The sequence below is a fragment of the Alosa alosa genome, chromosome 3 (assembly GCF_017589495.1).
Source record: "Alosa alosa isolate M-15738 ecotype Scorff River chromosome 3, AALO_Geno_1.1, whole genome shotgun sequence".
Classification (NCBI taxonomy): Eukaryota; Metazoa; Chordata; class Actinopteri; order Clupeiformes; family Clupeidae; genus Alosa; species Alosa alosa.
Genome location: NC_063191.1, coordinates 34,394,121 through 34,519,457, shown reverse-complemented (window position 1 = coordinate 34,519,457; position 125,337 = coordinate 34,394,121). Strand labels below are relative to the sequence as shown.

The 125,337-nt window shown below is 40.8% G+C and overlaps 7 protein-coding genes and 1 pseudogene across 10 annotated transcripts; 6 read left to right on the top strand and 2 right to left on the bottom strand.

Annotated features, from left to right (window-relative positions):
- The first annotated feature begins 12,800 nt into the window (after positions 1 to 12,800).
- On the top strand, positions 12,801 to 18,831 carry LOC125291675 (annotated as a pseudogene).
- Positions 18,832 to 21,119: 2,288 nt separating this feature from the next.
- Positions 21,120 to 24,762, top strand: LOC125291948 (GTPase IMAP family member 8-like). Its single transcript, XM_048238968.1, has 4 exons — positions 21,120 to 21,241; positions 22,000 to 22,716; positions 22,907 to 24,358; positions 24,515 to 24,762. The coding sequence occupies exons 1-4, from the start codon at positions 21,217 to 21,219 to the stop codon at positions 24,745 to 24,747; spliced, it is 2,427 nt and encodes an 808-aa protein (XP_048094925.1). The 5' UTR covers positions 21,120 to 21,216; the 3' UTR covers positions 24,748 to 24,762.
- A 48-nt stretch (positions 24,763 to 24,810) lies between these two features.
- LOC125291947 (aryl hydrocarbon receptor-like) lies at positions 24,811 to 46,242 on the bottom strand. 2 transcript variants are annotated; one of them, XM_048238966.1, is made up of 11 exons: positions 45,586 to 46,242; positions 44,219 to 44,406; positions 34,507 to 34,625; positions 33,801 to 33,890; positions 32,413 to 32,542; positions 31,376 to 31,512; positions 30,830 to 31,032; positions 30,533 to 30,642; positions 29,713 to 29,854; positions 27,775 to 29,404; positions 24,811 to 26,390 (listed from the first exon to the last, which is right to left on the bottom strand). In XM_048238966.1, exons 1-11 carry the CDS (start codon positions 45,624 to 45,626, stop codon positions 26,241 to 26,243), a joined length of 2,940 nt encoding a protein of 979 aa, XP_048094923.1. In that variant the 5' UTR covers positions 45,627 to 46,242; the 3' UTR covers positions 24,811 to 26,240. The 2 variants fall into 2 exon arrangements, with proteins under 2 accessions (XP_048094923.1, XP_048094924.1); XM_048238967.1 differs by lacking the exon at positions 45,586 to 46,242 and having other exon boundaries at positions 34,507 to 34,654; positions 44,219 to 44,308.
- A 1,743-nt stretch (positions 46,243 to 47,985) lies between these two features.
- On the top strand, positions 47,986 to 72,816 carry LOC125291940 (aryl hydrocarbon receptor-like). Its single transcript, XM_048238955.1, has 11 exons — positions 47,986 to 48,405; positions 54,650 to 54,831; positions 64,333 to 64,430; positions 65,923 to 66,012; positions 68,022 to 68,142; positions 68,407 to 68,546; positions 68,786 to 68,988; positions 69,198 to 69,307; positions 69,567 to 69,708; positions 69,837 to 71,571; positions 71,833 to 72,816. Exons 1-11 carry the CDS (start codon positions 48,347 to 48,349, stop codon positions 71,911 to 71,913), a joined length of 2,961 nt encoding a protein of 986 aa, XP_048094912.1. The 5' UTR covers positions 47,986 to 48,346; the 3' UTR covers positions 71,914 to 72,816.
- Positions 72,817 to 73,851: 1,035 nt separating this feature from the next.
- ndufa10 (NADH:ubiquinone oxidoreductase subunit A10) lies at positions 73,852 to 83,819 on the top strand. Its single transcript, XM_048238215.1, has 10 exons — positions 73,852 to 74,008; positions 74,612 to 74,780; positions 74,974 to 75,189; positions 75,328 to 75,414; positions 75,727 to 75,848; positions 76,490 to 76,569; positions 76,692 to 76,746; positions 76,832 to 76,917; positions 82,301 to 82,409; positions 83,531 to 83,819. Exons 1-10 carry the CDS (start codon positions 73,934 to 73,936, stop codon positions 83,597 to 83,599), a joined length of 1,068 nt encoding a protein of 355 aa, XP_048094172.1. The 5' UTR covers positions 73,852 to 73,933; the 3' UTR covers positions 83,600 to 83,819.
- Positions 83,820 to 84,958: 1,139 nt separating this feature from the next.
- On the top strand, positions 84,959 to 92,467 carry faima (Fas apoptotic inhibitory molecule a). 2 transcript variants are annotated; one of them, XM_048240096.1, is made up of 6 exons: positions 84,959 to 85,121; positions 85,318 to 85,568; positions 85,760 to 85,874; positions 86,110 to 86,338; positions 90,968 to 91,017; positions 92,198 to 92,467. In XM_048240096.1, exons 3-6 carry the CDS (start codon positions 85,761 to 85,763, stop codon positions 92,345 to 92,347), a joined length of 543 nt encoding a protein of 180 aa, XP_048096053.1. In that variant the 5' UTR covers positions 84,959 to 85,121; positions 85,318 to 85,568; position 85,760; the 3' UTR covers positions 92,348 to 92,467. The 2 variants fall into 2 exon arrangements, with proteins under 2 accessions (XP_048096053.1, XP_048096052.1); XM_048240095.1 differs by lacking the exon at positions 85,318 to 85,568 and having other exon boundaries at positions 84,960 to 85,121.
- Positions 92,468 to 98,588: 6,121 nt separating this feature from the next.
- On the bottom strand, positions 98,589 to 104,931 carry parp9 (poly(ADP-ribose) polymerase family member 9). Its single transcript, XM_048239689.1, has 9 exons — positions 104,848 to 104,931; positions 103,252 to 104,122; positions 102,679 to 102,912; positions 102,244 to 102,462; positions 102,031 to 102,103; positions 101,256 to 101,810; positions 101,026 to 101,147; positions 99,666 to 99,822; positions 98,589 to 99,373 (listed from the first exon to the last, which is right to left on the bottom strand). Exons 2-9 carry the CDS (start codon positions 104,095 to 104,097, stop codon positions 99,081 to 99,083), a joined length of 2,499 nt encoding a protein of 832 aa, XP_048095646.1. The 5' UTR covers positions 104,098 to 104,122; positions 104,848 to 104,931; the 3' UTR covers positions 98,589 to 99,080.
- A 74-nt stretch (positions 104,932 to 105,005) lies between these two features.
- On the top strand, positions 105,006 to 122,069 carry parp14rs1 (poly(ADP-ribose) polymerase family member 14-related sequence 1). 2 transcript variants are annotated; one of them, XM_048239687.1, is made up of 18 exons: positions 105,006 to 105,188; positions 105,290 to 105,390; positions 105,488 to 105,521; positions 109,730 to 109,804; positions 110,166 to 110,378; positions 110,554 to 110,781; positions 111,400 to 113,663; positions 113,764 to 113,997; positions 115,264 to 115,485; positions 115,590 to 115,650; positions 117,023 to 117,172; positions 117,354 to 117,416; positions 117,535 to 117,711; positions 118,665 to 118,871; positions 119,179 to 119,826; positions 120,242 to 120,381; positions 120,523 to 120,697; positions 121,453 to 122,069. In XM_048239687.1, exons 1-18 carry the CDS (start codon positions 105,008 to 105,010, stop codon positions 121,734 to 121,736), a joined length of 5,457 nt encoding a protein of 1,818 aa, XP_048095644.1. In that variant the 5' UTR covers positions 105,006 to 105,007; the 3' UTR covers positions 121,737 to 122,069. The 2 variants fall into 2 exon arrangements, with proteins under 2 accessions (XP_048095644.1, XP_048095645.1); XM_048239688.1 differs by lacking the exon at positions 109,730 to 109,804.
- The last annotated feature ends 3,268 nt before the right edge of the window (positions 122,070 to 125,337 follow it).

The window sequence follows — 125,337 nt, the reverse complement described above, 5'->3', positions numbered from 1 at the left end:
AGACCCACATTAAAATGTAGGGTCTGGGCACTCACCGTTCACAGTGCTCAGTCCGAGGGGCGGGATAATCAGTTGTCTTTCAAATTCCTTCTGCACGTAATAGGACGCAATAGGATATTTGTTTTCAAGTAGCAGGGAATTCAAGCCAAACCGTTGCAACTCAGCAATCATTATGTTAAGCCCACCAAACGACTCTATACACAATTTCAATGTCCTGATTAAGTTTCGATTTCTGGAGCTCACAAGCCAACGGAGAGTTGCTAGACTAGCCCTGGCAGCAAATGTAATTTCCTGCCGCTAGGGGCAAGTCTGGATTTCTAGGCTAGAAGAGGTGCATATAAATATACTTATTTGATTGATATGCAATTTGTCTATTCAAAACAAGTATACATTTGGGCAATTAAATGATTTTATTTAGACAGTCTATCTTTACCCAAAAACTATAACATATACAGAGAAGTACAGTTATAACTGTCAATCAATAAAAGAGGTCTGCTGGCCCTGGGGTCCCTTGGGTCCCGGCAAAAAAAAGAGTGCAAGGGGGACAACTTTTGAAAGCTCTTTGCGGGAGCGGGCGGGATGAGAGAGGTGCGTTCGCGGGTGCGAGACAAACCGATGATTCACTGCACTCCCGCAAATTAAATATGGAAAATATGGATTAAAGTAGTGTTCATAACTATAGTTCAGCTGGATGTTCTGTTAGGCAGCATTAAAAACGGGGTTTAAGCATAACTGACGGATAGCAGGCCTATAGCCTATATTGTTGTTTACGTGGGTTCAATTTGTTCCTGCTGCTCATTGTCAAAATTAAAAATCGAAAGCATGACAGAGGAAGAGGGCACCAGGCTAGGCCTACTTCAGTGGTTAGCCTACATTCAGAACCAAGAAACTGACATCTGGAGTCTTTCTCAGGGGTGTGTGCTCCTTTTGTGAGACAGAAAGAAAAGCTGAATAGGCTATCCCTCCTGCATGCGGGCTGGAGCGGGACATCATGTTGTAGATGCAGGCAGGAGCGGGACTAAAAATGACACATTAATGCGGGAGCGGGCGGGAGCGGGACAGGATATTGCGGGAGCGGGACAGAATATTGCGGGAGCGGGACAGGATATTGCGGGAGCGGGACAGGATATTGCGGGAGCGGGCGGGAGCGGGACAGGATATTGCGGGAGCGGGACAGGATATTGCGGGAGCGGGACAGGATGTTGCGGGAGCAGAATGGGCGGATTGTGAACTTTCGGGCCAAGATGTATTCAATCAGATTCATAGCCTACATCCTGATTTGTTGATATTGAGGCAATGATTCCATGCAAAGGCTTGGGCTTCAGGGCCCCCTGACCCCTTGGGCCCCTGGGCCCCTGGGCCTGGGCCCGGTAGGCCCGTGCAGTCATCCATCCCTGGGGAGCGGGCGGGAGCGGGACTGAAAAATCAGTCCCACGCAGACCTCTAATGTGGACCTTCAGGGTGCGAGGTGGGTCACCCATGTGACTCCCTGGCAATGCCCCTAAAGAAAGAATGAAACTATTCTTCTGAAAGTAAACCAATATGCTCCAGCTCTTCAACACCCCCCCCCTCTCTCTTTCTCTCTCTCTGCTGACTCAGCAACTACTTCTGTCCTAATCAGTGTGTTTAGGCAGGCAATTATGCCAAGCCCAAGAATCCCCTAAAGGCACAATTACCAGAAGAAAGAGCTTGTTAATCTTCACTTATCGGGTGTGATTCTTCTATATTGAAGGCCAAGCATCAGCATCAGTTTCAGGCCTGTGTGTGTCGAGTGGTGCGGATGTCTGATTTCAACTTGCATCAGCAACCTGACTGTTATGTTTTTTATTTTTTTCCCTCTCACTTTCGTCCCCAAGACACAATAAGTGCTCTTCGCTTCCTCCCACCTCTGTAGTGCACTTCAAACAGTCTATTCCCTATCTCAGAAATATAGAGATAAGCTGGCCGAGTGTGCAATAATGCTCCCAGGATGCCCTCATCAGTATTTTTCCGAAATTGTTTTGAAAGCGTGCCATGGGTCGCATATTCGTGGTGAAGCCCTGGTAAGCTTGCTGGCAATAAACTGGACCAATCTCCCCTCTTGTGAACAGACTTAATGAGTTCATGAAAAAAAAGGCTGACTGGGTGTCCTGGAATAGGGAGTTAGCATGTAGACTTGGACCCTAGTGAGTTTGCATCAGCGAAAAAATCAACTCTTGTCCTGAAGATGAAGATGAAGTCTTGGCCTGAAGTTGTCTTTAGGCTGGATCCTCACAGACAGCCTGATATATAAAAAAATGATGTACGTTAGACAAATTAGGCTCTTGTTCTCATGCGGAAATATGTGCAGTAAAACTTTTAAGGAAAGAAACAATTACGAATGTTAATGCTGCTTACTTTAATCAATTAGGAGAGCATAGAGAGCAACATTTAGAATGCCATCGAGGGCAGGAATAATACTTTTGGAAACTTCTAGAATTTTTCTGGTAAAATTGTGTTGAATGATGTTAAAATGAATGCACTTATGCACTGTCGGAACTCAGGAACAAGAAATCTGATTAAGGATTAAGGGCTCTGACAGAGGGCTATTCTGTGATTTAGGATGAATGTAGATAATGCTTATGAAATGTAATTTTTCCCATTTACATTTGTGCGTAGTAGAACATTAGGTTGTTTCCCAGATATGTCATGCCAGTGAATGTACAAGCGGAAGACAGAGAACAGAGGGTAACAGACATCTGTGAGGAGGCATTTTCCAATTATACGTGTGTGATAAATTTGCTCTCTTATGACAAGACTAGAGCGCTTGAATGGGGAAGTCTGAAAGTTGAATTAGTGGGAATTTATGTAATTTACTTAATCCTGTCTGCCGTTACCGAGGCTGTCTTCAGCAATAACCGTTTGATGGTTGGCAAAACCATCTCATGAAAACACACTTTTCCCATGTGCTTCGCCACAGGATTACCGGCGGCCAGTGGACAGGACATGCACTGCCTCTACACTGTCAAAGAAATTTTAAATGAATACATTATGTTAATTTATTTCTCAAGATTTGCCCAAAAAGCAATAATAATTCCTGCTGATTGAACGTTGAACTTTTGAAAGTGAACTGTTGCTTTCCATAATACTGCTTTGCACTGATTTCTCTGTTGATCTTAATTGTGTACTTTTTACTGACATTAAGGACAATGAAAAAGGGTGAGAAGGAATATATCTACGTACTATTTACCCTCTTTGCCACAGTTAAAGATTATTGACATTGTTCAGAGCTAAAGTAGACAAAAATAGAAATATAAGCAAATGAAATGCATTAGGATGTGATTGTACTTGAAATATGTGATGTGATGTTATATTATTGGTAATACATCAATTTCAATCTTCATCACTCAATATATAACATATACTTTGGCCAAGAAGCAAGACGCTAAGAGATTATATTCTATATTATATTATTCACCACATTGTAGGCCTATTATATTTATGGCAATTCACATATTATTACAATCCACTGTAAGAACTCTTGAATTTTTTTTTTATGTAATAATAATAATCTCTTTCCAGTGTCTGACTGTCACATCCCAACTGTAGTGAATGGCTGAAATACTCATTATGCAGCAACTCTGATTGAGTCATTTCCCTTACCATATTAAAAACAAATTCAATGTCATGAAAATTTTAACAAGAGGGGTGGAAAATGGGGGGTGACTTTGAAGAAGAAAGTCATTCTTGAGAGTCGGGGTCTCGCCATTTTCTGACTTGCAGAGAGATGTCTTTGGGACTTTGGGCTATAAAGCGTCTGTAGTTTGATCTCACCCCCCCCTCTCTCTCCCTCCCTTTCTGTCCATCTCTGTCTGCCTCTCTCTCTCCCTTGCTCCCTCCCTTTTTCAGACACACATGGAGAGAGGCCTTGGGGGCCTTTTTGTCTCTGAGTCTGAATGCTCCTCTCCTCTTCTCTCTGCCACTCTCTACCTTTCAGGTGTGCTCATTATCAGCCAAAACAAATAGCTCCTTTATGCTGACGCCCCCCATTTGTTTAAGACAAAGTCATGTAATTAAAATCTAATCAGAGATGGGGAATACATGAATATTTAAGTCTGTTTGGCTTCTGAATCCTAATGAAATGGTAATTTATGAGCGCTGCGGGCCTAATTCTGGCCAGGGAGCAAATTAACTGGATTTCCAGAGATTCCCCAAAGTCATTTCCTGCCTCATTTTTATCCTCAATGTGTTTAACATATGGAAATATGATTAAAACTTCTATTTAAAGCTTACAGTACTGACATATTTGGAGAAACAAGCCTAGGCTAGAAGTGAGCTCACTGCTCACTTCTAGCCTAGTCTATAGAGCTGAAAGCCACAGTTGTACCACTGGCATCTTCAACGTGATGAAATTAACAAAAGTTAGAATGTTTTATGTAAGCGCCGCAGCAGGGTGGTTCAATTCTTGTCATTTTTCACACTGAAATTGTTGCGTCTTTGTTTACAGTTCTAATTGGTTTCCACACCTTGTGGCCACACCTCACACTTGTAGGTGGGAAAAAACAACCACAACAAGGCAGTTTCCTTGTGTCATTATTGTGTACTTCTCAGCACACCTGAGAGGCGTCTGTCAAGGTGGCGAACCATTCGATAATGTAACCTTCAAATGTCAAAGCACTCTGCAGCTGCTCTTCCTGTATCCATCAGTCTCCATCCCATAAAAAATATCACTTTTTAATATTCCTTAATGACTTTTTATCTTACCTCCAGGGCTGATGTGTTTAGGTCACCCTGCTCTACTGTTTTCAGGAAGCTCTCCTCACATCTGCCCAGAATGCGGTAATATCTCCAGGGGTCAGCACCCACACCAGTGCAGTTCTCTGTGGCTATTGTAGAACACGGATAAACAAGATAATTTACATGTTGTTTGTGTCAGTATAAATAACAAAGAGAAAGATGGGTCCTTGTACCTGTGCCGTTACAGTGTTTCAGCAGCAAGAGTGCTATCCTCAAGAAGCTATTGAAGACCCAACTCTTTTGAGAGTAGTTCCTCTCATTTCCAACCATCTAACAATCCATGCATTTATCACCTACTTCTCTCCTTCACCTTCTCTCTACCTTCACCTCTCTCTCTACCTTCCCTTCTTTCTCTCTCTACCTTCACCTCCCTCTCTACCTTTACTACCCCTTCTCTCTACCTTCTCCTCCCTCTCTCTCCCTTCACCTCCCTCTCCCTTCACCTCTCTCTCCCTTCACCTTCTTCTCTCTCTACCTTCACCTCCTTCTCTCTACCTTCACCTCCCCTTCTCTCTATCTTCATCTCTTTTGACTAGTACTCACACTATTGCATTCTCAATCCTTTGTTAGTAGTTTTTATTGTTACCTAAGGTCCCCTCTGCATAGGAATATTTTTTTGACCTTAGGTCTCCTCTGCATAGGAATATTTTTTTGACCTTAGGTCTCCTCTGCATAGCTTGAATGCTTATTGTAGCTTATTCCTCGTTTTGGAAGCTGCTTTGGATACAATTATCTGCTAAATGAATGTAACTGTAAATACTATGTACTATCACAAATGTAATGCAACCAAAATGCTACATGACAGCCAGAGGATTTGAAATGGGATATTTTAACCAAACACTACATGGCCCCCAGAGGATTGAACATGGGTTATTTCTTTGGGAGAAATAAGTAATACGTGAGGGAAATTTGGTCTCTGCATTTATCCCAATCCGTGAATTAGTGAAACACACAGCATACAGTGAACCCACAGTGAGGTGAAGCACACACTAACCCAGAGCAGTGAGCTGCCTGCTACAGCGGCGCTCGGGGAGCAGTGAGGGGTTAGGTGCCTTGCTCAAGGGCACTTCAGCCGTGGATGTGGGTATAGGAGAGCAGGGCCCAGCCATCTTTCCCTGCCCACATCTAGATTTCTAGGCTATAGAAATAGCCCTCCTCTTGTCAAATATAAATTAATTTAAGTCTCAATCTATTCTTTCTGCTCCTTATTTCTCCAAAGGTGGGTTTAGGAGAACCAGATGAAATTTCAATAAGAGCAGATTTATTTCTTATCAAGAAAAGATCAAGAAAAGACATTTGAGACAATACATTTTCCTTTCAGTAGCTATATGTTTCTACAGGTTTCATAGATTCAGGAAATAATGATAAAGTCATAATATTATGCACTGTTCAAGGCATATAAATTCCAGAAACTTCATTTTTTGGTAGGCCTACAAATTTAGTTGACAGTGCTAATAGCCTATTGGCAAAAATACGAGGATATCAGGCAAATAGGCAAAAATACGAGGATATCAGTGAAAACAAATACGTTGTTTTTTTTTGGCAGGTTGTCCCCCACCAAAGCTCAGACCAAACCTACGCCCAGAAAAGAAAATGTAGACTACTTGCATTAACAAATAATATTGTGTTTGTATAATGTAATATGCTATTTTCATTTAAACATGAACAAATAAAATGCAATTATATAAATACAGGATACAGTATATAATTTAATCATTGCCTGTTTCATCTCACTATTTAGACCCAATGCTCTAGTCATGGATCCCCACAATAAATACCCACCATTGTCATTGAACCATGCTAGCCTTTTACCATTGTCATTGAACCATGCTAGCCTTTTATGTAGACATGCATGGGGTGGCACCATGTGGACGTGTTGTAACATGCATGTATCTTGCACAGGAAATGATGACTGAATGGCTCAATGAAGCTATCAGTAATGGGTTCAGGACATGTACAAGTAACAGCACTCAAAGACTGTCAGGTGAGCCTTAAGGGATCTGTGTGTGTGTGTGTGTGTGTGTGTGTGTGTGTGTGTGTGTGTGTGTGTGTGTGTGTGTGCGTGCATGCTTTAGTAAAGACATAAGAACACGTTGGGTAAAAATACTCATACTCAAATATACTCAATACTCAAATAATCATTTGCACTGGTACACACGCACCATAGAATAGAAGTGCATATTTTATTTTTTATTTGATTTATTTAAGATTGTTTTGTTTGTTAGGGAGAAAGTAATTCTTCTGATTCTTCATCTGCTTGGACAAATATTACTGTAGGTCTTGCGCTGTCTCATGACTTTTTAACTGAAACGAACCACAAGCTTATTGATCAACACTAGCAATGGCAAATGCTGAGATAGTGTTTTCTCTCTCGTCAGGGACATGTAGAGACCTAGCACTGTGGTCACACTGCCAGAGCCTGAAAGCAGTCAAAGTCATGCAAATCTCATTTTAACTCAGCATGTCAATTATTAATTCAAAATGAGGTGTGAAATTTGATTACAGTAGTGCGAAAAGTGGGATGCTGTCAAAATGAGACTTCAGTCCTTATGACTGTGAAATTGTATCCTGAGGGCCTCGTTCAGTTTATGTGTCAGGACTTTCCATTTTTCTCGACAAGGACACAAGGATCCTTCACACAGAAAATGCCACCAATTTTAGGTCAGGTGGATTTTTGAACAAAGACAATGTCACCTTTCCATCTTGGCTGAATAATTAAAATATAATGAGGAAGACATTACATTACAATTGCTGGGCTACAAGAGCCTGTCAAATGAAATCCTCCAGGAAGGGGGATTGGGCATTGTCATCAAATCCATTAACTTTGTGGTAGGCTATATGGAAGCTTTTGATGGGGATTTGTTTAAGGGTGTGTGCAACACCCCACATGAGTTTTTCGATCATGCATGCTGGAAATGTGTCTGTGAGTGACTATCTAAAACTTTAGATGAAATAGACTCAATTCTTGCAATTTTGCAAACTTGCTAGAGGTAATTTCAAAGTCAGCTGGTTGTTAAATGATAATGATTAATGAAATAAACCTTGTCAACTAGCTCACTGATTGATACTATAGACTAGGGGTTTTCAACCGGTGGTCTGCGGCCCCCTGGTGGTCCGCAGCATCATTGCAGGTGGTCCGTGACATGCATTCTAGCCTGCGTAATTTCACAATTAATAACTTTTTTCCATCATTAATTTTTCCAAACCATTTCCAGAATTGTTGCGCATTGGTGTGAATACTGAACTTATTGAAAATATCTAAAATACTATAGAGGAGATGAGATTCAAACTGACACAGGATATGTTAGCTTTGTAGGCCTACGTAACAGTCGATTCTGTGCGTTGCTAATGCTGTGTTTTGCGTCCCCAATGTCACACACGCACATTTATAAGGTAGGCTAGTCTGCGCTATATAGACCAGCTCGGACGGAGTTCACGTTATGTTTCGTTGAAAAGAAGCTTAATAGTTTCGTGAAATTTGGAGAGGAGTGGAGCTGTTAACTAACGTAGTAGCCTAAGAAAAGTAACAGATGTCAGGACAGATGGACAGGATTCTTCTGCATGCTCGATGATCATGTAGCCTAATGTAGCGGTCCCCAACCACCGGGCCGCAGGACATTCCTAACCGGGCCGTAGCCTACGACGTGAGTTTAAAAAAAAATGCATGCAAACTAAACTAAATTTAATTCGCAATAATGTCACGTTTTCACATGGCATAGGTCTATATGCAGTTGTTTGATTGCACGCATGTTTGCATTTTGCAAGGTCTATTTTCTTACGTCTGTCTGTCCCGCCTTCAACACTTTTACATATTGCCTATTTGCCTTCAGCGCTGAGCAGCCTCAGGTCAGCTCACTTAACTGGATCAGTTCTTGGCGAAAGGTAGTGTCACACGAAGTTAGCTAAACTGCTAGAATGAGCAACAAAAAACAAGCATCTTTAGCAGGTCACTGGCCAGAGTGTTTGAGTTGCGAGCCGCTGCAGAAATTTCTTACAGAAAAAAGTCACCGTTAGCTGAACATTTTAGTGATGAGGGACTGGGTGTCAAAACTTCGGCTTACCTGTGTGACATATTCGGGTTGCTTAATGACCTCAACCTGTCACTCCAGGGGAGAATGACGACTGTCTTTAAACTGGCAGATAAAGTCGCTGCATTTAAAGCCAAGCTTGATTTGTGGGGACGACGAGTGGACCGGGGTGTATTTGATATGTTCCAAACAGTAGTGGGGCTTTTGGGCGAGACTGAGGCAGGGCCCTTTCTCTCGCAGCTGGTGCGCGATCACCTTGTTGCGCTTTCAAATGAGTTTGAGCGTTACTTCCCATCCTCCAAAGATCCATGGCAAACCAATGAGTGGGTCCGCAACCCATTTGTCAATATCCCGAATAGTCCTAACTTGTCAGCGCAGGAGGAAGAGCAGTTGATCGAAATTGCAAATGACGGTGGTCTTAAGAGTGTGTATAAGGAAACCTCTCTGGCGGGTTTTTGGATCAAAACCAAAGCAGAATATCCCGATAGCCGTAAAAGCGCTGAAAACGTTTCCCACCACGTATCAATGTGAGGCCGAGTTTTCGGCAATGACTGCAACTAAGACCAAATTGCGCAATCGACTGGACATTTCAAATCACCCCCAGATGGAAGCTTCTTGTTGCAGGGAAACAAGCAGGGCTCCCACTGATTATATTCGTAATGCACGTTTAGTTCCCATGTTTTGTTCCCATATTTTGTTAAGCATGTTCACACTTATAGATGTAGCTTCAAGTTGTTCAATATTCATAGTTCATATTGTTCAATTTTCACTTCTTCAAGTTCACGTTTTTCACAAGAGATCGTTACCTTCAATGTTCATACATAACTGGAGCTAGTTCTTTTCAAGCAATGCATGCACAACACATATGGAACATGGAACCCCCCGGTCCGTGAAAAAAAATTTGGAATCAAACCGGTCCATTGTAGCCTACATAAAAGGTTGGGGACCAGTGATGTAATGGATGCCAGCTATAGCTTAGCTGTGCTTTTGGAATGTTGGTAAACCTCACTCCCCGACGCCTCAAGAGTGCTGCTGGCATGCGAGCCAGTAGCCTGGGCTATTGTTGGATCAATTGTTAGCGCGCTCGCCTCCCTATCCGAGGTGCTGCTGTTCGCGGGTTCGAGTCCGGGCGTGTGCAAGCCTGAATCGCGCAGGTTCAACACAACGCAGGTTACATTCAGACAAAGCTACAACTTCGGAGGAAACATAGTGGAAACGAGAAAGAAAATACAGTGACGATTAAATGTTAAATATGGATTTAAAGTAACGATTGACAAAACTGGAGAGGAGGTATCACTGTTTAGTATGTTCAACGTTGAGGCCATGAAACCGCCGAAACTCGCGTCATATTTACAGTTTCTTGAGTAGCCGATTTTGCGTGATGTCACAGACAGCCGCTCATGAGAAAGAGTGCTGTGGGGTGTGTTTTACCCTTTCCAACTATACCTCTGTAGAGAGCGGTTTTTCCACACTGGCATATCTAAATTTAAGGGCAAGGCTGGAACATAGACTGTATAAAATACCCCCCCCCCACACACACACACACACACACACTAATGGGTGTGCCATGGATTACTTGTTAGTTAGGATGGTGGTCCCTGGCACAGAACCAGTTGAAAACCCCTGCTATAGACTACCACCCTGTGTTTTTCTGTTTTACATGCAATGTACACTCAGCTGGCAAGAATGTTATGTATCAGGCCTCTGATCACATAATAGCTTGATTGAGATGCAGATATTATAGTCATCTGAAGTAAATCTAAGAAGCCTGTGCGTAATAAAACATGCATAAACCTAAAAACCCAAAACACTACTTTTTATCTGGTTTCTTGTATGAACTATGGACTTATTTAGCCATTCCTTACGTCTTGAGCGATAGATGCTTGCATTTTACACCTTCACTATCAACATCACTACATTCTTTCAGGTTTGTTTTCTGTTAGAATACATTCTGCAGATATTTCAGGATGTGCATTAAAGGTTGTAACAGCGATGGGTAACGTCACTTCTGTTGACGTTCAAACAAAACAGAGCTCACTACTCCCTCCCCCTCGTGCAATTGAAACTCTCCTGAATGCGCATCTCGTCGGTTATTGGTTGGAACACCTTATTTTGCCTTTGAGTAGCAATTGTTTTTGTGTGCAGATCTCATAGGCTGCCTACAGACACAGGCAGGCAACTAGCAGATCGTTGGGAAAGATTAGATGAATGTGATCATTTAAGTTTGGGCCTTTTTTGGGCCTGCAATCGCTGATACAACCTTTAAATCATACTGCAATATGGGTCTAACAAGTGGGATTGTGCAGTAGCAGGCTTCACTCTGTCCCTTTTTCGTCTTTTAGAGAGCTGGGTACGGTGTTCATTTTAGGACATCCTCAGACTCAGGTGTCAGACTCAGAAAAACATCGGTCATCTTCAGACAAAACAGCCTCAGCGTCCAGAAAAACCTCTGTCATCTTCAGACAAAACTGCATCAGCGCCAGAAAAACTTCTGTCATCTTCAGACAAAACTGCCTCAGCGTCAGAAAACCAGACTCAGGTGTCAGACTCAGAAAACATCTGTCATTTTCAGACAAAACTCCCTCAGCTTCAGAAAAACTTCTGTCATCTTCAGACAAAACTGCCTCAGCTGTGAGAAAACCTCTGTCATCCTCAGATAAAACTGCTTCAAACCAAACTGCCTCAGAAAAAAGTGGAGTCAGGTCTCAGAAAAAACGCTGTCAGAAAAAAAGGGAGTCAGGTCTCAGAAAATCAGGTCTCAGAAAAACGCTGTCAGAAAAGTGGAGTCAGGTCTCAGAAAAACGCTGTCAGAAAAAAAAAACTGAGTCAGACGAAAAAAGTCTCAAATGAAAAGTTATTGTGGGGACAGAAGAAGGCGGCGGATACAGAACGGTGAGTTTAATATTATGCTTAATCGTTATTCTGTCACTGGCAGGGTAGGAATTTCACGGGCGGCCACGACGGCCGTGGTAGCCCATGCTGGCCGTGAAGCCCCTTGAAAATCATAGGTTTACAGGCCACGGTGGCCTTGGTGCCCCCCTTCTTTCAATATTCTGCTTTGTGTCCTACTAATAGCGATTTTTATTTAGCCTGCGGCCTGTCAAAATAATCTTAGCATTCACAGCGCAAATTAATTTAGTCTTTACGCATCCACACAGACATCACAAGTGGAGAAAGTGACATAATTGCAAGAAAGTAAATAATATAATTCAATTTAATCATACACTCCAAATTCACCCATTCTTCTTAGTTGAACTACTTAGCGTTCAAGTAGCCTATTCATCACACAGACATCACAAGTGATGCCACATGAAAGAGTTTTTCTCAGCTTTTAAACGATGTTTAATAGCCGATATCTGTTTTACTGCTGTGTTGAACGGGTATAATTAAATAATATAATTCAATTTAATCATACATTCTGACCTGACCTGACTCCACTTTTTTCTGACAGCGTTTTTCTGAGACCTGACTCCTTAGAGATGTTTTTCTGAGGCAGTTTGGTTTGAAGCAGTTTTATCTGAGGATGACAGAGGTTTTTCTTACGCTGAGGCAGTTTTGTCTGAAGATGACAGAAGTTTTTCTGAAGCTGAGGCAGTTTTGTCTGAAAATGACAGATGTTTTTCTGAGTCTGACACCTGAGTCTGGTTTTTCTGACGCTGAGGCAGTTTTGTCTGAAGATGACAGAGGTCTTTCTGACGCTGAGGCAGTTTTGTCTGAAGATGACCAATGTTTTTCTGAGTCTGACACCTGAGTCTGAGGATGTCCTAAAATGAACACCGTAGCTGGGTCAAAACTTAGAACTGATAAAAAAGCTGCACATTGTAGACAAAGGTATTTAACACCTTTTTTTCAGAGTTAAATGCTTTAACACCATCCTTTTTTCTTTCTAACTGGTGGAAATTATGGCAATGACAGATAAATTAAATCAACCCTCACCTAGTATCCCCCTCCTGCCACCATCTGTCCCTCTGAATGAAGACACGGATGACATGAAGCATGAAGCATGAAGATAAAGACGAGGAATATGCTCAAAAGATGAGTGGAAAAACACTGATAAGTATGGCGATAATGTGTTTCACTATAAATACCAAAGAAATCACGGTAACACTTTATTTTAATGTGTCGCTGTTACAGTGTACTTACCTAATTAGGTACAGTGGTACAACCTGTGTAACAACATGTACTATCAGGTACTATCATTGTACTTGCATTATGTATTTGTGGGTACCTACATATAGTTGTTACATTGTAATACTGAGTGCTTTTACAAAACTTTGCCAATTTGCCTAAATTTTCATCAGAGGCAAAGAGCTGACCTGAGACCTGCTGGATGGGGTAAATCTGGTCATGATAGATTTTATATACAAATCATTCTTAGCTCCAGTCAAGGCCTCATTGTCTTCAGTGTACATGTAACAGCTGTGCTGCTACAACCTTGTTACTCTTTTGATACAGTGGAATAAACCTATTAAGTGTACCAGTTAATTACTTACATGTACATATGACATGTATGTTATGTCTTCGATGTCTTGGAACAGGTCTACTAATTCACATGTACTGTGTGGTGTAACAGCAGACACGTTTCAACACATCAATTACAGGATGCATGACATCATTGACAGGATGTATATAATATGTAATTGTAAGTACTTAACTGGTACACTTTTATTTTAATGGGTTTATTCCACTGTATCAAAATAGTAATAAATGTGTACCAACACAGTTGATATATGTACTATGTAGTGAATTACAGTAGTAGACCTGTTCCAAGATATCAAGACTCAACACAACATACATGTCATATGTGCATGTAAGTAATTAACTGGTACACTTTATTCCACTGTATCAAAGAGTAACAAGGTTGTAGCAGCACAGGTTGGAGCTAAGAATGGTTTGGATATCTATCATGACCAGATTTACCCCATCCAGCAGGTCTCAGGTCAGCTCTTTGCCTCTGATGAAAATTTAGGCAAATTGGCAAAGTTTTGTAAAAGCACTCAGTATTACAATGTAACAACTATATGTAGGTACCCACAAATACATAATGCAAGTACAATGATAGTACCTGATAGTACATGTTGTTACACAGGTTGTACCACTGTACCTAATTAGGTAGGTACACTGTAACAGCGACACATTAAAATAAAGTGTTACCGAAATCACATTATTTGTGCTAAAATTATGTAAAACGTAACTTTGATAATAGGATAGGGCAACATAACATTATAAGTTTACTGCTTTTGATGTGTTTTCCGTTCTGAACATCTTAGGGTTTACCTTTTAGTTACTGTACTTAGCCTAACATTTTGCTTAATCAAAGTTGCCCTGAATGACATTAAAATTTGGTACCATAATAAAACAAGGATATCCCTTTAAATATTTGAATATCTTATTAATTAGGCTGAAATAAAACCCCTCTTCATTTTATCTAGAAGAGCCTGAGTAAAGAATCATTTAGTTTTTGATGGCACACTACTGCCCTCTGTTGTACCCTAATACGTGATTGTGCTCTTTTTTTTTTGCTTTAATAAAGACATAATACAAATATACAAATGAAGATAATACAAAGTGAAACAGTACAGTTACAATTATACAAAATAAAATTACAAGTTGCACAAAACAAAGACAACAATTAATAAGTAAATAAATGAAAAGGAAAAACGGGGGGGAAAAGACAATTAACAAGGGGAATTAACAAGCACACTATTGTTGTGTTGTTTAAGCAATGTTGTAGCTTTTTTGTTATCCAATCTTTTTGCTTGTGTATATAAAACTTTGTCATCAAAATAACAAGATTGCAAATAAATTCTAAGCTAGTGTCTTCCTTATTTTCATAGTACATAAAGACATCTTTCAAAAAAAAATTGAAGATTAGGGTATTTCCCTGAAAACCAGCGGCTCACAATGTCTGCCCATAACTTAGTAGTTATAGGACAACTGTAAAACAAATGTGTCAAAGTTTCGCTATGACCCTTACAAAATGTACATATATCCTCAGTATATATCTTCTTCTACAATATTTAGAAACAAGAAAATGTACTGGATATATTGTGTGCAAGATTTTAAAGTGCACTTCTTTGACTTTATTACTTATACAGTACTTAAAGGGAGTTAACCAGGACTTACGCCAGTTAATAGGTCCAATTATTGCACTCCAGAAGAACTTTCCCCTAGGAGAGATCTTATTTCTTTCCTGAAGCACAACTCGAATATGTTTGTTACTGCACTTCTTGTCAGTAATTGGAACGCCATTTAAAGAAAGTTTAGGGAGAGTAATATCAATTGCATTATAACAAAGATGACTTTTAAGTAGCTGTAACAAGGCAGAAGGGATAGCTTTTGTTACCAACTTATATTGTTTGAAAGGTAGAGGGAAACAATGCTGAGCCATGAATTGTTCGTAAGACAGTACATCCCCTTTGCCATGTAACAAGTCCACAATAAGATTGATACCCTTTTCATACCAGTTTTGAAGAAAGATAGATTTGTTCTTGCTGATGATCTTACAGTTATTCCAAAGAAAGGCACAATGTGGGGAGAAATTGTGTGATTGTGCTCTTCTTCACAACCCTGCAATCAGGGATGGATTACTGCACGGGCCTACCGGTCCCAGGCCCAGGGGCCCAAGGGGTCAGGGGGCCCTGAAGCCCAAGCCTTTGCATGGAATCATTGCCTCAATATCAACAAATCAGGATGTAGGCTATGAATCTGATTGAATTTAGTATTGGCCATCCCCAAAATGCACCAGAATACAGGAAATCACATCAAACAAATTAAAACATTTCTGGGGGAGGACCCCCAAACCCCCCCTCCCACATATACGACAATTAGTGGGGGGCCCTTAATACATCTGGGCCCAGGGGCCCGAAAGTTCATAATCCGCCCATGCCGGCAATACATTGCTAATCCCAGTGGGCCTATTGAGAATGAGGATACGATGCCAATGATAATTAAACATGAACGTATGCTATAGGCTATAGGCTACGGTAGATCTAGCCTAGGCTATTCTTTGCTGGGCTATAGTTTTTCTCTCAAGTAGGCCTAGCCTATGCGGGTGTAGGCCTATAGTCTAATTAATTCTAGCACTATCAGGTAACCTTTAGGCTAAACTATTCCGAATATTAATTTCATTGCTGCCTCCTAAAGGCCATTATGCAAAAATAATTTTACAACTGCCATGAAATGATCGAAATCAATGAACGGGTGGCAGGCATGCCAAATGAACAGTTCAGAATCAAGAGGGGGTTTTTGCTTATCATCTACATCATTGTAATTGGAGAGTTCCTTCCCTCCATTATCTCCCGTTTTCAACCACAGAAGCCATTTTGGGTATCGATGCCGACAATCGCATGTTCATTAGGGTAATACGAGGCACACAAAAGACACAGAAATTAATCACCAGTTGCACGCAGTCTATTTCTGGAGGGCCGTCATCTCTTGCTTACCGGCAGCGGCAGGCATGGAGAAGAAAACACCACCGAACAGATATCATTGCGTGTGGAACAATAATCACCCAGTTTCAAATGCCAGAGTTAGCCTACACTCTGGCGGGCAGGATCATCGTAATGTCCAAAAGTGGGTTTTAATTGGAGAAAGGAAACATACCCGATTTGAAAAGCACCGCGAGTTACTTTGACTGGTCTAAGCAAATAGTAGCCTTGTGAGGGTTACAATTCTGTATCAGCCAAATAGGCGTATCTTGCTCTGCCTGAGGGTCAGGTTAATCTTGCTCCGCCTTATAACGATCTCTGGCTGAGCTGTCCTTCAATAAAGTCTCTGGATAGACCTCTGACAATTTCTCTGCTGGTATTTCAGACTTTTGCAGATAAACATGGAAGAGCACAAGAGGACTTTCACAGATGCGAAAAATTTACTTCTTTCTGCACACGAAAACAGTGGTCCAAGGGATAAAGTGCGTTTCTACGATAAGTGGGCAGAACACTATGAAGAAGTGAGAGAAATAAAGATCAGTATGGGGACGGAACGATAACAGGACCTTTAGGCAATGCTTTTTGTTTTATGAGAAAGCCAAACGGCTTCATCTCGGGTCTTTGCTACGAATTATCATGACAACATTCCCAATTCTCTGTTTAAAAACACTTTAGGCTACTCATATCGCTGACTGTTCACCTGAATTCCAATAGCCTGTTATATCTTATGACAGGGACGGTGGTTTTGGATTTGGCCTGTGGAACAGGCTTGGTCAGTATGAAGGTAAATAAGTTGTAACTGTTTATGGTGATGATTTAAGAAATAAATTATATGATGCATTTCTCAATAATGTGCACATTACATGGGCCAACTAACTCCAATCCTAACCCTATGGCCATTGCCAACAAATTGCAACATTTCAATTTCAATTCAATTTAATCTCACTTATAGAGCGCCAAAACATTGCACATGTCTCATGGTACTTTATAGAGTGTTAAACATGTCAAGGAAAATAAATTGCACTTGAATAATCAATTGGATATTTAACACAGTAAGGTCACCATATAATAGCAGTGTACACAACACTATATTTATCTATAATTCACATATGGGTGTTTTTGTTTTTACAGCTGAAAGAAAAGGGGTTTCAGCATTTCATTGGAGTGGATGGCAGTGAAGTCATGTTGGATTTGTCCAGGAAGACAGGGCTGTATCAGGAGCTGTAGAAGTGTCTGCTTGGGCTAGAACCACTTCCTGTACAAGCTGGTATGCCACTGCATGGACTTCTGAATATTTGAATATGAGAAATAGTATAGGTATAGTATAGTATATAGTATATTCTAAAAAATAGATATCATAAATCATATGGGGATTTGTTGTATGTTCCAGGTATATCAACCAAACTGCAGTTAGGTTGATTAAGTACAAATAAATCAAATCGAAACAACCCGATCACAGTTTAATTGATATTAGGCCTACCTGATATGCACTTGACTTATGACCATTCATTAAAATGGAGGATATCTATCTGTCTTTGCAATTGAACTCTGCTTGAAATGTTCAAAGGACTAATCATAAAATTGAAATGAATTTCAACCAACATGGTCAACCTAGATTGGTGTGGTTATTGCTCCAGTTCGTTGATATTGGCTGTGTTTTCTTCTGTCTCACCCCTCATATTTTAGAGGCATATGATGTTGTTGTAATTGTGGGAGCTGTGGCAGGCCACAAAACCAGGTCAATGGTGCACCTGTACAGTGATCATGTCATTTAACTAATCTCTCACTCTATCTCTCTCTCTCTCTGATATATATTTATTTTTATGCTGTTTTGGTTTATCATTATTAAGCGTCTTGCATTGAACAAAGTCATTGCCACTTACAGTTGTGTTCATAAGTTTACCCATGCTAAAGTTGACTAAAAAGAGGAATAAAAAATCCTCTTTTGGAAATCTTAATAGAAATCTTAACCTTAATTTAAAAAATGAGGAAAAATTCAACCTTTAAGGATACCAATTTTCTTTGTGAATGAATAATGTATCATAAATAAATAAATGTTCTTCCTTAAAATAGCCTACAGGGGCATAAGTACTGTATACACACCCCTATGTTAAAGGCAGACAGAGTTTTATTTTTAAAGGCCAGTTACTTCATGTATCCAGGATACTATGCATTCTGATAAAGTTCCCTTGGCCTTTGGAATTAAAATAGCCCCACATCATCACATATCCTTCACCATACAACATACTTAGCATGGGGTACTTTTCATAAGACCATCTCTCAATGCAAATCAAACCAGCTTTTGGGCTAACTGAAATAAAACCATGGCAATTTCCAAAAGATGTTTTTTATTCCTCTTTTTAGTCAACTTTAGCAAGGGTGTGTAAACTTTGGCGCCTGTTTCAGGGAGGCACATCTGCATGACAACAAGGGCCAACCCTGACAACCTGAAGTACAAAACTGAGCTGGAGGTTGCGCTGGACAGCATGGTCAGAAAAGGGCGGATGGTCCGAGTTGCCAGTGAGGTAGAGGAGTGGGAGAAAGCAGTGCAGGAGCACGAGGCTGGGTATGTACCTGGGGCTGGGTATCTGTACAGAAAGGCCATGGCTCTGCAGTAAGGCATGTTAAGCAAAACATTTTGGACAGTGATCTGATTTGGGTTCGGATGTGAATGCTTTGACAGTTTTCTCAGAAACAATGGTAAGGTATTGTGACATCAAATGATTTTCAAGATATGGTCCACATATTATTTGAATGACGAATAGGAAATTATTATGGTTTGATTTGGTAATATTTTATGTTGAAGTGAATGAAGTCAACTGCTGTACACAGTGCTACCACAAGATGGAAGCAGTGAGTTGACAAGTTGATGTAACCTGTGTTCATCACACCCCTGTACCAGAGTTATATGATATAAATTAGTATTTGTAATGCATTGCAGAATTTTTAAAAGAAAGATCAAGGGCTAATACATTTGTGATTTTCATTAACATATGGGATTAATATAGGTGTGTTAATATATGGAAACATTAGAAAAAGACAATACAAAAATTGTGCGGTGCAAACAAAAAACATGAAAGCAACATCAGCAGCTACAACATAATGTAATGTGACTTTGAATTTCTTAATTAACAATGATAAACCAAAACAGCATAAAAATGCTGTTAATGGGCCACATGTGGCCTGGGGACCCAGCCGACATTCAGCCAATACTCAGTCAGATCCGTTTTATAGTGTGTGGGCCAGTACAGGCCCGGGGACCCAGCCAACACTCAATAAGTCATTTTACTGTGTGTGGGCCAGAACTGAGCAGCCGTGGCCTACTGGTTAGCGCTTTGGACTTGTAACCGGAGGGTTGCCGGTTCGAACCCCGACCAGTAGGAACGGCTGAAGTGCCCTTGAGCAAGGCACCTAACTCTTCACTGCTCCCCGAGTGCCGATGTTGAAGCAGGCAGCTCACTGCGCCGGGATTAGTGTGTGCTTCACCTCACTGTGTGCTGAGTGTGTTTCACTAATTCACGGATTGGGAAAAATGCAGAGACCAAATTTCCCTCACAGGATCAAAATAGTATATACTTATATACTTATACTATACATGGGGTGTAAATCCAATGTTTTGTCTGTGCCAATTATGTCACCCTGTACACAACTTAAAAGCCTGTCAGGTTAGTGAAGTGCTACAAGACTAAAATTGGAAAACAATATATAGATAAGATACTGAGGGGGAACATTAGGATATGGACCCCATATGACTATGGCCTTTGACCCCATGACCTTGAGTATCTAATAGCTGATGTTCATTCTCACTACAGGACAATATTAACGGATTTGACATGAGGATTTATGTTGGATAACATCCACCAAGGTGTCCTGATATGCGGAAATTAATAGCCCCCTGGCAGTCAATGAGGAAATAGTATTTCTTGTCCCATGGGGATAAGCTTTTAATAATATGCCTTGAAGTTCCTTTTAAAAGTTGGTATATTGATTATTATGTGGGTATTTTTGTATTTTCACTAATTACTTGTTTTTTAATGAAATACATTTTTCACATCAGTATTTTGTGTTACATTTCATGAGGCAATATTAGTTTGTAAAAAAAAATAGTTTTTGATGTATTTGTTTCCACCTCTGGGTGTAACCCAGAGCCTGAAGACATTTGTCCTCCCTCTTGTGGAGGTGAAAGTTCAGGAAATAAACATAAGCGTACCTAAGTTATTTCTGTTGCTAATGAGTTAGTGTAGGCCTACTCAGGTTGCTAATGAGTTAGTGTAGGCCTACTCAGGTTGCTTATGAGTTAGTGTAGGCCTACTCTGGTTGCTAATGAGTTAGTGTAGGCCTACTCAGGTTGCTAGTGAGTTAGTGTAGGGCTACTCAGGTTGCTAGTGAGTTAGTGTAGGCCTACTCAGGTTGCTAGTGAGTTAGTGTAGGCCTACTCAGGTTGTATTAAGGGTAAGAGAGAATAAATGGGTGCAATCTGGTTTGGCAGCAGTCAACACAACCAATAGATAGGCCTATTGTGACATAAAATGATTGAAATTACACAAATAGTCTATATAACATTCAATTGCTGTCATATAGATAGATAGATAGATAGATAGATAGATAGATAGATAGATGGATAGATAGATATATACTTTATTCATCCCCAAAGGGAAATTATGGTGTTACAGCAGCAATTTATAATATAAACATATATCATACATATACATACATACATACAAGTAAAAATATGCATCATGCTGAAGTTGCAAGTTGCAATTAAATATAAAACTACAAGTCCTAATGATAAATGATTCTCAGAAGAGAACATCAGAATGTCTCTTTAAGATGAGCACGTGTGGCTTGTGGACTTTGCACTCCCCTGCTGCCATGTTCATGCAACACGGCATGTAAATCCAACATGGCAAGCTGTGCAAATATACGTCAACAAAAGAGCTGACTGAAATAAGAAATTATGTCAGCATGAGTCAACATGATTGTCAAATTGCAAAAGGTGGGGAATGACCTCGGACACAGATAAAGATGGTTAGTGTACTTTTAATGATCTTTTCTATACTATTGCTTTCAGCGTGCTGTTTTAGTAGCCATGATCTACCCTGTACTTAAGTCAGCTATTGAACCCTAGCTGATCCTAGCACTTACAGTACCAGCCTGTTTAAAAACAGCACTCACTGATGCACTTATTCTTACTGTACTCTACCGTTTTAAAATTGTTGAGAGAATTGCTTTAAAACTTGTTGTTAGTCGCTTTGGTTATAAATGCGTCAGCCAAATGTACTGTAATGTAAATGTAATGTAAATGTAAATGTAATGTAATGTAAATGTAATGTAAATGTAATGTAATGTAAATGTAATGTAAATGTAAATGTAATGTAAATGTAATGTAAATGTAATGTAATGTAAATGTAATGTAATGTAAATGTAATGTAAATGTAATGTAAATGTAATGTAATGTAAAAATGTACTGTAATGTAAATGTAATGTAATGTAACCCAATTCTTTCAGTGCACTTCATTCAGTTCATGAATGTGCCAGTGACGTGCAGTCAGGGGAGGCCCTACCCTGAGAACATTTAACCAAAACAATTGTAAAAATTATTGTAAAACATAAAAAAACAATTATAAAAATCATTGTGCTTTGCATGCAGGGTAAATTATATTTGTGTCTCAACTACTGACAAACAGTATGACAGTAAAAGCAAAATGAAAGCTTTAATTTTCTTTCTTGTTGTTTATAATATCAGAACATTCACTCTTAAGAAATCAATGCCTTTATTTTGACAGGCCAATGTTGGCGGCAGGAAGAACTAAGGATTGTTCTCCTGGGATGGGACCGATTAGAGAAGAGTATGGTGGGCAATGCCATGCTTGGCCATGAAGCATTTGACACAGAGAGCAACACTGATGTGTGCATGAGGAAGCAGGGTGTCAGCGCAGCTGGGACTCAGCTCACGGTGGTTAACACACCTCAGGACTGGCTTCACTATGTTGTCCACGACCCCGCTTCTGTTGATCACAGACTGGTCACAAGCGCATCAATGTGTCAGCCAGGGCCTCATGTCTTCCTCCTGGTTATCTCCGTTGATTCACTTTCAGGGAGAGAGCGCAGCCTTCAGGCAGCCATTCTCCTGCTGAGTGACATCCTATGGCCATACATCATAGTTGTGTTGACAGGCCTGGAAAAACTAACAGAGTCATCGATGATAAAAGATATTGCTGAGGAATACCAGTGCCTTCAAAGTGTTTTAGAAAAGTGTGGACACAGACACCACTATCTAAACACAACTCAGCAGCCTCAAGACAGTGACCCCCAAGCTATGGATCTGCTGAAGAGCATGCTGGCAATGGCAGCAGGGAACCAAGAACAGACTGGTGAAGCTTTTCTCTGTCCAGACAGCATACTGAAGGAGGCTGAGAGGAGAATCATTGTAGATAACAAAAAGGCGAAAGTCAGAAGCTTGGGGCAAAAAGAATGCCAGACACACAAACTTCTACAGGCAGGTAAGATGTGCTATTTATTAATTCTTTTAATGCAGTCCCATCATTTTTGTGTATTCTGGATGTAGTGTAATATAACCATTTTTCACTCCAAGAATAAAATGTGCAAAACATTGTTTATGTGTGCAAATGCATTTTGACAGTATTTTAAATACACAAATACAAAAAAAGTGAACACCTGTTTGTATTTCAGGCATTTCAAGTCGACGCACATCATTGCGGGTTGTGATGGTCGGCGCCAGGCAGGCAGGGAAGAGCACAGTCGGAAATGTCATACTTGGCCACGAAGTCTTTCAATCTGGACATCCCACTAGCTGCTGTGTAGCAAGGGAAGGGGATGCAGTAGGGAGAAGCATCACATTGGTAGACACTCCAGGTTGGGAGCACAAGAGCAGCAGCTCAATAGATACTCCAGAAAAAGTCAGACTACAGAGAGTGCAGAGCACCATTATGGACGAAACGGAACCAAATGCATTTCTTGTGGTCATTCGCAGTGACGAGATGTTTACGGAAAATGATAAACATCTATTGCAAGAGCACCTGACCCCATGGGGCCGAGACGTATGGCGAAGAGGCATCGTTCTGTTCACCCGGGGAGATCAGCTTGGAGAAACAACAGTGGAGAACCACATAGAGAGGTGGCCAGCCCTTGTGTGGCTCGTAGAAAAATGTTCGAATAGATACCATGTACTGGATAACGTTGTCAGGACATGCAACTGCAAGGTGAAGGAGCTGATTGAAAAAATTGAGGCAGTTGACCTGATCAATGACAACCAGATTTTGCTTCAAGCACTCTTGAAGGCCGAAAGGGACAAATCGAAGCAGCGCTTTAAGGTGAAGGAACTTCAAAAGAATGTGAGAGACCTTCAGAGAGACTATGAGCAGCAGGAGAGACTTCAGGAAGAGAGAAACCAGAGGCTGCAAGAGACTCTTCAGAGCTGCGGCAAGAGAGAAAAGCTCTTAAAAGAAAAAGAACAGCGAATAAATGAAAGATTGACAGAGTTTGAGGAGAAAAAGAAGAAGCATCAAGAACAGATAGAACAGCTGACCCAGAGTTGCAATGAGAGGGGAAAGCTCTTGAAAGAAAAGGAACAGTTTATAAATGAAAGATTGACAGAGTTTGAGGAGAAAAAGAAGAAGCATCAAGAACAGATAGAACAGCTGACCCAGAGTTGCAATGAGAGGGGAAAGCTCTTGAAAGAAAAAGAACAGTTTATAAATGAAAGATTGACAGAGTTTGAGGAGAAAAAGAAGAAGCATCAAGAACAGATAGAACAGCTGACCCAGAGATGCAGTGAGCAGGATAGAACAATTGAATTGATGAGGAAGGAGCAGATGGCATTGAGGCAAACCCCATTTGATCAAGAAAGGGAATCAGGGGATCATACACATTGGTGTGGTGATCAAAACAATATGTTGGAAAATATATGCAATATGGAATCTGTGCTGCAAAAAAATAATAACCCACAATTAATACCATCAGAGGGTCTGCAACTGGACAGGCAGAGAGAGGTCAGGATTCTGTCCTTAAGTGAGGCAGAGGGGAAACCAGAGAAAGGACAAACAGGCATCAGAAGTGACAGCACAGACAGGAGTGAAACCATGCATTTGACTGAACCAACCTTTCTTCACATGGACTCTGCTGGTAAGTGTAGTAAGATCAGGAGCATTAGTAAATAGAGGCTAATTGGGGACATTGGGAATATGAATGGGAATGTTGTGAAAATGATAAGACATTCAAATCCAGTTTTGCCTTAAGCAAGCATGTGAGCTTCTACTTTTACTTACTTATATCTTCCAGTGGTTCAGAAAGTTGAGCAGCCTATTCAGGAAGCCACAAAGCAACACCCACAACAACTGGAAATCAAACCTGTGGGGACAACAAGGAGGTATGAAGGAGCGGCTATAGGAGCTGTGATTGGGACCCTGGCAGGACTCCGCAGGGGGTTACTGTGGGCAGCCGTGGGCACTGCCATTGGAGTCTCTGTGGGAGCTCTGCTGGATTCCTATCTCGGGGCAAATGGTAAACACTGAGGAAACCAGGGTGTCTGATATATTAGGAGATATATGTCAGGTGTTTAGATGCACTTGAAATAGTGGTTAATATATTTGTTTGAAGTTATATTTAGCAATTTTTTCATGTATTGTTGATGGGTTGAAATAATAATGCTTTGTGCTGAAGGCCTACAACAAACTCTTAAAGACTGGAATTCACTGGTAACTTTGTGAACACGTTCATGTGAACGAGCTATTCTTATGATATCAGCCAGTGTACTTTACCATTACAATTGTTAGTCTTATTTGAACAAATCAACAAAGTGTCCACTCCATTTGCACATACTCTTTTATTTTAAAAGAACAAAATAAAACATTTCAAACAATACTTGAAGACAAACAGGTTGAAATGAATGATCCAACAGGGCAAAAAGTTCAGTAGGTATGGCACAGTTGCTGTAAGAAAATACATTTTTTCCTGCAGATCATGGCTTGCACAATTACAATACTGGGAGGTATTTGTTTCTTTATATACAACATTTTCTATCTACAGTCAATACATGAGATTTAGAAGCAGCAACATATAAAAACGTTTTTTTTTTTTAAATGTGAAATATCCCCAACATTTTTGTATGTTGTATTTTAATTAATCATACCTGAACTGAACTGTAAATAACTATAACTTGATCTGTATAACAGCATTAAAGATTAGTGGTTTGTCTGTGTAAATATATTAAACATGACTTAAAAAGAAGTGGGGGATTTAAATTTAAAAAAAACAACAACCTCAAAATGTAAAACTGTAGATACATAAAATTGTGTATTCATTCGTCACATGATCTCCAGTATAGAGACATTAGAAATCGTTTAGGGTCAGCTTCTGTGTAAACACTAACACACAAATGTTCTTACACACACACACACACACCCTCCACACACACACACCCTCCACACACACACACAAACAAACAAACAAAGGCCTCAGACAGGACAAAGATGGGCCCTTTGAGCATTCTGACTATACATATTTATGGCTCTTTAAAAACAACGTGTGCATTCTCCCTCAAACTCCAGTGGTCTATCCTCCAGTCTCAGGAGAGTAGTAAACTGTCCTGTCTGTACCAAAAAAGGACAAAGGAATATACAGGGAGGTATAAGTGCTGCTCACAGCGCACGTCAGGGAGGGTTAACAGAGACTTAGCAAAGGACAGGTTCTTGGATCAAAATTAGGCCTATCCACTTGATGACACAAAAGTAACCACAAAACAGGGCTTCCCCATTTTGCCTGTATTCTCTGTCTTTTAAAACGTAGACAAGCACATTTGAAGAACAGCTGACTTCTGACATCATACTCATGCTGCATGACAAGTCTTCTCAACGTCGGTCTCACATGTGGCCACTCCAAAGGATGTTGTAAACATGTCAGATGATACAGATCCATTTCATTACAAATGAGCAAAACACACACACACACACACACACATACACACACACACAAAAAAATATCCTTTCATTTGCAGCTGCAGTTATTGTCAGAGGAAGAATCCCGACGTCTGTGCGTCAGTAAAACTGGGCACCGACTCGGGATGTGGGGTCATGCCGTTGGGCACTGTCAGTCCATTGCCACTGGGCAGGGCACCGTCTCCTGGATGGGTGGCACTGGGAAGGCAGCCATTCTGCAACTAATACGGATAAACAGATACCAATGAGCAACATAACATGCTAAGATGAAAGCCTCCTTCCTCTTCAGAGATGGATGATATTCTGTTTCACACCACAAGGTGGCGTAAGTTAGACAGGGCTGCAATTTCATCAAAAGGCGATAGCGGCCATTATGTTTTTGCTGTTGGTTGGCAAGGAAAATTCAAGGTTCCTCTTTGCTGCTGCTGAGCAAAACTACCCAACAGCAACAAAATGAACCAAATTTGAATCTCCTATTAAAACCCTACAGTCAAATGTTGAACTGTTTGTAATGATCACGTTTATCTTGTCAGCAATACAGAGAAATTAAAATGGCAGGGCAGAAGGTTTATTGTATTATTACATATCAATGTAGAAGCAATTTAACTCAAGTTTTGGCCCAATAATAAATTTGTCAGGAAGGCCCTTGCTTAACTTGCTTAGATGAATATGCATCAGGAGCTGAAAGGTTCTTTTTTTACCAAAAAAGTATAACCCTCCATTTGCACTCTGCAATCTCTCTCTCTCTTTCATTCTCTCTCTGTGTCTCTCTAAACTCTCTCTCTCTTTCATTCTCTCTCTCTCTGTCTCTCTACTCTCTCTCTCTCTCGCGCGCGCACTTCTTCCCTCCTCCACTGTCCATTTCTAAGGCAGTGGATAGTTGAACACATTTTTTTAGGTCAGTGGGAGAGGAGAGTACGTGCTCGGCGTCCCAGCTGAGCTTTGTTGGTTTTTTCCCCCCTCTCAGTTTAGACCACTGACCCTGAACAAAAACAAACAGAGCAGGGAAAAGATGGGAGGAGAAGAGAGGAGTGCATGCAAAAAAAGAGCGCAAGCATGAATGGACATGGCCTCTATTGCAATCTCTCACTTTCATTCAGCTCGGTGAAAATGGGGTCTCCAACTATGACTCACGTCTTTCTTTATGGCCTTAAGTCATACCATTCCGTTAAATCTGTTCTATGGTCATGATGAGTTCATAGAGGACATCAAAGTAATGTATGAGATATATGGCGAAACACTACTAACGTGATACGCTTAATGTTTTGAAGTGAAGAAATCAGAATAGACATTTATAGCCTATTAAATTATGCTATAAATTAAAGTCGGCATGACAAGGCTTTGTCTAAAGGCAGGAAAGCGTTGTTCCATGCAAAAACAAATTATGCAAAATGATTTGTTTGTTCCAAGAAAAGTAGACAACTGCTGTTTAGGAAAACCTTGTTTATGAGTCCATTGTCATATCTTCTTCAAATTCACATAACATACAACATACAAAAGTCTTCTGTTCTTTCATGAAAAGTCTAGTGAATTCCATAATCATGCAAATGACCCTGTAAAGTGAGTGGAGGGAAGTAAAGTGTTTGAGTGATAGACGTTTCTTACCTTGTGTTGTGCTGGAATTTGACTGAGGTCTGAGGTAAACAATCCACAGGAATCAAGTGAGGACAGCTGTCTACACGGCTGCCCTGAACCCAAGATCTGATTCGAGAGGCTGGACAAAACCTGCGCTAGCTGCTCCTGGCCCTTCGGATTGACCTGATACGACGAAATCGAATTCATTGCACTCTGATGAATCCCGTTCCCTCTTCCTGTCCCCCCATTGGCCGTGACAGGAACATCCACCATACAGTAGTGCACACAGGAGTCCATGGTGCAGGTTGAGGGGACATGTCCGTTATAGAGGCAGGGGCCCGGGTTCAAGGTCTCCCCTTGACTGCTCTGGGTGAAACCTGTCCAGTGGTCTTTGGTGGCAAAAGGGTCTGTTTTAAAAGGTGGCTGTGGTCCGCTAACAGTACTGTCCTTATGGCTACTGTGGCACTGAGGAAGCTGAGGAAACTGGTTGTGCTGGGTGTGTTGCGGCAACGGGAACTGCTGGTAGTGGACAGGCTGGCTGCCGCCACCCTCCAGCTGCTGTGAGGTCTTGTGGTTTAGCAAAAATGTCTGTGGGAGTTCAGGCTGAGTGGTCGTTTTAGTCATGGTGACCAGTGTGTGCTTGGCTGAGCAGTAGCCGTTGGACACCGGGTGTCTTTCCAGTGCCTGCTCGAGGCCATTGCTGTTAACCACACCCGGATGGGCGACCTGCTGTCCCCACAAGTCGAAAGTCGACGTTGGGGGCTGTTTCAAACTCAAATGCTGCTGCATCTGCTGGGACAGGGTCAGGATGGGGGGCTGACCGACCGGTGGTCTCTGAGTGAGGTACTGGCTGTTCACGCCGGAGGCGTGAGTGACGCAAGGGTCAGGCACCTGGGTTGTGTCCATTTGCGGTGCTGGGAGCTGCTGCAGGGTGGGGGCCAACACAGGCCCCTCGGCGTCCCCCCTGTGCTCCAGCGAGTCATGGATGTAGGAGAGGATCTCGTCGCTGGTGAGCAGGTCGTCCAGGGTGGGCACACGCTCGGAGTCCACCTCCACTCGGATCATCCGCTCGTCCAGCAGCAGCAGCTCCAGGTCCTCCGCACTCAGTCCCAGGCCCTCCAGAGCGCTGAACAGCTCCCCGTTCGAGCAGTGCTCCTTGCCACCCTCGCCGAGACCCTCGCCGCTGCCCGCGCCCAGCGGCAGCGAGTCCAGCGTGGCCAGGAGCGGGTCAAAGCTCTTCCCGTTCTCGGGCAGCCCGTGCGTGGCGGACACGCCGGCGCCGGTCATCGCCTGCTCCCAGAGCTCGAACACCTCCGAGCACTCGGCCGCTGTCACACTCTCGGCGAAGCGTTGCTGCTGGGCCTTGAGCTCGCCGAACAGGTGACTCGGGAGGCTGGACACCTTGGTCTCGGTGGCCAGCTGACTGATGTACACCGACTCGTCCTGGCTCATCATGGCACCCAGCAGGGAGCCGGGGTCCAGGGTGTCCTTGGGCTCTTTGTTGGCTTGCCCCTTCTTGGCCCTGGTGCTGCCCTCGCCACCGCCCTGCTGGCTGGCGCGCGTGGGGTGGCTGCTGTGGTAGAGCAGGGCCTCGCCCGTGGCGAAGGTGAAGGGCAGGTGCATTGACCGCTTCCGCAGGTGCTCCGCTCCCTCCTCCTCCCTACAGACAGTCAGACCAATTACATTCTAATTCAGTAAATAAATAAACAAGTAAACAATAACTAAATAAGGATAACTGCTTTATATAAACTGTACAGACACCATCACAAACTATCAAAATCATTCTCAATCAACAATGATCCACATCACAGCAACATTATGTTATATCTGACATATATGCTATATTGACATATAAATAATGTACCTGTAGGCCTGCTGCTCAATACTGAACCTGTATTGTCCAAAGTATGAATAGATACACCTCATGCTAGTGGTATTGGTAGAACATATAGGATCATAATCACTCACAGTAGAGGTCTCTGAGTGGCGATGATGTAATCAGGCCTGCCGTTCTTGTACGCTAGCCGTGCGTTGGCCTGGACCCACTTCCAGTGGTTGTCCTTCGTGAGGAGCCGGAACACCGTCAGCCCACTCTCACCTGTCTTCATCACTACAATCACAAGGCAGAGTGCATATGAAATCATTGTCCGAATGTTAACAGGAATTGTAGGCTAAAAAACATTACAAACATTACAAACATTACAAATAAACATTACTGATTTTATATTTAACTGCATTGATTGCACTTGCTGTCAAGTGTATGTCATAACCAAAACCACATTCTAATAATAATACAACACATATCATCATTAGATCGTGGTGCAATTTCATCTTTTTCTCTACACTGAGCCATCAATCCAAAAAATCCCTGGGGAGTTTCACCAGTGTGCTTCAGCAGCCTTGCTCTGAGTCCTCATTGGGACTTTATCTGTGGATAACAACAGAGTCAACTGATAAGGCGTATGTGAGCCTAGTCTGTCCTTCAGCTACTCTGCAGCTTTACTCAATCTGTCCCATAATCCAGAGGGATTATTTCAGAAAAGCCTACCGAATGCTGTGGGCAGTGCCTGGCGACCCTGTTGACACAAATCATGACGACCTTTCCAGTGCAAACAAGACCACGATCTCATTTCATCTCATCTCATCTCATGCATGTGTGCTAGGAACCAAACCTCTTGATATTGGTCCTGGGAGTTCAAATACCAAACAAGAAGAAAAAAAACACACACTTTCTCAGGCACTGTGGCCATAAAGACCATCAGAGCTGGTTGGTTGTAGCTGCACTTACTGCGGACATGGTTCTCTGCACAGTAGAGCATGTCTGCTGCATGGATGAACTGATAGCCAGACCCACGAACCCTGAGCTCGGCTTCAGTGTAGCCCAAAACGATCTTGCCCCTGGAGGACAGAAAAGAGACGAAAATATCATCATGTCACAGGAAACACAAACACAACAAAGTGGTTGCATAAACGTTACAACAACAGCCAGCGAGCGCTTTCTCAATGTAAACAGCGTAGGGATAACACCGTAATCTTAGTGTGGTGTGTATTGCGAGCTGCTGTACAGCAGGCAGAGGGGGCTTACTTTGCATCGCAAGCCATGGGGGTAAAGTCCAGTTTGTGCTTGGTTCGGAAGATCATGTTCTTGGTCCGAATCTCCAGGATGGAGGGAGATTGCAAGGGAGTAGCGATGGCGAACAGAGCCGGCTCAGGTGGGGCCTTGACCCCGTTCAGCCCTTGCTGGCTCTGACCATGCAGGAATTTGAGCCTTCCCTGGAGACTCAGAGCCTGAAGAGGGGGAAAGGAGTGCATGTGCTTCAGTGAGACAGAAACTGAATTGATTTCTATCATTTTTGATGGGCTCTCACTGATCTTTGAAAGGGTCGACTTTTTGGGTGCACTGCTGTGACAGCTTCTGCCTTGATCTGCCTTGATCTGCCCTGATCTTTCTATCTTTTGTCTCTCTCTCTCTGACCCTCTCTCTCTTGCTGTGTATATGTATGCGAGTTGTACTGTATACAAACATAAACACGTGTGTGTGTGTGTGTGTGCGCGTGTTTGCATGCGTGTGTGTTTGTGCATATTTTAGGTATGTTTAATGCAGAGTTCAGGTATATTGGCCATCACTTACTAAGAAGCCAGAGGAGTTGTCCAAGAGACATCGGAAGCGACACACAAAGCTCCTTTTAAGGAACAATGAATTCTCTGGGGGCAGCTGCTCCGGATTGCAGGGGGGGGCGACCAACGAGTTGCCGCCTTGTTGACCATCTGTAGACCAGGGGGGCGTGAGTGAGGGGTGAGGGGTGGATGGGGATATCACGTCATGAGCATTTCAAGCGCTCGCGTCGGGAGTGTCTTACCACATCAGCCACAACCACGCAAGATGCGTGTCGTGCTCGCCTGACAAAAAAACCTTCCACTGCTCACCGTACTCTCAGGACCCCCCCCCATCATATTCCTTTCAGGCTTGGTTGTGAGCTAGCGGCCCTGCTGCAGCTTTGCGGCATAGGAGTGCTGGGCTGCTCTCTTCAGAGGCTGACCTGAGAAGCTCCCCACTGCAGAAATGCACTTATGTAATTAGCCCAGTGGCTCATCGCCACTTTAAACATGCCATGTGACGAGGCTTAGCTTGCAAAGGGGGCAAACACACTCTCAACCACCGTGGAGGAAAATGTGAAGGGGGAAGTCTATGAATCTTTGGCCATTTTTGTCTGTTTTAGTAATGTTTTTACTTAATGTTTTACTATTTCTGCTACCTGTTTATATACAGTGGCAAGCTATATATATGGGAATGCTTTTCTTTTCTTCATTCATCTGCATGATTAAAGCACAATCTGATTATGATTCATTGGGCTATTGGGCACTGTGGTTTAACATATGGGTGTGGTTTCTACATGGGTTTCTTTTTTAATTAGCATAAAACACTATCCTATGCCTTATAAAAAAAAGAGAATGGGAAATCGCTGTAGATATGTATAAATCTGTAGTCTCATGTTGAAATGCTAGATAGATAGATAGAAAGATAGATAGATAGATGCTTTATTGATCCCCAAGGGGAAATTCAAGCTAACAGTACTAACAGTGATCTCAACCATAACAATGCTAATAGTAATCTTAGCCGTTTAGCACGGTATTGACGGGCTAGCAGTCTCTGGGGGGCTTGCTCACCAGTGGGAGAGTGCTGAGGCGTGGGGTAGATGGCGGGAGGAGGGTTCAGGGCCCAGTGGAGGTTCTGCCTGAGCTCCTGCTGGTCCTCAGTGTGAACCATCTCAAACACACTCTGGTGCATGACATCCGTCTAGACCAGAGGGGAAAGAAAGACATGGAGATATGAGAGAGAGACAGAGAGAGATGTGCAATCATAATCTGTCATGAACAAGTTTTTATGATACATGCGCTTATAAGTGTACATAAAACCCTGCACTGATTCTTTAGCTAACCTTTTCAAAAATTCATACTGAAATGACCTGCAAAGAGCTTTTGATGAAATGCTATTATAATAATAAAACTACACTAATAATGACATGGATGGCTTGGCATGTATTGATTTGTTTATATTTAGAAATGGGATGAAGAAGTGTTTAGTAATGATATGAGGCTGCTGCATGCCGCCGCTCAGGGCTGGACTATGTGTCCTGTGTCCTGATTCATCTCGTTTGCTGACTTACAGTGTGACCTACTTTTGTTACTGCGACAACAAGGGCAACAATTAGAGTCTACAACAGAAAATGCTGTTTTGAGCCAGCCTTGACTACTGGAAGCCCTGTTTCTTGCACCATCATGCATCAATGCTGTGCTATCTTCCACTGCTAGACTCATCCAAAGCCTGTCCTATAAATAGACTCACTTACACTGGTTTGTCTCAAGAATATCTGTCAACAGACAACTGCGGATAAGTCGCACATCTCTCCTCTCATTCATGAATACATTCATTTATAGTTCATATGTAAAAACATATGCAACATCTAAATATGCAACAACTCATGCAACATCTAAAATGCTGCTATAATTTAGTATGGAAACCATTTTCGGTGAATATTTTTTTTTTTTTAAGGTGAGCCCTTGTCATGGGTACACTTTTAATCCCTTAACCCATAATCATGCACATTCTCCCTATACAGAAATAAACAACTGCGTGAATTAAATAGATATAATCTAGCTAATAACCTACAAGTTTCCCATTAATTCCAGACAAGATTATAACTGTTCATCACAAGCAAACCCATGAACTGGCTAGAGGTCTCTGAGGGAAGTCCCTTGTCAGTGTTTGTAAACATCTCCACCTCCTCCTAAGCTGTTTTACGCTCAAAACATTAATGCTATTAGTCTGTCACAAAAAAACCTGAGGACAGGCAGACTGGTCTAACAGATGCCACACGGCCTGCTTGCTCAAGGCCAGTGAGAAATGCAAAGCAGCTATCTCCTGCCTCATACCACACCTCTTAGGAAACCGTACTTTCACAAGAATGACACTTTGTCCATACATTCAATTTGAACAGTAATTAACCATAACTGGTGGTGTGAAAATGCATCCAGCATAACTGTAAAAACTGTACCTGATGGAATCCCAGATAGTCCTGAATGGTGTGTGAGGTGTAGAATATTGTTCCATTAGCCGTGATGACCAGGACAAAGCCATTCAGGGCCTGCAATCAACACAGAAGGGCACAATGCTGCTTCTTGACAGGAGAAGGGAAAAAAAGGATTCTATTTCGTTGATGTGGAACAAGGTGTGGATGTGGAACAAGGTGCTTTGTTGCATGTCAGTGGTTTTCAAAGGATGAAAGGGCAAGGCAGAGGGACCAGTGAAAATGTAGTCAGTGTAATTACTGGATAATATACACTGAAGCTTCACATGTGTTTGGCAACACATGGACTCTTTACACAACTGTTTATACATGGTCCCCAAGAACAACGAGGGCTTTGAGTCTTTCTTCCTTTCTGCTGATTCAATAATTCATCACCTGACAGATCATGTATAATTTAACCTATTGGTGCTGAAACATTGCTTTAACAATGCACTGTAATAAATTAAATAATAATGTAAATTTCAAGAAAAAACAATGGACTTTTCTAGCACTACCCTCTCATGCTTTTAAAGAGATACATACACCAACGATACACGCTACATAAAGACACACTAATGAAGCATCAATATTAATTAAATGCAGTCCATCATTCTTCCCTACTAAAACACACACACACACACACACACACACACACACAGAAACAGACACACACACACAAGCTCAGAGTACTGACCTGCAGTAGAAGTTCACCTTCAAGCATCCAGCCGCCTGCCAATCTTGCAGCTTTGCCGTTGTCATGGCTACCCGCTTTGGCCATCACCCCATTGCTGCACGTGTGGTTTTTCAGGGCAACTAGGTGAAGAGAGAATGAGTGAGTGGGACTGAGAGATAGACAGATAGAGAGAGACAGAAAGAGAGAGAGAGAGAGAGAGAGAGAGAGAGAGAGAGAGAGAGAGTTGCTTTATTGTTGTAATAATTTTTACAAAGCACTGCTGTGAATGTCACAATGCCTCATGTTTGGAGCGCTAAGCCCATGGTATCCCCTGCCAGCACCAAGCTCCTTAACAATTAATCAAATTCCATCTTAAAAATTACAAAAGAAATCGATTATTTTTGTTTTGTGTGTAACATGACACTCATCTGGGTATAAACACATAAACTTAACTACAGTGACTACAGCGAGCATGGCAGCCATACACACCTCATCTAAGTTAACATGTGTCACGTGTACTAAGTAAGTATGCCCTTTTGGTAAGTTTGGCAAGTAAGGAGGGGTGTCATCGTGACGTACACCCTCTAAACCCTTTTTCAAATAAACGCACAAATGATTTCATTTCTATATGTTAGTGCACAAGATGCATGAACATGCCAGCCCTAATAGAACGGAGAGGTTGAAGCAAACAACAATGGCTGGCCTATTAGCCCAGCATCAGAGGAGATGCAATGGCTGGCCTATTAGCCCAGCATCAGAATGAAACAAGGTGACATTTGCTCTGGGCATCTCTCTATTTATACACCACTGCCTGGCTAGCAACATTCAGCCCGTTCACTTTTCTCCCATACGACATGTTTTTGTGCCTCATGGAACTGTTTTGTTTCATCTGTAACATGCTATACGGTCAGGTAATGTTTATTTTTTACAAACAGCGCTAAGTGAGGTTTATAAACATTTACATTGTTAAAGAAACAATATCAATATAAAACAAAACCTAAACATTTTCAAAGTCCATGCTGATTTCATATTACTGTAACAAAGTGCCGTATAGCAGGATATGAGGGGGTGGTTGTGATAGAAAGCTAGTTGTTGTTTGCTCCTACAGTTGGTGAAACATGCACTGCATGGACTCCTATACAGTAAATCACTTTAAATATAGCACTTAGGAAGATGTAATGCATAATGCAGCACATATACATACTCTAGTCTCTTGTGCATGCTTGCATGACCTCACATGCAGATTCGCTCTTATCACAGCAAGCATCAAGTCAAGGAGGCAGGGACAGTCCAGTGCTGGCACAACGCCAGCTGCCATCTGTGCCACATGTAATGGCTGCTTATTTCCCACCAGAAGCCCTGGCACTGACCCGACACGCCGAGGCTGGGCAAAAAGGCCTTCCCATTGGACAAATGCTTTTGAAATACAATTAAATCATGCAACAACACAAGGTTACTGCATATTATGCTTGCAAACTATTCTTCTAATTAATGACGATTTATGAGGAGTAAAATATGTATGTGTATGTGTGTGTGCATGCATGCGTGCATGTGTGTATGTCCGTGTGGCTAAGGCTGGCACACTAATTTTTATCAAAGGCAGACACAAAAGACATTTTAATCATGAGTTGAAAATATTCATGCTGTGGCAGATTTCTACATGTCTCTAAATACCCTGGGCATTTTTGATTGGTCATTAAGCTACTTCATTATGCAGCCTGGTTGATTTTGAAATATCTTCACAAATGATTCTTTGTTTCATGTTACTCATACTTCTAGAGAAGCTAGGTGCCTGTGAAGTTGACCAGACCACAGTTAGTGTCTTGTGTGTGAAGTGGGTGAAAAACGTCATGATTTTTTTTAAGATGATAAATAAATCATTAGTTCTAAGACAAGCACAGATAATGAATCACAGCCTTTTGTACGTGCTGCTCTTATAAAAGGTTGGAATGATCATTCTATTAACTATTACACATGATCAAAGTACAGTTTATGAACTTGACTAGATAGGACCTAGATGCTGTGTGTGCAGAATACAGATATATTAAGTCCTTATGGCCAGGCCAACTTTCATTGCTGCCAAATTTAGGTTTTCATTCAATACATGTTTTAAAATCTTTAAATGTTAAATGGATCAGAATAGATGTGAATGAAGTCATCTCAATTTATCTGCATTTCTTCGTTTCTGAATTTCTTTTCTTTATTGTAATGAATTTCTGCTGAATTAATACCTGCTATTCTACTCCAAAACCTTTGTGAATTTTGTGACTACACACGCAAGTATTATACGGAGCAAGGCCATCTGACACCTTGGGCTCCTTTATATAGAGTTGGCATTAGACTGGGCCTGTGGTCACATACAATACCCTTGTCACTTGCGTTTTTTTCTTATTACACTATAACACAAAAGCGTTACACCCAATCCAATGCCTTCCAACAGAAGAGCGCTGAGAATTTGATTAAGTAAATCCGACAAAACCCCCTGACCCAGAAAATCGAACAGCTTGTGAAAGGGCCACGGGCCATGAGCTACAGGCCCATAATTCGTTGCTAGCATGGGGGCGTGGGTGGAAGTAGCGTCGGGTGTCATGGAAGGTTAAGATGGTCCAAGGCAGAGGCTCCCCACTATGCCATCCACTGCCAAACGGTCCTCACGATGTGGGCAATCACACACCTCCCTGCTGGGCCAGTCAGCCTGACCCCTAATTCACTATGGGGCACGGGGCTTCAGGAAAGACTCTCTTCACTTCAGCCCACTGCTAGCATCCTCCGCTCTCTCTCCAACTGTTTCTTCTAAATCCACTATTACCACTAAGATAAACTGTATACTGTATTTCAGGATTTAATAATCATTACAAAATATTTTATATTTATATATTTACGTATTTAATTAGTAGTTGAGACCCTATAAGCAAAACACAAGCTCATCATTGCTTATTTTTGCTATGTCCGTAGAGAAACCAAAGATTGAACAAAGCTAAACAAGAATAGCCTCAGCTCCATATTCTCTTTGCTAAGGCAACCATTTTGAGCAACAAAAAAACCCATAAAAAAAACCCAATGTCATAGGAAGAGCAAACACCACTGTTTGGATTGCATCACTCAGGTCTACGTTGTCATGTCTTGTAGGATCACCCAGAGAGGAGGATATGAATCACAGAATGCTCCTATATTGTGCAGCATTAGCAGTATTAAGAGCAGGGGGATGGGTCTGCTTGTTAGACATTTTCAGAGCCTATGGTCACACTAATCATGGATGGTTGCTCCGCCTTGTGACCCGTATGAATCACGTGATTAGTTTCAGAGATTGTGTCGTGATATGTCAGAGAGAGAAAACCCCCAACACACACACACATACACACACACTTTACACACACACACACACACGCACATACACACACACATTCACACACACACACAGTCAACAAAACATCTCAAAGCATAACATAAAGACATGAAATAAATAAATAACATAAATAAATAAATGAATAATTAAATAAATAAAGCAGGCGTGCATGTCAGTGGGCCCATTTTTGTGCACATGCATTTATGAGCGCATATGTACATGAATGTTAATTAGGCTAACTGTGTCAGGAGACTGTTTTCTCTCTCCTGACTGGCAGAGCATAAATATAGCAACGTGTTACTCTCTCTGTCTCTCTCTCTCTCTCTCTCTGTCTCTCCCTCTTTCTCTCTCTCTCTGTCTCTCCCTCTTTCTCTCTCTCTCCCTCTTTCTCTCTCTCTCTCTCTTTTTCTCTCTCTCTTTCTCTCACACTCTCTATCTCTGCTTCCACAGAATGGACTGAATGAACACGCAATCTAAGACGCCCCCGCACATGGGGTGGGGGGAAACACATGGCAAGCGAAAGAAGACACATAGGCTACGCATGAGAAAATACACACACACACACACACACACACTAAAGACTAGCATAGGCATGTAGCAGCTGATGATCAGTGTTTTTGCCATAGTGCTGGGGTGATCACATGTCTACATGACTACTACAATAACAATGGTCCTCGTCAGTCCAGTTCCAATGCAACTCTTTCTGTCAAGTGGCTGAGCGAATGTGATCAAGAGGGGGATGGGGATTGCCCCAATTAGAGAGAGAGAGAGAGGGGGGTGGTAGGGGAAAGGAGTATGTCTTGCACTGATCATCAGCTACCAGAAATGACATCTCATTTCCATTGAAAGGGTGGGGTGAGGGTAAAACAGGAGGGCACTGAGCTGAGTAATTGTCAAAGAGCTTTTGAAAAGCAAAGCACTATCCCACTAACAGATCCACATATAAGTGTTACTACGGTGGGCCCGTAACACTTTAACTCATGGGAGTCTACACTTTAACCATGTGTCCTAATGATATGATGCTGCTTTACTCCTCAGTTGGTCATCTCCGAGTCTGTAGGCTTCAGTTGAGTTTTGAATTCGAAATACAACATGTTTTTTTAAAGAGTTTTTACACTGAGACTGACGTTGTCAGTTGTGAGTGAGTTGAGGGGGTTTGTGTTGAGTTGTGCCAGAGTGACAGAGCTGGGTGGGTGTGTTTGTTTTCGGTAAGATGCTCAGAGTGGAGGATTCTCAGATGAAGATGCATTAGGGCAGCGAAATGAAGTCGGGCGCATCACAGCTACAGGCAAAGCATTTACAGAGTGATTCACATGTTATGTGTTCACCCCTGTGACAGAAGTATGTCAACACATTTCTCATAAACAAATCATTACATACAGGAAAAGCATGTCAGAAAGATGAAATAAACATTAGTATGCCTAAGAGATTGCAGGAGTTGTTGTAAGTGCCTCGTGAAAGACAAAACAACATTCCTTACATTCTATGACATATGGCTAAATCCTGTATAATGGCATGCCAGATACAATACTTATTGCACTGTTGATTTCTGCCAGAAAGTGTGCAATCTGCTGTAAAAGTAGGCTATGTCATCTCAGTTTTGTTAGACTTTCTATGTTTAATTGAGCTATTATGCAAAATTATCTGATCTTGTGGGCATGTACATGGGAGCTCACGGACATGCCCCCAGAGTGTAGCGCTGTAGCTGTCTGGCTGCGTTAGCTGCTGGCTGTAGCAACTCGAGCTAGGTAAACCCGATTGTTTTCAATTTTTTTTCATACTCAGTACTCAGTGACCTCGAGAAGCGGGGATCTATGCGAAAACTCACCGGATTTCTCCTTTAAGGGCATTCATGGCCAACAATTGCACTGAGATTGCATTCGCATTCTCTAGAGCAGAACACAGGAGGGATGTCGTAAGGGACTCTCCCTCCTCAGGACTCCAGAAAAGGACCTCCTTTCCAGGAACTCAAGAGAATGCTAATTGGCTTAGCACTGGTATTCTTGCAAAGGGGTTGCCCTGTCTTTCTAGTGGAACATCAAGGCTGTGACATGCAGCACCTTTTAACCTCTCTCTCCCTGACGCTTCCCCAGGACCAAGAGGGAACTGGTGTTCCTTGTCAGTGTGAGTGCAGTAATCCTCCGTCATGCCTAGGAGATGCTAATGACCTTGATCTACTGCCACTTGAGCGCACTTAGCTGACTTGTCTTTTTTCTGCTGAGATGGCACATGTGAGGTAGTTAAATATGGAGTAAATACTTATTAACCTAGATCCTTAAATATTCAGTTTCAAAGACTAGCTGAGCCTTAATTGTCCTTCCTAATGAGTAGTCTAAATTGAGCCATAAGACTGAGCCAGTTTATCTGTAGTTCTGACAGATATAAGAGGAGGCTGAATTTGAATAATGGTGGCTGAATAATTTCCCTGCACTAAGTTGACTATAAAAGTGTGTTAGGGAGGAAATTTACATTTATTAATCACTTTTCATTGCCTTTGTGTGAACAGGTTGTAACCTCACCTAAAAGAAATGAGACATTCATAGATCTTCTCAGTTCTTCGATCTTCTCTGTACCATTTTTTATGATATAACTGTTGCTAATGCAGCGCATTGAAAACTAGGGGTCCTAACTAAGCATACATATGGGATGAGTCTGAAGTGCAACTGCAGGCATTGATATGTGACGAGTTGGGACTGAGACTAAAAAAAAAACTCATTTAACTGTTGACAAGTTATGACTGAAAGAGGATCATGTCTAAATGGCCACTGAGATTCCTGTATTCACTTCACATGACTCCACTTATAGACCTGCGATGGCAGAATGAAATAGGCCACTCAGAGTGAAGGTTGTTGAAGGAAGTTTATCTATTGATAAAAATAATCCTACACTGGATTGTGAAGCATCCTGCATCTCTCCATTATGGTGTACAAAATACTTGTGATAACAATATGGCCACCAGCCATTATTCTTCTATATTCACTGTCAATGTTTCTAACATGACCGACACATTTCAATACACACCTCATAACCCAACATCAGGGGGGTAAATCTCTTTTGTAAAGTTTTCTAGCATCTCCTCAATTCAACAGCAGGATACAAGGGTAGCAATGAGGCAGCTGGACCTGGATAATACTATTGCATGGATTAAATGGACATTGGACGGCTTTGTTGCAGGTACAAGATCTTTCATTACACCCACAGGAAATCATCAACAAAAGAATCCAACTACACTTAATGCCAAGGTGAAATATGCATCCTCATTCTGCTGTTTACGTGACAAATACACAGCAGCTGCTACACATTTCAATTTCTCCACCTCTCTGAATTTTCTGATTTCATATCTTTATGAAATCAGAAACGAGCTAAGACCCAGTGACCCCCAACGAAGCATATTTGCAAACGGTGATTACTTATGAAATAGCGAGTGGAGGACACATATTGTTGCCCTCAGTCACATCCATGACTCATACGCAGCAACCTTGCGGTGACCTACAATCCAGGCATGCTTGTGAACAATTAAAGTGTTTACATTCAACACACACAGCCTTCTGTAGCAACCTTCACATAATTCCCAAAGGCAGGAATGTGATCGGTGACAAATGGGGCAAATCTATGAAAGCTGGCTTTCTCAGATTAGTGATTATACCCCTGCTGTTACACCAAGATGCTGTTTGTGCAGAGTAAACTCATTCAGAACCATCATGGAAATTGATTTAAGTGAAATAAATGAGAAGTGATTTAAGTGAAACAATAAATGCTTTCTTGAATTTCCCCTGGGGATCAATAAAGTATCTATCTATCTATCTATCTATCTTAATTGTATGATTTAAAGAATGCTATTTTATTAAACAATTTCCTTGATAGTGCCCTGGGAATGGTTGGTACCAATTGAAGGGGAAAAAACATTCAGAAAGACTGAGCTTTTAGAGAATTGAGAAGATTGTGCAGTTTCTATTTAGTGTTGTGTCCAACCACTTGGCACATTACCTCCTACATCCACCACTAACATGAACACTGACAAGGAAAACCTCATTCTATCCAATGCTGCTCTCCAAATGAGAAGAGTACCACTCCAACAATTGAGCATGCATCAAACTCCTCTTTTGCCAGTTGGGGACACAAAGGCATGGTGCATTTACCAATGTGTTTGCTGGATTTATTCATACTCTGGGGCTGGGCACAGATGCCATATCCTCCCCATCACTGTCTGAAACAGCCTTTCGAAAACCTTGCAGGCTTAAATAAACATTGCGCCCCCATTTCATAAATTCTTTAAACTCATGGGTTTCCTATCAATAATTCATGGCCCCGAGTGCATCTCTCTTCCGCACTGCAGTGCTCTGACCCTAAGTACACTGCTGACAATGTTTCATTCCTTCTGTCCTTCAGAAGTGATAAATCGGCATCGCAATTTCGTCCTCGCGCTGACAGTGGGCGTTGGGGGAACAAGCCCACTCCCGGCTACAATGTGTTGGAGGGTGACATCATGGAGGACTGTGAAACAGCTCAAGTCATTCCTGGGTAGGGAGAGTGATGGGGAGGGAGTGGTTTCCACATCACAGGAGATCTGCACATCACTGTTGGCTCCTCAGAGTGCCGGCGATGCTACAGCACTTCAGTGTTGTGACATGGCTGGGAGAGTTGGAGGGAAGAGTTACTCTGAAGTCCAGCCATGAGCCAAACCAACCACAACAATTCTTTGTAGAGTAGAGAAAGTGGTGAAAGAAATTCAGAAATCTTTGTCATTGCTATTAGATTGTTATGAAACACCGAGTTTTGCCATGCTTCAAGAAAGAATAGCAGAAGATGGTGGTGAGCTGGGAACATCTGCAACAACCAACAACCCAAAAGTGCTTTAGCTGTGATACTGAACAAGAACGACACCCAATGAGGACAGGGAGCTAAAATGTACTACTTCCTCCTTACATTCAGTCTGTGTTTTGGTCTGCTCTGTGTGGGCCTCTCCTAACAGACTGGAACTACAATTACAGTACAGCCTGTTTACAGGCATCTGCTGAATGGTGTCCTTAATTAAATGTGGCCCAACAAAACAACCCATTGCTCTCTGTGGATGTAGTTAACTGCTGTTGGATGTGTATATTCTGTGGTATACACCCTTGTGGTTACCATGACAAAATATCAGATGTTATAAATGAATAGTTGTGTCTATTGATATTCACTTCTGACTTTGTAACATCAAACTATCTCAAAACAGGGATGTAATGAGGACAGGGAGCTAAAATGTACTACTTCTCCTTTTCAGTCTGTGTTTTCCACTGCTCTGTGTTTATCCAGCTCTCTAACAGACTGGAATTTACCAATTGCCTTTTACAGCATCTGCTGAATTGTGTCGCAGGCATTAAATGTAACTGTCCTTAAACATGTCCCAAACATCCATTGCTCTCTGTGGATGTATTAACTGCTGTTGGATGTGTGTATTCTGGTGGTATACACCCTTGGACAATTACCATGACAATCATCAAAGATGTTATAAATGAATAGTTGTGTCTATTGATATTCACTTCTGACTTTGTAACATCAAAATGTATCTCCAGTGTAATCAGGGATGTAGTGGAGGCTAAACGCAAGTAAACGCAGTTTATCCACCTCTGAAATTTCAGAAATAGAGTTTCCACCTCGTAGTAGAGTTTATCCAGCTCTCAAAAGAGTTAATTTACCAATTGCAACTTTTAACATTCAAACATCACTCTGTATTATCCACATGCACAATACATTCATCCAATCATGTGGTCTAGTGAATTCATTGAGCAATCACTGTAATGCCACTGGTGTTGTTATAAACATTGGACAATAACCTCCACAATCATCAAACATGTTCTGAATGCCTTTTTAAAAAATCTGATACCGCATGGCGCAGTCCACATCACCGTGATCACAGAGTTCATAGTTTATCCACTTCTTATTTTACCAGCTACATCCCTGAGTGCAATACCAGAGACTTTCTAATGAGGAGACACAGCACTCAAAAAATCCTCCATAGAAAAGCATGGGGTTAGTTTGTAACGCCAATATGGCCGTTATCTCATATATCACACCCCTTCAGCGGCAAAACGTGAATACATTGAGCCAATCATGTGCTGTGTTGTGAATACATTGAGCCAATAATGTGGTGTGTTGTGAAGACATCGTGCCAATCATTTGTTGTGATCTCGCCGCTGGAGCAAGGTTGGTGTCGTGAAGCCTTGCGCATGCGTATTTCTGCCGAAATGGATGCCCGATGAGTGCCCAAAAAGCGTTGCAATATGGCCGCCGAGTGGAGGGACTTGCCTAAAAGGACTTTGGCAATACTAGCACCACTGACACTGAGTACTGAAGTCTTTCATGGAAAAGTTATTGTTTTGTTTCAGCCTGCTTCCGGGCCCTTACCTGAGAAGAAGTTCTTGGCTCGAAGGTAGCTGACGCTCAGGCGCAGGATGGAGAGTTTGTCCAGACTGGAAGTGACATCCTCAGGAAAGGGCAGCAGGCTGGCAAGGCGCTCCAGCTCTGAATTCAGCCGGTCACGGTGACGCTTGGAGGGGTTGGACTTCACAGCCTCAGTCGGGGGTGGTTTCGCCCTGCCGCCCCAAGAATGTGGATGATAAATACGTAAATAACAACAAAGTCAACAACATAAGCCGAGATGCGTGGGTGGTTTGATCTCTCAGTGGAGTGTTCAAAATCTCCCTATACCACTTTGATGGCCATACTGTTCACTTTAGAGTTAATTTCCTCTGCTTAAAATGGAGATTAAATGGACATTGTTGATCCTTCACAAGAGTTCCTTTATTTCAAGCATGGCTTCCATTAGGAGTAACATGATGTAGTCTCACCAGATGTAGTGTACTGTATCCCCACAATTACAGAACTTTTGTAGCTAAGGGAAGCATGTTGGCTGTGTGCTGCTACTGTATGTCCATTCTGAAGATGTTGGCCTACAAAGCATTGTCCAGCTGTGTCCCATAACTGGTATGAATTCATGCCTGAGGCTAAATGACAGCATGTCCAAAAATAACCCAACACAGGGGCTCTCCTGGTTGCCTAGCAGGGTGCTACTGTCCTGACCAGACTAGATGATTTTGCAACTGACACATGGTTCCCCCCGATTTATGACTACATAGTGTGAAGATTAAAAGCTTGGTAATCATTACTTATTGCTTACTAAAATATATTTTAAGCTGGGTACAACCACGCCATGAATACAACTGGATGTGTCATACTTTGGGCATTTCACAGCTAAAAGGAAAAGCATGCCATGATTTAATGTCAGAATTGTCAACATGTAGAAACTGCTATGCTGCGCGCATGCTCAATGAATGCATTGATGGTTGCTTGATATCTTTGCTTGGTATCCAGGACCAAACACGTTGCATGCATGTTGCAATGACTAGCTTATTATGTCATCAGTGATGAAAAAACCCTCAATTATAAAAAAAAAAAAAAAACAATAAATGAAAATACAATTAGTTCGACAAGTTAGCTCTTCTGACAAACATGAAAATACCCAACCTAACCAGATGTGGATGTATTCTATTCTAATCTGATACTATTCTAATTTGTTGTTAAAACGTCGCAGGTTTAGGTTCAGGTGCATGCAAAAACTGGTCCCGACCATGCCCATGCTATTGTGGCTTTGATATTTTATGTGGCTTTGTTATGTGCATGTTAACTCTACTGTAACTAAATGAATTCTGTACCTGCTCACACTAAACCATGATTGTCTTCCTGCATATTCAAAAAATGATCAAGAAACTTACGCTCTCTGAACCGGCTTCCTCCTTTTACGTCCAGCATACATTATTAGGCCCTACCGAGAGCCTTCTGATTAATATAAATACGTCACCGTGTTGTGCACATGTATCCCATTCATCAAGAATTATGTCCAGCGCAGGTGCTCCAAGGCACAATTCAGTTCTGAGAAGCGCAGATAGAGGATTGTAGTTCAGAATCACTTGTATGTCAACGTCGCTTGGTGATTTACAATGAGTTGGTAAATACATCCATGGATTATATAATTCGTGTAGGCCTATATCCTCTCAGTGGGAATTGGGATTCTTGTCAGCGATGCGCGAAGTAACGCTAAGCCAAAGCACGGCGCACTTTTTACAACACTTTGCTATTTCAGTTGGATTTTCCGGAAGTCGAAGTTAACACACTGCAGTGACAATAATTAAATCTGAAGAAGGTGTTCAAGATGTGAATTTGCTCCACACATATGACAGAAAAAAATCAATGATCACTCAGAGTACAAGAGTAGCCTAGGGCCTTCAGTCACTCAAAGCTGCCATAATTCCAAACGTTGTTTTCCTAGCAAATAAAACATCTCAAAAGTAAAAATGTATTTTCCTCACAGCCTGCAGTCCAGTGTCAGCGCCTCCCAACCACAGCCTCATGACTGAGCACACGCATTCTTCCTGACAGAGGAACCAGCACAGATTTGCGCGAGAGCGAGCAAAAGGGCTTACAGCGCAGGGTCGGAGGGGGCCACATGAAAAACCTCCCAGAGACACGGACGCGCACGTCAGAGTTAGCGCGTCCACAAGCTACCAATTCTGTCCAATCGCATGCAGGATGAAAGGGTAGCCGTTTATGTTGAACCTAAGTGGCTTTTGCTTTATGTAGGTCAGGGGTTAAACCATTAAATAATGGAGTGATACGTGTATGGGTATTTCCCATAATGTAAAGAATAGCTGCAGTTATTTTTTGAGTTGCTTGTTATATATCTTAGAATAGAAGACTTCTTGTTATAGGCCTATGTTAAGGAAAACATGACACTTTGCAAGTGCACCTACCAACACATTGGGTTAGCCTACTGTTCATAACAGCTATTCTGTTGTTGACGTTGACGGGTCATCCACCACAATGGATGATTTGAAAAGTGCATCACTGCATCTCTGTCACTGATAGACTCCTGATCTGGCAAATTATGTAGGGATCTATTGGAGGAGGGAGGTTCCTTAGCTTTCATTCTAAAGGTCATTCTTTCATTCAGGATAGAGTAAGATATTAGCAAGATCACCCATTAATTGATGCAAAGCAAAATACTGTCTAAGGCAAAACTCACTTTACTAGCCCTCTGCCATTACAAATGTATGGAAACAGTGATAGACACGTTTCCTGTGACATGCAATACATTTAAATAGACAGTATTTTTTTTTATTGTAATTATTATTATCTCAGGGATCATTATGGTTTACAGTGCAAATACTTCTACTCCAATAGCCATGTGTCCAAAATGTAGGCACAAAAAGCACGAGAAGAGGAAAATAACTGAAAATAATATAGACATTCATGACATTATCAATCCAGAAACCTTAGTGGCATTATCTATTGTTGCGCCCAACTACACACACCTCTCTCTCTCTCTCAGTGTGTGTGTGTGTGCGTGTGTGTGCGCGCGCGCGTGTGTAAGATAGATAGCTGAGATGAAGGGGAACGATCGTGAGAGGTTGATGAAACAGATTCTAAATTAATGGCTTAATGGCATTCTCATATTCACCCCATTTCTAGAAATGATAACATAGCCTTAAAAATGTAGACTGTAGCCTACACGTCAAGCTTTAAATATACAATGCAAAATGCTCTTAAAAGTTAGTGAGCTGCCCCATTCTTATACAAATGCCAGCTTCCAGGCCCTATATAGCCTTTCAAAACACAAGTAGAGAAGTCAAAGTGCGCCATCTGGGAATATGTTCGTGAAACTGCAGTTAGGTGGAGCAAAAGATGAGGCTAATTTCACAAAATATAATCATACAATAATATTGATATTACAGTAAAGTAAGTTGACAAAGTAAACTAAACCTCACCTCAAAACTTGATTAGACTCTTACCAAATTGATCTGAGGCTGTAGCCTAGTCTGAGTTTATGAGTCGGCTAACAACAGGTGGATGAATGGATGTCCTTGAAATTACAGAAAGTTCACATGTGAAACTTTTTTGTGGAATTATAATCTAATTGGTTGATGTACACAGCACTCAAAATAATGAGAAACAGGCTACATGCTACAAGTAAATGACAACCAGCATAAAGACTGTGATGCAGTCAAACTGCATGGTTTACTGAACTTCAACGAAACGAGTCGTTCAATTTCTCGGTCTACCTTAAAAAGCGCCTCTGACAAGCAGTGCGATTTCCTGAAACGCCCCACACTGTCGGAAAGGGCCACTATTCCCTGTTGGGATCCACACTGACATAAGTCAGAGAGTTGCTTCATAGAAGACGAAAGGTCTTCTTGGGGATCTTTTCTTTCTTAGTATCACAAGGGTCCGCGAACGAAAAATGATAAAGTAAAGAGTCCACAGCATTTTAGTTCAGAAACGTTTGAAGAAACTTTTCTTTATCTGGAGCCATAGCCTACTCTGGACTGAAGCGCACCGCGATATAGACTCTATCTTATTCCCGCGGCTTAGGATATTTCTTTCTTAACTATTTTATCATTGTCATAGGCTAAGTGAACTAGACGAGGAAGACTTGTGTCGGAAGATAAGAGTGTGAAGAATCCTTCGAGTGAGAACGTCATGCTGGGTAACGATGGGACCTACGCTGGCAAAAAGCGGAAGAAGCCTGTGCAAAAAATGTAAGCATGTCAAACAAACCTGTCAGACGCGACTGATAGCCTTATTAATGGTCTATGAATGTCATTGTTGAGTAGGACTAGATCTATTTCGTTCTTGTGGTAGTCTACTTCTTTCTTCTTTTCAATTATACATTATTTTCAATATATCGAGGAATGAAACAAGTTTTCAATGTAGGCCTATCTAATATGATTATGTTTTGTTATTATTTATCGAGGAAATGTGGATCTAAATATCGAAAACATGCCATCTTAGCCTATACTAACAGCCTAAAAGCCCAGTGACGACTCACTGCGTCCGATGTGGATTCGTTTAAAACATTTCTCAACTGCATTTTAACATCATCATTTTCTTCTTTCTTTTTATGCATTATGGCAAGATGCGGTTGCATATATTTATGAGTGTGAGAGAAATCTCTGGACGTTGCAACAATGTTTTGCACTATCCGTGCTTTCTGCAGACATTTCGGGTGTCCTTAAAAATCTCTGTTCGTGTACAGTGTTGGTCTGGCATGGAAATAGTACTCCTGCATTTATCACAATCAAGCTCGAGAGTCGGGCGCCGCTCGCACGCGATGCTTACAAGGGGGAGGGGGGCCGCGGGTTCGCTGGACTGAAGTATGTTATTGTAATCTGATATACGCTTTCTGCGCATATGAGAACGGGCTTGTGCGCTGCTCCTACTTTCTTTTCTTTTCACTGCAGTTATTTTCGCAGACAAACGTTTTAACATTTCAAGCTATATATATAAGTGTTAACTTTTTTTCCTTTTAGGAATTGGCCAAATATGCTATTTCTTGACAGATGTTTAACTTGGACATTTTATGGGTGCATTGCCATTATATGCAAGCCAGCAGGCAATAGGCTCTTGATAGTGTATTACATATCCTGATTGTGTTTAGAACTTTCAAGTTCAGTTATTTTTTACTACAGGAATAGCCCAAGTAGGCTACTTATCAGTGCCTCAGTTCATCTGTTATTCTGGTCTTACCTGTTATTGACATAGGCTACTACGATTACATCTATGTCATTATCACATACCTATCATGATCAATGTGCTTGATTAATTAAGGAGAATTGTTCAAGTGGGCGCTTAAAAAACTCTCAGAAATGTCAGAACCTCAGAAATGTTGTTTATGTGTGAATGATATCATTGTTTTTTACTGCACACACTGCACTCAAAGCAAAGCATATGTGACTCTTCCTAAATTGTGCACACAGCCACTGGTGTCATTAATGTGTAACACAACTGGCAATAATTAACCATTCGTCTTAATATGGCAATATAGTGAAATTCTGTGAAATAACCGTTGTAGGACTGTGTTAAATTAGTAAATTCTGTGTGTCCAGTTTGCGGAGTAGTGGATTTGTGCAGTGTAGTGGGATTCCTGAGCAGACATCTGGGCTTGCTTGCATAGAGAGGCCATTGAGATTGGCTGTAAAAAGGCTGTGGTCACTACTTGGTAGGATAAAAAAAAGCTTTTGGCAGAAAGTGTTGCCTTCTTTCTGTAACCCTCTCTTTCTCCTAACTCTCTTTCTCTCTCTCTCTGTCTCTCTCCCTCTCTCTCTCTCTCACACACACACACAGAGAGAGAGAGAGAGAGAAGAGAGAGAGAGAGAGAGAGAGGACACACACACACTCTTTCTCTTTCTCTCTCTCACACACACACACACACACACAGAGAGAGAGAGAGGACACACACTCTCTCTCTCTCTCTCTCTCTCTCTCTCTCTTTCTCTTTTCCTCTCTCTATATCTCTGTTATAGTCAACAATATAGTTTCACAGAACAGAGCTACCCAATACATTCTGACCTATTTCATACAAAATGTTAAATATATTTATAGCTCAGTTATTGCCATGTAATTTGATTGTTACATTTCCAGATTGCTCCCATCTTCTACTGATTAGTTACAGACTCACCCACGTAAAAACATGGTTCAACATGACTGTTTTTTTGTGTTAGTTCAGACTGTGCCCTGACTGCCTGTGTGTTAGTGAATGGACTGAAAAAGTTGCACAAAGGATTGGCTAAGTAGAAATAATACAATTACAATTGACAAGGCATTGTTCTATGACAACGCCAGTACAACATTGTTATTAATTTTGCAGAGGGAATGTTCTGTTATTTGATGAAACCACAATATTTTCAAAGTAAATAGCTAAGTGGTGAATGGTCTATTTATGGAAATAGCAAAGGCTGGGACACTGGAAGAGGAAAGGCTTTAGTGATGATTTAAAACTGTTTACAGCAATGAGAAAGTTGTTCGGCTTACAGTCAGAGAAGAAAAGACAAAATATGTTAAATTGATTAGTTGTTGATGTTTATGCACCAAGAATACTTGCAGAAATTCTCCAGGGCTTTGTGTGTGTTGCACAATCATATTGTTCTTGGTTTAGATCCAGATGAAAGTATAATTGAAAATGTGCATGCAGGCATAACACACACACACACACACACACATACACACACGCACACGCACACACACACACACACACACACACACACACACACACACACTCACAGACAGAGACAGAGACAGACAGACAGACAGACAGACAGACAGACACACACACACACACACACACACACACACACGCGCACGCATACATAAACATAAACCACATGACTCTCGATATCTGACACAGGTTAAAGGGCGACTTCCCACTCCTGTGGTAGGGCTAAATGGATCACATTCTTAGTTTCCTTGCAAGCACTAGCAATCCGTTGTGGGACCCGCTGAGTGCTCGGAGCGAGGCCTATATTGGAGACGCAGAAGCCAGGAAATCCATTTTCTTCGCCATGACTAAGAGAGTTCAGTTTGAAGGAATGCCAGGAGTTCACTGTAGGACGCTGTATAAAGGAGAGGTCCAGGAGCTCACTGCAGGACGCTGTATAAAGGAGAGGTCCAGGAGCTCACTGTAGGACGCTGTATAAAGGAGAGGTCCAGGAGTTCACTGTAGGACGCTGTATAAAGGAGAGGTCCAGGAGCTCACTGTAGGCCGCTGTATAAAGGAGAGGTCCAGGAGTTCACTGTAGGATGCTGTATAAAGGAGAGGTCCAGGAGTTCACTGTAGAACGATGTATAAAGGAAAGGTCCAGGAGCTCATGTGGAGAGGCAAAAATAGTGCTAGAGTTTGTGGGGCATCAAATATTCTTGCGGAATCATCAATAATTATCATAAAGCGCATTCTTTTTTTGGTTCATTGGAAAATGGTTTCCTTTAATTATCTATATCTTCATGATGAAGATGTAGATGGCTGCTTACCAGACATTGTGAATGTAAAAATTTAGGCATGATTTGTTTTGTGCTTTTATTAGGTTTGGTTGTCTATAACAGAAGCAGAGCCGGACAGTAACGGAGTACATTTACTTGAGTACAGTACTTGAGTACAATTTTGAGAGATCTGTACTTTACTCGAGTATCATTTTTGGGGAGTACTCATGACTTTACTCAAGTACATTTGAGAGGCAAATATTGTACTCTTTACTTCACTACATTTCTATCCATAACCGTGAGTACCCATTACTTAAAAAAATCTCCGGAAACCCTCAATTTGTTGTTTCCCTCTCAAAGCGTGGATTGGATTGTGCAGAGCCACTGATTGAGACAGCCTATCAGCAATCACCTTCAGCTTTCCATGAAAGTCAACTCCATGGTCAGATTTAGATAAGAGACCGAAGCCATAGGCAGAAACAATGGATGAAGGCGCAGCAGGTCCATCCAGGAACCTGAGGCCCCACCTCGCCAGACTATTTCAATTTTCTGAACAAGTTAATGATAGTTTTCACTTCAAGTGTTTCAATTACAAAATAGTATTTTGTATTTGAAATTCCTATTTTAAATACATGTATTAGAAATACTGCCCATCCCTGGCAACATGGTGAAAAGATGAAAATGACTTGATTCAATTCCTTTTACATTCTCCAAGGTATTAACATTAAAATTTTTCATAACTCCATGTCGGACGTTTCTGTACATAAATGTGAGCACTGTGGCAGTAGTAATGCAATATTTAGAAAATGTAGGCTACTCTTGTTGATACTCAAGTACTTTTAAAAACAAGTACTTCAGTACTTTTACTTAAGTAGACATTTGACTGTTGTACTTTTACTTGTACTTGAGTAAAATTTAGCAAAGGGTATCTGTACTTTTACTCAAGTAATGAAGCTGTGTACTCTGTCCGCCTCTGAACAGAAGGCACAAAAACTGTGGACAGGGTCGGACTGGGACCGGCCCACCACTGGACCGACGACCCCCCCCCCAAAAAATCCCCAATTACAAACACACAGTATTATGGTGTAGCAACACTTCATAAACTGAACCCAAACATTTACATTTGGACCTATAGCCTAATCACAATAACACGGGGGTCCTGGGGTGTCTCTCCGGGATTTTTAATGTGCTAATCACACCGTTTTGAACTGTTTTGAAATTGAGAGGGACAGGATTCAGGGATAGGCTACCAAAGACACGCTCATCTTCTGTCTGTCTCACGTCATGTTACCCCATGCATTAAACCACATGTCACTACAATATGTAGGCACACAAACACAGCCTTTATTTGGTGCCTATCTTCTCCTAACTTTGATTATAGTCCGCGATTCACATTAACTGTAGGCTATCACCACAAGTGTATAGCCTACTAAACGTTTTTGCACTAGTTTGTGTGCCGTCATCACATTTTGCAATACCTTCGTTACTAACCTAGGCTAGTTGATAGCCTTTACCTGCATCGACTCGCGATTGATTGTGCATCTAATGTAACACTCGGTGGAGAGACCACTTTCCAAGTTTCACTTTCACTGTCGTTGTGAGCTAAAAGGATAGGCCTACTATATGGGAAATACTTTGAAGTTCCTTTTGAGTAGGATCAGCTCCAAAAATGAATGGGTTTTCTTTAACCTGTGCTACTTTTCCACCAAGTTGTGCGAAAATTGTAGGCTATTTACCCGTAGTTTTTTTTTATGTTGACAGAACCGCACTACAGTAGCCTACGTGGTGCAGTAGGCCTACTGTAAATGAGCTCTTGGTAGCGTGTGCAAATAACGTCTATAAAAACAATATATTTATGGAATAAAACTAGACCTCTGTCTGCTGTTTACTGTTAAACTGCAATAATGTGAACACCAGCCAGCGGAGGGCACTTATACAGCCTAGGCCGGGACGCAAATAGGCTAAATAACTTAAAAAAAAAAAAAAAAAAAACATGTGGACCGTCCCACCGGGCATTTGTACAGATTACCAGTCCGAGCCTGAATGTGGATCAGTTCTGTGCTCTCTGCTTCGGGAAGTAGTCTTATTGATTGTCCATTTGAATGACGTTGCCGTGTAAAATATTGAATGTGGGTTGTTAGTCATGTACAAATTTGAATGAAATTGCATGTAGTGCTGTATGAGTTTTTGACCACAAAACTTGTAAACCATATATCCTGACTAACAACAAGGATTATCATTATTATTATTTAAGCATTATTATTGTATATTTAATGTCATCCAGCATGAATGCTAGTTGCTTTGAGTAACTATTATTATGTGTGCCATTGTCTATGTTAGGATTGTTTCTACTGTAGAGAGTGACAACGACAGTGAGAGAGAGAGCGAGAGAGAGAGACAGGCCGAGAGAGAGAGAGAGAGAGAGAGATAGGGAGGCTGATCTTTGTTCTAGTTGTCTGTGCATCAGTTGTAGCTGCTCCCACGCTGTGCTGTGCTGATCTGCTCTGCTGTCAAGGTAGGCCTGGCAGGAGCTCCGGGCGCTAGCTGAGCTGAGCTGAGCTCAGCCTTGTCTCGCCTGACTGCTCTCTCGCTCCCTCTGGTCGCTCACGGAGGCGGTGTGATTCACACAAGTAGGTGTGGTTCCTCTCACAGCCCCAGTGTCTCATTCACATTTACAAGTCCTGGCGTCTGCACGTTTCCGAACGCTCCAAACGTGGGCCGCCTTTGGCAATGGCATATCTGGTTTACTGCCATGGACATGTTGGAAAGTCCAGCAGTGAAGTTTTTTTTTCTTCAAAAGAATGAAACCTAGCCATGGTTGCTTCCTCATTACTTAGAATACGGAAATATGAAAAATACAGTCATACTTCTGTTCTCATCATACAGCTGTTTTTGTTCAGTGGTAGACCTATCTGTTCCCGTAAATGTCATGTAGGAATGAATCAGATAGTGGATGAAATAATCATGTGTTATTCACTTGTGGTATGGCATTGTTGGTATGAATATTTTCTCTCTCTCTCCTGCTATTAGCAAACCTCGTCCCGAAAATGCTAAGACCAACCCCTCTAAGCGCCACCGGGATAGGCTAAATGGAGAGCTGGACAACCTGACCAGTCTGCTGCCCTTTCCAGATGAGGTGCGCTCTCGTCTGGACAAGCTGTCAGTGCTGCGTCTCAGTGTGGCCTACATCAACGTCAAGAACTTCTTCAATGGTGAGTGTGTTGTCAATACCCCCCCTCATCCCCAACACTAATGCAGAAGTAAAATTCAACTTATTGGAATTCATGAACGAATAGATAGGAGAACAGATAGAGAGGACGACATCAAGGAATAGTGCAGGTTAAATAACGTCACTGGGAAACACAAAACAATCTAATGGAAAAAAAATTAAATCCATAGCTAACATTAGCATTGACAAATAAAACCAGTATACTGACTAATGTCCTAAACTCTGCGCTACTATCAGCACACTGGGTGTTTCTCAGATTTGTCACTTCTGTGACAGAGGAGAAAGACCAGTGGCAGAGAGATAGAACCGGTATGGAGGTGTGCACGAAGCATACTGGCGAAAATGTGCAGGAATTCCAAACACGTTGGGAATCCAATTCAACTGTGAAAAGGCATCCTAAATTTCCAGATAGGTGTTTCCACATACTACTTCCTAATCTACTCATAAATCAAACAGAAAGTTGGGTCAAGGATATGTGCTCATATAATTAGGACAACAATGCTTCCTTCGGCATGTAGCTTGGCAGTTTTTGCCAAAGGGGTTAAAAATGTTGTACCAATACCTGACCAACACCTTCGGGAATGTACAAAGAAAACACAGACAGGCCTAAAGTGAACTCTTAAAATGAGCAACGACCTGTGTAACCGACAGGACTTAGTCACACTCAAGCTGAGATGACTGAGTCACACTAACATTGTGCTTGCATTATAAATCTACTGAGTCACGTCATGACTCATTTACCAGTTTGCAACACTAGAGATGTCTTGGAGCCTCATAAATGTTGTCTTGAGATCAAACTTATGGCATGAATCACATGAAGATGCCTGTGCACACTGTTTTGCAGAGTCTGATGCCTCAATGCACAGCCATAAGTTGAATACACTTCCTAGTTTCTTCCACCGTGTGACGTTTTGTATTAGGCCTGCTCCAACACTCTTTGTTTTCACAACCTGACCAACAGCTTGATCCCCCTCATAAGGTGCTCTCCACATTACTAAACCCACACAAGCAAATGGGATTCGAAATTATTTCAGTTGAAATGAGTCAGTTTCATTAAAGGAATCCTGAGTTAATCTCAGTAAACAACAGGTAGTTAAGCTCCATACTTTTGGCAGCAGTGGAGTTGCCATAAAGCCTGTAATAGACATTTAGGATGTCCTTAGATTGCTTGAATTTAGAATACCATTTCAGTTTGTGGAATCTGTAGATAGAACTGAACAGCAATGACATCAGTGAAACATGAATGAAACTAGCATCCTGGAAACATTTGTTTACCAATTCATGTATTGAATTGAACTATGTGTACTCTTCGTAAATGACATTCCTATGGGGCGTCAGCATGCCCAAAGGCATAACATTCACCATGTCTCTTTTCTCACGTTGTTTGCCCATACTCACTAAGGGAACAGCCTTGTTGGAAGTATCGGTAATTGTTTTGTAAACGAGTCCTGATTCATGAAAAGCTGCTGCCTGTTGTTTGCTTCAATGGTATTCATTGAGGTCAATGTTTTCTATACTGCAGAAAGTTTAAAGTACACACACACACACACACACACACAGTGCGTGTGTGTGTATTTTTTTTGTGTAGCCTGTTTTTTTTCTGTAGCCTGCTGTCTTCCTGAGATTGAGATCAGACAGGGCTTGTCCTGTCCTCGTTTTTACAGTGTAAATAGTGAGGGGGTTGATGAAGAGGTCAAGTGCACTGGGTGAAGGGAGGGAGGTCCCAGATGCCCAATCATGACTGCAGACACACACACACACACACACACACACACACACACACACACACACACATAATATGTTTATGTTGAGGCAGTGTTCCGTGCACAGAGGCTGAGACCAGGTGCACAGTTCAACGCGGAACTGTGATACAGGACTTAAACTGTTGTTGTTGTTGTCGTTGTTTTTATGGTCATTGTTGTTGTCGTCGTTGTTGTTGTTGTTTATGATGATGATGATGTTCTTGCAGTACCACCATGAAGACCCTCCAGACAAAAACTAATGTTTTGTGAGTGTAACTTTGTGCAAAATATAGCACATGCCCCCTCTCCCCCTGGTAGAGCTTCCATGTTGTTGACACTACAAAAAAGAAGGCGGCACCAATATTTTGCGTCATTGTTTGAGACCTGTGTAGCTTGTTTATAGTAAACGTTCTGTGAACCAAAATGTTACAATTAGATATGTTATTTCGGCTGGGCCTTTGTGTGCCAAATGTGCGTACCAAACTGAGGGCAAGAATTTGCAAAGCAACCCGGAGCCCTCAGATTTTATCCTTTGTTTTTATAGCTGCCTGTATCATTGATTACTTAAGTAAAGCATCACAACTGAAATGAATGAATTTGATTAAAGTTGAGATAGTATTGTTGTAGTTCATCATGGATAAATGGTAAATGTTATGAATTAAAGCACTATGACGACTGGAAGGAAATCTCAAATGCATTTTTATTAGGGCTGTCAATCGATTAAAACATTTAATTGAATTAATTACATACTCTGTGATTAATTAATCTAAATTAATCGCATATATAATTTTTGCTGTGAAAGTATTTTAAATATTTAAATTCAAATGAATCATTGAATAATCAGCATTAGTGACATTAAAGTTCAAAAGCTCTTTTATTATTATTTTCACTATTCAAATAATGGGCATAATAATCTATGATATGACCTAATATGCTGAGGAAATAAATTCAAATTCATTCAATGCTTCGGGAAGAAGTTTTTTTCACATACAAGGCATTTCAGGCCACAGATATAACCTAGTGGACACAATATAAATAAATTAACACTCCCCTCAATGTCAACACTATTTCTTTGCATTGATGTGCGACTTCAGAGTTGACAAACTCCGGTGATATGCAAATTCCTTGCTGCAGACATTGCAGAGGACTTTATTTTAATCAATACTTTATTGTTATCAACACCAGGCCGTTTTTTAAAAGTAAATGTTCCAATCAGTGATCTAGGCAGCACATTTTCTTCTCTCTCCTTCATTTTACAGTCTAATGGTTACTGACTAGAACGGCTCGGGGTCAAAGGTCATACGAAATCGATTAATCTGCACTATTTGTTTTAATCAGTTATTTTTTTCCCAAATTAATTAATCGAAATGAATCAGTTATTTTGACAGCCCTAGTTTTTATACAATGTAACTTAAATATATATATATTTTTTATACAAGTTCCCCCTTGTAACAACTGGAACAATGAATTGAATGTTTACATAGTGTTGGTGATGGTCTCGTGAGGGTGTCCCTATGAGGCGATGCGTGGCCATGTTTCAAAGAAAGGGTTACTGCGTCTCCCCCATGATGACTTGTGTGTGCGCCTCCATCTCCAGGGAGGTGTACAGAGGCTTCAAAAGACTCCGATCCCGTAGGTCTGTGACAACAGCGAAGCTTTCGGAGGTGATACCATCGGCAGGGGCTGAGCTCTCCAGGCAAAAACGGCCTTTCCCAGTCAAAACAAACACTTGGTCGGCTCATGTGGGGACAGGTTCAAGTATCTGATATAGACCCTATAAACAGAGAATGGAGGCAAATGGGGGGGGGGAACTGAACAAAGGATTTGTTAGGGAGGTAGCTGATGTGACGAGCTGTTTAGCTGGCTGTTTGCTTTTTAAACATTTGAGGTGAGCAAGGTCATATGGCTAAACTCTGTCATCAGTTTCTGGCATTTACTGTGAGACACACTGTTCTGTTGAAATACTTTGTACATAGGCTACAAAATGTACATTGTGCATGTGTCTCCACATGCTTTTTTTAAAAAATGGTTCCTTTGACAGGCTCTGAAAAGTCAAAATTGTTGACTTGAAATTAGCAAACAGTGCTGATGGATCTTTACAAGCAAGTGAATAATATATCATCATGTGTGTGACATGCAAATCTTAAGATGAAATCCTAGGGCGTCATGTGTCAGTGGCAAACCTTAAGCATTTGTTGAAGTGAATGTGCACAAAAACAAAACCCCAGTGAATGGGGAAACTCGGTAAACGTAAAGTCTTGTTTACTCCCACTCTGTCTTCACTATAAACTAATCTGATTTGGAGAGGCTATATTTAGACAGATGTGGGGCACGTCGAATGTTTTCTTGCTCTCGGACTCATCACTCCGCTGTGTTCAGTGCCGGTCCAGTCAACACTGATTAGCAGCTGGGAACATGATAAGAATCGGTATGAACATTTCAAACAATCATGAACCCAAAAATATTTCACTGTTCCACTATGGGCTGCAACACAACTAGACCAGAATGACTGCCTTGGTCACGTTGTCCTCATTTCCACACTGATTAGGCTATTTTTTGAATGATGCTGTTTGAAACAATAGCAGTCTGTCATTGCAATATCATCTGATATAATTAAAGCATAGGACAAGAGTGATGGAAATTATAAGTCAACTTGGAACCTTGTAAAAAGGTATTTGTAGTACTTTGCGGCTTTAATGCTTTAAACACAGATTGAAAACATGAAAAGTAACACATCAACACCTGCAACAGTGTTTTTCCCCATTCCTTATTAATTCACTAGATTGTTTATTTGTTTGGCAGCATGTCATTAGCCAAACCAAATATACCTCATGAGGATGATCTGTAGATAGTGTGGATTCCTGGCTATGTACCCATTTGCTCATGCTCCCCTAACCTTGAACTTAATGACATGGACGCGGAACGTCTTTAGTTAATCTAAGGGCTGACAGGTCTCATTTGTGGGGACTTTCTCTCCACAGACTGGAGTGGACCTTTGGAACATTGACTCTGTGTTTGCGTCTCCTTTCTGAAAGTGGCGAGCAGGACCAGTTGTTTGATTGGACAAGTCACTGTATAGGGAGGAGTGTCTGTAATGCATGGCATTGGCTTTTTTCACACTCATGCAAATAGGAGGAAGATTCTTATAGGCATCCGTAAACACAGTATGGAGGCAAGGGGTTTGGTTAAGGCCTCTGATATTTATAAACAAATTACTTCTTCACTTCAAGTCAGTGTTCTTCTTTCATCAGCAAGTTATTACATAGGCTATGTTGTGGAAAAGCTTCCCAGTGATCGTACAGTGTGAAAAAGCTGTTTTATCTTCCTCTTTATTGTGAGCTTTACTACCGTTGAAACCAAGCTAGTGAAAGGGTAAGGGCTTGGCAAGGAGATTTACCATTTGAACAAAGAAATAAGTGACAAAAGTTGCATCATTTCAACACTGGAACTTGGTGGAGTATTGCTGATCTGGGAACAGTAAGTGGAGTATTGCTGATCTGGGAACAGTAAGTGGAGTATCGCTGAACTGGGAACAGTAAGTGCCGCTCAGCAGTAAAGTAACCGGCTTATACTGCAGAAAGTTGAAAGTACACTGGGGTCACTGGGGACACTGTGTCCTGTGATCAGTTCAGATAGATAGATAGATAGATACTTTATTGATCCCCAAGGGGAAATTCAAGGTCTCAGTAAACTTCATGAGTTCAGAAGCTATAATTGCACAAAGGTGTACAATAATTTTAAGAGACATATAAACTGTTTTCAGAGATGTCCTCTGCACTATATGCAGATCTTTGTGAAACGGATGTCTGACCCCTTCGGGGGATTCAGATATGATGCTCACATCCGGACGGACATCATGTGTGAAGGACACCGGCGCTCATTAGCAGAAACTCCACGTGGTTGAACAGGTTGAACGTGGTTGGACACGCACATGAACAGAATCTCCACGTGGTTGGACACGCGCATGAACAGAATCTCCACGTGGTTGGACACGCACATGAACAGAATCTCCACGTGGTTGGACACGCGCATGAACAGAATCTCCACGTGGTTGGACACGCACATGTACAGAATCTCCGCATGTTCTTCGCTTCGTTCAGACATGAGCTCATTTGCATAATGTCCGTCTGAAATACTAGGAGGGGAGTAGTGAAAGAGCCGCCTAAGTTCAGAGTTCAAAATGTCGGGATATGTTGTTCAGATAAACGGCCCAACCGCTTGATATCTGCAGAACTTGCAGGACTTACACCTATGTCTGAAAGCAGCTATAGATTGCCAAAGATTATAGAATGAAAATGGGCTCAATGAAGACAGCTTTGAAGACTATTCATTTGGAGGGGGGGGGTCATTGACTGGGTTTTTCTAAATCATTCTCTTTGGCCATCTGTGCATGTGTGTGTGTGTGTGTGTGGTCTCTGAAAACTGCACGGAGAAGGACTGAAAAGTGGAGTGGACTGTTTGGCTCTGATGAGTGTTGATTGTGTTAAAGTTTGTTCTGCTGCCAGTGAGCAGCTTTTCTCATTGCAAGAGTGATCTATCACACACACACACACACACACACACACACACACACACACACACACACACACACACACACACGCATACACACATTCCTCCCTCCTCCTGCATGGGCCCTTGGGGCTTCTGTAAGCAATGCTGACAAGAATGCTTCCTTATCTGCACAGCTGCCACAGGAAAATCCCAGGATGCGGCCTCTCCCTGGTCCGGCCGTCCACTCTAGTCACGCAATACAGGCTGTTGCCCCTTAGCCTCTCCGAGCCTGATAGTGTGCAGAAAAGATATACAAGAGCATTACACATACTCTCACAAACACACAAGCACACACACACACACACACACACACACACACACACAGACAGACACACACACACACACACACACACACACACACACACACACACACATGCACACACACACACACACATGCACACACACACACACACACACATACACACACACACACACACATGCACACACAGACACACACACACACATGCACACACATACACACGCACATGCACACACACACATACACACACATAAATGCACATGCACACAGAAGCCTGTGTGAAAAACAACATAAACATTTGTGTACATGAAGTCCCCATAAGTCTGCTTTGTAATGTACACACATAGACATACATTCATACACAAAGCTACATACACTTAAGCACACACACACACACACACACACACACACACACACACACACACTTGCATACACACGCACACACACAAACACTTTCTCTCTCTCCCCACACACACACACACACACACACACACACACACACACACACTTGCATACACACGCACACACACAAACACTTTCTCTCTCTCACCCACACACACACACACACACACACACACACACACACACACACTGTATCATGTTGAAACCTGGACAACTTCACACGTCTCTTTTTTTCCCCCTTCCCAATGTTCGCGTGAGTGAGAGGGCCCCAATGTTCGCCCCCTTCTCTGAGGTTTTTTTTCTTCTCTGAGTTTCTCTCCTCTCACCCCAGCGCTGAATTGTGCATTGTGTTTTCTCTTTCCGCAGTTAAGCTGCTCTTTGCTGCGTCGAACTCTTGATCTGCCGCTTTCTGTTCTGTTCCCCAACTGATCCATATTTAACGAGTCGCTGGCAGGGCTTTTGAAGAAATTAGAGATGAAGTTGATAAATGGCGCTGGAATCTCCTGCGATAGAAATGTTGCAAGCAGCCACGGCTGCTACTTCGTCGAGTAACAGAGGTTTCGGTCTTTGTTAATGATCAACAACTTTGCATCACTTTTTTACAAGAAAAAGTCTAAAACTAAAACTCTGCAACATTGTTCACAACACTTCATCGCATTGCAACAGTGACAGTTACTGTCTGTATGCATAGATTATTTGTTACATCCGTGTTAATGTAAAAGATGTAGTTTTAGTAAACTCTCATATTTTTAGATTTGATTCTATTTTTCTGTTTTGGATCGTTTTAATTGACCTTGTGCTTTAGTTTAACAAACCTTGAGGGCTATAATGTAGTGTTGTAAGGGAAATTATTAAAGTTACAGTTTCAGAGGGACCTTCTCTGTTTACTCATGTTCATGAGTTAATTGAACTAAAACAAGCCATCATCAGTGCAGCTCAACTCAAGACCCCACAAGTTTGCACTCGCCCCGCAGCTGAAGCGTGGGCACTTTGAACCGCCAGAAATGGAGGCTTTGTTCGCTGGAAAAAAAATGCACTGTTTATAAACGTTGAGCCATCAGCTGTTGTGGGAAAAGGCTGATGAATTGCACGGCTTGGAAAAGACGGTGAAAGGGAATGAAAGAAGTGATTGAAGTGACTGGAAGTTGTTACCAGATATCAAATCCCACTCTGAGGAGATGACTCCACCACAAATGCAAGAAAAAAGGCGAAATGGTGTAAGGGTGTTCATGTTTTCAGGGTGTAAGTTTTGCTCGTCCAAAACAAAAACCAAAACGTTTAAAGGCGTCCAATAATGGTGCCATTCTGAAAAGAAAAGTCTAATGTCAGATCTGTTTTTTTATAAAAATGAAGGAAAATGCATAGAACCGTACACCAAAGAATGAATGTATTTTCAAACCCGATCTGTTCACTGTTATATCATATGATAGGTCTGGAAACATCTCCTCATCATACTGTACAACAGTAATTACATACAGACTACTTTATGTGGAGAACAGAAAGGACTAATGTTATCAAATCTCGCAACCCTATCAAAACGGGCTTTAGCACATGAACCCTAATTTTATGAGCTGAAATGTAAAACAAGACTTCAAAATAATAGACAAACTTCACACCTACTGCCTGCCAATCCCAGCCCATGGGGCTCCATAAGCGAGTGTCTCCCCAGTGTCTCCTTATGAAAACATGGCGCTCAGATGAAGCCTTGCGAAATGGAGTCTTACCATAATCCTGAGGTATAGGAGGTACAGCCTCTGTCTTCTCTTTCCTCCTGGAGACCTCACACTGGTTTCTTCATTATGGAATAACACCTCTGGGTAAATGACAAGTAAATAGTCAAGGCAGGCTAAACTGAAGGAAGGCGTACGTTGTGGTCTGCATCATGCTTTATATACATAATCACATAAAGCATAAGCACATTCTTGGAGAGCCACATGCATACATGCATACAGTATGTGCACACCTACACACACACACGCATGATGACAAAGAGTTGCTCTTCAAGTATACAGTACTGTACATGTTGTGCAAAAACACGCCGTTGTGTGTACTTAAAGAATCCTATTGTTGCTGGGTTCCCATCTCTGAAATAATTTCACTTTTACAACCAATTTACTCCTTCACGCTGCCATTTCCCCTAATGGCGTTACTTTCAGCAAAATGCACAAAGGGTCAGAGGTCATGTGTAATGAGGGCCTGCTCAAACGTGCGTCTTGTCATGTAATCTCTTTCCCCCTTTGGCCTAGGATTACAAAACCAATATTTTCTCAACATTTTTTTACACTGCTTTCTTTCACTAGAAAGAATGCCACAGTCAAAAGCGAAAGCAACAATTTCTGGAAAGAGGCACCACAAGGTTTTAGACCTTGTTTTTTGTGCCTTTGTCTATTTTTGTGTGTTGAGCTGCCCGACTGGCACCCTGACAGCGCGCTGGATTCGAGCTGGTTTGTTCGGACATCTCGGAGGGGTAGCCACTCATATTGCTTTCAGCGTGAACTTGTGTTTCGTCTCTCTCTCCCCTCTGCTGCAGCAACCATGAAGAATAACCCAGCGCTCCCCGTCAAGAATGGCCTCGGCACAAACGGAGTGGACACGACGAACTTCTCTGAGGCAGACCTCATGCTTCAGGTAAAGAGTCCTGGTCTCCAACACAAACAGCGCAGAGGGGAAGTAGGAAATTAAGAAATAAAGATGGAGACAGAGCTGAGGTGAGAGCAGAGGGTTGAAATACAGCACTGGGACACAGACAGGAAAGATGGAGAGTCCTATTGATCCAGTAGATCTCAAATCTCAAAGACATTTAGATATGAAGGCAGAAATGTGTTTACAATGTTACTATAAGGTCATGGTGTTATTAAGTGAATTCGTCTAGAATTATCAAAGAATTCTCTTAACTTTTATCACGTCCTGAGTGTATGATATCAATCCAACATTTTGCACCGATTCTGAGGCTGGCTTAATGAACTTAATGTTCAGCTCTTACCAGGGCTATAGTGGAGGCTAAACCAAGTAAACACAGTTTATCCACCTCTGAAATTTCACAAATAGAGTTTATCCACTACTCAAAAGAGTTTATTCACTAACTGCAACTTTTAACATTAAAAAATCACATTGTATTTTCCACCTTCACAATATGTACACTCATTAACACTCTAAGAACCATTTAAGACCACTGGTGTTGTTATAAACATTGGACAATATGTACACTCATTAACACTCTAAGAACCATTTAAGACCGCTGGTGTTGTTATAAACATTGGACAATATGTACACTCATCAACACTCTAAGAACCATTTAAGACCACTGGTGTTGTTATAAACATTGGACAATATGTACACTCATCAACACTCTAAGAACCATTTAAGACCACTGGTGTTGTTATAAACATTGGACAATATGTACACTCATCAACACTCTAAGAACCATTTAAGACCACTGGTGTTGTTATAAACATTGGACAATATGTACACTCATTAACACTCTAAGAACCATTTAAGACCACTGGTGTTGTTATAAACATTGGACAATATGTACACTCATTAACACTCTAAGAACCATTTAAGACCACTGGTGTTGTTATAAACATTGGACAATAACCTCCACCATCATCAAACATGTTCTGAATGCCTTTTTTTTTTTTAAATCCTCTGCCGCATTGCGCAGAGCATTACCTTACCGTGATCACAGAATTCATAGTTTACCCACCCCTGGTCCTTACACTTAAGATACTGTGTGCTCAATGAAATGCTTTATCTCAGTCATATAACACCAAAGCCAATCATGATATGTTTGGCTTTCACTCATATCTTGAAGGGTTTGTAAACGACTTACCTGACCTGACACTTTGAACCGTGGTAAACTGGATAATCCATTGGTTACACAGATTGCAGAGGTGTTAACTCAATTTAGCGTCTCATGGTATCTGTGTGCGTGTGTGTCCGTGCATACTAGATACACGGGTACACACAAATAGACATATTATAGATTGCATTCAGAATGAGTGCAAACTCCTAGTATACTTATGTTGTCTGCAGCACAGTTTAATTGTGATGAGCAGCTGAAACGGATATTGATGTACCGGTATTTTATTATTTAATTAACCTCTTTGTTTCTTGGCAGGCTCTCAATGGCATAGTGCTGGTTGTGACGTCAGAGGGGTATGTGTTCTATGCCTCCCCCACCATTCAGGACTACCTGGGGTTCCACCAGGTGAGTGGGCTGACCAGGCCTTAGAGCCTGCACTCTGTACAGAACTAAGGAATTACACGTTGTGTAATGAAACTTCTTGAATTTCCCCTTGTGGATCAATAAAGTATCTATATATCTCTATCTATCTATCTATCTATCTATCTATCTATCTATCTATCTAACTGACGTTTTGTGAAATACTGAGTGAGGTATTGAGGCAGTGAGGATAAAGAGAAAACTTTGAAGGTCCAAGAGTCGAGTGTTATCAACTACACTAACTCTAAATCAATAATACATCTGAAAAGAAACTGGCTGTTTCTGAAATCCTTCCTCTGAATAGTACAGGTCTTCTTATCTATTGACCCACCTTATTGCAAACAGACAAGACGACAATATGGCAATGGGCCAACATCCTTATTCTCTAGTTTTTTATTTTGAAACCACTTGTTAACTGACCAGATCTGACTGTTTATTCTTGAATTGAATTGGATGAGATATTGAATTGTTGACAATATGTAAACTGTTGTAGTTTAAAATTGGGGCAAGTTGTTTTTTCCTTCCTTTGTTACCGAATTCCCACTGTCCTGTGTTTGTGTGAAATATATGAGCTGTTGAGACACATGTGCAGTTTGTTATTAAAACTCCCTGCAGCTTTTCTGTATCCATTTTTACTCTGGACATGGAGCTACGCATCAATACTGTGATGATCTTTTTCTGGAGTGATTTCTTCTTCACCAGTGACTCACACATTGCCATGCCTCTATAAATAGTGTGCACGAAAACCATAATAAACAGCATTTCAAAAGAAATATTTCTGTTGACCAACAGCATATTTTGACTTTCCTCCGCTCCAAATTAGAGACCAGTTCTTTTACCAGTCCCTGAGGGAGAAAGCAAAGCAGCACTCCCAATGTCCCTGTTAGTTCTTCTATTCCCCCTCGATTAAAGTTGAGATGTTCATAAACATATATAAGCAGATTATATGATATCAGGCACATTATGTGAAATACACTGAAAGTAATAGAATGGAATGTGCTCTTTGATCTTTTTTTCAACATGCTGGGCTATTGCTTGAAAGCTGCTGGGTATTTTGTGATAACAGACTAGTACTGATTGGACAAGCTTAGCCTGCTTATAGTGTCTCTGTATGGATTAAATGTATACATATGTGTCGAAACAGGACATGCTGTATCTGTTTACGTTGATGTTATCTTTCCAAGGGGACAGTATCTTTGTTCAGAGCTAATAGGTGTACCCAGGGAATGAGTCTGTTAAATTAGTCCAACTTAGTGTTTGTTTTATTCACTCTGTGGCTTGGTGTTGGCCCTTTGCCAAAAGGTGGCGTAATATTGATTTAGAGACTCGGTTTAGCCCTTCAGCCTTTGTTCTGTTTCTCTACATGTTAAACTTCAATCTAGAAAGGTACTGACATTGGGAAATTTCAATGGAACGTTCTGGCCTCACTTACTTACTCTTTATATCTTTATGTGGGTGTTTATTTGGTAGGGTTATTTTGACAGCATGACAATACTGTTGCAATCACATTTTCATTTCACTGGAAGAGTTTTGCTGGCACTTCCATGAAGTCTTGAGGCTGTGGCCAATCATTCCACAGCCTCCTTTTAGCTGCGCAAAAACCAAAGATTCTGGCACCCGGCAACTCTTAAATACCAAAGTTCTGAATGTCAAACAATCCAGGGCGGCTGTGAATAGACACCATGCGCAGCTGTACTCAATGAGGGCTTTCTGAGGAGCAGACGTTGGCTTGGAGAGAATAGGCCACATGACGCTGTCAGATCGTAGGATTACCACGGCTCCATTACTTGGCACAGTTACCAACACATTTATGTTGCATAACACCATCCACCTAGCTTGAGTGCCAAATAATCTTCATCTTAGTATATACAGTATATTGGCTAATCAAATGTTTATTTCCAAACATGTTGTCACTGGTGTTGGGCATGTAAAAATATAATATGCTTGTTTTTCTTTTATCTCTTCTCTTCTCCTTTTTCTTCCCCCTCTTGCAGTCTGATGTGCTTCACCAGAGCGTGTTTGAACTCATCCACACTGAAGACAGGGCTATGTTCCGTCGCCAGCTTCACTTTGCCCTCAATCCACAGCCTTTCAGCCAGGACCAAGGAGGAGACGGTTAGTGAGCTGACTGACAGTCAGGGGCCAAACTGCTGAGTATGAGACGTGTGCCCAGGGTGGATTTCCTCGAGATGAAAGGGAATCATCTGATAGCCCTTACTGACAGTAGTGTACACAAGAGACAGTGAGAAAGAGACAGAGGGAGAGACATAGAGAGAGAGAGAGAGAGAGAGAGAGAGAGAGAGAGAGAGAGAGAGAGAGAGAGAGAGAGAGCTTACATGGTGCTTTGCATGGACTTATTTTGCCTTGCTCTCCCTGCAGACATGCAAAACAGCAGTGACATCACCTGGAACATCATGACCTATGACCCGCAGGACATACCACCTGAGAACTCGTCCTTCCTGGAAAGAACATTTGTGTGTCGTATGCGATGCCTTTTGGATAACTCCTCTGGCTTCTTGGTACGGCCCAAATACCAACACTTAAAGCATGGTGAACTTGTGAACACACTACCTCTAACTTTAACCCCAACTCCATCTTCAGACTAAATGCACAATGAGAAAAAGTAGATTGTATATCTTTTTTCATTAACTGTATATATATATTAATGCCATGTTCACACTTAATATTAACTGTGACCAATTAATAATGTTAAATCAGAAATGGATTTTGATATTTGTACATCTTGTACACCTGTTAGGCTTTCAATTTCCAGGGCAGGCTGAAGTTCCTCCATGGTCAGGGTGCAGGCTTTGGGAACGGAACTAGTGCCCGGCCCCAGCTGGCCCTCTTTGCTGTGGCAAGGCCTGTGCAGTCCCCGTCCATTCTGGAGGTCCGCTCCAAGATGGTCATCTTCCAGACCAAACACAAGCTGGACTTCACCCCGATGGGGATAGACTCCAGGTAATCAACACACAGGTCACTGGCGACCCAGTGCTCACTGAGAAATGTCCTAGCATGAGGCATGTCCACTTCAGGAATAAAGAATGCGTTCCTGCATCAAGTATACCAAAAGTATACCAGAATATATCTGGTTGAATTCTAACAGAATATATATAATTTTTAAGCATTATTTTGTCAGTATTTACTTTCTTTCTCGGCTTTGTTTGCAGGGGAATGGTTGTTCTTGGTTATACAGAGATGGAGATTTGCATGAGAGGCTCTGGATACCAATTCATCCATGCTGCTGATATGATGCACTGTGCAGACAATCACGTCAGAAGTATGTTCTATGTCTTGATGTCACTGTCATTACAATTTCATTAATTGTGCATGTATTTGTGCCACTAGTATCTGCCAGTAGGGCCTATTGGAAATATAGCATGGATTATTAGAATTCCTCTTAAGGGTTGTCAGACTGCCCCTCACAAACCACTTCACTAAACATTATTTTGACTTTTATATATTAATTATATTGATTTTTACTATTGCATTTCTCCCTTATTTTGTGCAGCTTATCTTTAATTATTTTTTCCTTTCAGTGATGAAAACGGGAGAAAGTGGCAATACAGTTTTCCGACTGCTATCCAAAAAAACTGGCTGGGTGTGGGTACAAGCCAATGCCAAGCTTATATACAAAGATGGGCGCCCTGACTTTATCATTGCTCGGCAGAGAGTCCTGTTGTAAGTATAAAGCCTGTACCTGCTAATTCCGTTCGTAACAGTGGCATATGTACTTTATCCGTAGCAGTTCATGGCTAATGCGAATTCTGCTCTCTGTCTAATGCGAATGCTGCTCTCTGTCTGTCCAGAAATGAGGAAGGTGAGGAGCATGTGCGTCAGCGCAAATTCCAGCTCCCCTTCAGCTTCACCTCGGGGGAGGCACTCCTCTACGAGAGCAGGCCTTCCCTCGACATCGCAGAGATCTGTGACACGGGCAAGGCAGCCAAGATCAGGAAGGTCTTTGAAGATAACGAGGTGCCTCCAGACTCTCTCCTTGGGTGCTTCTACAAACAAAACCACACTGCCTACATGCAGTCAGACATTGAGTCTCAGTTCTCCATGGAGAAGGTCTACATGGAGACCAGGGCTCTGGTGAACGTGCCCAGCAACTCATGGCAAGGCGAGGCACCTGACACTAAGGACGCCACATTGGCAGCCATGTTGGAAACCTTTGACCAGGTGGCTGGTGACAGCGACCTGGGAAGTGCATTGCAAGAGATGGACATCGGCAATTCTGAGCTGAAGGACTGGGAGAATGCCCTGCTGCGGCTAGCAAAGACCAAAAATGACGTTGACAGTTCCATGAGCCTTGACGACATTCTCACCGAGGACATCCTATCTTACTTGGAAGAGACCCTATTGAAGGAAAGCCCTGAGCGCCATCTGGCTCATCCTCAGAACTGTGCCGCACCAGAGAACGGTGTAGAGATATCAAAGTTTCACATGGGACAGAGAACCAACTTTAGGAGCAGCTGTGTAAATGGTGCCAGTACCCTGCCAACAGATCTGAGATCAGCTCAGCAAGGACTTGGAGCCCTAGACAGTGCCATCACAGACATACAGATCGAGTTGCCTAAAAACGATGCCATTCCTTCTCTCCAGGACCTACAGTTGTATGACATATTCCAAAAGCTTCAGGGTTCTAATGGTTTACAACAAAATGGATCAGCCACTTTCAGCCTGTGGGAGAACACCCTCCAGGTAGGAATAAGTAATGGAGTAAGTTTGGTTTCCTCAGCATCCACAGGCAGTTTCGTCAAGCCTAACGGGTGCAGTTTGAGCCCCCAGAATCATCATGCTTTGTCTAACTGCAAAACAAATCACATTAGTTCAGTTCAGAATTTTCCACAATGTCATCCACATGTTGGAATGCCCATTGATCCGTCTGGTCATGTCCCTGTTGACAGGAAGAGGAATGTTGCAATGGATCAAAGGAATCCTGCTGTTCTCTCAGCCCCTGGGACTAACTTTACCACCCAACAAATGAACAACAGAAACAGTTTTGGACCAAATGCCCATCCCATTGGCTGCATCCCAAACAATGTCAGTACGCCATTTCAGAACTCAACTTGCCAGTCGCCGCAGAGCGCACCGCAACACTCCAGACTGAACGGCCTTTCAGCGGAGAGTCAAAGCCATGGGCAGTGGGCTCCAAACTCTCAGAACTCTCCGACCGAGAGCTTTTTAAACTTTGTCAAGGAGAAGTACCACTTGGAGCCCACGCTGGGACTCGCCAACAGGGAGCACTCAAGTCCCAGCAGCTGCATGTTTCAGGCGTCCTCTCCGCCCAGTGCGAGCTTGAGTCAGCTGCCGCACGGCCAGGCTACTGCCATCTCATCACCCTGGAAGACGGTGAATCACGACCACCAGAGCCCGCCACAGGGATCGTGCTACATCCAGTGGAGCCCCAGTAAGCCAGTCGTCGGCACAGCGTCCATACCCCAGGACCACGCCTGCATAAGCCCCCCAGCCTGCCAAGTGACGTCGGGGGTATCCACCTCTGATATGATCCTTCAGTACCTTAACTGCAACGAACAGACACAGGTAACCTGCAGTGTTTATCTACTGGATGTCATCAACTCGGATAGCCTGTCTGATGTTTTATCCTACCTATCCTAAGTTCCCTATGAAATGTACATTTAGTGGTCGGAAGTACCTCTCCATATATCCTCAGTCTGTTTATTCTCTACAGAATGGAATAACTGCAACAGTTAAATTAAAAATACATTCTTAAACTTCCTAGGACTGGATATATAAAGTGTATGTGACTACTTTTTTCTATAATGCTTATTTTTTTTGTTTCAGATCCAGTGCACCGAGTCCTCTCCCTTGCCTCCTCTGGCGTGTGTTTCTGAGACCAAACCCCCACACTGCTACAACTTCTAAAGGTGCCCTGGTTAATCCGCTGAAAACTTTGGAGGAGGGGAAAATCAAATGTGGACAGATGTGTGAATTCTACAAAACACTTTGGGCAAATTGACTTCAAAGCTCATATCACTGCAATGAAGAGAAAGAAAGGATAACCTGACAAGTCACAACAGAGCAATATTTATTTTTTATTGTCTTGTTTCATGGAGATTGCCCCCACACTGATTGTTCGTTTTTTTTTTTGTTTTTTTTATCTTTGAATTGAATAGGAAATACACATACTGTATATGTTGTAAAACAAGGTAATGAAGAACTGATTATGTTGCATTCAGGTAAATGCAGATAAAGTCATTCATTGCTGAGCCTCCACTGAGGCACACAGAATTGTGAATCAAGCCATGTTTTACTCTGCAGTTAGCATACAGTAAGGTATGTTCATGTGCCTCAGAAATATTTCTTTTGGTGTGTGTGTGTGTGTGTGTGTGTGTGTGTGTGTGTGTGTGTGTGTGTGAGTGAGTGAGTGAGTGAGTGAGTGAGTACAGACATGTACAGATGGCAGCCATAATACACTAATTATAAGTTGTGTATAACACAAAGCATGTTCAGGGCTTTGATAGTTTTTGCCAAAGAATATGTTCAGCCTTTAAAAAATGTCCCATCTTCTTGTGTTATCTATCTATATACCATGTTAAAGACTACATATTGTATTGAATTGTACATGTTTAACATCACTAGGTATTTCATGTAAAATATTTTCACGTGCCTTTGTTTTATATGCTGCTGAGCTGCTCTATATGTGCCTAGATCTTTTATTCCCAATTTTCATAATAAAATGTTTGGATATTTGGATAGTATTCACCTCAAACGTTTTGATATTACTCAATTTCTCAATAAACAATAAACAAGGAGATAAATGCTGAACATGTGTGCTGATAAAATGCTATAAGTGTTGTCACTGTGTTCTGCCACAGAGCTGTAGTGGTCTTATAAATTAGGCTACTATACTGCTCCTATGCTGTGAACCTTGTTTGCCTGCAGTGTGGTCATGAAGCATTCCTATGAAACAGCCACCGGAACACACTAAGTGATACCATGGGGAAGTCTCCTCAGTGGTGAATGCTGTGTGTCTGATGTACATCTTAGACAACTTAGATTCTGCAAGATGTAAAAATGTGTAACACTACCACACGTTTGACTGTCAGAAGCTCATGTTGAGTGGTTTCCTTGACAATGTAGGAAACAGCCAGATAAAGCATGATCTGTTGCTGACAGATTGGAATTGTTACATAAATTGTGGCACTGTACCTTGAGGAGTGAAAATAGGTTAGCTTAAATGCTCCATTCCTCTTCTCACCATAAACTAAGCCATAAATTCATAACAACAATATTTCCTAAAAGTATGACAACAACAAAGTGCACTGTGGTCTACTGTATGAAGAAGTTTGTCAAATGCACCAACCAAGAAATGTAATCTATTTGTTGATAGTATCCTAAGTTAGAAGGGGGTGCTCTTTATCTTTTTTTCTTTTTTTTTTTACTCAAAAGTCAACAACTGGACATGTTTGTGTTCTGAAGTCCGGTTTTGAACCCACAGGTTTCAAAGGCTCCGTCGTGTCTGACCTGAAACTAGCAAATAAAATGGATTAATCATTGAAATTAATCGATTTTGGAAAATGAAACTTTGTTTCCTGTGTAGCCTACTGAACAGCTCATTGGCCCCATCTGGTGTATCCTAGAGGTCATTATGTTACCGCTGAGATATCGTGAACCCGTGTATCAATCCGTTTATTATTATTGTGTGTGTGGGGGTCAAACGAAATATTTGCATTATAAAGGACTACATGCAACAAAATCTCCGAGACAATCATCACAATCAGCAGGATATCAGAGCGCAGAGCCCGTCTACGAGGCTGTCTGTCTGTATTTCAGTCGGGCACCAAAAGGACTCCCTCGTGACGTCATTTTCGAGCGACACATATCTGGAAAGCCATCCTCGGTCTCCGACATTGGGGGTCAGGGAGATTTGTGAATTTTAGCGATGGCTTTACGGGTTATCCGCCTGTTTGTACCGTCAGGTGCAGCTGCTCTCAAGGCAGGAGGACATATACAGAAGGTATATTTTTATTTTCTGTTTTGGATTTATCATCCTCAGAGGTATCTATCGACCTTAACATGGCAGCAAGGGCACCCAAACAACTGCTCATCAATTAGCCTAGCTTGTTTTGGAACTAGATAAATAATAAAAGTTAACATACGTTAATGTTATCCTCTAGTTTTCTATCCTTGTATTCTTGATATGAAGAGGCTTTCTTTAGTCCTTCCCTAATCTACATCTTCAATAATATCAATAATAACATCAATAATAGCATCAATAATAACAACGACTTTAGCCACATTAGCTGTGTCGCTTATAATGTTAACGTCACCTCAGATAAGCTAACTTTAGTTGGACAGTTGGGACTGTTGTTGGTTGACGTGTAGGCTACTTGTCAGCTTTATCTGCACCGACTGGTTTTGTTCGTTCTTATTTTCTCTAAGCTTAAATAAAATGCTCTCAAATCATCACGACGTGCCCTTTGTTGTGATTTTAAGCGCAGCATCAACCATTATTTGTATTGGATGTTAAAGGTGTTGTGTTAATTGAAACTGTGTAACAGTTCCTGTCCATAGTATTAGTAAGTTCAATATGTCATTTTTGCCTACTGAAATGATTTAGGCAGGAGTCCACACAAGTACTGTAAACAACCTGCAGTATGGTTGGTGGGCATACATACTGGGTGAGCGGACAAGTCCCAGGTTAAAGGAGAACAGTAAAATCATCACCATCGATGGCAACTTGGCTTCAGGAAAAGGGGCCTTAGCACAAAAACTTGCCGACAAGTTGGGTAAGGACACGTTATTATAATTTGTAATTAACTCGTTTACTAACTAACTTTTGTCATCAATTGTTTTAAATAAATAAGCAGGTATACTTGCTACTTGCACATTAATAGGCCTACCCATTATATTAATGTTATTCCATGCATTGATGTGTGATGGGCTGTAGTAAAGTTTTAAGTCATTGTTTGTATCTTGAAGGCATGTTGTACATGCCGGAGGCGGACATTCACTATATGGACCGAATGAACAAGGAGAAGGAACCGCTGGATGCCATATTCAATGGGAACTGCAGCCTGGAGAAGTTCTACATGGACCCCAAGGCAAAGGATGGCAACTCATATCGTCTCCAGTGCTGGATGTATCAGATGCGGGTGTTGCAGTACGCAGATGCCCTTGAGCATCTTCTCACCACAGGTAATTCCCAGAGATTGAGTTTGTCTTCTTCGCCTAGTGCAGACAGTCCAACGTTAAAGATGAGTGGTATGTTCTACTTGTGAGATTATTTTGTGATTTTGTTTGGGTTTGTAGTTTCACTCACTTTTGTCATTGCAGGCCAAGGGGTCATTTTAGAGCGTTCTCCTTACAGTGATGTGGTGTTTTTGGAGGCTATGATGAAACAGGGATTCATCAGGAAACAGTGTAAGTAAAAGCAGAACATGGTTTCTTGATCTCCCCCCATGTGCAGGGCTGATTTGCTTCTGTACAATTATCAAGTTAATGCTTTATAAACATCAAGGGCAGGGTTTCCTGTAAATGGATCAAGACTAGATTAAAAGAATGAGTCTCCATTGAAAATCTTTGAGATTAGGCTTAATCAATGTAGAAGAAGCTGACAGTATAGTAATGGAATCTAATGGATAATAATAATAATGCAGTGATGTCTCAGTAGTAGTAACTGATAATCATGATGCTTCACAAACTTAATGAGAGTGATTGGTGTTTGTATTCTAGGTGTGGAACACTACAATGAGATCAAGAACATCAGCATCTGTGAGTTCTTGCCTCCTCACCTGGTTATCTATGTTGACCTGTCTGCAGAGGAGGTGCAGAAGAAACTAAAGGCTTCTGGCAAGGTGAGTGAGTGAGTGCAATAGTGTATGTGGTGTAAGGCTGTTGGGTCCTTCAAGAAAAGGCCTCCAATGCATGTTTTAAGCCAATGTTCCAATTTAAATTTGTTTTAAACCAGCTCTCTTTGAAATTCACACCTTCGTCACAACGTTTCCCCCCCCCAAGTGTGATATGAACTCCAATTTCAAATATCAACATATTGAGTGAGAATGACTTGACTCATTTGTTGGCAAAGCTGCAGTTACACACTGGAACAGTCTTTTAATGTGTTTAAATAGGCAAACACATCTAATATTATTGTCCTCTTAAGTCTGCTTGCTTTTACAATGGCCTGTGATCGCTTCAGTGCAAAGAGTATTTTCCATATGAACAATATAATTTGTTCAACAATTACCATTTAGATTTAAAGTGAAACACATTTGTACACATTGGTGGTGGTTAGTGTGGTTTCACCTTCACTGGGAATGAAAAGAGCTTATAAATGTCATTTGTTGTTGAAGTGCTTGGAATGAAAAGAGCTTATAAATGTCATTTGTTGTTGTTGTTGCTGTTGTTGTTGCTGTTGGATGATTATCATTTGAACTTAATGTCAAAAAGAACATTTCATGACAGTGAATATGCACATCATTTTTCAATTTTATTTCAGTCACATCTTCAGAATGTGTCCTTGCCATACCTGAAGAGCATTGAGCAGGCATACAAAAATACCTTCTTGCCTAGCATCAGGTAATAACTATCCGCTATCTCTTGTGAATCACTGTAGTGCTATGTTAAGATGCAATATGAAAGATTACTGTATGGCCAGATGGTTTCAGATATTTGTTCCTAATGTTCTGTTTTGAATTCAGTGAGCAAGCGGAAGTTCTGGCCTATGACACAACACAGGTGAAGGATATTGAGAAGGTAAGGGATTCTATATGCAGCAGGATAATGTGTAATATTGGTTCACATGCAACACTGGGAATAAGTGCATATTCTCTGTCTTTAGGTTGTTGAAGATATTGAGTATCTGAAGTTTGACAAAGGTCCTTGGAAGGAGGCGGATGATGTCACCTTCCATTACTTGAGAGTTTTGTAAGTATCTCTCTGAATCAACCCAGTGTCACATGCTTTTATCTAAGTTTAACTTTCTAATTTCACTAAACTTAAATGGAACTAAATTAATGTTGTCTTACATCATGCCTCTGTATGGTTATGTTCAGTTGTATGTTAGTGCAGTGATCGTAGAGGGAGAGACCTTAATATGCATGTTTCTGTAGCTCACCTGTTAGAACTGACAGTGCCAAGGTGCGAAGATAAAGATCTATATGAGACCTATAGGTATATCTGGTATATAGGACCTATAGGTATATCTGGTATGGGACCTATAGGTATATCTGCACTGAGCTGGAAGTCACTGTACAGATATGCACATGTGATGCATGTTCAGTAGATCTCTTATTACAGTGCATGAAAATGCACTGTTCTGTTATCCAAAGTATTCTTCTTCTTATTACAGTGCATGAAAATGCACTGTTCTGTTATCCGAAGTCTTTTTTACAGTGCATGAAAATGCACTGTACTGTTCTTCCTAGGCAACTTCTTCTTATTATTATTCCGCTTACCACTTTTTCCGTACGCTATTTCTCTTGAACAGTTTAACTTAGAAACTTCATTCAAACTTTGTTACGTAGGTCTTCAAACAGATCGGGTTGGTATGACTTTTCAACTTTGAAACTCTTATACTTTTTAAACTATTAAAGAAAAACTTTTAAAATCCCCATAGACTTAACATTGCCGACAGACATCATAATACGGGCCGCTAAGCAATTAGAATCCTATGGCAGGTGTTCAGGCCACCTGCAGCCTCAGGCTTTAAGCATACAATCTGGGTCAATTAAGACTACACATCCTATTCAAGTGTTTCCTCTGCCCAAAACTGTTTCAAAATAAAAGTCCTCACTACAATAATCCACTGTTAAACAATGTAACCCATTAAACTACTGAACTTTTACATTCAACTTTTAAACGGTCTACTTTTAAACTATCTATCTATTAAACTAGCTTTCTATCAACTTTTAAACTATCTACATTCAACTTTTAAACTATATACATTCACTAGCTGTCTATCAACAACTTTTAACTTGTCATCAACTGTCAACACTTTTCATCAACTATGACTCCTACCCACTGTAGCTAGTTAGCATGGTTAAAGTAGTTAGCATGTTAAGATTGCTAAGATTGTTAAGCATTTTTCAGAAAACTGCTAAAAAATGACTAGCTAGGTTAGCTAAGTCACATGGTTAAGATAGTTAAAGATGTTAGCATGTTAGTTAAGTATTTTTAACAAAACTGCTAAAAATGATTAGCTAGGTTAACTAAGTAACATGGTTAGCATAGTTAACATGTTAGCATGTTAGTTAGCTAATCATTTTTAACAGTTATGCTAAGTTAGCTAAGTAACATGGTTAGCATAGTTAGCATGTTAGCATGCTAGTTAGCATTTTTAACAAAACTGCTTTAACATGTTAGTATGCTTTTTAGCAGTTTTGCTAAAAATGCTAACTAGCATGCTAGCATGCTAACCATGTTACTTAGTTAACTTAGCATAACTGTTAAAAATGATTAGCTAACTAGCATGCTAACATGTTAACTATGTTAACCATGTTACTTAGTTAACCTAACTAATCATTTTTAGCAGTTTTGTTAAAAATGCTTAGCTAAGTTAACTAAGTAACATGGTTAGCATAGTTAGCATGTTAGTTAGCATTTTTAGCAAAACTGTTAAAAATGATTAGCTAGGTTAGCTAAGTAACATGGTTAGCATAGTTAGCATGCTAACATGTTAGCATGCTAGTTAGCATAACTACTAAAAATGATTAGCTAAGTTAGCTAAGTAATATGGTTAGCATAGTTAGCATGCTAGTTAGCATAGTTAGCATGTTAACATTGCTAGCATAGTTAGCATGTTTAGCAAAACTGCTAGAAAATGTTTAGCAAAACTGCTAGAAAATGTTAGTTAAGTTAGCTAAGTAGCATGGTTAGCATGTTAGCATTGCTAGCACTACTATAAAACATTAGCTAAGTAGCATGGTTAGCAGAATTACAAATCTTAGCATAACTGCTAGCAAACATTAGAGCCATTCCAACTTTCAGTTATCGTCAAATATCTACCTATACACAGCCATTAAACTATTTGAATATCAACATTCATTCAACTTCCAGTCTGTCAACAACTTTTAAACTATTTACCTTCAACTTTTAAACGGTCTACTTTTAAACTATCTATTAAACTAGCTGTCTATCAACAACTTTTAAACTATCTATTGTCTATCAACAACTTTTAAACTATCTACATTCAGCTTTTAAACAGTCTACTTTTATTAAGCTATGCAACCACCATGTCTATCCTAGCATCACCGTAGTAACCATCTCTGTATTATCTGTTTTAACTATACATGATATTTTACATCACAACTTTAGCATTTTCATGCACTGGTAATTCCTTGGAATTGCATTTCTAGTCTTATTATTATTCTTCCCACCAAATTTCTGCATTTAATTCAGCTTCAACCGTTTAACGTAGAAACTTTGTTCAAACTTTGTAACGTAGGTCTTGAAAAGGAGACTTTAGGAATGTATTTTTCACTTTTGTAAACTTTATACTTTTTGAGATATTAATAAAAAACTAGAAAAGCATTTCCTGAAGGAAATACAGTGCATGAAAAGGCAAAAATATGATGAGTTTACATGGTTAAATTATTTGCTTGGTAGATAAGGTTTAATATAGTTGGAATGACTGAACAGTTAAATAGGTTGATAATTTAAATAGTTAAATTATTTAGGTAGATAGTTGACGATAACTAACAGTTGGAATGGCTCCAATGTTTGCTAGCAGTTATGTTAACTATGTTAACAAAGATAATAATGCTTACCAAGTTACTATGCTAATAAGCATGTTAACAATGTTAAAATGTTAACTATGTTAACCATGTGACTTAGCTAACCTAGCTAATCATTTTTAGTAGTTATGATAACTAGCATGCTAACATACTAATTATGCTAACCATGTGACTTAGCTAACCTAGCTAATTATTTTTAGCAGTTATGTTAACTATGCTAACTAGCATGCTAACATGATAACTATGCTAACCATGTTACTTAGCTAACTTAGCTAATCATTTTTAGCCGTTTTGTTAAAAATGCTAACTAGCATGCTATCTATGCTAACATGCTAACTATGATAACCATGCTAACTAGCTACAGTGGGTAGGAGTCACAGTTGATGACGAGTAACAGTTACAATGGCTGAACAGTTGAAAAGTTGGTTAAAAGGGTTAAATTGTGAACAGTGAAATATTGTGAAATATTGTAGTGAGGACTTTTTTTATTTTGAAACAGTTTTTTGGCAGAGGAAGCAGTTGAACAGGATGTGTAGTCTTAATAAGGCCAGTTTGTATGCTTAAAGCCTGAGACTGGCAGTTGATCCAGGTGGCCTGAACACCTGCCATAGGATTCTAATTGCTTAACGGCCGTATTATGATGTCACAATCAGCAATGTTAAGTCTATGGGGATTTTTAAAAAGTTTTACAAAGTATAAAAGTTGAAAAGACATAGCAACCCGATCTGTTTGAAGACCTACGTTACAAAGTTTGAATGAAGTTTCTAAGTTCAACTGTTCAAGAGAAATTGCGTACGGAAAAAGTGGTAAGCGGAATAATAATAAGTTGCTGCCTAGGAAGAACAGTACAGTGCATTTTCATGCACTGTAATAAGCTTATTTTTCCCCATAGACTTTGTATGGGGACTATGACCTCACAATGGGCTAATTAACTTGATTTGCACCTGTATCAACTTCCAGCTGCTCAACTAGGTCCCATCAAAAAGCTAGTTAAACTGATTGCACCTGTATCAACTGCTTTCTGCTCAATTAGGCCAACTCTCTCTGTGTATCTCCATTCTACAAGGATATAAGGCACATTCCATCCAACTTTCTCTCCATTCATCCTCTTCAAACCATCATCTACCCATTAAACTACCCCATCAACATCTATTAGACAATCTGCCTATCAACATCCATTCAACTTTCTGTTTATCAACATCCATTACACTATCTATATTTAACTTTTAAACTATATACTCTGTCTCAGGCTTTAAACATACAATCTGGCTCTACAGATCCTGTTCAACTATTTCCTCTGCCCACAACTGTTTCAAAATAAATGTCCTCACTACAATAATTCACTATTAAATAATTTAACTATTTAAACTACTCAACTATTTAACTGTTCAGCCATTTCAACTGTCAGTTGTTATCAACTATGACTTCTGCCAACTGTTATCAAATAAAAGTTTGTTTTGCATTTTATGTTAATATACAGTATGTTTATATTTTCATGCACTGGTAATTTCCTCGAAATTACATTTTCTAGTTATTCTTCCCACCAAATTTCTGCGTCTAATTCAGCTTCAACCGTTTAACGTAGAAACTTTGTTCAAACTTTGTAACGTAGGTCTTGAAAAGAAGACTTGAGGAATGTATTTTCACTTTTGTAAACTTTATACTTTTTGAGATATTAATAAAAAACAAGCTTAGTTTTCCCCATAGACTTTGTATGGGGACTATGACATCATAATGGGCTAATTAACTTGATTTGCACCTGTATCAACTTCCAGCTGCTCAATTAGGTCTCATCAAAAAGCTAGTTAAAGGAGAATTCCGGTGTGATATTGACCTAAAGTGTGTTGAAACATGATACAGAGTGTGAACGTATGTCTTATAGCCCATCTCAGCTTGTCCCCTGCACTCCAAAAATCTGGCTTAGTTAGCCGATGCTACCAACAGCTTTTTCAATGGTGGTGCTTCGGCATCGGGCTAGCCATGCAAATAAATCACTGTTTTACACCATTTACGAGGCTCAATGTATCTCCACACTTCATTGGTAGACTTCTGAGGGCCCTGACATTTAAAACGAGACATTGAGAACTTTGAAAAAGCACTGGTAGTTTACTTACAAGACGATTTATACAGACAGAATCTTCATGAAGTTTAGCGTTTGCAGCCATCTTGAATTTAGTCACAATAAGTCGAGCGACGAAAGTAAGAATGAACAGGTATGATAAAGGATCAGATATCAAAGCAGTTGATACAGGTGCAATCAGATTCCAGGGGATCAGATTCCAAAAATAATTCTGTGGAAATGCATGGATTCCAGTTGCTGCTACTGGAAGAAACTGGAATCCATGCATTTCCACTGAATTATTTTTGGAATCTGATCCCCTGGAATCTGATTGCACCTGTATCAACTGCTTTCTGCTCAATTAGGCCAAATAGGACAATTATGTTAATATACAGTATGTTTATATTTTCATGCACTGGTAATTTCCTCGAAATTACATTTTCTAGTTATTTTTCCTGTTGTGTAATGATGTGGAGTAGGCCATTCTGAGCTGCCTTTTCTTTCTCTCTTACCACAGGGTGGAGGACAAACAGCAGGTGGCTAACCTGACTTGCATACCTCGCTACCTGCCCGAGATCACTGTCAGCGCTCACGATGTGGATAGTACATACTACGCCTATAAATCGGTAAGTTTGCCCTCTTCACTATGACGTGATGAAAGTGGGTGAAGAAGAATCATTTGTGTTTGTTCCAGTGTGTCTTGCACATATGTTTTAAGGTGATGTGTAAGTAAAATAATGATTTTAATGTTTAATGAAAACTTTAAAGATTACATTATGTAGGGATTTTGATTTTGTTCATCATTGATGATCATTGCTGATGTGGTATAATTTACTGCCGTTAATGTTCTAAATTGTTTATAAAAACGTCACAGTAAATTCTTCGGTGTTAATTCTTTGTTGTCTTATCAGGTTTTGAAAGTCAATTACTTAAATCAGCTGAATATTTCACAAATCCGTTGTTGTTGTTCTTGGCAGAAGATTCCTTAAAAAGTGTTTCATTCAGTTCACGTAGTTGCATGTCAATTTCCAATTTAATATCGGAAATCCCTCGTCCACAAAAGCCTTCGGGGCTTCGGGCTCTCAGTAGACCGTATAGATGAGTCAGTGCGTGTCTCTGTGCTGTAAAGGCATTTTAGGTTAGCACATGTCTTACTTGAGTGATTTATGGTCTTCTCTTTGTCAGTGTTTTTGTAGTGGGCCAGCTTTGTGATTGTTGTCTTAGACATGAGCTAGTTGCGTCACAAAGGGTGCGAGCCCTTGTCAGGTTTCATCAGGCTCTTGAGTAGACTCTCATCTGCTGCTGGAGTTTCACAGGTAAGGTAAAGTTTTGGTTGCAAGCTATCTCCAAAACGAACAGAGTAACAAACAGAGTAACGGAGCTAGCTGGCCCTGTAATAATTAATGTCTGTAAGTCGCTTTTGGATGTAAGCATCAGTCCAAAAAATGAACGAATAGATAAATAGATAACCTGGCCCATCCCATGCCACAAGAATTATATGGGATGGGTAGTGAGGAGGAGGCGAAGCACAGACCATGAAGCGTTTCGGCGGTTTGTTTATCAACTGACATTTTAGGTTTACAGAGATTTTAGTTCAAAAGTTCACTCTGCTGAAGAACATAAAAAATGCATCTGGCTTGTCTAGCCATGTTGTGTGCTCATGACGAGAGGCCAGACATGTTATCCACTCCCATTTGTGTCATACTAACAAACAAATGAAATGTTAATTACCCCCCCCCCTTATCAGCTTCCTGGAAAGCGGTACGCAGAGGGCTACAATGCAGACTTGGGAGACAAGAACATCCTGTTCAAGTGAGCAGCAGCAGAATAACCCAGCAGAAGAAGCCATTTTGAGAATTGCACAGTGCCATCAGTGTGCAAGCGGCAGTCGTGATAGAATATTATGGTCAGACAAAGTCCACACCACTTAAACACCTGTCTCTCAGATCCACTGGGCCAAGAAATGTGTTGAAGCGTCATGTACATTATTATTGTTTGAAAAGAATATATATTAAAAAGTCACCATCTTGGTCTTATTTCTGTTCTGAGTGGTCAATGACTGTGCTGCGCAGCTCACACAAGAACCATAGCAGTCCATCTGCAACTGCAGTACACTGTGATGAGGATGAGTGTGGTGAATTGTAGAGAGGATCTTGTATCTTTGCTCATGGAAAGTTACAAGACCTTATACAAGATCCTATACATGTAAAGTTACAACGTCTTATGCTCATGGTTTTCATAAGATATTAGAGCTTGTGAAAGTGTGTATTAGAAGAACAGATGATGCCATGCTGTGACAGTATAATCAAGTGTAGGCCTAATTATGTTTATTAATAACTTTAATAGTAGTAAAAGAAGCTGTAGTAAAACTACTGCATTTGTATACCTGTTTTTCAAACAGAAACGCAAGCTAATTATGTAATTTACTTTTAAAAGTATTAAGAACCAACTGGAAATCAGAGTATTTGGCATAAAGGAGTTTTGAAAATCTGTGTTACAATGCAAGGATTAAAGTTTTCCGTCATACGACGGATTTCCGTCAATTTGATTTTAGAAATGTCATCGATGCTTTGGAAAAAACATAAACCATGAAAAAACGAACCACTTAACCGCTATGTTCGTATTTTCTTTGTTTAAAAACGTTGTATATGATGGCCTTGAAGTGAGTAACTGAATTGGCTGCACCATAAAGCATACAAGTTCGTGCATGCTCTCTGCAACGCAAACAGGATTTTGGTTCCGTAGCCAAGTAATTCTGCTAGGCTACATAACGTTGTAAACAGATAAATGTGTTTATTTGAAGCTCACATACAAATACTAGGTCAGCTTCAAGTAGGCATATTCACACTTAGGCTACGTACAATAGATTTTATTTTGTCATTGTTATAGCCTACTGAATGATACAATTTTGGGTTATTTGAGAAAAAGATATTTAAGTATTTGAAATATTCTAAATGCAATCCCAATCTCAAACTACAATCCTTTTTCCAATCCTGCAAAAACAAAAAAAATCTAAATATGCCTACGTATTTCAAATATATCTAATTAAAATAGTGCCCTGTCCTCTGGTTACACCACACCGGTGGGGCTGGAGGCCTTTTCACCAAAGATTCTAGAGCGGAGCTAAAATCTTTGCTTTTCACTATCCTCCCAACCCGTTAGGTGGCAGTATGGTATTTTGAGTGGAAAACACAGCGGAGAAGAAGCACCTTTCGTTTCCATAGTGACCAATCAGTTGTTTCTAGCCACCATCAACCAGTCTCTCTCACCCTAACTTAGCGAAAGCGCGCATAGCTTAACCAGATAGGATATCAATCTTCCTTTCTGTTCGAGTCCAGGTAAGCTATCTAACATGCTTGCAGTGTGTCATGTCATCATAGACAGTAAACGATAGGTCATGATTCCATAGCTACGTTAGCATAATTGTCGCTAGCGTGCACAGATGTTAGCTAACGTTAGTTTATCCCAGGTTAACGATAGTGCTAGTGCTAGCTCTATCATTTGGTTAACTCTATCATTTGATGTGCCTTTTAGGTGACTGGATATCTATCTTGTTAACCTCAGATCCCACAGGCGCCCTCCTCCTCCTTTCCTAAATCATCTCTGTTTTGATGCTAACGTTAGAAGCTACTTGTGCTTGCTAGCTTGATAAAGTTGACCAGGTTAATGTTTCGTAACGTTAACCCCAGCAGCAGCAATCCCATGAAAAAAGTGTTTGTAACGTAACGTTCGCGGTAATCAGCTTGTTGCTGTTGGCTGCAAATTAACTGGAACATTAACGTTAGGTAAGTTGACGTTATAACATCAAACTTAGTGAACTGTCGTTAGCTGATAACATGTGCCAGAGAACCAACATAGGCAAACGTTCCATACATTCATTTAGGTAATATTAGCTAGCTTTATACATATTTGACCGTGTTCTGTAGGTACTTGGGCTCAGAAGTTGAACTACTGGTGCGGTTTTATATCAATTCAGGATGTCGAGCGACCTGGTGGGCGTGTGGGAGGTTGCTCTGAGCGATGGAGTCCATAGGATCGAGTTTGAACATGGCACAACCACCGGGAAACGGGTCATCTGCATAGATGGAAAGGTAAGGGTACATATTTACCAACCTCAAAGGACACCTGCTTTCACCAATGTCATCAAAGTGTAAGTAGAGTCTAGTCCATGTGTGCTGTAGGCCGAAAGCATGACTACAAATTATGTGGACTCTGTGTGCTTTGTGAATAAATCAACTTACTATCTTACCATTAGGTTGTATTGAGCACAAACAAATCAATATGTAAGAGTAGTGAAGTCTTTATATCTTCCTCCTCTCTGTACAGGAAGTTCTACGAAGGGACTGGATGTTCAAACTGGTTGGGAAGGAGACGTTTTATGTGGGGAGCTCAGACACCAAGGCCACCATAAACATTGATGCGGTGAGCGGCTTTGCCTACGAGTACACGCTAGAGATCAATGGAAAGAGCTTGAAGAAGTATATGGAGAATCGCTCAAAGGTGACCAGTACTTGGCTGCTCAACCTAGATGGCACAGACTGCAGGGTTGTCCTGGGTAAGGCTTCACATTTTACCTTTCCATAAACTGCACAAAAGAGGGAACACTGGGCAGTTCAAATACAAAGAATGGCATGTGGTTGTGGCATAAATGGAGTTGAAACTGAGCTAGGCTCTGCACTGGGTGACAGTGGGTTCATTGGCAGCATGTGGTGTCATGCTTAAGCAGTGAGCCTGTCAGCAAGTTGCAAGGCTTGTGATCTCTTAATCTGATTACAGCACACCATCTGCATACAGTCAGCACCTGTCAACCACCTTGACTACCTGACTTACCATCAGATTGCCAGCTCTGTAAGACCAAATAAAACCAAGCTTCGTGGAGCCAGAGTAAGATGTCACATCTAGCTGTAAAATGCTGGTGTGGAGGAAGGCAATTGGCTGATGTCTAGAAGTTAAATGATACTCAATGGGGCCTTGATGCAGCCATAAGACACATGAATACCTAAACACAGAGTAGACACGCATTCTCACATTCATATTCTAAACTTAAAGGTTGTATCAGTGATTTTAGGCCCAAAAAAGGCCCAAATATAAATGTTCACATTCATCTAATTTTTCCTAACAATCCGCTAGCTGTCTGCCCCATAAGCAGGCCATCAAAAAACGTGTCTCTGTAGGCAGCCTAGGCTCTGAGATCACAAAAACAATTGCTACCAACAAGGGTTGGCAACCCACTCAAAGGCAAAATAAAGTGTTTCAACCAATAACCGACGAGATGCGCGTTTAGGAGAGTTTTAATTGCACGGGAGGGAGGGGGAGGGAGTAGCGAGCTAGCTCTCTGTTTTGTTTGAACATCAACAGAAGTGACGTATCCCGATATCGCTGATACAACCTTTAAAACAATGTTCAAAAAACAATTTCAATGTTGTCACACGTGTATGCTTTTGTTAAAGTGATTTATTCATATTTTGAGTTTTGAATGAGTTTATTTCACAAATGTAAGCAAGAGAGGATCATCATGTATGTTGGTTGCTAGGCAGGATGGCGGGGGAGTGGTTTGTTTACAAAATTGCTTTCAACTGAGTGCCCCAGTGGCTGCAACTGGTACTGAGGGAAATGTTTGTTTTTCTTCAAGCCGCCATGGGATGGATGTTACACACCCTTGTATTCTGTGACTGATTGCAAGCATGCCTTTGTTAAACAGGCATTAAAGAAAGGCCCTTCAGGAAATATGTTGAAATCGCATATTGGCGGGTAGCAGATGTACTGTGCAGTTCAGCTTTCATTTCCCATATTTTGATAATAATAATTGTGTGATAACAATATTCACTATGTGGGCTATGCCTTGACAATTTCAGGATTTTTTTGTTCACTAATTTTAACAAGGGAGCATTATACATTTTAGTCACAAGATAGTGTATGGAGTGGTTTATAATTGTAATTGTTTCTTTTCTGTGTGCCCTAGTCATATTATTCTATCTGGTACAGAAGGACTTTTCCCTGTTAGTGGGGCTGTTAAGCTCAACGATCTTGCTTTTTATGAAAGAAGCATGAAACTTTCAGGGTTTGTTCTTGATGACCTAAGCTTTGATTTAAGATCTGGAGGCATTCTCAGTTTGACCTCTGAGGTCAGATAGAGGTAATTGACCTCTGTAATATGTTGTGACGCTACAGGTGAATGGGGAAAAAAAAAGTAAATAGATATCACCATGAAACTTTCTCAGTTGATTACTCATGTTAAACTAAGAAAAAAATGTATTAAAAGTTTTTTTTATATTTTAATGTTTGAATATGCAAATTAGGCCTTATCTCATTAAAAATGTGCTAATTTGCATACATTTTAGAAAACAAAATCAGATTGTCTGATAAAGCCAGGCTCAACATATTGTTTTCATTTTGTTGTCATATGAGATGGGGAAAAGTACTGAGGGGTTTACGGACATCTACTTCTATTATCCTGTAATTCAGCATCATTACGTGCAGTGAAGATCACTGGCAAAAGATCCAATGACTGGGCAAATCCAAGTACAAAATGTATCATTTCACCAAACAATTCCATATAAATATGGACATGACAAACATGTAGTCCTGCTTGAACTTGAGCTCCTATCAAAAAGTCACTACTTGAACTCCTATCACAAATCCCCAATGTAACATTGAACAGGTAACATATCAGCATTCTAAAATAGTACAGTGAAAGTTGTTGTAGAGCCCTTAGCTTTTGGGGGTAAGAAAAAGGCCTACAAAACAGCTGTGCAGCTTGTGCACATTAATGCTGCCTTTTTGCATTTGCAGTGCCCGGTACAACCCTTTTTACAACCACAGTGCACAAGCTCATAGCATGCCTGTGATGCCTCAGGGAGTGTTGTCCAACGTGGCTGCCAGCCTGCATCTGTATCAATCCATCCCCAGTCTGAAGGACTGGGTAACTGTGGGCTAGGAACCAAGGCAAGGTTCCATATTATGTTAGCCTGGTGCATTGCTCTTCTGATGTGTTGCCTCAAAGCAGCTTGTGTAGAGGGGATGTTTTTCAGGGATCTTGACCTCTGGCTAAAAAGTTGTTTCCTTGCCTCATTGACCTCTAAGCATGCAATTGTTCTGTCATAGAGTGGGAACCCTACTGTAGATCTAAGTCAAATGTAAAATTCCATGACTTTTCTCTGGCTTTCCCTGACAAAAAAAACTGAATTTCCATGACTTACTATATAATGAATAGTACAATATAGCGACCAATGATTTCAGAGTACCCGCATAGAGGTCAAGAATCGTTTTTAGAGCGGGAGATGAGGCATTGAATAAACACAGAGGGCTACTTAAAAAAGCCATACAGCTAATAACCAGATATACACCAATTCTGCCTGGAAATGTATTTGTATTAATGTATTTTGGCAAGTATATTTTAAACTGCTACAACAAAATTCCCTGATATTCCATGACTGCTCCAAAAATGATCAAATTCCCTGACTTTCCATGTCTGGAATAGACTTTCTAAAATTCCATAATATTCCAGAAATTCCATGACCGTGGGAACCCTGTAGATCAGCACCACAAAACGTTCTAGTTGAGACAAGGAAAGATCACTCAACTCTTGTGGCATATGCAACATTTTATGGAAAGCCTCTGTAACTTCTGGATATACATGCCATGTATCCCAGGCAGTCTTTTTACCACGGCCACAGAATGCAGATGTTGTATCTCAGCCATTGACACAATGCCACAGCATTGTGACATGTTGGTCTCTCGTTTGTTTCGAATCTCTGATTGGCCACCTGTTTGCTCGAAGTGTTCATGTCACCCTTCCCCTGCTGTTTTTATCATTATTGCCACACCCCCCCCGAATAAATACCCTGTTATATATATATATATATATGCAGGATAACAGAAGTAGATGTTTTGCCAGTGATCTTCACTGCACTTAATGATGTTGACCCCTTAGAGTGCTATCAATGCTATAAATAAGTTCCTCATGCCCAGAAACATGGAAAAACATATTTAGTTTACATTTCTATCACATTTAGATCCTAAGATACACCCATTTCTAATTTCAGGCCTAGAAATTTCATATCACAGTGGTATAGGTGAATTACAGGATAATAGAAGTAGATGTCCATAAACCCTCAGTAATTATTTTCCCCATCTCATATGACAACAAAATGAAAAAAAAATATTTTGAGCCTGGCTTTATCAGACAATCTAATTTTGTTTTTTAAAATGTATACAAATTAGCACATTTTTATGAGATAAGGCCTAATTTGCATATTTTAACATTAAATATATAAAAAACTTTCAATACATTTTTTTCTTAGCTTAACATGACTAATCAACTGAGAAAGTTTCATGGTGATATATATTATTATTTTTTCCCCCCAATTCACCTGTAGCTTCACAACATATTACAGAGGTCAGTGACCTCTATCTGACCTCAGAGGTCAAACTGAGAATGCCTCCAGATCTTAAATCAAAGCTTAGGTCATCAAGAACAAACCCTGAAAGTTTCATGCTTCTTTCATAAAAAGCAAGATCGTCCCTATTTTAAAAGCTTAACAGCCCCACTATGTAGCCAACATGGGACTTTCCCCACCTTTGGACTCTGTGATTGATTGCACACATGCCTTATCTTGAACTGGACATTGTAAACTGATGTGCTGTTTCTCTTCGCAGTGGTCAGCTGGTTTATACAATTTAACATGAGCCCTTTATTGAAGTTGTGTAGGTCTATTGCAGCTTCTGGTTGTTGTTGCTTGTCTAATTACACTTAATTAACAATCCATAAACTATAGCATTTGTCAGCCATCAACTGAATACATGAGTTGCTAAACTTAATGGCTACCTCCTCTGTAAAACACATGTCCCTCATTTCCTCCTGAAGGTTGCACACTGAAGAAGGCACGCGCCGAAACGTATCTGTGCAAATAAAAGTATATGGACAGGGCCTCTCTCCTACTTTATGTATTCTAACTATCCAGGCCAGCACTCTTAAAGTTCAACAGTAGACACATTGAGTGAAGCCTGCTCCTATCCTCACTTCCCTCATTTACTCATGCTCATCAGCTGACATTATCCCAAGATATGGGATGGTCGACATTTTGAAGTAGTGATTTACAGTCCTGGTCCACATGAGTTGACTAATGTTGCAGTGTTACTTCACTTGGTTTTTAACTGTTGGAATTTCCTTAACACTTTCCAGAGAAAGATACCATGGACATTTGGTGCAATGGACAAAAGATGGAAACAGCTGTGAGTATCTATCAGCCCACAACTACAGAACAGCAGAAGCCAAGTGAAGGCTACCTCCATATACTTTATACATTGGACTACTACTTCATTGAAGATATTTTAAATGTATTGCAAAAAACACTTGTACACAAGTGTTGAATGTGTAGAATGCTCATTCTGAAATAGATAGTTGGGATGTACTGTATGTTAAAGGAGAATTCCGGTGTGATCTTGACCTAAAGTGTATTGAAACATGATACCGAGTGTGAACGTATGTCTCATAGCCAATCTCGGCTTGTCCCCTGCACTCCAAAATCTGGCGCTAGTTAGCCGATGCTACCAACAGCTTTTTCAATAGTGGTGCTTCGGCATCGGGCTAGCCATGCAAATAAATCAAGACGATTTATACAGACAGTATCTTCACGAAGTTTAGCGTTTGCAGCCATCTTGAATTTAGTCACGATAAGTCGAGCAACGAGTAAGAATGAACAGGTAATAATAATAATAATAATATTATTAAATATATTATAATAATAATTCAGTGGAAATGCATGGATTCCAGTTGCTGCTACTGGAAGAAACTGGAATCCATGCCTTTCCACTGAATTATTTTTGGAATCTGATCCCTCATCATACTTGTTCATTCTTACTCGTTGCTCGACTTATCGTGACTAAATTCAAGATGGCTGCCAACGCTAAACTTCGTGAAGATACTGTCTGTATAAATCGTCTTGGGCCCTCGGAAGTCTACCAATGAAGTGTGGAGATACATTGAGCCTCGTAAATGGGTGTAAAACAGTGATTTATTTGCATGGCTAGCCCGATGCCGAAGCACCACTATTGAAAAAGCTGTTGGTAGCATCGGCTAACTAGCGCCAGCCGGAATTCTCCTTTAATTAAGCTCTTTTGGCCTTTAGTGAATGTCCTACAAACAAATGAAAGGCAAATTGTGCACAAAGTATAAGTAGGCCTAAAACTGAAATAATGACCACCATTGTGCTATTTGGCAGGTTGAAAGCAAACTTGCAATGTCTTCTACTTTGAGACGGTGTTAATACAGCACTACTGTAGTACACCAGTCTAATCAGCAGACTGTGTGCAGTATCTACACCGTTGAATACTTGAACGCAGGTATTGTTGGAACATGCATTCTTTTAAATGACCTCTCTCTGTCTTCCGACCCTCTCCTTCACTTACACAGGGCGAGTTTGTGGACGATGGCACAGAAACACATTTTACCCTGAGTGACCATGACTGTTGCATCAAGGCTGTCAGCAGTGGTAAAAGAAGAGACGGCATCATCCACACGCTCTTAGTTGATGGCAACGAGGTGGCAGAATGCACAGAGTAATGAGAGAAAGAGGAGTGAGAGAGAAGAGAGAGAGGTGAGAGAGGAGAGAGAGGGTAAAGAGTGAGAGAGGAGTGAGAGAGGAGAGAGAGGGTAAAGAGAGAGAGAGGAGAGAGAGGGTAAAGAGAGAAAGAGGAGTGAGAGGGTAAAGAGTGAGAGAGGAGAGACAGGGTAAAGAGTGAGAGAGGAGAGAGAGAGGAGAGAGGGTAAAGAGAGAGAGAGGAGAGAGAGGGTAAAGAGAGAAAGAGGAGTGAGAGGGTAAAGAGTGAGAGAGGAGAGAGAGGGTAAAGAGAGAGAGGAGAGAGAGGGTAAAGTTATACAGGTTTTGAATGAGAGAGAGAGCATTGGCTGTTGATGACAAAAGATTAGCCATACAAGCAACACATTTTAAAGGTCCAACATTTCAAAGTCTTCAGGCGCACAAAAACTGCAAACAGAAGTATAGACTGAGGTGTGCATCACCAGCATGAAATCGATTCATAGTGGTCTGATTGGGAACAGAAAGATGTTAACCAGTTCAGCTAAGCCAGTCTTGCGTGAATAGCCATGTTGGTCGGATGTGGAGACAGAGAAAGGCAATAACATCTCCCACATCTTAGGAATTCCTTAGGAAGTGCACTTCGCTGTCACTGTGTTTTTCAATTCATTATGTGCTGAGAGACATTTATACAGCCTGACAAGGCCTCTGTGTTTACTAGTTCAGACTTTAACAATGTGCCAGTCTTGCTATTTTATCTTCTCAGTTGTTAAACAGTGGTAGTTTATACACTAGTGGTCTTGGTGTCTTTATTTGAGTTGACTGGAAATAAGGAATGGAATGCATTTGTTTTGTAACCCGCACATATACACTGAAATGTGACGTTCCCACTGCATTTGTTTTGTAACCCGCACACATTCACTGAAATGTGACGTTCCCACTGCATTTGTTTTGTAACCCGCACACATTCACTGAAATGTGACGTTCCCACTGCATTTGTTTTGTAACCCGCACACATACACTGAAAATGAGGGCATCTATAGTGCAGCTATTAAGCCACTGTCCTTGACAGTGTTTACAGTGTATATCAATACTTTTATTGTAGTATAGACATATGTGGACTGACTGTTTTAGGTCCTTGTGGTTACTGAACACTGCTGTTAGCGTTAACACAATATCAACAATTACACAATTTAACCCCTCTAGTCCTGACCCAGTCTCATGTAGGAAAAAAAACTTATCATGACTGTAATTTTTCTTCTCTAGAGACTTGCCTCAGCCATGGAAAAAATGTGACCTGTGTTTGAGTATTTTATTTGCAAACATAGTCAAAAGTGTCATGTTTGTACCTACTACATACAAATACTGTAGAAATGAACCAGCCAACAGATATTTTTGTCATTTTACTGACTTTAAAAACACATACAGTATATGGCTATTTTATATAATTTACCCAGATATATTATAAAAGTTGAGGTTGTATATTGTGGCTGGTGATTAACTACCAGTTGTTGGGTAAAGGAGTAGATATTCTTGTATTGTCTCAAGAAGGCTCTAAGAGATAGATTTTGTTTATTGTTTGTTTGTTTTTGTTTAGCAAATGATTGTAATGTATACATACAACAATGTTATATGTATCATGATTACTTCTTGTTACAAATATGTGTGCTACAATCACAACTGTGAATGTATAATAAAACCTTTGAATTTGTTTATTTTTAGTTGTAATGCATCATTCCATTTAAGACTAACACATATTCTCCTTCAGATTCATTGATGTTCTTGAGAGATGAAAGAATGTTTTCATGACCACACAACCAATCAAAACCATATTAATTATATATTTCATGACAGGATTAGTGTACTGAATTCAGGTTCAGACTGAATTCAGGTTCCCCCAGATATTTGCACTACCCTATCACATCCATAGTGTTCTATCTATTTATTTACAAATATACATACTTACATATAGCCATTTTCTACTGCTCTTCATACTATTCATCCTGCACATACACTTATTCTTACTACTCTTATAATGTTACTGTTTCTGCACATAGACTCTGTATATCTGTCTATATTTTTCATACTGAATATCCATATTTATTCTGTTTTCTCATTTATATAATGTTAATATACTGCAGATTAGTGATGGGCAAATGAAGCTTTGGTGAACCACTGAACCACACAGGGGGTCAAGAGCGTGCAGATTAGACAATCTTTGGATTAGCTTCGGCATGTTAGCATACGCCATTTTCAAATATGGTGCTGCATGGAGCATTTGGAACCAGCTCCATGCACAAAATCCGTGTTGGGCACGAGCTCTCATGCGCGTACATGTTGGGCGGGTACCTATCCGGCGGCTACAGCCAAACGTTATTCAGTGCGTATTTCTTGAGGAGCCTATGAGAAGACGTGCATAGCCTATTAAATGGTTGTTTATCCATCATATGACAAATAAAGAAATTCTATTGGTCTTGTTTCGTTGTTGTTTGTCCAGAACAAACATAGCCTAAACATGATTAAAGACAATAAATTACAAAACCGCGGCATAAAGACTTTGTCTCGTTGCACCATGGGTCTCCAACAGCCAACCTATAGCCGCCCCCTGGAGCCCCCTTTGGAGCTTGCCAGAGGCTGAAGCACTGGGCTACTACATTTAAACACAATTATTGCCGCGAGGCATTCCAGCCTACGAATTTAATAAAAAGTAAACCATGCATAATTAAAAAAAAAAAACTCAATTTAGGCTACTTCGCTATGCAATCAGGTTTCCATTAGAGCACCGCGCACGTTTAATGAATGAAGGAAAGGCCTTGTCTCGCAATAAACAGCTGGAAATTCCAACACTTTTTCAACTACACGAATTACAGTGATCATCAAATACCCTCTAGATTTAAATGCCCATCAGTCTCAACATTTAACTAGCCTATATAATAAAAGTCAAAAAGTAAATTAAATCCCATACCAAAACCGAAAATCGTCTGCGTTTGATAGCCTGGTATGCCGCTCCAAACAAAACGCATGTCTCACAATAACGTACAATGTAAGAAATAAAGGTCTGCCTCGAATAAGCCTACCTCAAATAAATAGTGCCTGTGCTTTGCAGCCTAAGTAAATAGCAGACCCTGGACATAATTTAGGATTTACGGAAAGTATGCAATCATACGATGTTGGACGCCTGGCGATGCTCTGGCCGTCTGTGCCTCTGACACCGCTGCCTCATTTGGATGGTAACTCGACAGGTGAGCGCGAAGATTGGATGTCGTGGATGCTTAAGTAAACTGTTTTTTTGCTGAGTCCGCAGACAACATTCTCTTTAACCGTTACTTTACCATCTGCGGTGTACAACTCAAAGTAAAGACACCACATTTCAGATGAGTTGGGGACGTAATTGTCCGCTCAGGCTGACCGTTCTGTGCGTTATCTTCAATACTTTCTTCAATAATATTGAATATCTTCAATATTATTTTCAAAACAGGGTGGCTATTGAGGGCTCTGGCTCCAGTCATTATTGTGGCTACTGGCTATATTGGCTTGATTTGGTCATGGGCCAACGAATACGTTTAGAGCACCCGCTATGAGATGGCAAACAATACAATAAAAAACAAACTAATCATAGACTGTAAAAATGCGCTACACCTGGCACTAAAAACCGAATAGTTTATTTATAGTTCGACTACGGATATTTCACGTCATGTTCGAATGCATATTTGCAGCAGGACAGCAGGCAGACCGCTGTGTTATCCAATGAAATTAAGTTGCGCTTCAGGGGGACTCCACTCGGACTCCATGCGCGTTCCCGAGCCACTTTTTCTTCTTCTTGTTATGAGGCAAGAACTTTATGTGTATTATCGCCACCCTCTTACTGGAGGACGACTCTCTTTTTACAGAATATCCCATAAAAATCGACGTTGGTCCATGCGTCATTTCCAGCTTTGTAACTTGGCGCATGGTCAGAGCCGACTGGCGCTGGATCCGAACCCCAGTCAAAGATAATGAATGCGTAGCAAGATGGGTCGTCCTAGTTCATTTCTATGAGGGCAAAGTGGAGTTCAGTCAGAGACGGGCTCTGGTTCAGTTCCCGCCTGCACAGGGGCGTGTCACTGACGTATGACTTACGTTTGAACGCCTCGGTTCCACCCACGCCAGACAAGCCGGAGTACAAAATAAACTTGGTGTCACCTTCATTAATGTTGATTTTCTCCCGACCGGAGGGTCATACTATCACGACATTCTACTGAAATAGGGAGGAGGGTTTGGAGATCATGATACCGTGTCCGAAATGTGCATCCATTGCTCAGAAAAATAAGGCTTTGACAAATTCTGGGAAATTATTGGATTCTGCCATAGACCTCAATGTTAAAAAGAGAGCCCGATCACTGCATAAATGTGCGGGGGCGTGTACTGCTACCCTATTTGCAGTACACAGTAATTTCCAGGGACAGGAAATGGCCTCTCATGAAGTATCTTCGTAATCAACCATCTTTGCCCCAGTGTTCAAGATGGCGTTGACTAATGAATTGGCCGGATTTACTAGCCTAGCCTCCACCATTCATTTGTATGGAGGGCGGGACTTAGTCACTCTCTCCAGTTATATATAATACCTCCATGGAACCACAGCAGTGTGAACCTAGCGACACTAGGTGAAAAGCAAAAAGATGGCCGCCACACTGTCATTTTTCAACATAAAAGTCCTTAGCAAACCAATATTTTTGGTTATATATACTGGTTTGGGTAAGGACTTTTATGTTGAAAAATCTACATGTGGTGGCCATATTGGATTTTTCCATTAGTGTCGCTAGCTTTACACTGCTGTGGTTTAGTGGTTCACCAAAGCTTCATTTGCCCATCACTACTGCAGATATTATTCTTTCTACTATTATAATGTTATACTGTTACTGCACATATCTGTACATGTTGTTCATACATTGTTCTTATTACATAGCCATATTTATTCTATACGGTAACTGCTAATACACTGCAGATAATTATACTTAATTTATACTACACTAAACCACGTTCTGTGAATCAACTGTATACTACTGTCTACACACTATATTTCTTGACCTGTCTGTCTATGCACCACCTGCCTATACTTTGTATATCTCATTGCACTTTTTTTTGTGTGTGGTGGCCCGGAAGGTCAAAACACAGCAAAACATTTTGCAAAACACATTTCAACAAAAGGACATTTCAGGAAACACAATGATGAAACACATTACAGAAAACTACACAACATTTAAAACATATTTCAGGAAACAAAAACAAATTTCACAAAACAAAATGACATTTCCAAAAACATTGTTTAAGGGCCATCAAAGGCTAATAATGGACAAATAACACTGTGTGCACTTGCCTAATTGTGAAGAACAGGCAAGGATAAGACCCTCCTGCATGGCTGAGGAGTATCAAGCAGCTTGAGGAGGAGGAGCAGAAGGAAGATCCTGAGGAGGAGCAGAAGGAGGATCCTGAAGAGGAGGTGCAGGAGCAGAAGGAGGATCCTGAGGAGGAGGTGCAGGAGCAGAAGGAGGATCCTGAGGACTCCCTGGCTGTAGCTGCTGTCCTGGGGAACACAGAGGGGCTGCGGCATGAGTTTCTGGAGATGTTGGTGGAGAACATCCTCAAAGGTCACGACCCCTCATCCTGGAGTGTGGAGATTGTACCTGAGATCAGCAGCGCTGTGGTGATGTTTGATAATGCTAAGTAGAAAACAACTTTGGAAAAACCCATATGAATGTGCTGTGCTAACAACGGTCATAATAAATCTGTCTGATCAACTGTTGGAAATTACTTTTGTTCTGGACAAAATAGATATTCTGACTAACTTCCCAAAATACATTTTTGGTAACATGAAATGGTGATTGTGAGGTGGTAAAGTTTTAATGTCTTTACTGTATATGGCTGTTTAGCCTTCTGACTCACTGCAACTATTGGTTGATCCACACAAATGTGCAACCCCCCCCCACTTCAGTATGTCAGGGTCACAGTAGGAGTACTGATATGAAAGAAGCTGAGGCTGTATATTGTGGCTGACTAACTACTAAGGAATATATATTCTAGGATAGTTTCTAGGCCATGTGAGATTAATTTTGTTTATTTTATATCAAATGATTTCTATATGTATATGTATTATCAAACTTTGATTTGCTTGTATTGTATAATATTATCTTTGATTTTGTAATACAAACTCTCCATACTTCATTATCTTGTTTCGATTCTTAGAAGCTTGTGGGAAATGCATTAAAACAACGACCAATTAAACTGTCAATCAGTCAAACCAAAACTAATGATGATCTTTATTACAGGATTTGATCAGGCTTACATATCAACAGAAATCATCACCATTGTCACTAATGCTTCCATAAACCTTTCCAAATTAACAACTCTTTACACTTCTCTTAGAGTAAATTCACTATTTTCAGTAGACTGGCATTCTATTGCTCAGCAAAATGTGCAGTGCTCATTAATCCTACACTAGTAAACGAACATCAGACTATGGGAAATGATTGCGTAAGTCCTAGAAAATATCTTAGTGTTATGACAAGAAAAGCAATCCTTTCAAGTGTACACACACTCTGAACTGTAAATATTTCAATTATAGATAGATAAAGGAAGAAAGATAAATTGTAAATATAATTCAAGATTTTTAAATTTTTACAGAGCATTCATCATATGGTGAAAATTATATCAGGAAACTATCCACTGTCGTTAAGCAGTTTGTATCGATTTTGTCGATTTAGCATTTGTTTTGGACTTATGTTACTTATGTGCACTGCTTGTTTTTTTGCAAGTGTAAATGTACAGTGGCAGAGCCTGGTGACCATTAAAGATCACAAAGGTATCTATGCCTCCTGACACACTGTCATAGCGGATCAGGGGATCACTGCTGAGTGATGGTGGAACTATAAAATCTGGTGACCCAGAGGTGTTACTGCCAGTGAGAACATCTGCTTTGATGATGTAGACATACTCCTCCTCCTTCGTCCCTTTCCATAACTTCATGGCAGATTTAACACTGGCAGTGAAGTAGATGCCCTCCCCAAATGCTTGCTCTGAAGGGAACAGGAGAGACAATGACAGTAATTCAAAAGGATAACATACATCAGGCTTTAAAAAGAGGCAGTGTAATTCCAATAAACTTGAGGAAATACTCCAGCACAGCAACATACTGTTTGTAACTGATAAAATTGAGCCTGCACTGAGACACTAACACCAGCGCAGATTCAGACAGACTGGAAAATCCTGTCTGTCCTGACAATAGGTGTGTTTAGCCATCTCAGTCTGTCAACATCTTTAAGCATTATGTCAGGATTAGGCCTACTGCAGAATCAATGCCACACATACCGTCAGGTGGGGCATACTCTCTCTGAAAGCCCACCCAGCTGACCAACTGGCAAAACTGTGCCGACACACACTGGTACAGGGGTCTGGGTTTGTCTGAGATGCGTTTTCTGCTCAACTCAAAGTGCTGCATCAGGGCGTAGTTCTCCACTGTTTCCATCTGACAGCACAACAAACCACATTCCATTAGTTCCACGGAACAGCCATGCAGTATTAAATCCATTTTGGTCTGTACCATGAAGGAAAAACTAATTCAACAATATCAACCATATATTTTCTGAAAGCTTTTATCCTTAGGATGTGATCTCACATGACATGAGACATGTCACACCCTCCTCATTAGTATGCTGCCCATGCGTAATACATTGGGTATTGGTATTTGGCTGATACCTTTTTGGGCTGCCATTCATAGAAAACTGATTCAACCACCTAAACTATACATTTTCTGAAAGCATATACCCTCAGGGTGTGATCAAAGACATTTCTCACCCTCCCCTTACTTTGCTGCCCGTCCATAATACATAGGGTATGAGTAAATCAGGTAATAATAATAATAAATTTAATTTAGAAAAGCGCCTTTTAAGTTCCCAAGGACACTGTACAATTAGGTATAGGCAAGGAAGTACATAAAGCATGCAATCACATCCATGGTTGGATTCACTGACAGTATGGACAGTACATACAGGCAGAGACAATGAGAGAACAAGCATATAGGAAAAACACAAACACAAGTTGAACATGGATACAAGGTACATAAAATGCCAAGATGCAGAGGAAACATAAAACATACTCAGAGGACATACAGTAGTACACTGAGCACAAAGTGAAAACCAGGTACTTGGCTGGTACCTTTAGGTCTGTGCTATGTCTCATAGCTCATCTCGGCTTGTCCCCTGCACTCAGAAATCTGGCGCTAGTTAGCCGATGCTACCAACAGTTTTTCGATGTGGGGGTACCTTGAGGAAGTTTACCGTTCGCCGCCATCTTGAATTTAGTCACGATAAGTCGAGCGACGAGTATGAAAGAACAGGTATGATAAGGGATCAGATTCCAAAAATAATTCAGTGTAAATGCATGGATTCCAGTTGCTGCTACTCGTAAATGGTGTAAAACAGTGATTTATTTGCGAGGCTAGGCCGATGCCCGAGGCACCCCCATCGAAAAACTGTTGGTAGCATCGGCTAACTAGCGCCAGATTTCTGAGTGCAGTGGACAAGCCGAGATGAGCTATAAGAACATACGTTCACACTTGGTATCATGATTCAACACACTTTAGGTCAATATCACACCGGAATTCTCCTTTAATGAACATTGTACAGATTCATAATAACTCTACCTAGACAAGAGAAGAGTTTTAACTTACGCGGAGAGCATGAAGTCCAGCATCCTGAAACTCTCTGTGCGGCCCAGCAAAGTCCTTCACTTTTCGATCAAAGTATGACTTTATACCTGACCGTGGTGTAACTTGATAATTCTTGAAAAAGCCTATAAAAGATAACGTACACAGGGCTGTCAAGTTGTGTAACTCATAGATTAAGTATTAAAATGCAATATAACGTATTAAAAGTGGCATATGGCCCAAATGTGACTTACAAATTCTTTCAATTTTGCATTTCACGGGTGCATGTTTTGTTTTCACCACCATAGACCCAAAGTCGACACTGATGTCATCAATTTTACACTCCCCAGTGCCTGCAAGATAGGCCTTTTCCAGGGCAGCATTGATCTCTGGGTTTTCCAGCTGAGGGCAATCCTTGCATCTCCAGCGCACAAGGGGATACAGCATGGCCGCTTCCTCAGCCAGCACATGAGCCTCCTGTACCTTACAGCACATGGCCTCCACCTCCAGCACTGCAGCGCTGACTCCTGAAGGGGTTCCCATGATGTTGATGCCAGCCTGGCCATCAGTGAAGAACACCTGGAACCCAACCTGGAAATTGTCTTGAATGGACAGCAGCTCCTTATGCTCACGCTGACCAAAATGTAGGACAAAGTTATTTTTTATGCTGTAGACAGCTTCTTTGTCTCTGAGTATGTTCACCACATCATTTATCCATCTCTTGGCGGCACGCAGGGCCTCAGGAAAATCGGCCCGGATCTCAATTGATGGAGTGTGAATGCTGTCTGTTTCCTCATACATTAAATATTCTACATTGAAGGAAGGGTTTTGTTAGAGAATATGCAGGTACAGTGATATCCAGTGTGTTTCGTTGTGTATTGTTTCATTACTTTTTCATTACATTTTTATTACTATGGCTATAGTATGCACATTACAAAGTTACTATTTAATTGTTACTGGAAATGCTGATTTGTTTACTTTGAGGGTTCAATAGTCCATCACAATTAATGTATATACAATATGTTTTACCATAGTTGCCCACATGTGAAGTGCTGGCAGAAGGCTTTGACTGCTGCAGCGATGCATGCTTTTTTGCAAAAGCCTGCAAAAGAAATACAACACTAGTTGACATGGAGGACCATGCTTGTTTAAAATAACTTGTGTTGTTACCTTGGAATTTAAATTCAAGGCCTGAGTGAAGTGAACGATAAAAATGACCACAAAGATGGCAGAAATAAACACCTGGAATGTGTCCTCTTCTAAAGGGAATATCACAAAGTGTACATCCATCCGGGATCCCATGTATGACCTAGAAAATTGTTTCACTGCTTCTGTCATGATATCCGCCACCTCACTTTTCCTGAAGTTCAGCACACCACATCCAATTGCAGGAAAGGCAATGGACGTACAACCGTCTGCCTCTGCCATGCGCAAGCAGGCTGAGATAACACCACTAAGAATCTGTTATAAAGAATTTATTTATATATATAAAAAAAGTATTATAATAAAGTAATGTGACACGGTTACAGCTTATAATACACAGTTCCAACACATCAGACTAATTCTAAAATGGAGGAATAATGCCCACAATTACCAATGCCTGAGGTCAGCAGAATGAAAGTGTTTGGTATCACAGCATTGCATATCACTGAGAAGATTATACTGTATGTCACATACCTGTTCTGCTGTCCTGGATCCTGGTGCCCCTTTTTGTACACAAAGTACATGATACACAAAAAGTGAACCCAGGTTGTATCCTTCAGTTTTCAGTACATCACCCGACTTGCACGTCCAACGATACTTTGAAATCTCCTCCTGAAGCTTTTGGCCAGCTTCAGTTAAAATGGCGTTGGTCACTGCCCCACTGCACAACTTCAGATCAGTAGAGGTGGAGTTCACAATAATTTGTGTCTGATCAGAAGGAAAAAATGTTTGCAGTGTTTCCCATACATTGACTTATTTGTGGCGGCCCACCACAATATCAACATTGACCACCACACAATGATTTTCCAGGTTGTACTAAATTGTGCTTAAATCTGGTTAGCATCACAACCACAGTGTACTAATTTGTTAAAAACTGTATTCAAGTTAATTCTGCAAACCAACCACCACAAATGGAATTCGATTCTGTGGGAAACACTGGTTTGGGTACAAGATATTATATTTTTAATTGGTGAGCAAGATTCTAAATTTTCACACATCATATATGAGTAATACTCACAGTAATTAATCCTTATACATATTTATTACCTTTTGCTTTTCAATGCGTCCTTTACTGATGTGCAGTGTCACTTTGCCCAGTTCCACAGGAGATATATCAGAACTCCTTCCTGCCCCAGAGTAGGAGGTTTTAGGAGGTTCAAGGATCTCTTTGCAGGCCCTCACCATCTCAGACACAGTACGTTCATCGTGGTTTACCAGACGGACATCCAATACCTTATTTTTTCCATTGCCATCATGATATTTTTTCACTGTGTTCACAATGATATTGGCACAGTGATCCAAAGGAAAATTAAAAATTCCAGAACTAAGAGCTGGAATAGCAACTGACTGAAGATTCTCTTTCTCCACTATTTTAAGGATATTGTCAATGGCTTCTGACAAGTATTTGGAAGCGTGCTGAATTTCCTTTGGACTAGCATTCACCTTTACTTCTGGACCTACAGCATGTATTATCTTCTTGGATGGCAGTTTTCCAGCTGATGTGACCACTGCCTTTCCTGTGAATACCTTCCCTCTACTTTTTCTGATCTTGTCACTCTCTTGCTGAATAACTGGACCACCAGCATTGGCAAGAGCGAAAGCAAGACCTCCAATATGTCTCAGATCTTCATTGGCAGCATTCACCACAGCATCGACTTCATGAGTTGTGAGGTCATCTTTCCACACGGATAGCTTGAGGCCCTTTGGGAGACGAATGGAGTACCTCTGTTCTGGGGTGACTTTTGATTTTTTAGCAGCGTTGGAGGAGGTTGCATTCATTCCATGTAATATAACCGTGCACCTAAATTTGATGTGCACGGCTGTGGATAAGGCTTGCCCACACTGACCCACAACCTGGGCCTCTTCTTTTTCTAGTGGAATACAACTTGCCATGGTGAAACACTTGAAAGAAAATAACCTGAAAACAAATGTCACAGCAAACATGTAATGTAATGCAAATGTATTGACAGTCACACAGCATAGGCACGCACTCACTCACACATTTCCTTCTCTTTCACGAAGTAGATCTACCTATGCGAAATGTATAGCTAATTGTCTGATTGGTTTAAACACGCACAGTTTTGAGTAGGCTAGGGACATGCTTTTATTGTTCACTATAAATTGCATGCAGCTTACAGCTAAATATCAGGTCCATTGCTTTAAATGTCAGATTCCCACACTGATTTAATTCCACAATAGCCTGTAGGTAAAGCTATTTGAACTGTGGGCAGACTAGCAAATAGGCTACAAAGCGTTCACCAGCGCTTAAATTAAGTTCTCCAAGTGGAAAAGCGCACGGCGTTGACGTCATGTAGTGCTCTTCGCGTTTTACAAAAGTCAAATTCCCCCGTGTCTGATCGCGCCCTTGGTTAAACTAGGAAAAAAACTTAATCTTAAGCTACAACGTCGTGTAGATGATTAATAGTCACCGAAATCACTTAATCAGGCCTACTTTTCTAGAATCGAAACTAATGTTGGTCCGATAAACAACTTCCGTGTTCTGCAACAGCCTACCGCGACAAAGTTATTGATTGAATGCTGTTTTCAAATTTCTTGTTTGTTTCAACAACTTTCATGCTCATCTGAAGCCAATGCCAAATATGCTAGCCATACTCCCCAAAACATTAAAGAACATTAACTTACTTCTCAATTAAGTCTCACGTTAGACATGAGGTTTTCGAAGACGCTGATATGATATGCTGTGTCAACTGCTCACCACCACCACCAACACAGTTAATGAGAAATGAAAGCGAAACAGATGAAGAGACCAAGATAGACGAAGTTTGTTTGTCACAGAGAAGACATGGACGACAACTTTACTTTCCCAGTACTCGTGGAAGGCGAGTGGAATCCTGCCCTCCCGAACCTGAGAAACAAACTAACCATTTATTTCCAAAGTAAAAAATCAAATGGTGGCGACTGCTGGGTTCAGCGTGATGTTTCTGATGGCCAAAGAGCCATCGTATCGTTCAAATCAGAACAAGGTAGGCTAGTTACACGGTTTTGTGTAACCGCACAGGCCTACTGTGGTATGCTTCTTTGTTATTCTGATTCTGATGCTGCATGTTTCTGTTTCTTCAAACAGTAAGGCAAAGTGTTCTTGCAAAATGCCCACACAAGTTAAAACTTGGTCAAAATGTGTTGAATTTGTCGGTACGTCTGCCCTCTGAGACAACGGACGTCGAGGTAGGTGTGAAGCATTGACATATATTTGACATTACATTTAACATATGGTAACTTAAATATAATCAACTAATGTCGCTGTTTGCATGTTATTTTTTAGAAATCATGTTTTCTTGAGGTCTCGGAAGATACACGTGAGTGGGTCTGGCATAGTAGGCCTACAAATAATGATTGTTTAGGAAACTCCATCTTTAAATAGCTTAGCCTATTAGGCTATGATATAGATGCTGTAGGCTACTAACTGTAAATGGTGATATTGAAAGTGTAACATTATACCGTGATAGTTGGCTGTCAAAATCAAGTCGCTGGTTAAATGTAAGGGGTTGGACGTTTGAAAACAAAAGGATTTGTATTTTATAGTCCATCCACATACCATCTACTATATGCTCAGATTAGGCTAACTGAACTTGAATCTTAAGCGAAGATCTGTTACATTGATACAGTAGCCTATTCACTTGCTTGGATATTTTCCCCTTTTATGGCTTTTATATATAGAATCATATGGATTTTTACAAAACAAACTCTTTAATGTCAGTGAAAACATTTCTACAAAATAATGTTGGCTAATTAAAAATATATATAGTGTAAAATAAGCGATTGCATAAATATTCCCCCCCCCCCCCCCAAGTCAGCATAGTAGATGTATCTTTGGTCGCAATCACAGTACAGTCTGTGTGGATAGGTCTCAATTAGGCTTGCACATCTGGATACTGCAATTTCACACCTTTGCAAAACTGCTCAAACTCTTGTCAGGTTGCACAGGGATTGGGAGTGAACAACCCTTTTCAAGTCCAGTGAATTGAGGTCTTGGGCACTCAAGAACATTCACCTGTTCTCTTTAAATTTCTGTGTAGCTTTCTGTATGCGTCTTGCTGGGAAATAAATCTTCTCCCAAGTCGTAGTTCTCTTGCAGACTGAATCCGATTGTCCTCCAGAATTCCCCTATTTTGCTGCATTCATCTTACCCTTACCTTTAGCCTTCCTGCAGCATGATTCTGCCACCATTATGCTTCACAGTAGGGATGACGTGTTTGTGATGATGTAGTATTTCATGTCCACCAAACATAGCAGCTATTATGAGGACCAAAAAGCTTGATTTTGGAGTCCTCAGACAAAAGAACCTTCTTCCATTTGACCATGGAAGTTGGGCAAACTTTAGTGGAGATTTAACAGAAGCTTTGCCACTCTCCAAGCTTTGCCACTCTCCAAGCTTTGCCACTCTCCAAGCTTTGCCACTCTCCAAGCTTTGCCACTCTCCAAGCTTTGCCTGGTGAAGAACCTGGGCAATAGTTGTTGTATGCAGTCTCTCCTATCTCAGCTACTGAAGCCTTTAACTCCTTTAGGGTTGTCACGGGGGGCCTTAGTGGCCTCTCCCACCAGTCTTCTTCTTGCATGGTCATCTAGTTTGTGGGGACGGCCTGCTGAAGGCAGATTTTTTTTTATTAAACTCTGGGGAATGTTCGGTAACCTGACATTTTTTGTAGCCAGGAATTCTGATTAATCAGGGACTCTCCAGACCAGGGGCGGACCTGGACACTTTGAGGCCCAAGGCAAAGGATTCCGAGGCCCCCGAGCCCCCACACACAGACACACACACATACACACACACCACAACCCTAAAACTAAAACACACTTTATTCTGTAATAATGGGACGCTGAGGCATACTCAAATACAACAAATATTTTTTGCCATAGATGATGATCAAGAAACAGTAGTAAAAACCTTTGAAAGTATTACTATGAATGGTGTGTGTGTCTGTGTGTGTGAGAGAGAGAGAGAGAGGGAGAGGGAGAGAGAGAGGGTGAAGGCTAGGGGTTTGGGGTCTCTGTGTGTGAATATACTCTATGTACTGTAGCTATGTACTGTATGAGAGTCTGTCCGTGTAGGCTATGTGTAAAAGAGAGGGAGAGAGAGTGAGAGTGAGTGTGCGTGCAAACTAAATGAGGTGTTCGATCTTCAAAAAAGCCGACATCCAAAACAATAAGCGTCTGCACTGACCGAATAAACTAGCCATTTTCTGTTTATTTTTTCTCCATTTTTCATGGTCATGTAATAATGTTCAACCGTGAATCTTCTGGGTGGTTTATCTGCATTTTTGGGGAATTCAAAGTAGGGCTGGGCGATATGGACCAAAAGTCATATCCCGATATATTTAGGTTGATCTATCGATATACGATATATATCCCGATATTTTTTCTGCAAAGTTAGAGCTGTAAAATGAAATGTTCAGTCAAATATGAGTAGTTTTATTGAAAACTCACTACTCAAATAACAATAAAATGTAAACATAAAACTGGAGTGCCTTTTTTTTTTAAATCAAAGCTCCCTAAGGTGCACATTTAAATAAAAAAATATCTTAAATAAAAATAGCCTATAAAATAAAATAGGCCAATCTTTTTCTGAAATAAATATATTTATATGAGAGTAGCATGCAGTTTCACAGCAGTGCAGAGAGGGGAGCAGTGCAGAGAGCTCCGGTCAGCGGCTTGCGTGGAGCAAGGATCACGGTGCAAATTAGAACTAGATCGATATATGCGATATGGTCTAATTCCATATCGCATTTTAAAATATATCGATATATCTTTTATATCGATATATCGCCCAGCCCTAATTCAAAGTTATTAATTTGCACGGGGCCTTTTTTAACGATTTCAACTCGCTCTGCATCTCTTACGGTGTCTTGCCATAATAAGGGGTCGTCACTGATAACTGTAGTGCTAGGTATCGTGTTAGGGTTACTTACGTTACTGGTTTCGTTGCGGTCCAAAGCTTCTGCTACTGTGTCCGTAGCAGCACCAACAGCACCAGTGCGGACTTCGGCAGTGACCGTGATCTTGTCCCTCACGACTGTTTCACTTAGATCAACATCATAATCATCATCATCATCATCATCAGTAGAAGAATATGTAGTGCAAGTTGCTGGTGGTGGTGCATCAGTGCCACAGCTGCTGCAGCTAGCATTAGCTACACCACCCAGCTCAGCAGATGTTGCAGATGTTGTTGCATCACTGTCCAAATTACTTTCTTCCGTGGAAGAATTCTTCGACTGGAAGAAGTTGGTTAATTTAGGCAATTTCTTTCTAAATTCTTCCTCCTCCCTTTTTCTTTTTCGTTTATCACTTCCACTCTGGAAACGTTTCATGGCTGCTGTCAATCGCTCAACTCCACACCTCACCAAGACCTCGTTCAGACTAGTTGCTGCTATGGTGACAGGAAGCGGACCTGCACTGCAGTCATTTGATTTTATGATGAGTTTATGAGCAATCATGAGGCAAAATATTTTTTCCAATCTTTATTATGGATTAGAATATATTGTTTGGATGCGGTGATCATTTATTTAAAAAAAAAAAAAAAAACGATATGGGGATGACGAGGCCCCCTGGTGGCCGAGGCCCCAGGCAATTGCCTGACCATGCCTAATGGCAGGTCCGCCCCTGCTCCAGACACTTTATGCTACTATAGTATACACAGTCATTGCACTCATGTATAGGAGTCTTTATGCTACTGTAGTATACACAGTCATTGACCTCATGTATAGGAGTCTTTATGCTACTATAGTATGCACAGTCATTGCACTCATGTATAGGGGTCTTTATGCTACTGTAGTATACACAGTCATTGCACTCATGTATAGGGGTCTTTATGCTACTGTAGTATACACAGTCATTGCACTCATGTATAGGGGTCTTTATGCTACTGTAGTATGCACAGTCATTGCACTCATGTATAGGGGTCTTTATGCTACTGTAGTATACACAGTCATTGCACTCATGTGATCTTTTTCACTAATTGTGAGACTACTAGCACCAATTCGCTGGACCGCTGTTGAATTAAAAGGCAACCACTTATTTTACATTATATATTTTAAATTAATTGATATTGCTTTGCAGAAATCTACTTTCACATTGGCATTAAAGAGAGTGTTTTGTTGTAAATTCTTGTTTAAAAACCCTAATTGTATTGGCCATGATTACATTTATAAAGGCAGTAAAAGGGGAAAATATCCAAGGGGTGAATACTTTATAGGCACTGTACTGTAGATCCCTGTAGGCAGACTATCCAAGTAAAGTGTTACCCAGTTTTGTCAATGTATTCAGAGTATGGCATAGGTTTTTATTAAATGTATCCTGGGGGAAAAACCCTCAGTATTCAAGAGTGTAGAAAAACTACAAACCCATTTAAGATTAATGGGCAGTTTTTCCCCAATTTAGTGACAGAAATAATGGTAGGATAATAGATGATATGAATACTTGGCCCTTCATTTCAGTTTCTATTTGCATGAATGTAAAACTAAACAAAAGTTGCTTAAAAGATTACGTTTTTATTGTAAAACATGCTCAGAACACAGCCATCATAAGAGGAAAGATGACGCCAACACATTCACTATGTTAGACCCTAAAAGAAGAAGAGCCATAGGTTAGTAGGCCTTAAAGCTGCCTTTTGTCTTTCTTTAATAAGTGTAATTATATGACAATGAATAAAAATGGCAATTAAGATTCATGGCTGACATTTTTCTACCAGCTAATCATTAAAACAGAATAGTATTGTATAAATGCTATGAGAAATGATAAAATAAATGTAGAAGTAGGCCACAATTAAGTATTAGACATTCATTATAAGAGTTTTCTTTGTTTTAGAAGTAAGGGGCAGATTCATTTATGGATGTACAATAAAACAATTCAATAGAGACAATATTTAGCACAGTTGATAAATGGATCAATACATTTATTGATAAATGTTTACTATCTATTATGTCATGACCCTATTGTGAGAACAGGCGAAGACAAGACCCTCCCTGCTGAGGAGCAGAAGGAGGATCCTGAGGACTCCCTGGCTGTAGCTGCTGTCCTGGGGAACACAGAGGGGCTGCGGCATGAGTTTCTAGAGATGTTGGTGGAGAACATCCTCAAAGGTCACGACCCCTCATCCTGGAGTGTGGAGATTGTACCTGAGATCAGCAGCGCTGTGGTGATGTTTGATAACGCAGAAGGTAGGGGGAAAACTCAGTATTTTTTATTTGGGAATCATTTTTCACCTTTTTGTTTTATTTTCAGTTGGTTCAATAACTACAATGAATAGTATGTTTATGTTTTACGTATAATGTGGTTCATGTGTTTGGTGCACCTTGCCTGCTTATGTTCTTATCTGTTACATTTACATGTCAGATGCACAGCAATTCGTCAAAATATGCCCATCAAACAAGATGTTCAGCTCGAAGAAATTAATCATCAGGCTCCTTGAGGTTCCAGTGAAAGTAAGAGCTGAAGACCTCATTAGTGACATCACATCTGACCACCTCCAGCTGTATTTCCAAAAAGATGAGGATGTAAAAGAAGATGTCGAAATGCTGGAGGAGGAACAAGCTGCCATTGTCACCTTTAGTGAGCCCAGAGGTAAGAATTTCCCATAAATCAGGCAAATTTAAATGGTATACTATTGTCTGTTTATGAATATTTTTTTTATAATGTGATTTTGACCTCTTATGTAGATGTAATGTAATACTTGTCAAAGTTTGATGTATAAAAAGTTTTGAAGGGGTTATGCTGTAGGAAACTTTTGTTTCATGTTGACTTTGAAATAAGCACGCAGCTTTTTAAATTTGACTGTTCCCTTCACTGCTTGTAATGGCCATAGGAAGGAATAGGTCATAGATCACAAGCGAATCAGAAAAGCGTGTAAGTTCTACATCACAACTGCTCACATTTATTATGGTCAAAATAAAAGCTCAGCTGAATTTTTTCCTCTGTAGGGTTTTTAGAGCATACCCGAACACCATGAGTCGGGAATTTTATAAAATAATTGAAACATGTAAGGCATGGCTCCTTTTAAAGGCTAAACTGGTAGCATGTGAAAGACCATAATGGTCATATTTCAGGAATCTTTTATTAGTTTATCTTTTTATAGATTTTTTATAATCCTTAAATCCTATTGAGAATCAGATAAGTAAAAATATCAGAGACACCTAATGATGATGTCATTCAAATATTTGTATGAAATATTTATCTTTGCAGCTGTGGCAAGAGTAATCAATAGACAGCATGTCATATCGGGACATGCTTTTAAAGTGTTCCCGTACTACGACTCTTTGGGAACGGCGGTGTATGGAAAAGACAGGCCCACCTGGAAACTTCCTGATGCTTTCACACAGGACATTGGCTTTGCTTTGCAGAAGTGCCTGCAAGAAAACCCTGAGTGTAGTGCACTGATCGACCAGGAGATGGCCAAGCTTTTCTGTGAAGTCAATCTCCAGCTTCAGCCTGTGAGCATCAGCCCCTTACCATCCTTGCTCCAGCAGAAAAAACAAACAGCCAAGCTCATTCGCTCTTGGAGAGAACAGGCCGCTTCTGGATTTAAAGAGTTGCTCTCAAGGTTCAAGTGCCTTCAACTGCATGTTCCAGCTGTTGCGTGGAAGGAGTCGGAAGTGACGATTCTAGAAGCCATTCAGCACAAGGCTGTGTCACTGGTCCTGGACCAGTCTCAAGAATGTATGACTGTGGCAGGTCTGCCTGAGACCATAGATGGCCTTGGTGATTTAAAAATGATTGTAGAGAAAATTACTAAAAAGGCCGAAAGGGAGTTAGGTAGCCAAGCTATAGAGGTCCCTGTGGCGTCATCAGTTTACCAGCTCCTGGAACGTGGCTTACAGCAAAAGATTGCAAGTGATTTCCCAGAGCTTAAGTTCAGATACAACAAGCCAACTCAAAACATTGAATTGTATGGACTGCAAAATGAGATTTTGTCATCAAAAGCTTACATTCTAGAGGAGGTGTTGACTTTTTCCCTGAATGGGAAGCCAGTAGATCTTGATGATAGCATCATACAGTTCTTGTCTGAAGGAGACCAGGAAGAGCTAAATGAACAATTATTCATGTCACAGGGAATCAGCGCTGCACTGGAAATTAAGGGGAACAGAGTTAATCTCCTGGCCAATAAAGAGGAGGCAGTCAGGGACGCAGAGGGTCAACTAGAGAAGCTTCTGAACCACAAATGCGTTGAGGTAGAAGATCTTAATGTTTTCAGAATGACAGAGTGGCAACAGTTAGTGGATAGTTTGCAAGCATCCTCCAATCAGCCAAAAAGGAGAGTGTCAGTGCATACTGCTGGTGTACTAGTTATGGTCTGTGGCTTTGTTGACACAGTTGATGATGTACAGAAACAGTTATATGATTTTGTACATGACAACTCTTCCATAACCAGAACTGTGACAGACAGAAAGCTCATTATCAAATTTGTGCGTGAAATGAAAAAAGATACATTGAATAAGATGATCAAAGAGGACATTAAAATTGATTTCAAAGAGGATTCTGTTTCTCTGAGTGGACCCAGAGTTCTTGTGGTAGAGTGTATGCAGACAATCCAAGATCTGATCTCATCTGTCCACCATGATGTTCTGCGAGTGGCCAAACCTGGAGCGAAAAAGTCTTTCCTGGACAAAGAGCTCATTTATGAGAGCATGTCAATCACCAAATGGCACTGTTTAGTCCAGCTGGAGGATGACATGGACACACCCCAAATGGACACCTCAGGACCCGAGAGCAAGCCTGCTTATCACTTGCAAACCCCCGATGGCGTGGAGATCAGTGTCTTCAAGGCCGACATGTGCTCATTCAGAGTAGAAACTATTGTCAATGCTGCCAATGAGACCCTTCAGCATGAGGGGGGTCTGGCAGGAGCCCTCGTTCAGGCTGCTGGTCCTCAGCTCCAGGAGATGTGCAACCAGATCATCTCCAGCCGCGGGCAACTGGCCACGGGGGACGTAGTCATCACGGCAGCAGGTGGGCGACTCCGGTGCGAACACATCATCCACGCCGTTGGACCCAAGTTCAGTGGCAACAATCCACAAAGGGCCGTTGGCTTACTGAAAAGGGCAATTAAAGGCTGTTTAAGAGAGGCAGAGAGGTTTAAGTTCCACTCTTTAGCAATTCCTGCCATAAGCTCAGGTTCATTTGGATTCCCGCTAAACCTCTGTGCAGAGACCATCGTCGGGGCAATAAAGGAGCACTGTGAGGACATGTATGGCGACGGCCTACTTAAAAAAATACATCTAGTCAACAAGGATGACCAGACTGTCCAGGCCATGGAGACTGCTGTGAGAAAGATTTTTGACCGACCCGTACATCGCCAGACGGAGACCAGAAGCCAGGTCAGAACAGATCAAAACCCAGGAGCGAGCCCACGCCACGGAAGAGCTCCTACGGGCAGTCCGACTCTGAGTGTGCAGACAAAAGAGGGGCTGAGCATCACACTGTTGAAAGGAAACATCCAGGATACAACAGTAGGTCACATGTTGAGATGTTTTTGTTTTCTGATGATTCAGGTTGTAACTGTAAATAAACACATGAATATATAATGTGTGCTAATATCCATGTCTGCAGACGGATGTGGTGGTGAACACAGTGGGCAGTGGTCTGAGGCTCGATCAAGGGGCTGTTTCGAATGCCCTGTTCAGAGCAGCGGGACCAGAGCTTCAGAATCTGGTGGATCAGCAGGCAGCACCTCCGGCCAATGAAGGAGCTATTATTGTCACAGAGGGCTGCAACCTCAGAAGCAATATGGTGTTCCATACTGTTGCCCCACAGTGGGATGGAGGTCAAGGCCATGCACAGAAGGTACGTCTTTGTCCCTCTACGTCTATTTTTGAGATAGATAGTACATCTTTGGTTATTCAAATACAAAAGCCCAGTGTTTCCCACAGAATTGGATTCAATTTGTGGCGGTAGCTGACTTTGACAAGGGGTGGTATTAAGATCGTTAAGATTGGTAGTGTATAGGTCTAATTGTCACTTTAAGACGTTTGAGGGAACCCTTGCAATTGTAACATAGTTGAAAGGCTGCTGATGTGTGGATGCAATTCATAACGTTTTCTACATAGTTAAAATAAAAAAAAAGTAAAAATCCCTCCTTGGGACAAGCACTTGAATTTTGGAAAACACTTTTCCATTTACATCGGGATTTTGCAAACATTCAATGTAGCCTACTATGCTGTGATAAGACCTTAGCAGAGTTCACTTCAATGCAGCAGTTTTGAACAATTTTGCGCAGCATGGTCACGATGCTAAGCGGATTTAATAGCAATTTAGCCAGACGTCTTCTATGCAATGCTTCTATGTGGCAACAACAATCCTTCAACAATCGCGGAATATTTTGTTAAATGCACATGCAGAGGAGGGGCAGCGGGCTCTACGAGAGAGCGGGGCGGGCAAGGAAAGGCTGCGTATGTAAAAAAGCTGCAGCTCAATGGCAATGCAAGGATTTGACCTTATATTTAATTTAAATTAAATTAAATTAAACATAGAATATTCATCTGTGGCGGCCGATTTTTATTTCGTGGCGCCCCGCCACAGATTAGTCAATGTATGGGAAACACGGAAAGCCTGCTAGAACATTAGTCATCGCTAGTAAATCATGGCAACCATCTCTTATATTTCACATGGAGTGTCACTACCCGATGCAAGTCGCTACCCAGTGTGAGTTGCGCATGCTCGTAGACGGCAGTATTTCTATATAAAACAAATAACTTCAGGATTTATGCCCTTACATTTTGTAAAAGTTAGCGAGAAATAACTACTATTAAATGTACACTGCACTATATTTCTTGTCCTGTCTATGCACCACCTGTCTATATTTTGTATATATCACATTGCACTTTGCACTTTTGTATATATCACATTGCACATTGCTTTTTTGCACTTCTGGTTAGACGCAAACTGTATTTTGTCGACTTGTACAATGACAATAAAGTTGAATCTAATCGAATCTTATCTATTGTAAAAAACATAGTTTTTGGAACCATAAGCCACGTGTGAGCATGCACGACTCACATTTGCCAGTTACATGGAGCACCAACAGAAGGCTAATTGATAAATAATCCACAGGTTTTGGGTGACATTGTAGCTGACTGCTTCGCTCAGGCGGAGCAGCACCGGCAGAGCTCTTTAACCTTCCCCGCCATTGGCACTGGAAACCTGGGCTTTCCCAGAGATGAGGTGGCCAAACTCATGTTGGACGCTGTCCTCAATTTCAGCCAGAAAAGAAGTTCAAATAACGTGCAAGAGGTGGTGTTCATTCTCCACCCTAGCGACACTCACACTACACAGGTAAGGAGCCAAAACAAATTTCTGTGCATTTTTGTTTGTGTAGTTAATACGAACAAGTGGCATCTAATCAGTGTTTGTTGCCATGTACTGCATGTCCATCACAGGCCTTTACAGATGAATTCAACCAAAGATTCTTAAACCAGGCTGCATCCTCCCAGACAAAAGGTACAGTGCCATTTTGGTCTGTACTTTGGACTTTATCAGTTGGGGTCATATAAATAGACATCAATTATAGACATTGTTTTTCCCTGCTTGTGTTTCTCAGTTACTGAAATGCAAAATCATTTTAAGCCCACTTGCATTTTCTATTTAATTATTACAGTGCATGAAAATGCACTGTTCTGTTATCCGAAGTCTTCTTCTTCTTCTTCTTCTTCTTCTTATTCTTCCCACCAAATTTCTCGTCTAATTCAGCTTTAACCGCTTAACGTTAGAAACTTCGCTCAAACTTTGGAACGTGGGTCTTGAAAAGGACACGGGGAATGTATTTTTCACTTTTGTAAACTTTATACTTTTTGAGATATTAATAAAAAAACAAGCTTATTTTTCCCCATAGACTTTGTATGGGGACTATGACATCATAATGGACTAATTAACTTGATTTGCACCTGTATCAACTTCCAGCTGCTCACTACTAGGACCCATCAAAGGGCCAGTTAAACTGATTGCACCTGTATCAACTGCTTTCTGCTCAATTAGGCCAACTCTCTCTGTGTATCTCCATTCTACAAGGATATAAGGCACATTCCATCCAACTTTCTATCCATTCATCCTCTTCAAACCATTCACTCATCTACCCATTAAACTATCCCATCAACATTCATTAAACAATCTGCCTATCAACATCCATTCAACTTTCTGTCTATCAACATCCATTACACTATCTATATTTAACTTTTAAACTATACTCTGTCTCAGGCTTTAAACATACAATCTGGCTCTACAGATCCTGTTCAACTATTTCCTCTGCCCACAACTGTTTCAAAATAAATGTCCTCACTACAATAATTCACTATTATATAATTACTATTTATATAATAACTATTTAAACTACTCAACTATTTAACTGTTCAGCCATTTCAACTGTCAGTTGTTATCAACTATGACTTCTGCCAACTGTTATCAAATAAAAGTTTGTTTTGCATTTTATGTTAATATATATGTTTATATTTTCATGCACTGGTAATTTCCTCGAAATTACATTTTCTAGTTTACACTGAGAGTGGACACTGAGTGGAACATTCATTAATGGACAGTGACTTGCAGTCTTGAACAATCATGGAAGTCATTGCCATTTTCACAAATAACAACGACTTACACATATTTTCAATCAGTATTTTTACTTGGGTTGGATTTTGGTGTGAACACCACCCCAAAGTGCTACATTGCAGAGGTCTTTCACCTATTTGGAGAATTTGCTGACCAATTACTCTCAAATTATTCTCAAATGATGGAAAAGAGCCTCGTATTTAACTGCAACTAATCCCAATTACCTGTGAGACACTGTAAACTGAATAACTCCCACCATGTTTGACAGGTCCATTCTCAAAGATCACATCTCCAAGTTCAGGGCTGTATCAGACAACAGTGGGGGAAGTTGTTCTCCAGATTACCACTGGGGATATCACTAAAGAGGACTCTGATGTCATAGTTAATTCCTCCAATGATACCTTTACACTGAACTCAGGTAGGCATATTTTATTTAGTATTTACATTTCTATATTTGATGTTGTATGTACAGTATGTTCTCCTTGTTTTTCAAGATTTCTGTGAGGTTTTTAATGGATAAGTATCAAATAGTCTCTGTCCTGATAAAACTGAACCAGTTATAAACACATAATTTAATTTTTTGCCACTCTTAATTCCAGGTGTCTCAAAAGCCATTCTTGATGCTGCTGGTCCAATGGTGATGCTAGAATGCCAGCAACAGGGTGTGTAAACTCTCCCTAGTGGAGAATATCACACTGTACCTTGTCCTTATAAATAATCATTATTTTTCAGTTTTGTTATTGGACAAATGCATTAATCTGTGACGTGTGAATTTGACAGGAGCTCAGCCAGGTAGAGCAATGATAATGACCCAGCCTGGCAATCTTAAGTGTAAGAAGATTCTTCATCTGCATGGGCAGACCAAGCCTCAGATGATACAAAAGATTGTTGGTGATGCAATCTCACTGTCCATTCAGAACAACATGAGGTCCATCTCCTTTCCTGCTCTTGGCACAGGTATGTGGTGACTAATTAGTGCTTTCCTGTGGCTGGAAGTAAAGCTCTGTGTTAATCTTCTGTCCCCCCTCCTGCCTGCTCCCGCAATATTCTGTCCTGTTCCCGCAAAAATGGATAATTTTTAGTCCCGCTCCTGCCTGCATCTGTAACATTATGTCCTGCTCCCGCCTGCTAAAGCCCACACACGATTGTCTACTGTATGCATTCAGTTCTGCTTTCTGTCTCACGAAAGGAGCACTTGACACTTTTGATATATTTCCCTTGAATTCCAGCAATGTTTGTCCTTTCATAGCTGTACAATGTGTGCATAGCCCCCACGACGCTTCAGGTCTGATGTTCCAGATTTGTATATGTTGGTAGGGTATGTTAACACCCTTTGACATTTGCCACAGCAGGTAATCGATTCCACTTGCTGTCACTCACAACTAAGAGAGACTGCCAAATGTCTGATTTTAAGTTTCTTGGTTCTGAATGTAATTTTCTTTAGAAAGGCAACATCTAAAAATTGCCTACTAGTGTTGCACCTCTTCCTCTGTCATGCTTTTGAACGCAGCAGCAGGAAATAATTGATCACAGATAAACGACAACATCCGTCAGTTAGGCTGCTTAAAACCTTTTTTTTTTTTGCTGCCATACAGAGCTTCCAGCATGACTATAATTATTTACGCTACTTTAATCATTTTCCTTTTTTATTTTACACACATGTACAATTTGCAGGAGTGCAGCGAATAATCCTTTTATCCTGCTCCTGCAAACGCACCTCTTTCATCCCGCACCCACACTCCAAACCTGGTACTCTTTTACGTCGCAACCTGCGTTCTCTTGGGACCCCTGCAGGACCCCTTTAGCTGGGAGTAATTCAGGAAAGGGGAAAAAGCAGGATATTGACTTTTGTGGTCACAATCTCTATTGTCACTTACAGTGTCTTGTTTGCTTGTCTGTTTCCGGTGTAGGGCAAGGCAACGTGGCTCCTGGACTGGTGGCGGACGCCATGCTGGACGCAGTGGTAGATGTGGTGGGACAGAAACCTGTGTCTTCCCTGCAGCTGATCCGCATCGTCATCTTCCAGGCCCCAATGCTGGCAGAGTTTTACAAGAGCATGCAGAAAAAAGAGGGTTCCAACAAGCCAGTGAAAGAGGGCATGGGTGCTAAGATTATGTGTATGTTGTCTTTATATGCTTTTTATATGTTTTTTTAGGTTTCACAAGCATTGGTTGTTATATCGACGATGTAATGTCTTGATACTACTGTAGTATGTTGTCACACAAATCAAACATCCAGTGCATTCATTATTGAACTTATGATCTTCATACACTTAATATTACATTATGATTAGTCTTAGATTTGTCTAAGATGCAACATTATCTTACCTTCACAAAGTACATTTGAAAAGCCATAATCATCTTACTTATGTTGCAATCCCAATTCACCCTGATAGCAATAAAACTATACCATCTGTTCCTACAGCAAGCCTTAAATCATTCTTCACTGGACCATGGGTCAAAGACACCAAACCCCAGAAAAGTGAAGATATTGCCTTTGAGGGCAAAGTGTTGGTCCCAGCCTTCTTCCACATCTGTGGGGAGTCACAAGCCAACGTTGACGAAGTCAAGAAATGGATCGAAGAGCTGATCTCCCAAGACTCGTTCACAGACACCATCACAGACGATATGCTTTTAAATTTGCCCAGCAGTGACATTAAGATCATCCAAGACCTTCAGGAGAAGTATGACGTGAAGATGACCCTGACCACCGACTCACAGGGCACGATGGGTGCAGACGATGCCACCCTGACCATTGAGGGCCTCAGCAGAGACGTAGCGGCATCCTCCAGAGAGGTGCAGAAGATCCTGAGCAAGAGCCGGGAGCGGGAGAGTCTGGAAAGGCAGATGGAACTCACCGGTAACCTGGTGGAGTGGCAGTATAAGGTTCAAGGCCAATACCAAGCATTTGATCCCGAGAACAACTTACGTCTTGAGCAAGCCAAGGAGAAGAGGCAAAGACAGGTAGAGGTCACTATTCAAGGCCAGAAGTATACGGCCACTCTACCTGATGGGCCTGCTGTGGACATCCATAGGAACCAAGTCAAACTGAAGCGAGTAGATAAATTACAAGGTAATGCTTCCTTTAAACAAAGTTTTGTTGGTCTAGTTGGTCAACCATCATGTTGGTCAAATAAGCTGGTCAACCAGCAAACCACCTTAAGCTGGCCAGACTTGTTTTTTTCAGCTGGGTGGTTTTATCCCCACATTTATGCACACATACTCAGCTATATAGAAGTTGTATTAAGCTCCGTCAAAACGTTGTCATCTTTACGGTGATGCCTACCTATTCATTATGCTTTTCGGTTATTCAGGCAACAAAGTTACTATTAATGGTGCTCAATCAATTAAAACATTTTACACACAAAGAAACAAAATGTGAAATGATATAGTAGAACCATCAGGAGAGGGGCATAGTATCACTGATATACTCTATGTGATTTTCCTTCCTGCTGATATACTCTGTGATTTTCCTTCCTGCTGTCAAGGTGACACCAGTGTTCCTGATAACTGGGATGACATGACTCCCAACTCGCAGTGCCAAGTGTTTCTCCTGCAAAATAACAGCCAGGAATATCTTCATGTTCAGAAACTTTTCCTTAAGTCTTGCCGTAATGCCATTCTGAAGGTATGCTTTTACTAGCGATCTAGATATTGCATTTCAGCAGTTTAGTGTTCATATAGTCTACATGGTTTTCAATTAAATGTTTGGGTCTCATAGTTTAAACATTTTTTCATAATGTGAATGTCTCATATTTTTGCTTTTCAGATTGAGAGAGTACAAAACCCATACTTATGGAGAAACTACGAGATCAAAAAGCAAGCCATGGAGGTTAAAAATGGCCACAAGAACAATGAGAGGCAACTGTTTCATGGAACCAGCCAGCCAACCATAAACCACATCAACCACAATGGGTTTAACCGCAGCTATGCTGGCAAAAATGGTAAACATATCTATTGGTCCTCATGCAAAAAAATGCTTTGGAGTCAGCTGGATGTTGATGTGATAGTCCCAAAGTGTGACGTAGCGTTTCCATGACTGCAGAATCACTGGATCTAAACAAACTTTCGAAGTGGCATAAATAGCATTGAATGTAGACATGTGGCATCATTTCTAGCTAATAAAAATAAATATATCCATTTAAACGTGTTTTACCTGCTAGGCAGCAGCTTAGCCACATAACACGGATTCCCTGGCAGGTGTAATAGAAAGAAACAAAATTCCAGTGGATATTTCACGTCTTCTCAAAGACTAGCGGATGTTAAGAGCGACGGTTTTTGCCAAAAAAATAAAGCCAAAATACATCCGTGAATTTAAGGATTTTAACCGCATGCTGTGAAGTTACATGCAGGTCTCTTTTACGGAGGAAACCCATGCTAAAATAAAACTCTGTAGTCACGAATTTGATCGTGTTGGTATGAATATATGTTGTAGTATGTGATTCCTACAGTGTAAAAAAAAATATACTAACGTCTTAGAAACGTAAAATTATTGAAATAGATTAAGAAAGCCACCGCTATGGTGATTTCTAATGGTAGATTGATTTGTTTAGATCCAGTGAAATTGCTGCCTTGGCTTAGGTACTTTATTGGACTGAGAAATTGTGGATGTTCTTGTAAGAACATTATTGATGATGATTTAATATGTTTACTTATCCACCAGTGTTGTATTGTACATTTGTACCATCTTCTGTTGCAGCTGCTGCATATGGCAATGGCACCTACTTCGCAGTCCATGCTAAGTATTCTGCGGCCAACACCTACTCAGTTCCAGATGCTCAGGGACAAAAGTACATGTACCTGTGTCGAGTCCTCACAGGCGACTTCACAGCGGGGCGAGGGGGAATGATTGTCCCCCCTGCTAAAAACACCACCACTGCCGACCTCTATGATACTGTAACTGACAACCCCATTGCACCATCCATGTTTGTCGTCTTTAATGACATTCAGGCATATCCTGAGTATTTGATCACTTTTCAATGAGGTAGCAAAGGGACAAATGTGTATCCAAGATTTCACCTGTTCATTGGTTGTTTATTGGTTGTTACCATATTCTTCTATCCAGGAAACTGCTTGGGATACCAGTTTGCACCAATTTAAATCAAATGCACAAGTAAACATAGAGTTATGAACAATCGTTAGATGTCTCTCTATCATGGTATATAAAGTTAATAAATGTTGTGTATACACAAAATAGTTTTCATTGAAACTGAACTAACATGAATATGGGAATGTTTGTGATGTCAACCATGTGCCTAATATGTTCTCTCTAGCATGTGTCATTTATAATATATAGGATAAAAGTGACATTTCCAAGTCTTGCATCTTGTCATAACGTCTTTTAAAGGTTTTTTTTTAAGATTTTTGTGTGACCGGGAACTTTTTGGGTGTCTCCACCACACTTTGTCTTTTCAGACACACTGTCATTTCCATCACAACACATATTTTAAACATAAAAATAATACAACATGCATTTCTGGAAAATTAATACATTTTATATTTTGGCAGATATGTGTAATATTTAATAAAATACATTTGGAACAGACAGTAGATGTTAAGGTATTTTTGCTTGAAAACATACGTTTTGTTGTGTGATGGAAATGCCAGTTAGACTTTTGGAATAAAATGGCAAATATATACAGTATATATATTATTTAACAAAAATCATCACAGCCACTATTAGGGCAAGTTTCTAGATATAATAGATCATTAATCCATGCAAAAAGATTTTTATTGAAAGATGTATTTTTTGAAAATGTCCAGGTCAAAGAGTGCCATAGTTGAAGAATAACCCTGCTACTGATTCCGCCCTAGTCATAACAATGAAACTAGACGGCGAAACAAGGAAGCTGTCATGAATCCAAGTTGTGGATTTATTAGGCCTGGCCTGTACACAAACCTCAAAAACTTGATGGATCAGTCGGTAAGTTGGACATTTCATAGTTAGAATCAGTGCAATGTCAAAATTGTTTATCAAAATTGTCTCCAGTTGAAGGTAAAAATCTGACTTTATAGTCTTTATATCCTATAAGAAGAAGCAACTTATCAAAAAGAATAAACTGAATCTAGTGGAATGGCTGCGGCTCGATCGACATCTTGTTTTACACCATGTTCATTCAGAGTCCATTATAACTGATGGTGAATATAGACAAATAAAAACCATTATAGACCCAGATGAGGCCAATGGAAACAAATGTAACTTAGTGATAAATATAAGACCTTATTGTCTGAATTGCTTGTTATATGGCAGTTTGACATGCCAGGAAATGTTATTTTATAGTCTATGTCAGGGATGTCAAAGTCAAATACATTAGAGGGCCAAAAAAACAAATTTGCTACAAGCCGAGGGCCGGACTGGTTCAATGTTTATTAAAACATATTAAAATGACTGCATGTAACTTATTGAACCAAGACGTGTACTGTATTTTATTTAATGATTAAATTAATAATGACTGTGACTGAAGTGCGGGCAAAGTTTGCACAGAAATGTACGATTTTTCCCATCCTCACCGACCTTGTCATAAAACTTGTTTAAATGATCATACGATGCCTCCTTGCTGCTTTGTCGTCTACATCAGCCTTTCTCAAACTTCTTTGACCTGAGGCCCAGTTAAGGCATACTTTGGGGTCATAGGGCCCACCTACATGAACCCACCCACCATCAAATTATCATAATGAAATCACAATTATTATTATTTTTATACTATATTGCTATACATGCACTTAAAAACAGTCAATGTTTAAAGTGCTAAGATTGTTCACAAAAGTTTGTGAAAACATGCACATCAGAGTACTGCTTTACTAATTTAAAATATAATTAGGCCTACAATAGTTTCATTGTTTTTGCATTGTTGCATGATGCTTGCATGAGAAACACTTCTCAAAACAACAGCAGTTATATGGGTGCGGTTGTTTTGGGATGTTTCCCTCATGCAAGCATCATACACTGATAGAATATTTATCTGCTAATTACATTTCATTTGAATGCCTGAATGTAAGGATTCAGGAAACACAATACCAGCTTTTGTGAATGGTAAATGGCGGATCAGATCATGCGTAAATCACTGATCTGGAGATCTTTAACTAAGACTAATTAATAGCTTTTGGCTGACTTTAATACTTAATGCCAAACAGTGTTTTATATAGGCTGTGCTCTGTTTTTTATGGAAGTAGCATAAATCCACGTCGTTCTATTAAATGTCGTTTCATAATTAAATAGCCTTCCAATAGGTTGAAGCTTAGCTTTGCTACCAGCGTGCACACGCATGCATTGAATAAACGCCCATACCACGACTTAATTCTATACCTCTATGTTTGATGACACCAAACAAATATTTCCTACTAATTGCAGAAATGTTTGTTTTCTTTTTCTGTCCGCGGCTCCTTGATCAATTGCGCAGCAAATTATCAGACGATGGCCCGGTGTTACATGGCAACTGGCACCCATGTTAACTGGCTGCGTTGGTGACGTTTTGTTTGACAGATGTGGCCGCTTGCAGATTTGTCACTTTCTGGTGGAAACTGGAGACGAACAAATACAACTATGCATGACATATTTAAATGTCAAAATTGTCTGTAGTACGCTACATGCACTGGACCATAAATATGCCACCAAAAAATAAATACCTTAACAGCCTAATAATAACTCCACGTGGGTATCGAACCTGCTTCCTAAATGAAACCTTTTACATGATTACCATTCATCTACGTACTTGAGCCACGAACAGCTGATAAGTCATAGTGAATTTTACTTGACTTACTCTATACAATTAGAAGAAGTCAGGTAATGATTGTAGCAAGTTAACACGGCTGATGGTGTTGTCTTGCTACAGCAGTTGCCCAAGCCAGTAGGTCTTCAAAGTACCATGGTTAAGTTTTCAAACATTTCACTGACTGCTGGTCATGCTCTCTGTGGCCACCTAGTATCTGTAGCCTAAATTGAGGAAGCGTTGCTGGTCTAAAAATAAATAAATAGTAATAAAAAAAACGTGTGATGGGGAGGACTGAACCTATGTCGACTGCGTGAAAAAGCAATGTATAGGCATTAACCTGTTGCGCCACAGGAGAGGCACCCAACGCGAGAACATCAAACCCATGTTTACATGTCAGTAACATTAACGTTAATAGCCTATAAGCCTAAGAGTTTTGACTCTCCCTGTGCGCAAATTTTGTGTAAAATATGGACACGTTATAGACTTCTCCTGCCCATTGCAGTGTGCGTTTCAATGCCTGTGTTTCATGAACTGAATTGATCTAAAGTGCATTTTACTCAGGATAATTCCTTTAAGACTACAGATCCTGTTCAACTGTTTCCTCTGCCCACACCTGTTTCAAAATAAAAGTCTCCACTACAATAATTCCCTATTAAATAATTTAACCATTTAAACTATCCATCTATTTAACTGTTCAACTATTCCAACTGTCAGTTATCATCAACTATGCCTCTAGCCTACTATATTAAACCACCACCTACCTAGCAACCAATTTAGCAACCATTGAAATTAAGCATATATGTCAGTTTCCATAGCAACCAAGATGATTATACTAGCAAACCACTGTAGTAACTCCTTTATTTCTGATAGTA

Bases quoted from the DNA above. Each gene is read 5' to 3' on its own strand.
- faima (XM_048240096.1), top strand. From the start codon at position 85,761: ATGTCGAGCGACCTGGTGGGCGTGTGGGAGGTTGCTCTGAGCGATGGA. The intron at 85,875-86,109 runs GTAAGGGTACAT...CTCTCTGTACAG, and splicing joins TCATCTGCATAGATGGAAAG to GAAGTTCTACGAAGGGACTG. The intron at 91,018-92,197 runs GTGAGTATCTAT...TCACTTACACAG, and splicing joins GACAAAAGATGGAAACAGCT to GGCGAGTTTGTGGACGATGG.
- LOC125291940 (XM_048238955.1), top strand. From the start codon at position 48,347: ATGCTGGGTAACGATGGGACCTACGCTGGCAAAAAGCGGAAGAAGCCT. The intron at 66,013-68,021 runs GTGAGTGGGCTG...CCCCTCTTGCAG, and splicing joins ACTACCTGGGGTTCCACCAG to TCTGATGTGCTTCACCAGAG. The intron at 68,547-68,785 runs GTACGGCCCAAA...TACACCTGTTAG, and splicing joins ATAACTCCTCTGGCTTCTTG to GCTTTCAATTTCCAGGGCAG.
- ndufa10 (XM_048238215.1), top strand. From the start codon at position 73,934: ATGGCTTTACGGGTTATCCGCCTGTTTGTACCGTCAGGTGCAGCTGCT. The intron at 75,415-75,726 runs GTAAGTAAAAGC...TTTGTATTCTAG, and splicing joins GGGATTCATCAGGAAACAGT to GTGTGGAACACTACAATGAG. The intron at 76,918-82,300 runs GTAAGTATCTCT...CTCTTACCACAG, and splicing joins TTCCATTACTTGAGAGTTTT to GGTGGAGGACAAACAGCAGG.
- parp9 (XM_048239689.1), bottom strand. From the start codon at position 104,097: ATGGCAAGTTGTATTCCACTAGAAAAAGAAGAGGCCCAGGTTGTGGGT. The intron at 102,104-102,243 runs GTGTTTATTTCT...TTTCTTTTGCAG, and splicing joins TAGAAGAGGACACATTCCAG to GCTTTTGCAAAAAAGCATGC. The intron at 99,823-101,025 runs GTAAGTTAAAAC...TTGTGCTGTCAG, and splicing joins CTGGACTTCATGCTCTCCGC to ATGGAAACAGTGGAGAACTA.
- parp14rs1 (XM_048239687.1), top strand. From the start codon at position 105,008: ATGGACGACAACTTTACTTTCCCAGTACTCGTGGAAGGCGAGTGGAAT. The intron at 113,664-113,763 runs GTAGGTCACATG...CCATGTCTGCAG, and splicing joins GAAACATCCAGGATACAACA to ACGGATGTGGTGGTGAACAC. The intron at 120,382-120,522 runs GTATGCTTTTAC...TTTGCTTTTCAG, and splicing joins GCCGTAATGCCATTCTGAAG to ATTGAGAGAGTACAAAACCC.
- LOC125291947 (XM_048238966.1), bottom strand. From the start codon at position 45,626: ATGTATGCTGGACGTAAAAGGAGGAAGCCGGTTCAGAGAGC. The intron at 32,543-33,800 runs GTACAGTTTTTA...CCTCTGGTCTAG, and splicing joins ACTATCTGGGATTCCATCAG to ACGGATGTCATGCACCAGAG. The intron at 29,855-30,532 runs GTAAGTGCAGCT...TTGTGATTGTAG, and splicing joins TGCAGAGAACCATGTCCGCA to TGATGAAGACAGGTGAGAGT.
- LOC125291948 (XM_048238968.1), top strand. From the start codon at position 21,217: ATGACCTCGGACACAGATAAAGATG. The intron at 22,717-22,906 runs GTAAGATGTGCT...TTTGTATTTCAG, and splicing joins ACACAAACTTCTACAGGCAG to GCATTTCAAGTCGACGCACA. The intron at 24,359-24,514 runs GTAAGTGTAGTA...TATATCTTCCAG, and splicing joins TCTTCACATGGACTCTGCTG to TGGTTCAGAAAGTTGAGCAG.